This window comes from Barbatula barbatula (assembly GCF_947034865.1).
Source record: "Barbatula barbatula genome assembly, chromosome: 8".
NCBI lineage: Eukaryota > Metazoa > Chordata > Actinopteri > Cypriniformes > Nemacheilidae > Barbatula > Barbatula barbatula.
In genome coordinates this window covers 19,194,790-19,338,328 of record NC_136771.1, presented here as the reverse complement: position 1 = coordinate 19,338,328, position 143,539 = coordinate 19,194,790, and the positions used below count along the sequence as shown (strand labels likewise).

Below are 143,539 nucleotides of genomic sequence, written 5' to 3'. Positions count from 1 at the left end.
CATATTAGTCTGTCATACACGGCTTTATTTCATACATGTACTGTATGCGTGTGTATTTACATATAAACAATTAGTATACACAGTACCCACACACACACATATATATTTTGTAAACAAAAACGTTTATTTTGCATACCATTAGTTGCGAATAATTGTTTTCATACCGAAGTCCAGAGATCTACCAAGGAAACGTGGTGTTTAAATTGTGCCATTCATGTCTAAGTGTAATTTTCATTTCCCCTCAGCAATACATTCTAGTTGGTGCACTGTGATGACATCACCTCTGGCCCTTACATTCAGCCTTTGATTGGGTGTCAACAAGAACCATGGTCTCTGCCGACCCTTTGAAGCCGGGGTCAAAGGACCGAGAGCAGGTGCAAGTAAAAGACCAAGGTCAGGAGTCACTGCAAAATCAAAACCACTACTTATGCGGCTCTGTGGCAGCGTTCGCCAACATTGCCATTACATTTCCAATTCATAAAGCATTGTTCCGCCAGCAGCTGTTTGGGCTGCGAGTGAGGGATGCCGTGTTTCAGCTTCAGGCCGACGGTTTACGCACTCTGTACCGTGGTGTCCTTCCACCCTTGCTTCAGAAAAGCAGCACGATCGCGATTATGTTTGGACTCTATGAGGACTTCTTGAAGTTGCTACAGCTACATGCTCCTCATGCCCCTGAGCTGATGACTAAGAGTGTCGCTGCGGTTTTGGCAGGAACAGCTGAAGCCGTACTAACACCCTTTGAGAGGGTCCAGACTCTATTGCAGGACCCTCGGCATCATGGGAACCTTCAGAACACGGCACATACTTTCCGGCTCTTAGTGAAGCAACATGGTGTACAGGAGCTGTATCGAGGCATGGTGCCCATTTTACTCAGGAACGGCCCTAGTAATGCGTTATTCTTTGGTTTACGTGGACCGCTGAAGGAACTGCTTCCTGAGGCGGAGACAAAGGCGGGGCATTTGGTGAAGGATTTTATATGTGGGGCGATTTTGGGAGCGGGGCTCGGGGTGGTCTTTTACCCACTGAACGTTGTTAAGTCTCATGCACAAGCGCAGATCGGAGGGGAGTTTCAGTCTTGCAGAGTGATTTTGATGGCGGTTTTGAGAGATCGGGACGGGAGGGTGAGCCGCCTGTTTCGGGGGGTACATTTGAACTTCCAAAGATCAGTTTTTTCATGGGGGATCATAAATGCTACATATGAACTTCTACTGAAAATGTTCTAGGTTCTAGTAAAAGTAAGCAACTAAAACACAAAATGATGATATGGGTTCAACGAATTTGTAATACAGGACACATTTTTGTATAGACTGCTTTCTTTCAAATTTCTTCTCAAAAGACAGACTGTCATATTGGAAGAATATGGAAATTAAAATGATGACTGTAACCAGCAAGGCGGGACGAGAGCCGTAAGGAAACGGTCGAGTCCGGTGACGCAAGTGATAATGAGATCATTTGTTTGTTATATTAAATCTAACGTTACGTTCGCCGGTTCCCGCCTCTTTACTTCCTTTTTTGGATATTTACATTGGTTTCCGAAACCCGGGAGGAAGGAGAGACATGCTGTTGGAGAGCCCTCGCTGCCTCTCGGACGGCAGCCACCCCACCTCGACCCAGGAGCACAGCAGCGAGATCTCTGTCCCATCCCATGCTGCGCCCCAGCACCACTTCCCTCGTCCGCGCTGCCCGAACTCCTCAGCACGGCGATCCTCCTCAGCAGTGAGGGCTGTCCGACAACATGTCTCTCCTTCCTCCCGGGTTTCGGCACCAATGTAACAAAGATCCATAAAAGAAAGGAAGGATGCAGGAACCGGCGGACGTAAAGTAGGATTTAATATAATAAACAAACAATAAAACGCAAGTAAAATGCCGGCAGCTCCCTCGCGGTCGACTGCCGGCCACACAAACCTAATAAAACAACATAAACTAAAAAGAGATGCAAGACCGGTGCAACGCACAGCTGACACTCATTATCACTCGGGTCACCGGCCTCGACCGTTCCCTCGCGGCTCTCGTCCCGCCTTGCTCGTTACAATGACCACATTTTTTTTAAGTTACCAGTTGTCCTCATATTGCTTCTTTTATCTTGTGTTATAAATCTCTCTCTCTATGCTTGTCTTATAAAAAAATGGACTTTAAAACAGTGGTTTCATAAATTGCTGTATTAACGCAACCTCTGATATTGAATTGGATAAAGATGTGTGTGTGTTAAAGTGATAGTTCACCCAAATCATAATTGATTTACTCACGCTCTTGTCATTTCAAACCTTTATGACTTTCTTCTGAACACCTCAAAAGGAGATATTTTGAAGAATGTTGGTAACCAATCAACAGCGGTACCCATTCACTTCTATTGTACGGACACAAAACCAATGTAAGTCAATGGGCCATTGTTCAGTTACCAACTTAATTAAAAATATCGTCTTCAGTTTTTTCAGAAGAAAGTCATACAGGTTTGAAATGACCAAAGGGTGAGTAAATGATGACAGACTTTCTTTTTGCTTGAAAATTCAATGACCTCACCACACTGTGTTTTGTTCCCAGATGTACTGTCATCTCTTAAATAGTAAAGTATGTCATGTCAGGGTGGGAAACGCCACAGTTTACACAGTTTAATTTGAGAACTTTTTCAATTTATATAAAGAGTTAGCTTTAAGGTCGCCAAACGCTGTAGATTCAAGTCACAAAGTGACGGCTTGAATTCTTGTCCAAAGTCATGTGGAAACCAGTAAACACATGGGTCAGTTGGGTGTTTGTGGGCTCTGTAGCTTTCAAGTGGTATTTGAATGATCCCTTCTGAGCCAAAGTGTTTCATGCTTCGAACCCTATGAACTTCTGAAGCTATAACACTTTATTTCAGTGACATAAGCAATGATGCTTGGTTCATGTTTGTCATTGCTTTAAAAGCTTTCTGGAATCGCTCCCAAATATAATGTGATTTTAGGAAAGGAAGACCACAGACCTTAGACGGGACTGTGAAACCCAAATGTGGCAAAGTTTGGATTTTAGGCGATTTTCAGCCTGCTTTTTCAAAAGTAAGTAAACAAACAATATTTACTTTTCATGTTACCCGGACGAAAAAAAATCTTATTTTCTAAGAGAAGTACCACAACAAAGCAGTTGGCAAAGTCACACTGTTCTTTCTTAAATTATTTACAACAATGTATGCTCTTTATTTTCAACACAAGCTTATCTGCCCTAGTCAAAATGTCTCTTCTTGTGACCTCTGGCACAACCTTTTCGTTCATTGACCCTCAACAGTCAATTCTGGCCGAATGTGTGGAGAGGGCTTGTAAAGCCGAATTCTGTTCAGCCCGCACATCCTTTGTTTTAAGTCGCATGAGTGGCCATGCAGGGCTGGACCGTCAGCCGATGTGTACAGAGCTGAATAACTGGTCGCTGTCCACTTCTGCTGTTTGGACTAAACTTGAAGAGGTAATAGTTGTTGTCATTAAAAATGGACATGCCATTAAAATATTGTAAGCAAAATACACTTAAACGTGCATGTGCACTGAGAGATAAAAAGGAGGGGCGCTCGATTATGACACACATCATACCAATTTTGAGATCCCGATTATTTAGCACGATTACTCATTAACAACATAGAAAATAAAAAAATTAGAAAGACATATTGACCTATTATTGTTCTGCTTATATAGGACATTCAAGCAAGATATATTCCTCAATATACGTTCAATAAAGGCTTCTGTGCTTTTATTTTGTTACCATTCCTGTGAACGTTAGGATTTTAGTCTTCATTTCAAAGCAACCTGAAAGTAAAATTATACAGATATACTGATAGTCCTGGATTCTTCTCACTTTCAATGCACGGACAGATAATGGCACATCGTTTTTAGGAAGTTCTTTGGTTTTGTGACCTAGTTCGCACTGGTTCTGATTAATTAAAGTAGAGCAACCAATTGACCTAGATTTGCCACACAAACCGTGCCTTTATTCAATGAAGGTGTGTGTATAAAACTATTTTGTGTGCAACGTGATACATTTTGCAGACGTGAAACGGCAGACAATTGCGACATGTTTCAGCCACACATAAACAGATTGTGTGATCAGGAACAGAAACGTTCACCTATAAAACTTCTGAAATACTGTTCTGTACTTTTTGAGATGTCAGTGTGACCAGTGAATTCGTGTTAAGTTCTTACTTTAGTTCCATTGTTGTTTATGTGTCAGTGATGATGTTAGTATTGTTTTTTTATGTGTTTAAAATCACTATATTCGAATATTGTTCTAGTGTACAACTGTTGGGAAGTAGTTTGCTGGGTTGTTTCAACCCAAACTGCTCAGTTGTTTTAACACATTACTGGGTCAAAAATAAACAGTTTTGGGTTCATTTAAGCCACTGACTGGATTTGTCTCTTTTCGACCAAACACTGGTTTGAAATTACTGAAGTATTGGCAGGTTTAACTTTTTTGCTCTGTTTTAATGTAATTCTTTACATGGGATGTGACGTGTTTTTAAATGTCCCGTGTTGTTGGCACTACACATTAAGCCATGTGTTAACTAGTGTGTATTCTAGACACATAAGGATATTATAGTAATGATCTTATGTTTATTCTGAACTTTTTGACCCATAGTCATTGCAATACTAGTTCAAATTTGGATGTTTTGCAATGTAACTTTTATTAGGGTAAGCCTGTTTTACCAGCACCTTAGTTGTGTAAGGACTCTAGTTGTTTTAACAGATCATTGAGACATTGTGTGTAACAGACTCAAAAAACATCAAATAATGCATGTACATTTTGTTCCTTTGTCATTGAAATAATTACTTTGACATCTCAGTGGACTAAATGGATCATTTCCTTTAAACGTTTTCCTTGAATGTGCACTAAAGAACATCATCCAACAGGGGGCGACCATGTCACCATTAAACCACTGCAAAAGCTCCTTACACAATGGTCAGTAAGGTGTTTTATATCTTACCTTAATGTTTTTTTGCCACACGGCTTGCCTCAGCTATTGTAACCTTAATGACATGCATTCAAGCAAATTGTTGTTATAAGCACTTACAGAAAAAACAAACAGAAGAAAACGTATAATGGCAACATGCTCTCTTATGTCCAGCAATTAATTTGGCTTAGATATACTGTAGAGAGATATTGAGCATATCAGTTATCTGCACAAATCTATAGACGTTTGACTGTTGTTGTTGTTATTGTTATTTTATTTGTTTGTTTTTCTGTTTGAAGGTTATTTTGTTCAAACAAATTCACGTTAACAATATTATTGTGATATCTATTGAAATTAAACTGTAATTTTGTTTAAAATTGTTTCACATTTTGTTTATTTGTGTTTTCTCTTTTTAACCAAGAAATCACACAAATAAATAGAGATATGGAAAAGTTAACCATTGTGGCTCGTACGGCAATTTAATTTGGTTTGATGCAGAACATTTTCATGCGTTTTATTTTTATTCGTTTTGTTAATTTTATTAACAATGTTTATTCATATTATTGCTAACCGCAATTATTGAAAACTATTTGCATACTAGTATTGGCATACTTTCTACCTTGACAATGATCTATTCTTCACGCAAACTCTAATGTACATCAACCATTATATTTCTGAAGCTATATATTATAGAATATCTACTGCACCCTACAAAACGAAGTCACACTAACACACTTTCTTTTCACATTGCCGGTTACTATTTTCTCCTCATTTCATCCCAGTATCTCCATATACATATCAATGAGATTTTCATATCAAACAAAATCATGCACATGTTGACATTGTGAAGCTGAAAGTACCCACAAGCCTTTGTGTTTGATGATTTCACTAGGCATTGTTTGAAGTGCACAGTTTGTACTGTGGTGTGCCGAGCTGCTATGTCTGTAGGGATGAATGGACTGCTTCATCACCCCTTTGATAGCATTAGCCATTAGCTCAGCCTTTGATTAGAACGATGACAGTAGCCTCCTACATCTACATTGTCACAGATATGAGTGAGTGCATGCAAGACCTCCAGCAGAGGCGCACATAGGTATATGCACGTCTCATGATGCACTTCGGGGTGCTTATCAATGCATGGGTAAAGGCCAGACATTAAAAGTACAATAATTAAAGCCGACCATCATATCTGTTAATAGCACACGAGAACAATGAGAAGTGCTTGCGTTAATATACGCCTGTGCCGTTAATTGTGTATTTGAGACCCTTCTTCGGGATGAGGGTGTGGTGGACATCTAACAGCCTCCGCATCTCAGCGGTGCATGGGAATGAAGGGATCTCACTCGTTTTTGATCAATCAGAGTGTGTCTTCAGTCCCTTTTTGATATCTCCACCCCTTCCCTCTTTCTCTCTCTATTGATGGATTTGCGGTGTAGTTAAAACACATGCAAATGAGACAGCTGGCATCACACAAACCATGTGACCTGTCAAGGTGGGGGTGGGTTCAAAGAGGGGCTGCAGCAGGGAACCCTCCACACACCCTCCTTCAGTAGCTCCTATAGGAATAATCCCACCACCCCCTCTATGCCACCCTTTGATTTTATTTTTGGTTTAATTTCTCATTTATCCTTAAGTAAACCAAACAAAGCATTAATTGATAACGGATTTAACAAAATCCTCACCGCCTCTGCAACATATGTTTGCATGCATGAAGCTAACCAGCCGCATGCACATGTGCACTAGAGCAGACACATACATACATGCACATGCACATGCACAAACACGTTCCACTCTTCTGGCGTGTGCATATGTAAGAGTTTGACAGGTCCAACAGCAGGTATCCAGCAGTAGGTCTGCAACAGACCGGCTGCCAGCTTACACACGCACACACACGGATACATTCCAGCAGACAGCCCTGGCCTTGTGAAGACAACCTTTTGCCAAGGTTCTCTCTCTATGGTTCCATATGATGAGTGTTTCTCTAAATCATGGCAGCCAACCCATGTTTACTATATTTAGTGTGAATGTGTGAAAGCGATGTTGTGCGCATGTTTATGAGGTGGAATAGGTAATGCACAAGAAGCTCCTTCACATTGAAAATGCACAAGGGAACATGCAGTCCTCAGTCACATTATTAGGTACACCATGCTGGATGCCCTCAGAACGGCTGTAATTCTTCATTTGACAAGGTGCTGGCAACATTCCTTAAACCATTTTGGACTATATTGACACAATAGTATCACAGGGTTGCTATCCACAAAGGTTCATAATAGGCAATTCGAATGAAACACTGCAGTGGGTTATGGAACATGGAAAATGTGACTTTCAGCACGGTAATTGTAAAATGCATTTACATATTTTTTATAGAGATTTCTTTATGGATTTGAGGATAAGAGACCTGGTATTATTCTTCTGATAGAATGAGTTGACAATTCATTGGCTGGCAGAGCTTTGAACGAAAGGAGTGACACTTTTTATTATTTAACTTATAAAAAAGATGAAACATTATATCAAATACATATTGTTCTTGAACATGCAGTAATGATAAAGCCAACACTTACGCACCGTGAGGTTTGGGACACGGGGCGTCTGCTCCTAATTAAAAAGACACAATACCTAATTATTGTCCTTTTTGCTTTGTAGATAGACTTGCTTCCTCGTGAAAGGGCTTCTTTGTTTTATAGGCCCTGATCTTCAAAATTCAAGTAAAAGAACAAAAAATACAGCGCACAAAAATTCATCAATGAATTGATAAAGATTTTTTACTTTTTATTAATAAAAAAAACACATTATGTACCTAAGAACCACCTGCTTATACCTACAAAAAATGTTACTTACATTAATAATATTTTCACATTTTCCATTTTGAAGGACAGAAAAAGGGTACAACACTGAAGATGTAACTGTAATATAAAAACGAATCAACCTAGTAATTGGCATTACTCTGAAAGCATGACAGGAATACAATACAAGAACAATGAACTCATGAACAGCTCAGCTCCATGACAGAACACCAAAGCAAATGGCTTGGTAGAAAGGTCTGGCTAATTCAACCAGAAAATAAATTGAATAAAGAATGGAATTGTGTTTTGGAGGGGAGGGCATGGGTTACTATACTATATGTATTTACAGAAATGATATGAGGATGGTTATGTTGCTGTCTGTAGATCTAGCTGTGGTGTGGGTTTTAAAGATCATGGTCCGATTTCTCTTAAGAAGCAGCTGTGTTAAATGTCCGAGCAACAGGCTGTCGGCCACCTGCACAGAGAAAAATAGCCGTGTTTATATGAAACTTTACAAAAAACATATTCTTTCAACACTTCACACTTAAAATATAAGTCTGCCAACCTATTCATTTATTTCATTTTCTTAAAAATGTTTTTAAAATGGATTACTTGGGCCAAATAATAAATAAAATGAAGCCAATAAGAGTCCAGCATATAGTTCCAACAGAAAACCATCGGTCACCATTCACTTGTGTCCAACCATACAATTGAAGTCAAACGGTTTTTGGTCACCAATGTTTTAAAAAAAGATCTACTTTTGTGTTTTGCAGAAGAAAATCAATCACACAGGTTTAGGTGAGTAAAGAGGGTGAGTAAATGATGCCAGAATTATTCCTCTAATGTATTTTGGGTGGTTTCAGTCACACCATAATTCCTACAAGTGGCGTTGTGTTATTTCATGGTTTTCATGACATGAGTTTACTACCATTCTAAAATGTGGCAAAGTCTAAATGAACAGTGCAGTGATTCAGTGTTTTAAAACCTTTGTCTGGTACAGAATTGATATATGCAAGTATGATGTTAAATATTGTCATCGGCACTCACCTCTGGGTCCAAAATGTCTCATGTAGCAGTTAGTGCAGTATGGCTTCTCATCGTGCTACAAAAAGATATAAAAAGCAGTAGGAATCAGAATGAACACTACAATGTATGGTTCCATATGTATCACAACATTAAATAGGTCATAGGTTCGATCCCAAGGGGATTGTACATACTTGTAAGTTCCCAAATGCATAAAATATAAATGTAAAAATATATGTGTGTATACCTCTGCATGCTGGCCAGCCGTAAGCTGTCTTTTACACTTGTGACACTTCAAACACAAAGGGTGATAATCCCGTCCTAATGACCTCTTCTTTTCACCTGCATGGATCGAGGGTCAAAGGTTAAGCCATCAGACAAGTGTGTGGACTAAGAATTTAGATAGATCAGTAAAGTATGAGACAAACGTTAAGGGACATGTCTTAAATGTGTAGGCTGGTTAGTGTATCAGTGATTTAATAAGATACTAAGCCCCAAATATACAAATTCTGTCATCATTTACTCACCACGAGTTTCAAATCTGTTTAAATTCCTTTGTGGTAATGAACACAGAGAATGATATTTGAAAAAATGCTCATAACCGGACAGATTTGGCCTCCCATTGACTCCTATAGTAGGAAATATTACTTTTACAATTTACTTACTTACTAGAAAGACATTTTGAAGAATGTAGGGCATCGAACAGTTCTGGGGCACTTTTGACTATCATGTCATGTTTCCTACTATGGTAGTCAATGGGCGCAAAATCTGTTTAGTTATAAGCCTTCTTCCAAATATCTTTCTCTGTGTTCAGCAGAACAAAGATATTTATACAGATTTTGAACAACTCGTGAGTAAATGATGACAGAATTTTCATTTTTGGGTGAAGTATCCCTTTAAAAGTCCTATAGTAAAATTGCATTGAATTGGACATTGCCAGTGGCCTCCCTCCGTGCTTGCCTCTGGGTTTCGCAAATATTTAACAAATGAAAACTGTTTAAAAAAGCCTAGCAATTTTGATGTTTCCACCCAATAGAAACGATATCTAAAAGATGAATCACAAACTTATCACAAACTCTGGTCTCGATCATAGATTGGATTCCCATTCCCAAGTCATTCATGTCCATTCAAGCCCTCCTACAGAAACCCTGACCTTAACATTGGAGACGAAACCACAAGGATCAGAAATCGAACCATCTTGGGTCTGCTTTTCTCTTCCAGGCAGAATGAACACCTGGACTCCAGTCCAACTCAATAACCGAGAGAGCTTTTCTCCCTCCGGTGTTCATGCTGAAAGCTGACTGGCAGCTACAGAGCTTTTCTACCATGGTTTGGCTTCATTAAGTGCTCTTTCTTCAAGTGTCCACAGCTTTTTGCATATCTCTCTGCCAATTCAAACAGGCTCTCTCTCACTCCCTCTGTCTCTGCCTATTCCACTTCCTGCCACAAGCAGTCACTTCCTGTGCTCGTGTGACTCATGTTATGAAGCGTTGATGGCGGTTAGCAGTGTACAGACTAAGAAGCTTTATACAAGCTACAGACATGGAAGTAAAGAACAATCAACTACTACACAATACAGAACATTTTGTGTAAATATTTAGCAAAAAACAGACAACAGCAAGTCAAACAGACAGATTATGATGTGCTACCAAATAAGATACACACATAACGTAAAAGCTTCTTAGAGTTGAAGACTCTGAATAATATCTCATAAAGTTTTGAGTAGCCTATGTAACCCTCCAACCCCACTCACCAAAATAAACAGGCTTTCCACATATAGGACAGAAGCTGACCATGGCTAAGATGCACGAGATGTTGAGACGAGATGCAAGTTGAGGAAATGTGCAAACACGAATGTGACAGACTGAGAAGAGCAAAGGATGTGGCAAGAGATGCAGGGACAGGAAGTTAGACATGGTTTCAAACGTAAATACTGCCAGCGAGTCACATGAAAGAAAGAAAATGCCATGAGCACCGTGATATGACAAGTACATCATTGCGAGGTTAGACAGGTTTAGCTGAAGTCATTCTTGCTTTTTGAGGAGGCTTCACACTCCGTCGCTGCGGTTAGAAATCAAAGATGATATTGAGGGCCGGGTCAGGTTATGATACTTCTCTCTCAGTTAGGAAAGGAAATAGAGTGGGTTGTTGAATGCCGGTCGTGAGTCGAAGACACAGAGAGAGAGTTTTAGATGGACACAGAAACACAGATGTCAACCGCTCGGGTTTCACGGGGTTGTCATGGTCGCCGCTTCTCGGCCTGTCGATCCCTTTTTCATCCTCGCCAACAGATTAAAAAGCTCCAGTGTGGGAGCACTGGGAATTAAGGAGAAACCCAAAACTGCTGCCACACACACACATACGCAGGCAGGGCAATGACATCACAGAAAGCCGCTGGATTGTATGAGAGCGAGAAATAATAGTGTGTGTTGCCATATAAAGGATGAATAGTTGGTTTAGATGTCGTAATTCAAACCCGCCCTTGAGTTTGATATGAAGTATTCACAAACTGTCCTTCCACATTGTGTGTGCTTGAATAGAAAATGTATAGACCTCATTTGTATACAGAGGACGTTGTTATGATCTGACGGTTTAATAAAAGCATGTGAGTTTATCTATTTAAAAATGTTGAATATGATGTCATAATCCTTTTAGTCTTTACAGTAACAAATAATATGCTGTAAAAAAAAGTAATAGTCTGGCAGCTAGGGCACCAACATTTATTTTTTAAATAATTTACATATACTACATTTTACATGTTTTTTTTTAATGTTAATCCACACCCAACGTGCACATTTTCAAATTCTGTCAAATGCGAGCAGTTTTCCGCATTTAAAATAATTCAGGGCATTTTCTGGCAGCTCATAGAACTCAAATATGTCACTTGAATAGGAAATGATTTACAACCCAAATTCCTGAAAAGTTGGGACGTTTTTTAAATTTGAATAAAATGAAAACTAAAGGAATTTCAAATCACATGAGCCATTTTTTTATTTACAATAGAACATAGATAACGTAGCATATGTTTAATCTAAGACATTTTACACTTTTTTTCCACTAAATTAGCTACAGGTCTCAAAAAAGTTGGGACGGGGGCAACAAATAGCTAAAAAAGCAAGCAGTTTTGAAAGGATTCAGCTGGGAGAACATCTAGTGACATGATTAGCTATAAAAGGGATGTCTTAGAGAAGCAGAGTCTCTCACAAGTAAAGATGGGCAGAGGCTCTCCAATCTGTGATAGACTGCGTAAAAAAATAGACTGCATGTGCAATACTTTAAAAACAATGTTCCTCAACGTCAAATTGCAAAGGCTTTGCAAATCTCATCATCTACAGTGCATAACATCATCAAAAGATTCAGAGAAACTGGAGAAATCTCTGTGCGTAAGCCAAATGAATAAATGTAAATGTAATGTAAATGTAAGGGACAAGGCTGGAGACCTTTATTGGAGACCCGTGGTCATCGGGCCCTCAGAAGACACTGCATCACTCATCGGCATGATTGTGTCAAAGACATTACTAAATGGGCCCAGGAATACTTCCAGAAACCACTGTCGGTAAACACAATCCGCCGTGCCAACTAAAGCTCTATCATGCAAAAAGGAAGCTATATGTGAACATGGTCCAGAAGCGCCGTCGTGTCCTGTGGGCCTCATTTAAAATGGACTATTTCTAAGTGGAATAGTGTTCTATGGTCAGACGAGTCCAAATTTGACATTCTTGTTGGAAATCACGGACGCCGTGTCCTCCGGGCTAAAGAGGAGGGAGACCTTCCAGCGTGTTATCAGCGTTCAGTTCAAAAGCAAGCATCTCTGATGGTATGGGGGAGCATAAGTGCATACGGTTTGGGCAGCTTGCATGTTCTGGAAGGCTCTGTGAATGCTGAAAGGTATATAAAGGTTTTAGAGCAACATATGTTTAAACATTTGCTATGTTATCTATGTAAAATATTGCCTCATGTGATTTGAAATTCCTTTAGTTTTCATTTTATTCAAATTTAAAAGACGTCCCAACTTTTCCGGAATTCGGGTTGTATGTAAAAAAAAGGATTTTTGGAGAGTTAAAGGTATAATTTCTCTGCCATTAGCACATTATACACATTTCACTCCTCACTTCACAAGCTTTTATGAACATCTGACTTAAATTCTGTTTAATAGTCAAAACTATAATCTATACATGAATGATACAGAATAGTTATTTCTCATATTGGGAAGGTAAGGGTCAGGCGTGACTCTCTTCTCAGCATTCGGTCCAACTGTTGCTCACACCAACTTCATTCACTGGAGTATACATTTTTTTTCCCAATCATCTCTAACTGGAACGTCACCAAACAGCGGAGTCAGAGCCCTGTCCACATGAATGCTTGTTCACACAGACCAGACACACATATACACACACAGTGTAGTCTACTGCCAAACTACACTGAGAGGAGCAAAACAAGGTTAGAGGAAGGGAGGGCGTCTCTTTCTGTGCTTTTTTCAGGCTGGTTTGGTTTGGCTCTAAAATGCTGGACTAAATTCTCATTCTGGTTGTTCAATCTGTTGAGTGGATGTCTGAGCGCAAAAGCTCGAGATGACACAGATTCGGCTTCCGTGGGGTTTTAGGTTTAAATAGAAAACAGTGCATCACAAACCTTAGCAGTTTGGCTCATGGATCATTTTTGGGCGATATAACATCCGTCCAGTAGTTTTTATTGAGAGACAGGTAAGTGGGCGCTAGCCATTAAACACCGATGCATTTAACCCACAGAGACAAAACTTTCTCAGTAGTGGGTGTTAAAGGGACAGTTCATGCCAAAAAGAAAATTCTGTCATTATTTACTCACCTTCCTGTCATTTCAAACCCGTATGACTTTCTATCTTCTGCAGGACACAAAAGAAGATGTTTTAAAGAAAATTGGTAACCAAACGACGGCCGTTCCCATTGACTTGCATTGGTTCTGTGTCTATACAATAGAAGTCAATGGGTACCGCCTGTTCGGTTACCAACATTCTTCAAAATATCCTCTTTCGTGTTCTGGACAAGAAAGTCATACAGGTTTCAAAAGACAAGAGAGTGAGTTAATGATAGGAACATTTTAAATTACATGCCTTTAGTTGGCACTTTTGTTCAAAACGAGTTAAAGTTCATTCGTATGGATTTCACAAATATTTTACAATTCTTATAGACCCCATCAGTGAATCAATTGAATATGTTTTCAATGAAATCTACATCAAAACTTGACGTTACCACCCAACTAACAAAGTGAAACTACTGCTTAACGCTAAGTTTGAGACAAGAACAGGCAATATGTTATCTTTCTCTCCTACTATCGTTTGCAAATACATCTGTGTAAAACAACCTTAACTGTGTTCTAAATGGATGCTCATGGATTAATAACCGGGTCATGGGTGTGTTTTTTGTGAGAACTAGCATTAGCGCTGTAAACACTCACTGATTTTAACGTAAAAGATGACTTGACAAGAAGTTGAAATTTGTTAAACTAGATTTTAAGGCAGTTTAATATAGTTTAAATTCAAGTGACTTGTATTGCCAGTTTGATTTAACTTAAAAACTTATTGCAGCTTTTGAAGTAGATTTTTTTTTACAATTAACTGTTTAACATTTAAGCAAGATGCTAAATCCGCAGCGTAAGAAAGTAGTTCCACACACAGTGAAAGTGAAAGTTAAAGTGACCTATTTGTCAGTTATGGAGAACCATACCTGAAATTTGCCCTCTGCATTTAACCCATCCAGAGAGTAGTGAACACACGCACAGCAAGTGGTGAACACACATACACCCGGAGCAGTGGGCAGCTATCACTGCAGCGCCCGGGGAGCAAGTAGGGGTAAGGTGCCTTGCTCAAGGGCACCTCAGTCGTTACCTGCCGGCCCTGAGGATCGAACTGGCAACCTTCTGGTCACGAGTCCGACTCTCTAACCATTAGGCCACGACTGCCCAGTGTTAGAAACCTAATGTATTGTGATGGGTAGAGTGATGATACGGACATAGAAAATATGCAAAATGGCCCCGGAGGCTGATTTATACACAATAGCACAGTCCACAAAAAGAGAGATCAAGGAGAATAGCTGATTCTCTAGTGTCATGGGAGAGTCCAAAGGAGTGCTCCGGGGTGTGCTGGTGATGGGTAGAGTTTTGATAAGTCAGCTGCTAGGTTCTGTGGAAAACAGAGGAGTAAACACGCTAGTATATGTGGAGAACGAACACGTTTCTATTTTCTCTTGGAAGGTTGGTTTGATTGTGATAAGATGCTGACGATCGGCCGGCGTGTAGGGTTGATTATTGTGGATGCGCCGTTTCCATTGCAACGCTGATCCCGCATTGGGAGACTTGCCACATTATTGACATAAAACCTGAAAAATGTCTTGAAGAGTGGCAATAAATTGAGTAAATGGAAAATGTTACTGACATGTAAAGTGATCGATAAGAATTCATTTCTTTTTTTATGTAGGATGTATGGGCAGGGTATTTCTATACGGTATATTATGTAAGAAATAACTGACTCTGGACCAGGGCCATATAAGTGAGGTGAAGGTGTGAATAAATTTAGCAACCCATTGGTCCCCACAACATTTTATTTGTTAAAAAGAGGCCTAAAGCAATATACAGTCTGGTGCACAAGAATTCCTGTTAAATTATTAAAAATAAAAACTCCGCTTCGGTGCCCAGATTTCCACCTCGGGGTGAGCATTACATTATAATAATTTGAATGTACAGAGTCAACTATCCCTTAACTTACCGCAATGATTATTTCGTAAAAGTGTTTGCGTATGTGGGGGGGGGGGGGCCTTATCTGCAACCCCCCTTGCGAACAAAACTGACATGCATTGTTACATTTCAATGGCTCTGGTAGAAAGCATGTTTTCATTACTAATATGTGGCATGTTAAGTTACAGAGCTGCAGGCCTGAGACAGGCTGGCACATGTGTGATGTACGTATGACATGACATCCATGGTCCATCAACATAAAAGTACACATGCCTGATGTGTTACAAACTTGGCAAACATGCTCAATCTCAGACGTTAACAGGGAAGGCACCACACAGGACGACAGGATCTTACTTCTAGCCAGGGCTGGACTGGGATAAAAAAAGGGCCCTGGCATTTTTGCTCAGACTAGCCCACCACAAGCGGTCGGACACAACCAACCAGTACACCTTCCTTGCGGTCCCTGTAGATATGCATATCTACTTTTCCATTCCCCAAAACCCCTACAAAGCTGAGAACTTAGTGCCATGGACCAGTGTACTCACTCTCTCTTGACTGACTCCGTGGTGACCAAAGGTGGCAGTGGAGTAGGGCCGAGAGAGAGAGAGAGAGAGAGAGAGAGAGAGAGAGAGAGAGAGAGAGAGAGAGAGAGAGAGAGACGAGAATGATAACTGAATGAGAAAAATGATCCCCATACAAGTATCTTTAATATATAACAATGTAGAGAGATGGTTGCACATATTTTATACTTACTTAGTGGAAATGGCTCCATGGTGCTCTGAACTTTAAAGACAACGAACTACAAACGTGAGGGCATCCTGAGAGAGAGATAGAGAGAGAGAGAGAGAGAGAGAGAGAGAGAGAGAGAGAGAGGGGGGGAATAACGAGTCACATTTTCAGTCTACAATATTATGAATATTTTTATAATATCAATAATCTCAACTCACCTTACAATAACAGCAGTTTCCTCAGTAGCTTGCTCTTCTCTGCAACTCTGTCAATTACAATGTGCTCCATGTTATTAACATTAGAATAATCAGCTGAAGTTGCAATTGAATAAGTTAACTCTGCTAACCTAGCTACAAAAACATTGCAAAATAGCTTATGCTGTGTTATTTGACTTTAGCTGACTGAGTGGCTAGTGCAGTAGGTGACAATCTGACAGACATTATAATAGCGACAACGATTATGTTGTCTTACTATAATATTCATTAATTTAGGTAAATCATCATCTTCGTCGTGGCCCAACCAGGCCCACACACTGTGATATCACCGTCCGGAGCAGAAGGTGGCAGTAATGCACCAAAAAGCTGTTTACCGTAAAACACGAAGAAGTCACCGGCCGGTCCCTGTATGGTGGTGGCGTCACTTACTGGACCAGGATCGGTGATCCTTAGCAGTTGTGTTTCCGATATGACCTTGTTCTTCAGAAATGTTTGGTAATATGTAACAAGAGCTTGTGTGGACGCTACCGCACTACTTGGTCAACAAAAGAGCTTCGCTACTGAAAAGCTATTTGATTCAGAAAACAGCGACGTTACCACCACGCTACTGAAAAATGTAGTTAAGCTAGTAGCGTCACTGCTTGTAGCGACGCTACTGCCCAACACTGCTTACCGTTTCAAGTACACTCTCCTACTCACTCTGTCTCTCCTTGACATCACTATCAGACACCTACTCCTCTGCCTAGGTGCCGCCATGGCTTGTCACCTCTCCTCCATGTGCTATGTTCACCTGTTTTTGCAAAATTTCGTCACAGCACTTAACATGTCGTTTATTTTTGCACATGTTGAGGCATCAACCTCTAGAATTTTTATTTGTTTGGCCCGCAACTGCTCCGCACCCGCACGCTTTTGTTTCTCCATCCTAAATCCACAGATTTCTGGCTCTGACCCACTGACTGCATTTGACACAAGAAACCGAGGGGGAGGGGTGGAGCCCTAACCCTAAGAGATGATTGGGCCAGCCCAGTGTCAGTATGGATAATGAACCAATGGGCCGCTGTCCCTGCTTTATGGGCCGGTCGTTGGCAAATAAAACAATTTTTTTTTTATATCAACCGGCCCCCAAGTGCGTCGGCCCACCGGGCATTTGCCCGGTATGCCAGATTACCAGTCCAGCCCTGCTTCTAGCTGTTTAAAAGACACCACAGGGATCAAATCTGTAGACTCATCGCTCCAACCAACTGGTGCATGTCTTACTATATTTAAAGACAGATTAAAGACACCACAGCTGCCATACCAGCATGTATTGCTTATTTGTGAAGAAACAGTAAAAAAAAAGTCGGTTCTAGGTTTGGTAGACACATTTACAAGGCCGGCAGAGGTGATTAAATCCAGGTCTACCACAAATTACTGCTGATGAAACAAAGTCTTAATCAAAAACGAATTTCAGTGTGAAAGCACACTGATTTATAATCGCATTCAGAAGGGCGAGAACGAGAAAGACAGCCACCAGAACCGAAGACACCTAAATGTGTTGATTCTTGCCTTTGCATTCTTGGCATTTCTCTTCAATCTTCAGTCTCGTAGTTTTTTCCTGGTTCACAAGCTAAGCGGCCAATGCCAATTCCCTCCGATTTGGTTTGGCTTATGCACAAGGAGGCCGAAGCTCTCCTCCCTTCTCCCTCTCTCATTTCCTGTGTTTTTTCCTTCTTTTTTTCGCTCGGTCCTCTCCCTCTCTCTTTTCGGGACTAGTCACACTGGTTTTAGCAGATTCCAGTATTTCCTTTGTCCTTTAAATAAATAATGCAAAGCACAGCTTCCTCTGGCTAAGGTTGATATGCGTTTCACTGCATTACAAGGACCCCTTGATTGGTCAAATCTGCCTGGTCAAGGTTAAGGAAGAGTGGTGAGACTCGGTTTTGAGTAAAACACAATATATTCAATTGTCCTATATGTGAAACATTTATAAAACTATTTTTTTTAAAGTGTTGTATTGTTAAAAAAGCATTTTTGGGGGTATGAAATTGCGGCGGCTTGCTTTAATTTTTAATTCTCACCATATCAGCTTTTTAAATTATCGTCTCGAATTCTAATTATCCCTGAATATTAGTGTGGAGGAAATGTACGCTGTCGAAGCCCCCCTCCCATCACTCCCTTTGTTTCTCCTCTCTCTCCTCATACAGCTGGTGCTTGGTGCCCCTCCCCCACCGTTTGAACAAACCAATAAGAGGACATATCAGGAGTGCCCCCCCCCAAACACATACACACCTCCCCACCCCCGTCCCTTTTCTCACCCCATCCCCCCATCCCTATCACTCCCCCATATTTCCTTTCATAGCAGCCCCTCTTGCGGCCATCTCTCGCCCAGTTTCTCACTACAGAATATGCCTCCTATATAAGTATATGATTGCTGTTCAAGTCTTAATGTAACTGGAAAAGACCTTACGAGTGTTGTGTAGAAATAAAAAGGTAGACGTGACTAAATAGCACATTATAAATGTCCTTTGTGGTACATATGATATGTGTGTGTGTTTTCAAAAGGAAATGAGATAAAAGCAGTGTGTCAAGGTGGGATTATCAGATGGGACACACACACTTAGCATCACAGCTCCTATGTGACACATTATAGCAAATGCAATTGGCCCTCCTGATAAAAATTTCGGAATTGAACTATTGCCCAAATAAAGGTTAAATAAATAATCCAGGAAAGTGGGAAACTAATCCAGAACAGTGTCACCTGAACAAACAGAATACTTTGTTCAATTTCACTGAATCTTTTTTTGATGTCTTGGTCGATCTCCAGCACACCATTGGCACTGGCCAACTGGGGGGCGTGGTCATATTTAAATGTCCAACAAGCCCCGGAGAATGGCCAAATGTTACCTACCTATCCTCGGAATCGCCCAGACGAAACAAATCAAATATTCACATAAACAAAAATTAGATATTTAAGTTCGAGGTGGCAGTTCGCCTGTGTAGTCGGTCTTAATCGTAGAAGCAGCTAACATTTGTAAATTATTCACGCGTTTCCCCTTCAGCAGCGCATCTCTAGTTTGCATTCCCTTCAATGCTCCGGCTAGACCAAAGCAACGGAAACACGATCGATCGATCGATTCTAGAGCATCAACTTTATTGTATATGGCGACGGCGAAGTGGTTGCTCAAAGTAGTTTACAGAATAAATCTCATGTTAAAAATACAAGCCAATGTAGAAATTCTAATAGATTTAATGATTATAGTGGGAATATACCATATTGCAATGTGAATGGTATGGAATGGTCTTGTGGGTGACTACTGCCAATGTGTTGGGTTCTTTTCAAGCACATGGAACCAGCAGAACAACACTATTAAGTCATAAAGAAATCTTGTAAGTGTCTTAATGGCAAACATTTGATTTATTTATATTGAATTTGTATTGTTTTATTCATTCGCCACACCAGGGATGGCAACAAAACCGTCCGTTCCACACTCCTGCATGTTTACATCCTCTTTTACCACTTACGCTTTGTAAATGAACAACACTTTATTGTTCCATTACAACGTGGCACCTATCACTTGATAAAAATGTTAATCCCATTCTTTTCCTCTCTGGTGAAATGATATGCCAGCCTCCACCGGGGTGTCTATCACAACCTTGAAGAAAAACCTGTTCCATATTCACTTTCCACAATCTACCTTTGTTTATTCATTTAAATACTCTTCTATGTCTTTATATTTCCCAAACGTCAACTTTAGCCATACACGTTTAACTGCTTTGTTGACTATAATTATTGTTAGCTCATTAGACAAAATGTTGGATGCTGGCTCACTTGAAAGATGCTTTGGATAAAAGCCTCTGCTAATTGAAAAAATGGAATTGACAATGTATACATTAGACAACACAAACACAAACTATGTACACAAATACACCTTAAAGAATACAGTGTATAAGAAAATGGTAGGTAAAAGAGCAGGGGTCTCCAACCTTTTTGTAAGCGAGGGCTTAAAGTCCTCTAGAGGGCTACTTGTTGATAACATACTTTCAAACTTTAAACATGTGAAGCCTTATTTTTAGGCTCACAGAACCAAAATCAGTTTTCTTTCAGATATTTTTGCTCTTGAATATATTAAAGCTTATAACACTTGCTAATAATAAACGTTCATGATGATGTAGAACTTGGCTGATCGGTTTAGTCACAGATTTGTCAACTGTCTCGAGCATTATTGTTGAGCCCGGTGTTTAGCGGGCACCTTACAGAGTTCATGCGGGCTACCAGGTGCCCACGGGCACTGCGTTGGAGAGCACTGAGCTAGAGTTAGTCATAAAACATCTTTCTGATTTCGGATGAATACTGATTAAAAGATTTCCTACTGATGGAGAGTGTTTATCTTTGAATTGAAATCAAATAAAAAGCAATACAGTGTAGAAAAAGGTTGCAAATAAGGACAAACGAGAATTTCAATTTTTTTAAGGGTCCTGATAGTGTTACGCGCCTACACGGAGCCACGCTGAACTCTGTCGCTCTGTGCTCGGCTGCTTTGGTCTGTAGCGCTGAAGCTGTGAAATCGCGCTGATGGTCTGTCACATTATTTCTCACTGACACCGTCTGAGCGAAGGAACAGGACGCCAAAATATCAGCTCTCAAAAAAAACACTTCGTAACACACAACTTCGCTCAGGTCCGGGTGAGTTACGCATTTCATTTCAGAGTTTGTACGTATATGTGCTCGTTTGATCGGTTTGAGTGGAAAACGTAGCTATTTTCGCCGTTTTTCCACTGATGTAAATATAATTAGGGACTTTAGAAAGCTTCAGCGCTTCCCTGCCAGCGCGTCCCGATCGCCGCAAAACAGACTTTATGAACGCGAACATAGACCATAACCCAGTCGTATTTACCAGCGACGAGCGGCCTGGTCAGGGAACGTGGCCCTGAGGTTTTAAAGCACCACCGGGGTTTTATTGTTGGTAGTTTTGTGAGACTGTAACGTTAGGCAGATGGTGGACTAAAGCCAGCGCGACATTCACTGCTAACCCGAGCTAATACGTTTACGTGGTTTAACTCTAAATGTGATCTAAATCGGTCCGACACGGTGTATGTGAATACTGCGGATTGTGAAGAAGTGCGTGCGTTTGTTAGGTGTGTTAGGTGAGTAGAAAAGAGTCAATATAATGTGTGTTTGTGTGTAGCTGTGAGCTAACGCTAGCGCTTCGCGGAAGTGTCTAATCACTAGCTGCTCCGTCTTGTATTGTATTCATTGATTATATACTTTATTCAAAATAAACATAACACACGTGCGTTGTGTTCGGTGTAGTGCGCAGCAAGTTGATTTTGTGTTTTTTTTAATTCAAGTTATTACACTTGTCTTGAAGAAAAGTCGTCGTTTTATTACGGGGTTTTAAAACGGTTCAAACCTATCCGAAATGTGTGAATTGAAATATCTAATAATCCATGTGTGAAAGTTGATTATTTTAACTGTTTTTAAACAGTGTGTCTGTACGTGTTTTCTGGCGTGGGATCGGAGAGAGGGAATAACATAATACGCCGAAAGGAAATGCCAATCGCCGCTACTGGTCATTCAGCGTCTCGAGAGCCCTGCGTCTGTTCCCCGGACCCCGTCCCCAAGCGATCTGATTTATGCGAGGACGCCGGGGCCCGGCCAGCGGAATACGGGGGTCCGGAAGGGGGGCGCAACCTGGGCGGCGCTAGACTCTCCGGAGCGCTCGAGAGCTCGTCCGCGGCGTCTCTTTCCCCACCCACGTCTCCTTTCCACCACCACCACCATCATCACCATCACCCCCACCCGGTATCTATGGAGCCCCCCAGGACTCGATCGCGATCACGGTCTGGATATTACCACGGTGGGTTATCTAACACGAACGCTAACGTTGGGAGCGGCGGTGGCGCTTTGAGTCCCGCTGGAGGAATGAACCACCACCACCACCACCACCACCCTCTCTACCATCACCAACAGCAGCAGCAGCAGCAGCACGGAGCTGCTTACGGACACACGGAAAACCTGCGCCCGACCGGGAGCGTGCTCTCCCCGGGAAGCCACAGACACGCGGGGCCTGGAACGCACAGAAACTCCGGAGCAGGTAAGACATTACCGCGGTGTTCAGGGGTTATTTTGGCATTGAAGATGACAATAAACAAGGTTTTCTGCACAATTGGTACATTTAGATGTGAACGAGTGTAATTGCCTTTGACTACATCTCACAGGATAGTGAGTAAACACAGGCATTGACCATTTTCACTCATTTAAAGTGTTGTGTACATTTGACTATTATAATTTTCTATGACATAAAAACAATGTCTGAATACAACAAAGTAATTCCACATACATAGCTGCTGGTTTGTTTCACCGCATAGGAGACATTAGACACGTGGATTGCTCTCCTCTCCCTACTCTTCACTGATGTGAAGACCTACGTAATTGTTTTTTTTTAGTTTTCGATTTTTATGCATCCCCTCCCCAAGCACATATCGCAATAAAAACAATCCATACCTTACATGCATTGTAGAAGCATCTGTCCAATGTGTAAATGTAGATTAAATCTGGAATGGACCTACTTTGTTTAAAAACTGCAGCACAGTGAGACCGAGCAAATAATCGTCGCTTCTGTAACCTTCTGAGGGGATGTGAACCCAAACCAAGACTCAGTATGTCAGTTATTTTTTGGCTCGATTTGGAGATAATGAAAACTTGTATAGTCTGTGCGTGTTCTCTTCATCAATAGACATGCCAAGAGACTTTTCTGCTTTTATTGAACAAAACTGAACGTCGCTAAAGAAACGCCAAGTTACAGATCTTAGTTATTTCTTTAATGTTTGCACAAAGTATGACGACCACCATGCCGATCTAAGAATTGTGACTTCTGGTGACCTTTCATTTATCTTGAGCGATAGATTCAAAAGAACAATGGTATAATAGACTACATCTTTAGTGTGTACGTGCAAGACAAATTCACGGTTATTGAATTACACAATTTGTTTCTCCGTTCTGATTTGGATGGTTGATGTTGTTATTTGCTTGTCGAAAATAGCTCTCTGTCCCTCGCACCGTGAGACAATTGTTCCCTTCAACTTCAGGGTTTAAGTTAATATTCTTGAACAATATCGCAGTGTTTTACGATTTTTCGAGCCGGCTATGTTGCAGGGTGAATGGAAATTCCAAAATACCCCCCCAAAAATACGTTCAAGCCTCCGGCATCCTTATATCCTTGCATAATCAGCCACAGAACTTCCTTTTAGCCGCAGACAGCAGGCTGGTGGGTCCTGACTTACAAGCACGCATGTGTGAAAACACCTTAAGTTAATGTATCCCTTGCTTGTATACTGTTACAAAACAGAAGCCGAGCTTTGATGGTTAAACATGTTAAAATAAATGAGATTAGGGTGTGTATGACAGCACGTGTTCCGGGGAGGGGGTGGGCTTTGCGTGTTGTATCTCAGGTGTTGTGCTTTAAGCTCAGGTGTGTTTGCCTACTGGCAGTTGCGCTTTGTGACCAAGCTCTCTTGCGCACACACACACGCGCACACACTTTACTAAAAAGGCCCAGACTGGAAATACCTGTCTGATGGAGTGAGCATCTAGCAACCTGCTTTGCCTGCCTGCTGCGGCTGCGGCTGCGGCTGCTGTCACCACCGCATCAATTAGAACTGAGAGTGTGCGTGAGCTTTCTTGGGGACATTTGTCATTAGCAACGTTTTTTTGGTCTCCTGATTTGTTTTGAAATGTGAACGAGTCTCATTTAAGTCTGTGTCATATTTACTGGATGGATTATCAGAGGTACTTTACCTGAGAGTGTATATGCGATATTGACTGGTGGGATATACAGTAGTGCTGTGTGTGTGATATTGACTGAGATCAGATAGGCCGCTTTGATAATGAGAGAAGCTCGGCAGACTGAAGTCCCTTGAGTTCAACACCATCTGCTCTCAATATAGACCCTCTCTCTCTTTCTCTCTGGCTGTCTGTCTCTCGCTCCCATTCCTCATCCCTTTATCTCTTTTGTCCACCCGATCCGCCTTACGTTTTCTCTCACCGAGTTTCCCTGTCCATTCTTAATTCAACCTCCCGCATAATTCTCTCGTCGAGCTGATATTGTCCGTGTACGCACACGTATGCATAGAGGGATGAATGGCGTTAAGCCTACTGTGGCTTCTGCTGGAGGTGTTCAGTCTTGTTATCCTCAACACTGTGCAGAGACATAAAGAGAGGGAGAGAGAGAGAAAAAGGGGCTATCAAGTCCCATAAAATCAATAGATAAATGGATTTCTGGTGGGCTTGGGAAAATGCATCCCCCACCCGTGAGCATGTGGGCGCGAAAAAGCAACCATGTGTTTGTGTGGACAGTTCAAGATCATCTGAAGGGTGTAGAATCTTCCTTGGGGATGGTCCCGACCAAACACATGGATCTTGGTTCTGCTGACCTGCAGCAGAAACGCAGAGATGGTGTTAGAGGCGAGCAAACTGATGATGAATCTGCAGCAATGACTTTTGCAAATACGAGTCTACATCCTTTTTCTCCTCTCGTGAGCTGTGTCCCAATTTGGAGCTGCAACCTAAGGTCACGGACTTGAAATCAAGGACTGGTTCTTCAAAGCACGCAGCCTCAAAAGTCCAAGTGGTGACAGCAGCAGGACACAGCAGAGATGTTTTTGACATTTTTCTGGCTTCGTATTGGTTTAAAAAACGTATATTTTAGAGAATATGGCACGTGTTTGTAGATAAAAACAACCAACCATATACATTTAAAACACAATAATGCACCACTAATGTTAATTAACAACATTATGTAATATTAAAACACAGAAATGGGCCGTTTAATTAAATGACATGCTTTTTTTAACTAAGTTTTCAATGATTATTAAAAATTTCAAGCTGTTACAGGCGCGTTAAAAATGGTGTTAAAATGGTGATACGCGATTCATTTCTATATGCGTATAAATGTGTAATGCAATCATGTTTTAATGTTTATAAACTATTAACTTAAATTATATTAAAAACTCTATTGTATAACAAACCAAGCCATGTTTGATTGTTGCAGTACTTAAACTGTGATTTGCATATCGTGATTGCATTTCCATATGTTATGCAGACCTGCCAGAAATGTCTTTAGAAGACAGACGTTCAGACTAAAGGAAATGCAACCAACATGTATATTTAATCAAAACCAGCAGTATTTAACCAAACATTTGGCCACAAAATAGAGTAAAGATGCCAAACACTTGAGTGAAGACTTAAATGAATCGAATGGATTCAATGAATCGTTTGTACAAGATGAATTGTTGCAATAACTTTGATGGTTAGAATGTCTGCTGAAGTTTAGTTGATTAGAAAAATATTTAGTTTGTTAGAATCAAGTGTTGATGTGGGTATTCAGAATTCTGAAATCATCATTTACTCCATCTCATTTCAAACCTGTATGACGTCATTAGTTTTTTTGCAGAAGCAAGCAAGATCTTTGAAGGAGTCTTGGAAACCAACAATGTTATCCATTTTATCGACACAAAACCACAGAGACATTTATCAAAATATGATCTGTCATGTTTCAAAGAAGAATGAATCATACACAGATTTTGAACGACATAAGAACGAATACAGAATGTTTTTTCTTGGTGCACTGTCCATTTAGGACAAGCCTTGTTCATTCAGCTTCATGGAAAGAAGAGCTCTTAAGGACCAGGCAAGCTTGTATTATGAAGGTCCAGCTGCTCTGTAAAGCTAGTGTTGGTCGTCTTGCGCGTCCACTCGGACACTCAGCCTGCTGTTTTAGTCCACGCTAAAACAACGGCATCTATTTAAGCAGACCCGGCTCTACGAGGCGCTTGGGTTTAAATCGGAGCGTTGCACAACTCCTTAACATGAGGACAACTGTTGCAGAGCGCTCCAAATCAAACCCAAGTCCTTGAAGGACCCTTCAGTTTCACCTTGAGTAGGTCTCCGTCTCACACGCGTGCACGTGCCCGGCTGTTCAGCAGGCAAGGTGCGGCGCTGGAGATGAGCGCCGGGCTTTGTAGTGTCAGTAAGCTGGTTTAATTGGACTATGCTCCTGATCATTATTTAAACCTCTAGCACAGCGTGAGCGTCCGCTCGGGCCCTTTCTCAATAAACCATTGAGAACACACGGCCGCTTCCTTTCAGCTCAGGAACACAGGAACAGGAGCGAGTGTTAAAAGGAGGGCTGGAGGTTTTCTCCTCTCCTGGACTGACCTGGCACCATCTTCAGAGTGAACGCAGACAAAAAAGCAGAACAGATGCTTAGAAGTGCTTACAGGTGCCAGGTGCGTTGAAAGGGACGAAGGCAGAGGGAGAGAGAGAGAGAGAGCGGGTTGCTGGAGAAATAAATCACATGATTGAATATTATAAACCCCTTTTAGAATATAACTTATGATATTAGACAGATGCTGTGAAGGAGTCTACTCACACACATCTTCCACGGCAGAGAGATGCTGGTTTCATCACCGATGTGGAATACGGGTGCAAATTCATCTGGAATTTGGCTGTGTTTATGCCGCGCAGACAGCCCGCTGTCAGAAAGCCAAACGGTTCTTGTGTGTAAGAGTGTGGGCGTTCACATGTTTTTCTTAATGAAACTAAACTCCACCGTTTTTACAATGTATGTTTTAGTCCTGCATATCTCTGGTACTATGTTCTGGTTGGTCAGCGCTGTGCCGTGCATGCTAAAATAAACACAACAGTTAGGAAATCTGATGGTTCGCATCAGAATAAATCTTGCTGGTGTCACTCAAACGAACCGGTGACAAGTTGACGGAGCTTCCACTGCAGACCTCCGTTTAAAAGGTGCCTTTTTCAAATGCCGTCTACCACGATTAATGTATTGCTCCAACGCAGAGTAACGCCGTTGATACTGCAACAGAAAAACTTTACATTTTTAGGCAACTACAAAGCAAACAATTGTTGAAATAAACACTCAATAATGGCTAAAGTTGAACTTCGGAAGTGATAATGGCTAATTGACAAATAAACTGGACATGTGTCCTATGGTTTGACGGCAAATATTTTGAAAACAAACTTCATATAAAATTGAATTAGAGATTTATCGTCATTATTGTTTTCTTAATTTTGCCGTCATACCATAGAATGGTTTATTTGTCAGCTACCCAAATATGTTGAAAAACAGTAGCATGTTACAAGTCAGAACACAACAAAGGTTGTTTATTTGTGTGTTTTTATATATTATGGTGAATGATGTTTCGCAAAGACTAATTAAATTACAAAATATATGAGACTTAAACACATTACATCAGCACTCTCAATTTCATTCATTTTATTGTTTGCACAAAAGAGAGCAAAGAATGCTTCTTTGTGCTGTTGCGCAATAGTCACAACTAGCCAACTGGGCTGCGCATCTACATATTAACAATGTTAGTACGCTTTTTGTACTTTATTGCTTCAATAAGAGCTGTCACTATCAGATCGTGCAGCCAGCGGTGTCGTAGGCTTTGACAGATGTGACACTACAGACAGCTGTGAAAGTCGCATAGAAATTCGAGTGAAACCGTCACGTTTATGGTGTCGCTCACGGCCACAACGCCTCTCTACACACACTCGTTGTGTTTCTCTCAATCAAAAACTTACTCTCGCACTCCATTTTCATAACAAAAGAGCCTGTTTGTTTTGGCTGCTTTTGTCCGTCTCCAGGCAACCACTCCAACAGTTCCGCTTCGAGGGCTCTGCTCGCCACTTTCTATTTGGATGCGAGTACCGGCCGGCAGCCCTGTAGCGGGTTGTTTAGAAATCGTCAACATGGTATTGATATCACAAGTACATTAGCATATAATAGCATATGATGCATATTGCGGCTCATTTAGTTTTGGCTTGCCTTTATAAAGAAGCAGATTAGGGCTGCACGATTAATCGTGATTTTCACAAAATGCTTAGATTAATTTTAATGCGTATATCGTAGATTTGATGCGTATATCGACCCAACTAGTGTGATTACGAGATCACGATGGTTTCGACTGTGTTTATGAGCAGCCCGATATGAAATCACTGAGTTTGAGTCACTTATAATGTGCATTCGAAAAAGCGACAACTGTCAAACATCATGATTTTTATATATATATATATATATATATATATATATATATATATATATATATATATATATATATATATATATACTTTATCATGAAAATACCTGAGAAGGCTTGAAAAACAGTGATTGAAAGATCTCCATAAACATTTCCTGGAACTACAGCCGTGTTGGAAACCTCTCCTATACAGTGCACATCGGTTGTCCACCATTTTGAAGTGGTGTCCGAAACCTGAGTGAACTACTTTATTACCTACATTTGTTCACTCTTTTTTTTTACCCACAATGCACTCTGATTTTGAGTGAACATATCATGTACGCTTGCTCACTGATTAGAATCAGCTGGAGGACACTGACCGTTAATGCCACGAATGTAGGTTTATACACGCCTATGTTTGTTGTTGACAGTTATTTTCCACTTTTTATATGATAAACACTAGTGTTTTATTTGAAATATTGAATAATTGTATTAAGCGTGGTGAATAAGTATGCCTGCAAATAAATGTGACTTAGTTTAATTGAAGGAGAACAAAACCATAAATGTGACAAATAAAGTTTAAATGCATTTTAGTATTTTTTAAAACTATCCACAAAGCCGCACTGGTGTAATATAAGCTAATCGTTGTTTTTAAGACGAACGTCTGCGATAATTTTGACAGACGCAGGCTATATACGTCGGTGTCCGAAAGCTCTCATTTTCATTCACTACTTCCCCATATAGTGGACTCAAAAGTCATTTGCTATATTGGGAATAGTGAACGAGGGAGCGGTTTCAGAGACGGCGTATGTGTGTGTAGGTAGCGCCCTCTGGATTTCAGGTGCAGCAGCATTTAACCGTACCGATGAACTGTGCAAATAAATCTTCGTAAACGCGTTTTTATAACAATTTATCATGCAGCCTTAGAGCTATCCGAGAATTGCACTGTTATGTAAAGGTTAGCCAATTGGACATTTAGGTACATTCGCATAAAATATGGATTCAGGGTGACTAGGATCATGACTCTTATACAGTGGTGTTGTAATACTAGCTGACTTGACTGGTCATTTTAATTTTTGCCAATAACCTATCAATGTTTTCTCTTATGTTGCATATTTTTATAGTCCCTTAACAGATGCCCATTAACCAAGGTTTTTTCTTTGTTCGCACATCTGATTAATTGTCTTATGTCTCTATGGAGATTTCTGAATGCTGAAATCTCAAGCATAGCCAATTTCTTTCAAAATGGAAAATATTAGTTACTAACAAAATAAAAGCCTTGTTCAGTGCAATTTCGATGTCTGTTTTCCATACACAGTCAAACCCAACTTGCTGCATTGTTAGTACTGAATTGATCAAAGCTTTTGAATCATAACACTCAATTATTTCATCCAAGCAAAATCTCATTTGGATTTAACAGGTTTCTAAAACATGTCTTTATAGGACACCATCCTATTGCTTCGTTTGTGGAGACCAAGGCATATGTGTGGCTTTCCTCAAACCACATTGACCTCTTGTCTCTGTGTGGGTGTGACGTCAAATGATCCCAAATTTAGCGTTACTCTACAGAGTGTTACTGTAAATGGGATTTGAAGGGCTGACCATAGTTAAATTCGCTAGATGGTGTAATTTCCCACACGGACCGAGAAGTCCCGTGTAGGGGGGCAGATTAGGTTGTTCGCTGTTATAATACTGGTTTTGTTGCTGACAGACGGGCTTCAGGCGGCACTCGGTATGCATTTCTGAAGAGTAGAAAGCCTGCGAACAGACAGACCAAAGCATGTTTGAGTGGACTGTCAAAGTTTTGGTGAGCAAAAGGAGGTAGAGTGAGCAAGCATACGCATTGAGAGAGGGAGTGTATGAGCGCGTCACTTTCTTTGTGTGGGAGAGGGAAAGCTGAACCAAGCTGAGAAACATTAGCCAAATCTCTCTCTCTCTCTCTCTCTCTCTCTGTCGCTCATTCATGTTCTGTCACACTCTTGAACTCTCTCATTTAAACTCCTCTTACTTCCTGTCTCGCTCTCCCTCTCTTGCTCTGTTGGCTCAACTTGTCCAACTCTGTCCTTCCTTTATTTTTTTCATGTGGCTTTTAAAAGAGAGAAGTGCAGCTCTACATCTGTCTTTCTTTACTTCTGAAAAGCTCTTTTTGAACACCTTTTTTTTAAATGGACCCGTCACATTAAATGTAGTTGATGTAGGTATATTAAAATAAATTTTCTGTGTGTGTTATATTTTATTTCGGGAAAATTAGGTTTTCCTTTGTTTCTGGATAGGAGTTTGGTTCTCCCATGACTTTGTTGTTATTAATGACTACCAATACAGGGCTCCAGACTAGGGATGGGCGATATTTTATCGTTTGGGGTATACCGGTAGAAATTCTCCCCACGATAGGAATTAGTCTTCCCGCGATATAAACGATAAATCCTAGTTGATTACTTATTTCTTTGTGAGACCCATTCACAGCGCTTATGTGGTGCGACGCACTGGTGCCCGTTTAAAACCAGTACAATATGCGAGTTTGTGTTACGTTATTTAAATACGTTTATGAGCGTATGACACCGTAGATTATTTCATTAGTTTTTCTGTTCTCTTTCCGTAGCGAGAGACATGGACAAGTACAGTATATGTCTTTGTGAGAACAGCAAAACACTGAAATGTATACAGATTTGAAACAACTTGGGCGAGTAGGCTAAATTCTAATTTTTGTGGGAACTCTTCTTTTAATTCCTTCATGTATACTTGGGCAGACAGATTAAGGCGTTAACTTGACCATGTCAAAACCCGGTATAGCTTTAATAAAAATATGCGTATAAACACACAGAGTATGACGGTAGAAGCCGACGATGGATGGATGGATGAACTCAGGCACCAGGGAGGAGCAGGAATGGCCAGATAAAGCTGATGCACTCTGAAGCTCAGAGAAAAATCGATAGTATTCGAGAGGGAAACCTCGTTCCCCTCCTCCCACCCCCTGCATTTTCCCTGGCTCGCTTTCCTTCCCATAACATAACTCAGGACACCTGCCCAACCCCCAATTGGATGACACCAGGATCCCTTCACCTCTCCTCTTCCTCTCCTTATCTCCACGGTCATTACGGCGTATAACGTTTTAAAGTGTGTGTGTGTTTTTGCACTGTCCATTTACTGTTTTTGGAAAGTGTCCTTTAAAAAAAACATATATAAATAAATGACCTTCTCTGTCCCTGCCACCCTCCTGGGTGTGTGTGTCGCTTGCTACTCCGTTCAAGGTTTACTCTCTTTCCCCTTCCACTTGTGGGCCTCTTTCTCTTCCTCTCTCCCTTCATATCCTTTACTTGCCTTCCTCGTCATTATCATTGCATGTATGAGTGTGTGTTGGTCTGTTTGTATCTCTTACATCATATCATGGGGCTGTGTGTCATCGATGAGTTTACTCTGTAACTGTGAACTGAACATTTTGTGGTGGTGCTGAACAACAACGAACATTTTACACACACATGAAAGTTTTTTTACAATCACATATAACCAGAAAGTCACGTTCAGGTCATGTTCTTTTTTTCTTATTGAACACACCTTTTATGATTTAATCATCCAAGTACATAAAATATATATAAATCGTACATACATTGTTTTCCCTCAAAATATTCTGTTCCATTTGAAAATGTCATATTACTGTAGCCAAGAGGGGTTCGCGAATGCCATTTCACGTAGACTTTAATGCTTAATTTCCTTTAATATCTTTCATTTCATGTGGTTGACCAGATGCTGTGCGGTGTAAACATCTCTAAATACCGCACAATCGAATTGTTGTAAGGGATGGAATTGAAACAGAATGCACTTTCGTGCTCTTTCAGGTATTTTGTTGCCCGTGGCAAAAGCTGGCATGACTACAGAAGGTTTTAAATGTCTCATAACTTGTGGGACTGTTTGTGAGAACTTCGGAAATGTCTCTCTGGGTTTTGGAGTGGTTTGTGTCTTTGTTTAGTCTTTGAATTCTTTCAGGGTGAAAATATATTTATTTTTTAATTCGATTAATGCACAGAAAATAAAAAGTGCCTTGGATAGACTTTTCTAAAGTAAACTTAACCTGTCTGTTTGTCCAAGGAGCCAACCACACACATTCACCATCACCATGTACACACTGTGGCTAAAGAAGATTCTCACGCCTCTCTGAGTGCATAATCCTATTTTATGGCGCACACAGAATTGGGTCTTCAACCAAAAATTCAGGTGGTGATCGCTGTAAAGCCATCGAAAAATAAGTAACCACTCCCAAATTATTTTCAGTTCTTCTAAATTTACTATTTTTATGTACTTAAACAGTGAAATTATAGTTTTTATAGCGACACATTTTTCCAAATGAAAATGATTTGCAGAAAAGTGAAACCGGACAAAACGGTTACGAAGATAAAATACAATACTCGAGATCTGCAAACATTGCATAAGAAAACACGTTTAAACCTGAATATAATCAACACATTTTGATCAGTTTAAATATGAATGTGTGATTTAAATAAGATTTTCTGCATTCTCTGTCTTGAACATTGCTCTTGGGTGACTTTCATTCCTGAGATATGATTCTGTTGAAATTTAACAGACACTGCCAGGACTGAAAGTATATGCAGGAATGCTAATTAAAGGCCAAACTAGTGTACTTTTAATAATTTCATTGGCTGTATGGTCTGCTTGTAAATATGTAGCGTATGCTGAACTGCATTGAAACGTCAGTTGGTTCTGCATAGGAGGAATGTGCGTTGGTTTATTCATGCGTACATTTTGACACCTCTATCTCGCCCTGCTTGAGCTAAACACCTGTCTAGCCATAAAAAAAAAGCAGAACTACGACTTTATATCATTATAGCATCTGCATGGATGATCCCATAGATAAAGCGTGTACGAAGTTGCGTGCTAGCAGTGTTTTATTTATTTATTTATTTACACATTGATTAAAAATTTTTTTTCCAATTCTATGTATACAGTAAGAGAGTGGGTTGACAGTGTGACCCATGAACGTGCCATTTGAGGCCGAGACTACAGTTCAACATTTTTTACGCCACTAAAATTACGCATTTTTGTTCATGGGATAAAACATTCATACATCTGAGTCCTTACTATGACGATTTCTCGCTCACCGTCTGTCTCTCTCTCCCTCTCTCACTCTGTGTTATCTTTGAGTAGTCAGTTCCCTCTTCCTTTTCACGCTCTGTCATTGCGAGAATAAGAGACTAAAAGAACTTTTGGTGACAGATAAAATAGCCCAAGTTCAAATGAATGCTTTTTTTTGTGGGCACTACACATACACACACCCATTCTCGTCCTTGGAGAGTTTTTTGGGAGCGTTCAAGGGTAATCCTGTCTGATGAAACACTCACAAAGATGCTGGGAAAACAAACAAACATGCAGACGAAACAAATAAAATGGCACAAAGACAACAAAAGGCTTTAGATGTTTTAATATGAAAGCACATTAATCTAGGATTTTTTTCGCCTCTTATCTCCATCACAACAATAACCTAACGTCATCGATATCAATAGTACACCGCACTCATCATTTAATTAGAAGGACCCAAGTAATACGGTTTATCCTTTTCAAACAACAACTGTAAGACTGTATTAACAGAGCTTATATTAATATCACTGTATTCAAGTCATTTGCCAATATGTGATGTTGATTGTGTACAATAACATTTTAATGCGCAAGGCAAGATTAAAGTAGTGCCCAGATGTCTCAACATGCTGCTGATATCCTGCAAAGCTGCTGGATCAAGCGTCTGTTTTTGGACCTGTTGAAACCGTTTGGTGCCAAAATGCAGCAATCAAGTAAAAAAGAATCACGGCGGATCGCATGATTGTAGTATTGAAGCTGTCACTATACATAAGCTGTTGTTTAAGATGTGTGTTAACTGTGCTCGTGCTGTTTATAGGTGCAATGGGAGGACTATACCACTATCGTCCAGAACTCGCTTGTGCAGACGCCACTGACAAGGTAAGACACCGTTTTATAGTTGACCTGCCTTTGGTTTAGAAATGCTAACGGCTAAAACCGACACACATGAGGTTTTTAGTCCTTTGTGTTTACTTAAAATGTGGTCATTGGAGTTTTGTCTCTTAATACTTTCTCGTGTGATTGTTGTAAAAAAGGCGTTTTTGATCAAGCTGGGCCACACAATATATATTCTGAATGTGCATACGCCATATGCGTATCACAATAGTTTGCTATAATGATTTTAAAAGTGCACAACTTTATGTGTAAGTTGATGTTAGTAGTGAAACTGGCATGCGAATGTTGGTGTATGTGCATGCTGTAGTCTAGAAGAATATGAATCATTTCTCATGAGATTTTTGAACATTTTAAAACCAATGTTGTTATTTTGTTAGCTATATCAAAACAACCCAACTGCGGTTTACTGTTTACTGAAGTCTTCAATTGGTTATCTTTTAAAAAAGATTTATTTTGTTTCTTAAATATTTTTATATAATTCCTATAAGCCCTGAAGTTGTTCAAGAGACGAAAACCAACTATTTTATTGTTCCGTTTAATATTTTGATATTTTTAATATTAATTTGTATAACATGTTGGCCAAACAACAATAATATTGACCAGTATTTATTAGGGATACCACAATTCTTAATATAATATTGAACCGTTCGATACGACCTCCACGGTTCAATACGTGTAAGTGAATTGCGGTTTTGCATTTAAATTGTTTCTGTGAGTTTATTTACACTCTGAACTGGCTCTGTCCGTTTGTCTGTATGTTTGTGCGCTGAGATAGATAAACGCATCCCCACGAGTAATATCTAATGGCGAGTGGCGGTCGGGTGGTGAAGCGAGACTGCCTGCAACGAGATGTGCTGTTGAGTATAATGCTGACAAACAGACACCGCTGGCTAAAGTGTATGCCTGTTGTATTAAAGTTATAATGACCGAATTTTGTCACATCAAGAATTAATTTTTACACGACATACAGAAGCAGCCCGTTCGAGTTGCTCTCACCTGGCACATGCAGAAAGCGCATCTTTAGTACCATGCCAAACTCAGCGGCCTTTCGGACGGCTATTTACGTCATAGCAAGAGCGGCTCCATGCAGCTACAATATTTAGCATTGCAATTAATTGGAAGAAATGCAATGACAGTGGCGCACCTTGTTATTAGATTATCTTTGGCCTTTCCCATTGAGCGCTGGTGTTTGCAGTGACAGCGCACCGCATATTCACTTCCATTACAGCAATCGCACGTTTACTTACTTTTTTTAATACTCTGAAGTGCAAAACCTCTTTAAGAAGCTTATTTTACTGGCATGTTGATGAACAGTAAACATGTACAAATTCTTGACATGAAAAGATTGACAAGTAGATTTTTGCTGAAAGTTAATAAGTCAAATAAAATGAAGAGAATTTCAGTTACTTTTTACTGTTCCTGTCACAAGCATAGAACAATGAAAATACACTAATGTACCAAGCAATCAGAACCGAACCGAAAACCGTGGGTGAAAAACCGAGATTCATATTGAACTGTGGGTGAGCTGTACTGTTGCATCCCTAGTATTTATTGTAATTAAACCGTTCACAAAACAATAACGATTTAAAATGATGTTTTTCTTTTAAGCCATGTTTTACATTGATCACAGTTTATCGCATATTGATATTTATCCTCTAGTGTGCAGCTCTAAAGTCATATTGCATTGCATTGCATTGCATTTCCAGTCATGCTTGAAAAAAATAAGTTTGGTTTAGTTTGAATTTGCTTGAATTGGATCGATGCAGAGACATTTGTTTATTTAAGGTTTGTTTTTTAACATCTGTTTGTGGCATTATGGTCAGTTTCTACATCGTACCTCTACAAATGCTGGTGGTTTAGCAACCCCTTATTTTGTGCTCTTCATCCAGCGCAAGAAATCATCTTACACGTCCAGACAGAGAACTGTGCTGATGCACATGTCATGTTCGGGGGATTTCGGTGTTGTGTGCTATTTCTTGTCTTTTAAATGGAGTTAGGGGAAGAAAACACGAGGTAGTTCTTACTCGGATTACTCTGTGTTTACAGTCAAACGAAAGGGAAGGGCTGGCTGAGTGATGCTTTTCATTGGCTGAATCCGGCCTCTGGAGGCGGAACCGGGACTGAGGGAGGAGAAGGGGGTAGGGGAGGTATGTAAGCAGCCGGCAGGAGTGGAAGAGGTGATGATGGTGGGAGGGGGGTGTGGAAGTACGGAAAGAGGGAGTGGGGCACTAATGATTTTGCTTCCAGCTGTGGGACACTGCAAATGGGGAACAGTGGCAGGAAAATGGATGGCTGTTGAAATCAAGGTTGGGAAAGATGGGTGGATTGTGTTGGTGTGAGAGGGGGACTGAGTTATTGTGTAATGAAACGTGTTGGAATTTAAGCTGTATATATCCATTCCTCCCACCCTCCAGAAAAGTCAAATTTGTTAGTGCTGTAGCTCATAGTGTCGAACAGAAACCAGGTCGACAGCCCTCACCGCTTCCTTGCGGTTTGTCTGACAAATGTGCGTGAGTGAGATGTACCGAATGGGGGAATGTCTGGGACCGTGTGTCTCGTCCTGACTGTTCAGAATCAGAACTAAACAAAGCATATTCAGGGTGTGTGTAACCGCTTTGAAGGCTTTGTGCCTGGTGCTGGCCATCTATTTGCACGAAGCAGGACGGGACGCTTGGGCTCTTGGGAGGTCCTGAATATAGAGCTCTGAAACTGAGATGTGTGTGCTTGCGTTCGGCAGTTCCTACACCTCCACGCAGGCAGAAACAAGCTCTCTGCGGTGTAGAATGTAGAGGTGGCCTCAAATGGGTTTGGCTGTCAGAGAGGGAGATCAGGGAGGGAGGAGAAATGAAAGGGTGGAAAATAATGAGAGAGAGAGGGTGGAGGGGGATCTGCTTATTCTAAGCACCTCCATAAACTCTCGTTTGAAGAGCGGTCACCCGGCCCAAGGACTCTGTAGACTGGAGTTATTAAATATTAAGGTATCGCACTGAAACAGAAGAGCGTTGTGCGTTCTCGAATCAATGGAACGCTTCGGTTAGGCCTGTGAGGGCGAGTCTTGGCGGTGGTTGTTTTGAGAGTTTAGAATTCTTGGGGCATCTCGTTGTTATACACCTCGTTCAGTTTTTTCCATGTGAATGTGAATTTTTTCCATTACAAGGAACGCGCACACTGACAAAAACAATAATATATACCTTGAATGCATTGTACATTGCTTTTGAAAGGTGTTCGTTAAATATGTAGGCTAAATGTAATTGTGTGTGTTCTTTTATCTGAGAGCATACATAGAACGGAGTTGCGATAAGGTGAACAGTCACGTAATCGCTCTTAAGGAAGCTGTTCAGGTTTTTGTCCAACTTCTATTTGAATGTACATGTTTGTTGCATTCAAAACATGGAGATGTAAGCCAGCAGAACTCGAGGCTCGCCGCACAGACGTCATCTGTAATTTAAAGCTCTAGGGGTGGTTTGGTGGAATTAATTTAAAGAAATACCTTTTAAAGGGGGTGCACTGTGCAAGCTGTTTAACAGCTAAAGCCGCAGACTGTAGCACGCCAATTACAGGCGCACATATCAAAACTACCAAAACAAAGTAAATCAACTAGTCTGTAGTTCCCAGTAAATGGAAATATTAAATACACAGCTACTCTTAAAGTTCAGCCCCAAATGATTTACTTCATCATTTACTCACCCTCATGTCATTCCAAACTTGTGACTTTTTCATCTGCTGAACACAACGATAATGCTTTGAAGAGCATTGATAACCAAACAACACCGGTCTCCATTGACTTTGATTGTATGGACACCAAACCACTGTGGGTTCTCAAGATATCTTCTTTTGTGTTCCTCATAAGAAAGTGTCATATCGCTGTCCTTCCAAAATCTCGGATGTCCTTATTTGCTGTTTCTCAGGAATTGAAAAAACGCTCTTCTTATTAAACGATTAAATACTGTGCTGTCAAATATTGACGAGCTCTTTCAATGCTTTTTGTGGAATGAATATTTGCACAACCCAGTTACAAACCAACCTAATTTGGTGTAGCTTTGGTGTGGTTAAAGAACTGATAAAGGAGACGTTACAGGATAAATCCCACAAGGCCGATCTCTGAATAACCACCATTGTGAGTTTCTGAAAGGCTTTTAACCCCAGATTGCTAAACGCACAGTTAGTCACTTTAAACATGGTTATAGGGGCATGCAACAATACCCTTTTATTTTTCATTCCTTTCAAGCTTGTTTAGAATTCCTCAACAGAACCTCAAATACAAATTCAAGATCTACAAAAATAAAGCGTTGACCGGCAAGCACACAGGCACATTCTTCAGGTTTGCCCCATAGTCTTGGTTATAGCCTTCATCCAGAAATATTACTTGCGTGATATTCCTGGGCCACACATTCCAGTCCAATTTTTGTTTGGGTAATAACATTCCTCAAAATATCTTTTGTTTTTTAAGTCAGTCATACAGGTTTGGAATGAAATGAGGCTGAATCTTTTTTTTTTTGGGGGGGGAACTGTCCCTTTAAAATACATCAGATTCTAAAACCTGAATCTGTAAATCCCTTACGATTCCAAGCCCTAGGTAGGATTACTGTTGTTGTTCAATACCCCTGGTGGGCCTCAGCTCTCCACAGCAGTGCTGACTGCTCTCTGGATCACATGGCCATGGTGACTGGATGTTCAGCACTTTGCCAAGCTCTCTCACAATAGTGTCGGTTATTCCCTGTGGATGGTTTGGCCTCCAGGCAGAGAGCACTTGGTATTTGAGCATGTGATGGCGGGTCCTCGAGCTGTAATTTCGGGACCGGATGTTGAACTCTCCCATGCTTTTGTTAATAAAATGGTCAACATTATTTTTTTAAACTGCACACATTGTTCTGAATGTGTTCGATGTACCCCTCATCTGATACAACCCCCTTACCACATCCCCAAATGCAAATCTCCAATAGTTTTATACGAATGGACATGATTGTCCTGGTTTAGACGTGTGTGTCTCTCTGAGCGTGTTGTGCACCTAATTTTCTATTTGTCAGTGTTGTACGTCTATTTTAAATCACTGATTCAGGTGCACTACAGTTCAGAAAGGCACATTTTTAGTAAACCTTTATAATATTTATAATTGGCTTTATATGAAAACACCTGATGTGTATAATATAGCAAAAGGCATGTCCTCATTTAGATGCGTGTCGTCTCTGAGTCTGTGCATTATACCAGACTGGTTTCAAATAGTTTTGGCTTTGAATATAATCTCCCTGTGTGTCTAGCTGGTTCTGGATGGCTGTGTGTGTGTGTGGTTGGTTTTAAGTGGGTGTGTGCACTCTTGCAGGTTTCGAGTGGTTGTGTGTAGCCCGAGGCTGTGTTCCAGGCTCTGTTCATAGTTCATCATTTTCAATACTCAATTCTGCGCGCTTTTTCTCCTCTCTGAGCTCCACCCTGCTGCCCCCTGAGGCATCGCTGCTGTCCTCTCCCTCCCCCTTACTGCTCTGCCTCCCATCCAACCCTCAAGTTCTCAGTCTGCCACCCATTTCTTATCTTTACCATCACCTTCCTCTTCTTTGCCGTGGTCACTCTATGGCACGCCTCAATAGCCTCACACCTCCATATTAAGGTCACAATCCCAGTGTGCACAACGGTGTGGAAATTAACCACTATTTGTGCGTGTGTGCATAGGTGTTTGATGTGATCTGAATGTTTGGAATTGGTTATGTGAAAAAATATTCAGCCTGCATATTCAATCGAAATGAAACAAATGGATTTAAAAATATTATTTGGTACAAGGTGGCTATTTTAACGAAGAAAAATCAACCAAGAAGAGTCCAGAATCGATGAGAACTCCTTCAAATTGTATATAAAGCATCTCGGTGTGAACATTTTGCTTCCTTGCAAATTAGTAATGGGTGGTCACTTATCAAAAATAGTGTGTCTGAACTGCCACGACATGTCAAAACCGTTATATTTTAGTTTAGTTTTTAATCAACAGTTTCTAGTCTCATTTGTGTCTTTTTTTAAATACGTTTTATTTGTATCTACTGTATATTAATACAACATAATCCGATCTTTAATGGCTAAACTGTTAAATTTTACCATCTGTTATCAACAGTTTCTAGTTACATTTTTATTTTATTAAAGGACCAGTGAATAAAATTTACCTCTAGTGCTGAGGTTGCGAATTACAACCAACGGCTCAGTGCACTGCTTTGCCCCTCTTTCAAAGCACTATGGTGGCTGACACAGGACAATGAGGTCGCAAAGTTTTTGCTTTTTGGCAGAAGGAGATAATGTGTTTACGAAATATGCTTTGTAGAGCAGTTTGTCCGTTTAGGATGGCTCATTCTATAGGGATGTCACGATTCACCGTGAGCCGGTTGATAATGGATTATGTCACAATTCAAGTCGGTTGAGATGTTAAATGAATCAAGATTCATGTTTTGAACAGTGTTTATTGAAAACTTGAAAAACGTGGATATGCTGATATAAAAAATAGTTAAGCACAAAGTCTTTGTTTGTTAATATTAAAGAGAGTTTAAAAAAAAGAATACTAAAGTTTTAAAATTCCAATTTAGTTGGACATGTTATTTGACATAACATATATTTTTATTTTAAAAAGAAATGTGCAGCATTTGAGATGATAAAATGGGACTTGTTCATTTTTTTATTTGTCTCAACTCATTTTGTCAAAACAATTTCATAAGACCAGTATTGTGACTCGTTTTACATCCCTAAGTGAATCATTACATCCCTATCATTTTAAGGTAATATACATAACCATGTCTTTAGTGTATGTGTATAAAGAGCTTACATAATGAACCGTTATGTATATAATGCATTTCTGTCAATAGATCCACTAATGTCACACATTGCACCTTTAAGACAACAATGTCAGACTGCTTTACTACTGAAAGATCCAAAATGTTCATTATGAAGTTGTCATGCAAGCTGACAGTGTGACCATATGGCCATCAGAACAGGAGAGTCATTAGATCACACTTTCCGTTTTAATTTCCAATTTTAGGGTGGGGGTGTTCAAACCAAAGCAGTATTGCAAATGGCATCTCCAACTTTCCGAGGCCCTGCTTTAATGAAATCATGAACCCATGCGTTTTGTCAGCACGTGGACTTTAGTGCGCGAAGTTTATGCCTTCACATTTCAGATGAATTATAATTCGCATCATCAAAACGTCTACTGGCAATGCAAACCATGACGGGACTCTTCACGTGGCATGTTTTAGAAGCATATTACCGCGAATTCCAAATCTGAGGTAATTGTTGTAATGTTAAAATCTTCCTCCATTTGAAAATATTTGAATATCACCTTATATATATATATATATATATATACTACTGTTTCAGAAATTGTTTGGTGGTAAATGCACATGCAGGGTCCTCAAGTTTTATCAAAAACTAGGATTGAGATCACATTTATTTAGGGGAGGAGCCCTAATGGAGCCCCCCAATTTTACCCTTTGTTCATAAATAAACAGCACAAATTACATGTAGCATCATTAATGTAACTAGAAAGACTATTAATACAATATATAATTTTAAATAAAATGAAGAAATACATCTTCATTCCTTCCCATTTCCTTTAACATTTCCCTTAGTTTTCAGATAATGTTTTGACTGCATCAATATGTATACGATGGGCTATATATTAAATGTTCTAGCCTAAAATGTTAGACAAGCTTTTTTCCAACTTGCCTTCCCCATCACGATGTGTGTTCGCGCGATATTGTTGGTTACCTAGTAACGAATGTACGGTGGCCGTGAATGTTCCGTCAACTTCCGTTTTTTCGTGCATTTACGTAGCCTAGTAACAAACACAATCTGGACGAGATACGTCCAGGAAACTTCTCTTTGTGTGCCTGCGCCTCGTACACAACGTTATATATAAACTTGGTTGGCATTGCCTTTTGGCGTGAGAAATACACGGTATGAGCGTGTGAACTGGTTGAATTGCGTGCGTCTCACGGCCAATGCGTGAGACTTGAGAACCCTGCACATGCATTAGCCCGAAGCTCAAGTTGGAGTCTGCATCGTGTCCTTATCTGATCCTTGATACATGCATTTAGTTATATTCTGTGTGTGCTAGTGAGTGAGCGAGAGATGCGTATATGCTGCGTAGACTGATGTCATTGTTTTGTTCGGGATCATGCAGCTGACTCGGGAATTACTTAGCAAGGTCTCACATTGAGAAGAGAGACTTAAACACAGAGTGTCTGCTCGAAGACCAAGCTTACATTGTACTTCATGGTAAAATATGCTAGCCTGTATCTGTTACATTTAAATATACCTGATTCAAAACTGTATGCAGATACGTCTAGTCTGCCTCCCAGCTGTTTCCTGTTACTGACTCCTGTTACACACACACACACACACACACACACACACACGGTGGCTGCTGTCTGTATCTCCACACTTGGCTTAACCCTGTTCTGTGTGAGCTCCTTTTACCACCCACAACGAGTCTGTGTGCGAGCGAGCATCTATTAATCCGCTTGTTTGCATGTCCAATGTGTTTCTCACTGAATTGCATTCGCGTCTAGTTTGCATCTTAAAGCAACACAGATATATATGCGAGTTTGCATTAGAAAGTATCTGTGAGTAACTTGGTCACCCAAAGCTGATTTGCCAAGGATCTTTTTCAGTCCCTCCCCTTGTAAACAGAGTTTAAATTGTACGCCAAGAGTTTTGAATAGGCCAAAATGTGAGAAATGTGTGTCGTTTTGCTTGAGTGAGCATGTATGCGTTTCAGTGACTTCCAGTAAGAGGCGTGTGTGAGAAGCAGATATGAGGTGTTCAGATACTCCTGGATACACGCTGGCCTTTATGACAAATACTGACTCATGTACTCTTGCACGTTTCTTATACATTAGATGACTGTGGTGTTCGGTGTGCCTTAGTAACACGGAGCGTGTGTGTTGAGCAACAAGCTGTGGGTTTTCTGAAACTTTCGGGAAGTGACCTCACTCCGCCTCCGGCAGCACAGAGGCCTTGATATCAGAGAGGAAATGCCACTAATGCCACCAGGCACAAAAGCTGCTTGTGCTCGGAATGCTCAATGAGTTGATCCAAAACCTCAACCAGTCCTGTAGTGGGAAGTTGTAGTACAAAATGGCTTATTTTGGGTGAACTGTTTCTTTAAATGCAGCAGTCATGAAACTGAGTATGCGTGTTTGTCATTGTGGATGAGTAATGTGCTTTTCTCCTTCAGACGGACGACTCTCCCAGTCCAAAGAGACAGCGTCTTTCCCAGCAGTCTGTTTTGGAGTTTACCTCGGCCCCTCCTTCCACACCCTCTCCACCAATCAGACCATGGGAGCTTCCACCCAGTCGCAGGCCACACCCTTATCCCCACCCACACTACCACCCGGAGCGCTGCCACACACCTGCACGGCACAGGCGCAGGTATAAGTCTCATTTGAATTTTGACCGCTCGTTCTTGTCGTGTTCATTTATTTGGCTATTCAATTAAAAAAACATAAAATGGACGCGACTTCCTCTGCACAGTCCACCAGTGAGGCGTCAGCGCGGCAGACGAGAGCGTTTATCTCGGCACCACCCCCCTCACGGTTCCCCCGGTGGGGGGCAGGACGAAAACTACCGTCACCATCCTCACCTGCATTCTCTTCATCATTACGGCCAGCCGCCATCTCACCCTCCACCCGGCCTCGATGAGCCCCGGGCCTTCCACCCCCCTACACTCTCGCCTCGGTTATTGCACCCGCCACAGCAGGGCGCCATGGTGATGGACCTCCATGAACAGGTTAGAGGCTTCGATTAAATCCCCTGAGCTTGTGTGTTTCTCAATTTCTTTGCACTTTTTTAGACCACCGTTTGTTTAATGTGTAATAAAACGTCTGAATGAAGTCGACGAAGCACAACATTTTATTTGGTCAATTTATCCTGTAGAACATCCTTAAAGGTACAGGTTACACAAAGTTTTGTAGCAAAAAAGTTATAATAAAGAATTTAACCCTATTAAAGCCATGTTGTTCCCTTGTTGTGTATAATGGAAGTCTATAGGGACCAAACATTTTTTGCAAAAGTCATTCAAGTTTGTTTTCTGGCGTTCGTATAATGGGTTGGGAATTACCGTCTTGTATTATACATATATGCTAATGTGATGTTTATTTGGTAGACTCTGTTTATAGATTTGTTGTTTGTGTGCTAGCTCCCTCAGGGTACAGTACCGGTATCATATACAGTATCTCCAGTCCCGCCTCACGGTCTGCCTCCACCTCTCTGTACGGGACAACATCTCCCAGCATGCTCCTCTCAGCAGCAGGTGCCAGCCTGTTCTGTGGTGTTCAGCGGACAGCAACACTATCCAATTTGTAGCGTACCTCCGGTTAGTACAGCACAGCCAGAACAGGATGGCGGTTTGAAAAATCATGTTTGTATCTGCTGCCACCTAGTGGTGGAAGTCTGATTATAGAGTGCAGTGTATTGGTCTCTTAAATGAGAGCAGTAGAAGCCCTCGTGTAATGGATACAGCAAACCAAACCGCTGTTTGTTTCTAATTTTGCTAATTGTTCTCGATTACTTTGTTGTTGGTGTAATGGTCTGATACAAAGTGTCTGTCTTTCTGATTTCAGATGTTGCCGGCTTGTTCTGTGCAACATTTGCCCATGCCGTACGCGTTTCCTTCTCTTCTGTCCAGCGATCCACCCTTCCTCCTCCATCCTCCTCATCTCTCGCATCATCCGCCCCACCTCCCCCCACCCGGACAGTTCTTACCCTTCCAGACGCAACAGTCCCGATCTGTAAGTATACACATTGTAACCTCTGATGATGTAACAATATTCTGTTCCCAATTAAGTTTGGATCATGTTTTCTTGAATTTGATTGTTTAATTTTCAATTTTATTTGAATTGAATTGAATGCTAAAACCTGAAAAATGTCAATGATTTCTTGGCTACATACAATGTTATTTAACATTCAGTTTTGTTAAAAAACATAATTTCTTTAGAATTTCTTTGTTTAATTTAACCTTATGTGTGTAAAATAAAATCAAAACTATAATAACTGTTGTAGAGCTACTTAACTTTTACTTTTATTTTTAAAAAATTTCTTTTCTTTTTTTTATCAATATTTTAAATGAGCTATCATTTTTATATTTTGTTAATTTTAGTAAAACCTATTTTTGCTATACTTTTGTATTTTTATTTCTTTGTTTATTTTTATGTTGCCATGTATGATTTTTTAAATTGTTTTTTTAGTTTTGTGTATTATTATAAGTTTAGTGCTTTCTACTTCAGTGTTTTTTGAGGCAACATTTCAATTCTTTGTTAGGTTTTTTTTTCAATAACTTTAAAACTTTTAGGCCAATATTTAATTTCAATTTTAGTATTGAAATAACCTTGTTTCTACAATACATATCTTCCTTTTTGTCACGAAACATCATACCACAATAAATCCAGTAAATCCAAATGAAAGCGTTCACAAGCTAAAATTTGAATACTCACATAAAGTCTTAATGATATTCAGACTTTGGTCTTGGCTTGTGGCTGTCAAGTGTGTTAATTATTACTAATAGGAAGTATATGTGTGTTCTTGTGAATAGCCGCTGCAGAGGATCGAGAATGAAGTGGAGTTGTTAGGGGATCACCTGTCTCTAGGTGGAGGGTTTAACTACCCTCACTCAGGCCATCCCAGCCCTCTGCCTCCTTCCACCCCACTGCAATTCCTCTCTCACGACCCCCTGCCGCAGGAGCTCTTCGGAGTGGTGAGCCATCTTCACACTTTATTGGTTTGTTAAGGTGGTAACGCTTTCGTTCTTTTTCCTAAAACGTTCTTGTCCTCTCCAGCCCTACCCACACTTCATGCCGCGACGAATCACGGGCCGTCGCTACCGCTCTCAGCAGACCATGCCTCCACCACCTTACCACCCAAGTCTGCTGCCCTACTTCCTGTGAGTTACAACATGGACAATAAATATATAACATGTTGGCGCGGTTGTATTGTTATGAATGCGGCCAAATGCAACACTCTGTGCACTGCTCTAGTGATTGATAGCCCCGCCTTTTGGTGAAAAGAGCCAATCAGCATTTGTTAAAGACTGCTTTATACGGAATATGATTAACCTTTTCACGTACGCTGTAGCAACCTGAAAATATTTGTCTTTTATAGCTTGTATTTGTTTAATTGTAATAGTTTAACACGCAGTTTCTAAGATATCAGCCCCTTCTCCCATTCAAGTAGGTCAAAGGGTCTTTGGTGACATGTGTGTGCATTCACAGTGTTTTTTGAAGGCTAGTGAGCTGGTATGTAATGGTGTTGCGTTGTTTTTTTACAGATCTGTTCTTCCAGTCCAGCCAACAGCAGTGGGTCCAACCATAAGCTTAGAGTTGGATGTAGATGATGGAGAGGTCGAGAATTACGAGGTGAGAGCCCGTGTGTAATATACCTAATAGAATATATAGCTAATACAGATACAAACTGAGGTTTTTTCAAGCACAAATAAAGTGATTCTTATATTATTGTAATAAAATACAAATATTTACTATAATATAAGATAAATGATATGCTCCATTTTAATTTGATTTAATTATTCGTAATGTAAATGTCAAAATATAAATGATATATTAAATGAATGTGTAAATATATTAAAGTTAATCTCAGGGAAGCACAATATTGGTAAAACGTATGTTATCTGTTTGTGTTTGTTACAGGCTTTGTTAAACCTTGCCGAGCGTCTCGGAGAAGCGAAGCCTAGAGGTTTGACCAAAGCCGATATCGAACAGCTGCCTTCCTACAGATTCAACCCCAGCAACCATCAGTCCGAGCAGACTCTGTGAGTACAACACTCGAACGAGCGACAACCCGTCAACTCGTGGAAATGACGTTTTTTGTCACGTCCGTAATGCTTCTCCATCTTTCTCCACAGATGTGTGGTGTGCATGTGTGATTTTGAGTCTCGTCAGCTGTTAAGAGTTCTGCCCTGTAATCACGAATTCCATGCCAAGTGTGTCGATAAGTGGCTTAAGGTGAGCGGTCTACATGAATGCACACTTTCAGAACTCATTATCCATCATCCAAAATGATTCTATTCACTTTTGACACTCAACCCTCTGTCTTTTAGGCCAACAGAACTTGTCCTATATGCCGAGCAGATGCCTCTGAGGTCCAGCGGGATTCCGAGTGACACCGTTCACAGAACACACACACACACAGGCTCTCACACACACCACTAAACACTTTGCTCATTCGCCTACTGTTACATTCTATTAACCTCCACATGCATAATTTCTACCCGCACAAATACTGCTGCAAAAGATTCATGAACTTGTATCCATTTTTTTTCTCATTTATAGGAAAACTGAGATGTCTTTTTATTTGATCACTAATTTTTTGTGGAAGTCCAAAGATTTCGGTTTGTCATTCTGGTTATGTTCTGATATTGTTTTTTTAATATATATATATATATTATTAGTTTAGTTCTACCCTTTGTGGGGATGGGTGGGTTGCTTCTCGTTTGAGTGCGTGTGTATGAGTGTATGTGCACTAACATTCCCAGCTATGTGAGCACACTTTGGTGCGTTGGTCTTTACGATGGTTAACGTGGTGAGCATGGACTTTTATATTTTACCGACAAATATAGCTATATATAAATATGTATGTATGTATTGATATAGAGGGACAAATTACCACAATTAAAAAAAAGTTTCCCCCTCCACAAAAATGAAAAAAGGTGCAAAAGATTCATATATCTGTATGTGAAGATGGGCTTTTGGGTCAATTATGATTTAGCAGTCTTTAGAGAATTGGAATACTGTGAGGTGTGTGTGCTTTTTGTGTGAACGAGAGTGTGCGTGTGTGTATTAGAGAATTGTGTTATTTATCCCATGTGTGGTACAGAACACTGGCTTGTCGCTCTCACTTTTATTCTCGTCTGTGATTGGCTGAGGATGCGCACTGACATGACGTGCGATTGGTTAGGGGGCAGTGAAAGGTTTTGGATGATTTTCCTCTATCCTTATCCTGTTACAGCCGTTTTCTTTTCTGCATTGTTTTCCCGTTTTTTTTTTGTTGCTCTCGCTTCTCTGTGGAGTTCTTTCGCCCTTTTCTTTCGTACACCAGCGTCGTTTATCATCATTGGGTGATTCCTACACACGGATTAAAGCTCAGTCTTAGTCTAAGCCATATATCATTTTAAAATACGATTTCACATTCAGGCCAAGCTGAAGTTTTACCATTGCTCTGCAAATGAGTCCTATGTCTTCAACTTCGTCCACATAGCACAAGCAGAATTACTGTTTAGTTTTTATTTGGGTCATTATATGACTTTGTACCCACTTCGTAAAAAAGAATACCGAGTTTATATTGTAGCGTTTCAGTTTCTTCGTAAAAGAGGGACACAAAGGGTCAGCGGGAGAAATAAGGCCTGCTTGGTTCTGGTGTTTAAATATCTTCCCTTTTTAATATTCCTAGTTCTTGTTCTGACGGTCATTGGTTTACATCTCATTGTCCGTTGCACTCACTGCCCTCGCTATACATTGAGCTTTTCTTTCGCCTTCTAGAACATCCACTCATACAGCCTCAAAGCCGTTATAACTATTCTCAGCCACGTGCGTTACTTTATAATGAATGACCGAGATGCTCGCCATGACCCAGAGGGGTGTGTGTACTTCCGAGAATGTGTGTGCGTGATGGTTGATATCACGCATTGCTATCATTTATTATGAATGGATATAACTGCCATTGCGTCACGTTATGTAGGCTCGGCGACTGGTGTAGAAAGTGTCATAAGAGTCGTGTGCTGTTGTCTCGGAGCCTGCAGTGTCTTAATGAGAGATGCCTTTAAACCATTCTCCAGTGTTGTCTGCTTATAGTGTCATGAGTCGAATTCACGACGACCGCAAAATTACGATTTCTCGATTCTTCGCGAAACAAACGTGCATTACCTTACTTAACCATTGTCATGTTGTGTTATAGGAGTTTATTTTTTCCCTGCTTGGTACAATAGCAGTTACCTCAGTTTTACTATTTATGTTTTTTCCCCATTCTTTTTTGCAAAACCAGTAAGAGAGCTCGTGAGTTCTTATGCTTTAATTATTATGTTTTAATTATTACCATTAAAAAATACAATTGTATCATTTAACATGTTGTAGTTCATATGTATATCTGTAACCAAAATCATTTGAAGGCTTGATATAAAAGTTTTTAACAAACATTTGTAAATTTTTTATGAGAGATATTACTAGTAATGCTTTACTAAGTAGTGCAAATGATTTTTTTTTCTTGTCTCTTGACCCCTATTCCCAGTCTTTTGGATTTCAAAGGGTGACTCATTAATAAATGTATAATGGTCTCTTCTACAACTCGACACTTTTTTTTATTCTTATCTCTTGTCCTCATGTTCAAGTCCGGCAGTGTAAGGTGGGTGGATTGGACAGACATTTTCTGGTCCTGGGCTTTCCACGGGAGAAATATAAAAATGCCAATATATTTGACTACTTTACTTAAGAATTCCTATAGGGATTTGAAGAGGATTGACCAGCATAACAAGAATGTTCATTGATAAATGCGTGTACTGCAATTTATCCATGTAGGAGTAAATGTATAAAAAACTATGGTATCTAATAGTCTAACTACAATTTATAAAGTGTGTTTTTCATGTGGGACTGTACATTATTCACAAACCATAGAGGGTTTCATCTTGACAACATAAACAAACGTTACTGTGCGTGCACACTTTTGTGACACCCCCCGACTGAACTTCCGGTACATATTCACAAACGATAAGAGGGCCTGTAGATTATTTCTGATAACAAGCAAATGAAACCGAGAAGAACCTTTACTTGGCTAAACTTGCCTCTCTAATATTTTTATTTTAGACTGCAATACCAAACTACACCACTAGATGTCAATGTATCATACGGTTTGTTTAAATGTGACAAACTACAGGACCCATTCAACAAATTGTTTAATTAAATGAACATATACAACACAATTCTAAAAATTATTTAGTTAATACAATAATTAGACGGTTAAATAATAGTACAAATTCTTATTAGCATACATTTCATAAAATTATACTACATTATTAGACACTAGCCAAACACAAACCAAACCGGAAGTTAACAGGTTTAGGCCAATAGCCCAAAATGTATTTAGCCAATGTTTTTACCAAGGAATCTACGGGCCAATAAAACGCTCACCAAGTTGTGTTTGTGATTTAGTTTGGCCACAACCATAGCTAACAATGTTGTGTAGGTTTTCCCCTTAGGTTTACCTCAAGAATGAAACTCAACAAAAAGGTCACATTCCCCAAATGCATGAAATGGGGATACAAAGATGTTTGAAGGCTGACCTAAATTTTCTATCCTGTAGGGGGCGCTTAAAACTAATGGCAACTAGGTTGCGCATGTGCTGACACCCAGTGGGGCGAAAGTAGGTATAAAAAGTCACTTTTATAATCTCATTTTCTGTTAAATCTCTGCTTAGACGCACATCTTCAATTACCACTTAACTTAAACTACAAACGCAAAGCACTTTTTTGTTGACATTGCCTATGTAGACAAAGCATTTTAGGATGACTGGACACCTTAAACCCCAAAATGAAAATTCTGTCATTTACTGGCCCTCGAGTTGTTCTATATCTGTGTACATTTCTTTGTTCTGATGGACACGGAGAAATATATTCGGAAGAATGATTGTAACCAAACAGCTGACTATAAAAATTACATTGAAAGTAAGTGCTGCAGAACTGTTCCTACATTCTTCAAAATATATCCTTTAGTGTTTAACATATATGAAATGCATTAATAATTTCTCCTACTATGGTAGTCAATGGTGGCCAAGCATTGCTTAAGTATTTTTCTGTGTTCATCAGAACAAGATGTGTATACAGATTTGGAACAACTTGAGGGTGAGTAAACAAAGTTTTTTGGGTGGACTGACCAGATGCTAAAATGTAACCCCTAACATAATTCTAGTAGTGTTCCCAGCACATTCTAAAATGAGTTTGCATAAGTGACCTTAGATGTTTAAACAGCAGTTTAGACTATTTACTATTTAAGGTGCTTCAAAAGGTTCTTTGGTGCCGAAACGAATGGTTCTTCTATGGAGTTGCCGTAAATAACATTTTAAGCACCTTTATTTTTACTAGTGTATTATCACTATATGATGTGATTTGTCTTTGGGGTGAATTCTGCTTATTGACCAACACTTTAATGCACAAAACACCCATCTGATCCACGCCGTACAGAATACATAAAGTCTCCGAATGCAGAAAAAGCATTAGGCCTATTCAAAGACCCTTAGCAGTCCTATTCTTTCTCTCTTTCTCTTAGAATGGACAACTTTTCTTACTACTATTGACCCCAAACGCTCGTTTACTTGCAAACACTTGATCCGAACCTTAATATTTGACTTTATTTGACCTCATTTGTACCTCGTACGGCTACATTTAGACCCGGTCTAGATTCAGAGAGAGGGAGAGAAATTGTGGTCGTAACTGGAGCGGTAACGGAACTGCCCCATTGTTCTCGGTAAATTCCTTTCCCCCGCGCTCTAACGCGCGCCAGTCTCCAGTTCTCGGGCAGAGGACAGACAGCGAGGCTCTTGCGCCCGTCCTGCTGCTCTCTTCGCATTGGCTGAACGGAGACTTCTGGTGTTTTTTTACTTTATATATTTAGCAACGGAGTTCGAACTCGTATCTTTCCGCGCGTGGAAAGCGCCGTTCATCTGCAGTGCTGCTGCGCGCTGGATAACTGCAGTGTGTTGTGCTGCGTGCGGATTCGGCGCATTGAACTTGCCATCTATCGCGGCGAATGTTCTTCGTCAGCTAGCGGACTGAAAGACGGCGGAAATAATTGTTTTTCTGGACCTGGATATTTGATCTAGACTCGCCGGCCTTGCTGAGAAGCTTCGCTCGAAATGGCCAGTCCCGGAGACGAGTCGGCTTCGAATGCCCATTCGGATCAAGCCGAGTCTGTGGGAAATACCCCCGAGAGAGCGTTTCAAGAAGCCCAGAAATGGATCGAGGTAAGTCTGTCACACAGCCTGACGGAGAAGTAAACACTGCGCATCTGTTTGATGATGTGTCTCAAAGTTAATTCTATAGAGGTTCGGATGTACCGGCCGGAACATCTTATAAATATTGCACCGCCACCTTCTTGCGCGTGTGTGACGTGTTTGGTTTCAGATGCGGGTGATCGGACAGCGCAGGGATCATGTGCGCGGGATTCTGGGATTGTAATCGGACTAGTGCGGCTTTGATGGCTCACCGAATATTTCACTCACATGACAGCCATCACCTATTTCGTCAAAGCGGATATGCGGTTTACACCGCGACGATGCAGCAGAGCGGCGATACACATTACGGTCCACATTACACGTTCCAGTTGTTGTGGAAGCTCGAGAAACGCCCACTTGTTTTCCGACGGCAACGCCCCCTTTCCTGAGCTTGTCATAGCGTCGCGTCGGCCTCTTCACACAGTTTGTTAAGCCGGGATCTGTTGACGCGGACGGTGTTGCTTTCTCTCACCCCGTTCACTGTCAAGTGTATCATTTGTGTCAAACATCCCTAGAGACATTAAAGGTGTTATATGTAGCCAGGGCCCGGTAATGATGCTGCGACCTATTTCAGAGGATGCATTGAATTGGGGGCATCTTCAAGTCACTGATCTACATTGTTGGTTGAGCCGTGTGCGCATTACTGGTTTTTATCAGTATGGAAATCTCTAAGGGACCATCATTGTTTCACTATAATGCGTGACACAGTCTGTGAAAGTCTGTTAAAGTGATGGCAGTATAACTGCTATTCATTTCAGTATGATTTCAGTCTTTGACATGGTCTTACTCAGCCAGTAGGTTATCATTTTACAGAAAGTTCTTTACATCGTGCAGAATTATATTATAGGAAACACAAAAAATGACTTAAGCTGGATTTTCACAGACTTTGTTACATTTTATCATGAGGGAAATTAACTGATGTGTCCCATATACAGTCGTTCTGAAACCTTGTAACTCCATATTTCGTTTTTCTTGTCATAAATCATTATTATGAATCACCCTTGTCACTGGGGTTTGCAAATATCTAACTAACAAAAGCATTAAAAAGTGCTTGTCAACATTGACAACACCGTATTCGTTTAAAACGTCTTTCTTCCAGTTCCTGAAAAACTGTGGATTTGGAGAGCCGAGGATTGGAAGGACAGCAACGATATGTAGTTATTAGTTAAAATAAGAAGCCACACAGGATAATATGGATTTGTATACATTTTAGGTACATTTGTGAGGGCCAAATGTCCTCACTAACATACAATTTGGGAGGAAATTTCACTGCTCCACTCATAAGTACTCTATATAAAAACATAATATGCCATATTTTAGTGTTGGGGTCAGGTTAAGGAATACAATATCATTAGCCTTATATAAAATAAGTGAAAGCTTATAAAATAACATCATAGTCAAACAAACAGCATGTGTGGGTGAGAGAGAGAGAGATTTAAAATCACAAATCCCACCAAGAGTAGTTTGTGTGTTATCCCCATACCATAATCTCTCAAAAATACAGAATATAAATGTTTCCTGTGCCGTTCACTCTCTGTATAATCAATAATATGTCCATCTGTTTGTTTGTCCATCTTCTGTGTCTCTCTCTGAGGGTCAGTAACACAGTCACACTCATTTTAGGAAGATCAGTATAAATAGACAGGCTGAAATAGCCTTGCACCCTACCACTCACAAATAGTTTAAACCGAATTAGCACAGAGAGAGACATGCTTCTTGTGTGCCTTGTATATCAGTGAAGGAGAAAGAGCATTTTAGTTCAAAGCTGGAGGCTTGCTAAATTACTGTTCATGCTTCTATACAAAGATATACATGGAATTCTTATACGACACACACATAGAAACGTACACATATGTTTAATTTGTCGCCATTACATTGTAACACAGTATGCAGGCCACTTTTTAAATACATGTCAAGCATTCAAAATAGTGGCCTGCATACTGTGTTACAATGTAATGGCGACATATTAAACATACCGTCGCTGTCTTTCTGAAACCTTGTATGTCCAGATTTGTTGTTTTTCAGGAAATTGAAAAACAACTGGATTTAAAACCCAGTGACAAAGATAAAGGATGACCAAAAATAATTATCTATGAGAAAAAAGTAGGGCCGTCCAAACGATAAATCATCATAAAGTGTATCCAGATTAAAACGTGGTGTACGTAATAAACTGTATGTCTGTGTACTGTGCATATTTCTTTTTGTATTTATAATCACACACATGTGCACTGTATACATATTTAGGAAATATTAACATGTATTTATTCATATTTACCAATCATTTAAATTATATATAAATGTACATTATCTTTTGTATTTTTATAAAACATATGCATGTCTTTGTTTTTATAAATACAAAATTAATGTGCAGAGTACACAGACATATATTATGTTAGCACAAACTATTATTTTGAATGCGATTTTATCACGATTAATGGTTTGACCGCCCTACAAAAAATTAAAATCGTATGGAGACAAGGTTTCGGAAGGACAGTGATGATATGTAAAAATATCTTTGTGATCATCTTTTAAAACCACATTTACCCAAGAAGCACAAAATATGTATAACAGATACATGTTTGTTACTCGGTAACAAGGTTATTTGTACATTTTGAAAATGATATGAGCTAACACTTTCATTTTCCTGCCAAACTGGGTTTTTTGCTTGGCTGGTATATCGGTCTGTCACTTTTTGTCTGCTTGCTTGAAGTTGGTTTGGGATTTCTACTGTGCATGCTTCAGTTTTTGAAGCGGTTGCTGTCTCTCATAAACCTCATAGTTGTGTGCTGGATGTGCCATCGTACAGAAATACTCAGTGCAACACTCCCATCGCACCTGTCGGTGGCTGGAGATGGACAGCAACAACCCCATCACATTACATTAAGTTCTTCTCCGCCAAGACCTATCATGTTTCAGGAGCCCCACAGTTCCTCTCCCTCAGCCTATCCAGTTTCGGAGCAGTTCCCTCTTCCTCTGTCTGTTTCTTTCCATCCCACCATTTCACACCACTGTTATATTTCAAAGTCAGTCATAGAGTCACCATGGAAACCATACAGGCCCTACCCATGCACTTCAATTTGCGCTCCACATAAAGTGCTTTCTAGTATCCGACAGATGAATGTTGAGTACGAACGAGCGTGTGTGAGTGGAAGAGTACATTTAAGTACAGATGGCTCCCTCATATGACCTCATAAAGCCAGCTGTCACAGCTGTGCAGTCACAGAGACAAGGATTAAACAATACGGCTTATACAGTAGGAGACATTTGGGATGCATACAGTACCAGGCTGTCATTATTAGTCAGAGGGGGAATTCACAAAAAATGATAGCGGCGTGTATTTGCGTACACTGTCTGCATTGTTTTATCGATAAGTTCACTAAAGCAACTATGCAAAATGGGTAACGCGAACGCAGTTCAATGTCGTCTGTGATGCAGTTTTTATGATGCGATTCTTAATCACAGCGGGATTCCATAAGATTTCAAAAGCCAAGATTGAAATCACAGATCAAATATGAATCCACAGTGGCTTTAGTTAATGGTCTGGTGGATTTTAAGTATTCATGAGTGACATCACTAGACACGAAATGAACGAACAGACCTCCATTCCAACTGTCGCTGACATCCACTTCATCTGCAGAATGCCCTTTGTCTCTATTTGCAGCTGATCTTTTCTGTCTTGTGCCTTGAGATGCTGAATGATGGTTGTTTTATTTTTGTAATGGGAACCAGTTTCGAGATGTCTGTGGGATAAATAGCTAAAGCTAAACAGTGTCATTGGAATGTTGCTAGATTGTTATGACCAATAAGGTTCTTTTCTTATACAACAAATTCGTTCACTTAGAAGAACAATAGTTTTAAAATGCGTTCCAGTTTCACCACCCACCCCCGGGAGCACCCACAATCCTGATGTATTTTGCAGTCATTTAAACGCAGAGTTATGTAACACCTTGGAAAAGGTACTACTAGTCAAGAAATAATATCTGAGAGAGCCATAGAGCATTTATTATATCTCCCATAATTCAATGCTGCAGTACAGGACAGCGTGTGGATGTTTTTTTGTGTGTGATGTGGGAGGGACACTTTTTAAATTATACATCTTGTATCAGTTTCTTGGCAACCTGTGTGTGTTTTCATTTCACTTTTCCTCCTTTTACATTGCGTGCAAAATACAGAATTAAGTTCTGTTTCAATTGCGTTTAACACAAAGCAATTAATCAAAGTGGACTTTCTAAAGGTGTGTGTGTGTGTGTGTGTTTAATGTGCCTTTGTTTTCAAGTAGTCAGCAACCCTTCAGGTAGATTTATCACATGGTATCCAAGCAACCAGTTAACAGCTGAATGCACAGACAAACAATGATCGGATGATGTATGTACGCTTATTTAATATATAGAGAGAAAACATCTTGGTTTAATTATCTTTGCATTAATTGGACTTTTTGATCGACATTGTCAGTGGGTGCTCGATCTACCAGTTGGTTCTTGAGTTTCTGAGCACTCACAGGGTCCGCAGCTGTGCCCCTGTCCCACATACGCATGACATTTGCCTGCGTATTTTAAAATGCTCTAGTCACCCACATTTCTGTCCATCTATATATAGAGCGGCTACAGCTGTTCATTTCTTTATAATGCTTGTGTGTGTGTCGTACAGCCTTGTAAAAATGCATGTCCTGACATTGACAACCTTGACTAAATTTACACATTTCCGGTTCCCTGTATGGTTGTATGTCACAGGTTATTCACTTTACAACGGTTGAACACTAAGGGTGGTCTGATTGCCTTCAATTCAATAAGAGGGCATAAATGGAGGATGCATTCTTGCTAAATGCCAAACAGAGATCTCTGGAACCCAGACTATTTTTACTTGACACGCAGGTTCAGAGACAATGATAAAACATCTGCACAGGATGAATAGATGTTTATTTTTACATAAAATAGCTGGAACACAGGAGCATCTGTTTTGTTTTCTTTACACCCCTTTTACAGCGCATTTACATTTTCTTAACCTGTTTTACTTGTAAAATGTACTATATTAGGTACAATAAAATATGCAATAAAAACGCAGTGAAATGTTTGTTATGAATAGTTATGTTATAAATGTGCTGGATGGATGAGCTCTACTTGTCAGCCCTTGTCAGGTGGCCTATTTTCAGATGTATTTTAAGACAGCGAGTCCTGAGAGATTCTGTCCCCTGCCTCCTCCTCAGCAAGAGTGACTCTGCTTTCTGCTGCTGAGGCTGTTGCTTAGGTGATTATAAGCAGGAATAGTGCTGCTCTCTTCTACTATTCCTGTCTCTCTCAGGGCTTTAAAAAGATGCAGCGGGGCAGAATCTTATTTGTGTAATATTAATATTTTGTTCACACTGGAAAATGTCACAGTGAAACCTGATGTGCGGCATTTGCATTTATATGTGACTTGTCTCAACAGTCTTCAAATGTGACCCTGTCTGTGAAAACCCAACTAAAGACATTTTTTGATTTGCTGTTTTCTATATAAAATCGTCCTACATAATGCGAAGAACATTCTTTGAAAATATTGTTTGAGAAATGTCCTGTCAAAGTTTAAAATCAAAGTGATATTAAAGATTGAAATTAAACTTTGATGATCATTATCTCATAATTAGATTATGAGACTGTAGCCTGGTTTTCATAGACTGGGTCACACATTTTTTGTGACATTTACATAGTCGTTGCAGAATAAGAGAATCAGTAGGCCTATGCATGTTTGTGTTCTACCGTGAGGTTTTCCGTGACTCTCTGACACCATCCAAACTTAACATCATCCCTTCTTGACTCTCTTGGGCCTTGACAAAAAATGACAAAAAATTAAGAAATAATTCTGTATTTATTAGAGGGACAGTTTAAGCAAAAATTTTACCAATTTGATCATTTTCTCTCTCTCATATCATTTCAAACCTGTAGGACGTTTTTTCATCTACAGAACACAAAATAAGATATTTGGAAGAATGACAGACAACGGTTCTCCCTGTTGACTCCCATTGTATGGACACAAAACCACAAAAACATTTTATTTTGTGTACCACAGGTTTTGAATGCAACAAGGGTGAATACGTTAACGCAAAATTAGTATTTTTGAAAGAAATATCCCTTTAAATGTAAATCTTTTCTACACTAAAGCTGATGAATAATTTTTTAATTTGTTCATGAATTCCATCCTACTGTAGTTACACTTCTTAATATTTGTGCGCTACTTCTATTTTTAATTTGTCAGGATTCACATCATTTTGCCGCCCCAAATGTTGTTGTAATGTGTGTGTTGCTGCCTTCAAGCCCCCCTGGGAAACTCTGAGTTATCTGAATCATTATAACACGCATGTCATGCATTTATGTTCCAATATTCCATATTCATCAGCTGTGAAATGTCCTTTTATCCTCTTTCTAGTCCCAGAATCAACATCAGTTTTATACATGCTAAATAATTCACAGCATCTGGAAAAGATGTCATGCATTCAAGATGGAAACAAATTCTAAACTACCGAAACAAAACAAACATACAGTATTTAAATATTCATCAACTGTGTAATCTCCTTTTATTCTCTTCGTTTATGCATGCTTAATGATTTATGCGCAGTCTCTAGCAAAAACAATTTATTGCATAGTGGAAATTATGAGGGTTGATCTTTATATTTGTGGAACTCTATATAACAAATAATTATTATACATTATGAATAATATTTAATCACATCAATTGTGAAAATGTGGACACGCCCCTTCCAGCATCACAACCCTCTGGAATTAAAGGGATTGTTCACCCTAAAAGGAAAATTCTGTCATCCTCAGCCTCAAGTTGTTCAAAATCTGTGTATATTTTGTTGTTCTGTTAAACACAGAAGATATTTTGAAGAATGTGGGGAATTAAACAATTCTGGGGCACTATTGACTTGGATATTAGGGAAGAAAACTACTATGGTAGTCAATGATGCCCCAGAACTGTTTAATTCCCCACATTCTTCATAATATCTTCTGTGTTTAACAGAACAAAGGATTTCATACAGTGTTGGAACAACTTGAGGGTCAGTTATTCTTGACAGAGTTCTTCTATCCCTTTTAGAGATTGTCATTTGTAAATATGACACCTCTTGGTCATTTACAAGATAAGGCTTTAGTGGATGACCTCCATTTTGACACCTTCACCATGTTTCCATTGTTAAAGCTCACATCAAAACATTCAATAATCCAAATAAAGGAAGGCCCAGTCTGTTTCACGTAAGAACAAAGGGCTCTTTTTGGGTGACTAATGATTTTGTCCGTCTTGAATGAATGGAGTTTAGTCTCTTGCACAACGGCACTGTAGGGGAGCTTGTTTCTGTGGGTATGTTGACTAGACTGTCCCCAGCAGGTGTACGCATGTCTATGTTTTGCGAGAGAGCCTGGCGTCAAGGTAACGTAACAGCACGTCTGCTTCCAGAAGCTTTTTTCTGGCTCCTAAAAATGTCTCCTTCAATCACATCTCTCTCACTGTCTGCCTCTCTCTGTTACTGTAGGTCGCTGAATCTTTGAAATGAATTAGGCCAGTATGTGTGTCTGTCCATGACCGCATTTTGGCATTCCAGAGGAAAAATCCACAGGAGTGTTGGAAATGAACGGGATAGTCAACCCCAAAATAAAAATTCTTTCATTCACTTATTCACACTATGTTCAGCAGAACGCAAAAGAAGACATTTTGAAGAATGTTGTTAACCAGACAACACTAGTCCCCTTTGACTTCCATTGTTTGGACACAGAACCACAGAGACATTTATTAAAATATCTTCTTTTGAGTTCCACAGAAGAAAGAGCTGACGGCCTTTGAATGTGTGTTTTTTATGAGAGACATACTAAGGGTACATAGGGGGTTTTCAAACCATATTTACATTTAGGCATTTAGCTGTTTTATTTGTAGAGAAATGGTGACATTCTTTGCCTTCACTTTTGGTGCCCATGTCCAGTTCATTTCTTACCCTAGTATAGTGTATTGGAGATGACAGATGCATGTTGGGTTGCCCAATGGCCTTTTGTGACTTAATGACCTACAAAAGAGCTTATCTCTAATCCGGACACCATGGAAATACGTGTGTGTAAATGTGAGGCTTTGTTTAAAAAGAAAAGTGGTGGGGGAATGGACAAAATATTGAAGCTTATCTTTCCCTGTATGCAGCATGTGTCCATTTATATACGCTATATACGTATAAGGATGGTGAATGAGAGAGCAATTTGCCTGTGTGTCAGACAATACAGTGTCTAGTATTTCAATGATGACGGAGTTGCTGTGTTAGCAGAGTTAGCAACAGCTGCAAAAATACACACACAATCCCCCCACAGGAGAGGCCATTCAGGAAGTTTCTCCAAATCAGTATAAGGAAGACTTGGCCCTTGTATAAATGTAGCCTTTATTATAAACAAATAGCTTTATTGTTGTGATTTATATGTAAATTTAGTTTAAAATGATGAATTGATATTTCTCATGATGTGACCCCTTTTAAACATGAATGAAAGTCATAATCCTATGCTTATTTTATGTGTTATATAAGGTGATAATCTTATATATTTATAGTTAGGAGTCTATACAGTACATACATATAGAATCAATAAGTGAAGAAACTGAGGATATAAACTGAGGTGACAGACATACACACTTTGATAGACGAGGAACTGCGTGCGGGTGTGCACGCATTCACATTCTTCTAAACCGAAAACAGAGGATTATTACTGAAACGGCACACAAATGCAATGGTGCTAACATACCAAAATATATTACACCAGAAACTGAGAGGCTTATTGTTTAAGTATGTTATGTAATAAGAACGAGTGTTGATGCAATCTAGACTAACCTATATAGGTAATGTGTAATACTAATTTACACATTAAACACATACAGTCTACATTATCAACACATTGAGAAAACATGATAACACACACTCTCACTCACATGACCACCTTGGATGTCCTGAGGTCATTTAACAGAAGAGATTGTGTGTGTGTGTGTGTGTGTGTGTGTGAGAGAGAGAGAGAGGCAGAGCTGAGATTGGTATAGGAATGGATTAAAGACAAAACTGACACACGCACAACAATGTCAACACCTTTACACCGGTCACATTAGTAAAAGTGCTTTTATTTAAATCCTCCATTAAGTAATAAACTTTTTATTTTATTTTAACTGCTAATGGTTTTGCTGTTGTGTTTTTTTACAGTCGGTAACAGGAAGAGGATTTGGTGAAAAGGATTTCAGAAGTGGATTGGAAAATGGCATTTTGCTCTGCGAGTGAGTTACACTCATTCACAAATCTTTTTATTTATGTTCATATATATATTTATATATACTTATTTATAAATAAATATTATCAGTCTCCTGAACCAGCTTATCCTCTGTAGGGTCACAGAAGAGCCTATACATATTATATAAACATATAATTGTATAATATCTGGTTTACGTGTGCTTTTGGTTTATACTGTATGTTTCCAAACGCTTTGGTTTTGTGGCACACAAAATATTATGAGTCAGTTTGTTACTGACATGGATTTAATGCTTTCTAATGTCATCTCTCTCTCTCTCTGTTTCATGACTCATCAGGTTGCTAAGTTCAGTCAAACCAGGCCTTGTGAAAAAGATTAACAGACTTCCAACCCCCATTGCAGGACTAGTGAGTGTGATCGTGTTTGTTTATTTGTTTGTGTCTGTCTTTTGTTTGTGGTGCGTGCCTGTTTGTGTCAGGCTAGTCTCAGAACAAGAACAGCTTGTGTGTGCTTTGTATATAATATATAGAATAAACGCCGGTCACAATTAGAAGAATACCGTTCAGGTTTATATTTACACTGTTATTTGTAGTAGATACAGCAGTTTAGATACAGTACTGTTTCTGTTCATGGATTTATTTCAGGGACGATTGGTTCCTTTTGTCCCCTACATGAAAATAGTACAGCAGTAACTCGGTACCGTAATAGAATCAAACATTAATTTAATTGTCCATGTCGCTAAGTACTTAATGATTATCTTATTTATATACTAAAAGCTTTGACGATATGTAAACGTACTGTATATCATGGTATTTCGAAATAAAAGTCTAACGAACATTATATTAATGAATATTGTCTCATTAACCAAGGCTAATATGTAACACAACTTTAGACTTTACTTCAGAATCTGAAAATCTTTGTTTGAGATTTGTAGCTTTTTTATTTTCAGATCATTTTGTTCGGTGTCGGTTGATAACATAGTTTATTGTTTATTATCGTCTGTAATATCTGCATGCAGTACACAGCTGGTGTGTAATATGTGTTTTGTCTTTCATCAGGATAATCTGACCATGTTTCTGAGAGGATGTGAAGAGTTGGGACTGAAGGGATCACAGCTTTTTGATCCTGGAGACCTTCAAGATACATCGATACGAGCAAACCTTACGTATGAAACTATGTGTTTGTGACCTACAGTATACAAAAAGGCTGAGAAAACAGTCATGACGCAAAAAACATCTCGTCTGTGACTTTAAATGTTTGAAATTTTAATTAAAATTTATTTTTAATAAAGGCAACACCAAGTGTATATTATCTGGAATAATCTGAGCAATTTTTTAAATTCTGATTTGAAGTGACAAGCTAAAATGAAAACACCAAATTTTTAAAGATGTTATTGGTGTTTTAATAAATCGTTAAGTACAAACTTATTAATAATGTATTATTAAAACATAGGTTTAGCCAAAGCTTAATGGCCAAGAGATCGATAAAAAACAAACCTGATATTTCTTGTTTTCTTTCTCTCTGTCTTCCTCCTGTAGGGGCTCTGACTGCAGTAGGAAACTGAAGAATGTACGTACGCTGATCTACTTGCTCTAAGTGTATTCTTTACTCAATATTTTACTGTATATTTTTTGAATAACTAGGTGCTCATAACTATATACTGGCTGGGTAAAGCTGCTAACAGCTGTGCTACGTATAACGGCCCCACACTTAACCTGAAAGAGTTTGAGGGACTCCTTTCCATGATGCGAAAGGTAAATCTAGCCTGAAACAAATCATCGACAGCCTGTTAAATAAAATTTTGTGTAAGCCATTATTTGTTTTATGTTTGTCTAGGAGTGTATAAGTGAAGAGTTGGACTCCCCTAAGCGCAGCATAAGGGACAGCGGTTACATCGACAGCTGGGAATCGGAGCGCTCGGATTCGCTGTCTCCTCCGAGGCACGGCCGTGATGATTCGTTTGACAGCCTCGACTCATTTGGCTCACGATCGCAGAAAACACCGTCCCCAGACACTGTTATTTGCTGCAATAGTGGTACGACTTTCTCAGCTTGTTCATTTATGACATCACTACCCACGGGTTTGTCCTGTCAGCAGCCCTTCAGCTGGCAGCTGCTGGTTGTTAACACACTTAAACACACTCATGAAATCTGGACTCAATGAGAAAAATCTAGCATTCCCACATACTGTACATGAAGTGGGGGTGTGAGATTGCAGCTGTTGTGCAGGACAGACGTTCACATACACTTGTCTGTCATTGTGTAAGAGGATCATGGTGCAAGACACTAAAAAAAGAACCACAAAAATGCATTTATTAATGTAACACTACTACTAAACCTACTTCTACTAATAAATGTAAAATAGATAAAAAATTAAAATTTAATTGAATTAAAAATTAAAAGGTGATTAATTAATACATTACAATTGAATTATTAATAGTATTTACAACATTATATTATTATTACAATGTATAATTATGTAATGTATTAATATTGTATTAATAATCTTTAATATAAAACAATATATTAAATATATTGTATAAAATATTATTATATAATTCTTATGTAAAATGTATATATGTATATACATTTTATTCTGATTTGAAGTGACATGCTGGAATTAAAACACCATATTTTAAAGGATATTATTGGTGTTTTCATTTATTATTAAAGCATAAAAAAGAGGATCATGGTGTCAGACACTAAAAATAGAACCACCAGTGCATTTATTAATATATCTAAATAATACTACTAAATAAATAATACTACTAATAGTAGTAATACCACTACTATCTAAATAATATAAATGAAATAATAATAAATAGAAAATAAATTAATAATTGTTTATTACACTACAATTGCAATAATAACAACAACAACAGTGATGTTTATGTATTTATTGTTATTAAATCATAACTACTACTACTACTACTAATAATAATAATATTATTATAATAATAATTGCTGTTGTTATCATTATTATAATTTTTATTGCAATGTGTTAATGTAATCTTTTAATTAATTTTCAATTCATATAATTTACATTATAAAACTGACCGCCCTAATAATTCTTTATATACAATTAAACATTAAATGTATTATAGAATATATTATTATATAATGGCTATACGTTACAATGTATCTCAATATACAGAATACTAAATAGTAATAAATACTAATACTTGCTCAATTATTGCGAGACCAAATATCAGTAAGCACTTTAAGTAATTAATAAATAAATAAATAAATATTTTTTCTTAATGTCTTGTGTTACAGACTCTGAAGGTGACGGCAGTCAAAGAAAACTGCCGGACATCCGCAAAGACGACATGTCCACCCGCCGCGTGACTTACAAAGAGCCCCGCGCCGCACTTCCCTTCAACCAGTACCTGCCGAACAAGAGCAACCAGACCAACTACCTTCCTGCCCCTCTGAGGAAGAGGAGGAGCGATAGAGAGGAAGACAGAAGGAGTATGTCAACATCACCTGTAGGAGGCGATAGACCTCTCAGGTAATTGCGGCTGTGTGTTGATTTCTCTGGTAGTGGCTGGAAAACTCTTCTTTTCTCTGAAATCTGTTTGTGTTTGAGTTTGTTTGAATCATCGCGTGTTGTTCACTGACGGTTGCACTTTGAAAACATGATCCCACCCTCTTCCACAGAGAAGAGAGTGTAGATGTATCAAAAGAGGGGGCTGTCGTGTCCCTAAGCCCTGCGTTTCAGAAAACTGTCACCTGGGCAGGTGAGAAAGAGGTGGAGCTTGAGGAGGCGGAGCTGAAGAAAATGAGAAAGTTGAAAAAGGCAGGGATTAAAGTATTGCCCGCTTCTGTGCGATACTGCAGGTCAGCGATCATTTTGGCATGCGTGCGCAGCGACTAAAACTGCTTGTGTGTGAGGCCTAGTGGGTAAAAATCAGGTCTGGTGACCACAAAGCTTGTTGGGTTGAATCTTGAACCATTGTGTCTTGTGCAAATGATCTAACCTAAGATCGCTCTATTGGGTACGTTTGTGTACTTGAGGATATTTTTGGTTTTGTGATGGAGAGAAATGTCTCATTTACGTTGCAGCATGGATTTGGACTGAATATTTGTTGATTTATTGATATTGATTAATGCAATTTACATTAAAAACATGCGATTATTCAGTTAGTGAATTCATTGGATTTGCATGGACTCTTGGACTCATTTGATTCTGTTTGTGCTTGGTTGTTTGTGTGCTTTATTGGACTAAGTAGATTGTTTTTATTTAGTCATGCTAGTCTGGCTTGGAATAAAGGCGTTATTGAACTCCCGCTATGGAACCAAACCGTATTTAAATGTCCCCTCAGTCCGAACGTGGTTGCTGTGGAGGCCAATAAAGCCAAATCACCTTCTCCAGACATCATTCTTCGACGTGACAATGACTTCCTGCGGGCTGCCGTCCCACATGAGTGGGACTCGAATGAGGAAGATGATGGCGAAGAGGGAGACAGAAAAGTTCCAGATGTCCAAAAGGACGACCTTGCTTCTCGCAGGGCGCGCATGAATCAGTTCAAACCCGGTGTAATGCATCACTTCCTGCCGAGCTCTTGTAGCTTGAAGGACAGAGAGAAATGGGAGGGGATCAGACTGGCATCACAGCACACAGTTTTGGAGAGGATGGAGAAGATGGAACAGGAGAAAAAGAGGTTTGAGAGAAAGGGATGGGGGTCTCATGATGGTCTGAGAAGTTTTGCTGGTTCTACGAAGAGGGTAGTTCATGCAAAAATAAAACTTTTGTCATCGGTTAAATCTAAATTTGACTCTTTCTGTAGTAAAATACAAAAGATGACATTTTGAGAAATGTCTCTTTGGTTTTATACCTATACAATGGAAGTCAAAGGGAGGGTGAAGTTGTTTGGTTACCAACTTTATTCATAATATCTTCTTTTGTGTTCTGCAGAAAACAGTAAGTCTTATAGGTTTAGAATGACATGGGGGTGAAGCATTTCATTTGAGGAAACTGTCCCCTTAACTACATTACATACTTGCATTAGGGTTTTGCAATAAACCCTAAATAGAATCCATAACCAAATTGGAAAGTTATTTTATTTTACTTGTTTAATGTTTGTAAAATCTGTAAAACTTAAAATCCATATTATAGTCTTCTCACCTACAGTATATTCCTTTATATACTGTAGGTATATATCCATATTATGATAATAATATGAACTTCTCTTTCTTTTTCCTGATCTGTTCTGTCTGTGTTTATTCTGGATGTGAACGTTGTTGCTGTTCTGTGTGTTTCATGTGGAATTTTCGGGTGAATATTCCATTTATAATATTTCTTTTGACGTAACATTTCTACCACAGTCAGGCTGACTCCACCTCCCCTGAGGTGTCAATCATAAATCGTAAGGACAATCCTTTTCTGAATCCTGAACAAAAGAAAGCAAAAGAAAGAGATGAGGAAGATGAAAGAGAGGTAGAACAGAGGACAGTCATCCCAAACCCTGAGAAAGATGATCTAGCAAGGAGGCGGTCTGGAGGAGGGCCGCGCCCTGCCAAAGATCCTCATCAGTCACTGGTCCAGTCTACCTTCACTCAGTCAGACCTGGAGACATGGCAGAGGCTCAAGATAAATACAGAGAACAACAGGTCTTTCAAAACACAAACACACTCAAACTCCAAAAAGTGATTCTGTGTGTGAATGAAGTACAGGAGTTACTCCCTAAATTCGGGAGAGTTAATACAGTGGTTACCATAGCAACCCTTTGGGTTCATGTACAATATAGCAACTTATCTAGTTAAGCATGCTGCTGTGTCACTTCTATTTGGTTGTGGTTTACTTTTGATGACTTGATGGATCAGCGTTTTATCCTCCATACTGATCTGCAGTGAAGCTGACACCAACCTTGCCGAGGTGTCAATCATAACTCACAAGGACAACCCCTTCCTGACCACTGAGAAAGAGAGTGAATGTGAGGAGAAGAATAAAGAGGGGGCAGACAGAGAGGCAGGGAGGAGGGTTGTGGTGCCTAATGTCACGAAAGATGACTTGGCCAGAAGGCGGAGCCAGAGTGGGCCCGCCCCACAGAGAGATCCTCGCCAGTCATTGGCTCAAACGACCATCACTCAGTCAGACCTGGAGAAGTGGCAGAGACTCAAGATGAATACAGAGAGCAGGTGACAATTACCTCTTACCCCTGACCTAACATGAACTGACTTCATGTTAGGATTTCTTTTTTTAAGGATGATAATTCGTATCAATTAGTATAGTCTGACTCTTACAAAAACATATGACTTAGAAAGACGCCATACTAAGGCCCCTGCTCAACCCCACCCCTAAACCTAACATCACTGGTTCAAAAGCAAAACGTAAGATTGTACGAATTAAAACGAATTAGCCACCTCGTAATATAGAAATGAATTACAGTGAGATGGCGTTGGTACTTTCTTACTGACTTTCTATTCTTATAATTATTTAACTTTATTTTATTTACCAATAACAAATTTTTTTCCTTTTTAACTTGTATTAAGTCCCAGAGTGACATCAAATCCTGTTACTCATCGCAGGTTCCAAAATACTTCTGTCTAGAGTGACTACATACTTATTTTCTTTTTTAATGGCTTCTTTCAGTGTGAAAAGACAAATGAATTGATTCTGAAATCGTATTATGTCACGCCTGGTTAGCACACAGTGTGGCCTAAAATAAATTTAAATCACTCAAGGCTCATGGTCCAGAAAATTGCCGTGTCAAAGCCGTGAGCGCTGCGTAAGAGGGCTCTGTGTCTTTTTAAGCTGTAGATGTTTCTTAAAGTGCGCCTTTGTGAGCCACAAATCTGTTTGTAGAGGGAAGCCATCTTTAGCGAACAGCCGTCACCACGGCAACCTTTGAAGCCAAGTGATGCTCACAGAGAAAAAGTGCAAGAGAGATTATGTGTGCGTGTGAGACAGAAAGAGCACATAAAGCCGTTGAATGAGAGACATTGAGCCAGATCCAGGCCTGTCTCATTCATAGTACTTTCTCTGACATCTCAGGGATTTCCATATGTCTCAAAGGCCATGCCTGCATTAGTCTCAGCTTCAAATGATACGGCCACAGTCTGTTCTCAAACCGTCTGATGCAGATTGCACACAAAATTATGGATTTTGATCTAGTAAGATTGAATGATTTGTGATAAATGATTGGCCGACATATATTATTTAACAATAAATTAAATAATTAAATAATTCATATAGAAGTAAATCACATTGTCCTGATTACCCCGCCCCTCAAATCAAAACGAGCTGCGATTGGTTCTTTCAGATATCACTCGTCTCATCTGTGGGCGTGGCTTGGCCCGTTTTTGGCATGTTTGCTTATCACACGTTCATCTCTCTCATAACAATTCTCACATCATTAACATCAAGTTTCCCATACTGACTTCACGTTTCCTCACTGCTATACTTAAGTTTTCATTTTTCCTCTCCTTCTGTTCTTCTAACTGTGTCATGTATGTGTGTGCGTGTGAACAGCGACGAGCCCATTGTCCCTCTATGTCAGTCGTGTCTTGAGAAAGGCTGCCTCTCTGTCGCCTCCAAGGCGAAGGTTGCCAAGAGTGACCTGGCCGGTTGCCGGGAACGTCCCTCCGGCGAACGACGCCGTTTTGTGACATTTGGGGGAGTGACAGAGATGGAGAGTACCTCCTGGATAGATGAGGATAAGGGAGGGGGAGAGGAAGAGAGAGACGAGGCAGAGAAGCTTCGATATCTCCTTTCGATGGCTACTGTGGCTGTGCCCACCATAGGGCTGGGCTCCATACTGACAAAGAGAGCAGTCTGCAGGTGCATTGCATTTTTGCACAGCAGTCCAGAGTGCATGCACATGTAAAGGGGTCACATCTAATTTTTTTTGCACTTTTTGATATTAGGAATTATAGTTGTCATGCATGTCCTGCTTATTATGTCACCACAACAGAGCAACACAGGTTACTGAACTTGAAACATTACAGATATGGTTGACATATAAAGGTTGGGCTTTGTGTGGCAATATAATCTGTTTGATATCACTGAGAACGTTTTGCAACTCAGTTTTGATAAATGCTGTTATGGAATGAAGAAAGAGTTTTTCATCAGTAAGCTGGAGTGTAGTTTAACTACATTCTGTAGACACTTGTTCACCTGGGGATGGTTTTTTTCATCTATTAATGGGATGGGTGCTGAGCTCTTATTAGCTTCAAAGCCATCCATTTCAAACCCTTTTTTAATTAGTTTTGTAATGAAATTAATGTTGGCAAAATAATAAATGTTGCCTACAAAACAAATTTTGGCACGCTTTAAGATCCAAAGGTTTATCAGGTCCAAAGATAATGGAAAACATTTGAAAGGTATTGTATGCTAGATACAAATGTTAATAATTCCGTTTATTTGTATAAACAAAATATGTTAGTTCAAAGAGTGAAGGAAAATTTTATGTTTTATGATATGACCCCTTCAGAGTCTATAGTAATATTTTAGTTCACCAAAGAATACACACACACACTGCCTGTCGAGAACTGCCTGCTCTGAGGAATCACTGCACTTTCTCAGTTAGTATTTTTGTCTTTTCCAGTACAATTATCTTAAATTGTGATACATTTACTTAAGAAGCAAAACGTCTTATTTTCTAAATAAATATAATATATATATAGTCACGGAAAGCATTATGGGACTGTTTCTGAATTTACTATTTATAATTATGTGTTTAATTAAAATGACCTAAGGTGTTTTACCGAAGATTTTTGTTTATTCTGTAAACTACTAATAATATTTTTCCCAAATTTGAAATAAACTATTGTTTCTGTTTGCATGTCTTTGCAGAAAATGAAAGCCTGAGAAAACAGGTCAAAATAACAGAAAAGATGCTCTGTAGTTTTTCAGACCTCGAATACTGCAAAGAAAGCAAGTTCATGTTCACTTTTAAGCAATAAAACAGTAATATTTGTGTATTTAGAATTTTCTTTTTATAAAATCATTAAAAACAAATAACTTAAATGTACATTTAGTTTGACTTCTTCATCAAGTACTTAATTGAACATTATTATTTTTCCCTAGCATTGTTTAAAGTAAAAACTCAATGATCTGTTTTTTAAAACACAATATTAATACATTTTGCTTCTCAAGTAAATGTATCTTAATCATTTTTTTTACTGAAATACAAGACAAAAATTCTATTTTGCGATGTACTTACCAAAATAACTTGGACACACGTGCACATACTCTTGGACATGCTGGCATGTGGGAATGTGAAAAGCGATGCTGCAATAATAGTAGCATGTTGGCTTCATCTGACTGGGGTTTATGAAGCTGGATGACTCATGCCTTGTCAGGCTGTTAGCATGATGCTAACAACTGTACTTAATAGTGCAGCTTTTCAGAAGAAAGATCGGCCATGAATGCCTTACAGCACCAGTTTGAATTAAAATATCAGATCCTGGACATCACAGAATAGGAAATAGAATGAAATGTGTTTTTCTGCTTGTCTAAGAGAGTAAAAGCTTGTGTTTCAGTCTATGTCTGTAACTTTAAGTAGCTGCATTGCAGTTGCTTTGTTTCCTACTGGACTGCATCTTTTCCTGCTTGTACCTCTCCCTCCTATTTGCTCTTTATTTCCTTTTCTCTGACTTTCTATTTCTCTGTTTTCCACATCATGAATTTTCTCACTCAGTGGAGACGCAATCCCAGAGCCTCTCGTGGTCATACCCCCCGAACCCCCCAGCCCTGTCACCTTTGACCTCGAACGACCCTCAAGCTCTGCCCAGCTCAGGGCGCTTGAAGAGCAGTTCGCTGTGAAAGCAAAGGATGAGAGCGATGATGATGATGAAGAGGAGGAGAGGCAACCGGATGTAGCAAAGGATGACATGCTGGCTCGCAGGACAGGGGCGTTTCAGAAGACATCCAATGGAATGTCGTATAATAGATTTCTGCCGAAACCCGCCAATAAGAGAGAAGTCACTGCATCAGCTTTATCCGCTCAGAAAGGAAGTACCCAGATGAGTATGAGTGGAGAGAGAGACCTACAGTATCTGGAAGGAAACATAAAGACGAAGAGAACCAGGATTGGACAGAGGTGGGAAGAGTAAAATTACTAAAGTTTGAGGCTTTATCATGCGTGTGACTAACATGCATGGTGCAGTGGTGGAAAACGTGTTTGCTTGCTAAGAATATTCTTATGCATTGGCACATCCTACACAGTTTTGTGCAAGAGGGATAAATGAGACCTCAAAACGTGCAGCTGCTAATCTGAAAAATGATTTAAAAGCATGTGATATTTTGACAGAAATGAACCATCTGACCAAGAACCAAACACCCAAAAGAGCCCCGACATTGTGCGTTTACCCACATCAAGTGTTGATAACAATGAAGACGATGAGTGTTGGGATGAAGACCCCCTAGCAAACGTTGAGAAGGATGACATGCTTGCACGAAGAACAGGAGCTTACCAAAAATCAAGAGGGGGGCAGTTTCAGAATGCATTTCTTCCCACACCTGGTGCAGTGAAACAGAAAACCTCTCCCATCACTGGAATGAATCAGTCGTGCTTCAAGAAGACCGATTCATCTCTGGACAGGTTCGGATCATAAGGGAATGAAGTGTGTCTTTTTGAGTGTTTTATATGTTTAGTGTAGTACAGTAGATTGCTTGGATGAGTTTATATTAACATTGGTTTTGTGATATGCTGTTGGTCTTGGTGTGGAACTTTCTGGAGGAATGAAAGTTGTGTGGATCGCTGACTTTTGTGGATGTTGTCTGTTTACTAATGTTTGTGACTGGCTTGCTGTTTCTTAAGTTTAGTAAACAAGAACGGATTATCCTGTTTTGTGCATTTGTTAGCTCAATTGTATTGTGGTGTTACAGTGGCCTCCAATATTTGGACACGAGATTTACGCTTACAAATGTAGAATTTAGTGACTAAATAGTTGTCTGAATGTCCTAAGATGCGGTATTTGCAGAATTGCAAAGTGTGTTTGTTTGATCTTTCTGTGAAATGAACACTGCTTACTTAAATGCTTTCTCATTGGATGCCAAAACAAGTTTAGTTCACACAAAAATGACAATTCTGTCACCATTTACTTCCCCTCAAGCTGTTCCAAACCTGAATACATTTCTTAGTTCTGTTGAACACTAAACATATATTTGAAAGAATGTTTACAGCCACACAGTTCTGGGGCACTATTGACTACCATAGTAAAAAACGCATATGATAGTCAATAGTGACCCAGAACTCTTTGGTGTCCCACAATCTTCAAAATACCTTATTTTGTGTAAGACACACTGAAGAATTGTATACAGGTTTGAAACAACATAAGGGTGAGTAAACAAAGTCACAAGTTTCTTTTTTTGAGTGCTCCATCACTTTAAGTGTCCACATAGTTTTAGGGCCACTGACTGTTGTTAGTATTCATTTTCAATCTCTTTAAAACATCACTGTGTTCTTTCCTCTTAAATCTCTGTTATCTCTGGCTGGTCTGAGAACAGAGAGGGTTTAGCTAAACCACACAAAACTTGAATGCATTCCTCAGCCTCCCTTTTACAGCCCTGCTTTACTATAGTAACCATGGCAACTTTCTCAGCTTCGCCCTTAGCTCTGTGGCCCCACCCCCAAGGGATGCTGAGGACACACCTAGGAAGTACCCTCAGATGATGGACAGGCAGGAGTCGGGCTCTGTGGGTTTGATGGGACAGGGTAGTCTTATTAAAGATGAGACTAATGCCAAAAGCCCCTCCCCTATGCCTGAACAAGCCTCACATCGGCCCCTTTGGCTGGAAGATGATGATCTCCCCCCAATGTGAGAAAACACTTTGAGGACCAATTTATTGTTATTATTAACAAGTGTTCTGGTGAAAGAAATGTGTTCTGCATGAAAGGAGATAGCACTTTATGCGTGTGTGTCTACATTTTACTGTTGTCAGTTTATATTGCTTATTGGTGTAATCGCCAAACTTTTCTGTCAAATGGAAAAACAGGAAAAGTCATAACATTTCTCATCCCTCTATAAACCTAAAATATAGTTTCCCCACATGACGCTGAACAGCTGTCAGATATATTTCTGAGTGAAACGGGATATTCGCAAACATTGTATTTCCCAGAAATGGATTGGAATGTGAAAATAAGTAGTTTTCAGTCAGAACAGAGTTGGTTGGGAGGTGGGTGAAAATGTAATAAGATCATAACATGAGCTTAAAGAATGTTCAGAGGGCAGAGCGATAGTGATTCAAAGGGTATTAAAGACCATTTAAAAAGTGTTTTATTGTGTAAATATTAGTATTAATTCCTTTAATAAATTAAATACATTTTTGTTTTATGTTTAACCTTTTTATAATTTTTTTAAGCTTTTTAACATAAATTAAAAAACAAATGACAATAGTCCTTGCACAGGAGCTAGAAACTATATAAAAGAAAAACATATAGACCACTTCACAAGATGTAAACACTGGTCCAGAAGCACTTCTGGTTTGAGGTTTTAATTCTCATATATACATTATTAAAATGTAAAAGATATTTGTTTGACATTTTTATTCGGTTATGATTGTTCTGATGGTTGCATTTTGTTCAAACGTTTGTGTTGAAAAGTTTTTCTGGACCGCCGTGGTCTATATACTTAAAAAAGTATATTAAAAACATTATATTATACAAAAACATTATAGTGTTTAGTGCATAGTGTTGGATTTGAAGGGTCTTCACAGATTGTTTTATTATGTCCTAATGTTTTATTCTTATAGCTCAAATTCTTTTCTCATTTATTAATATCCTAGATACAGTGCTACTAGTGTTTCTAATGAAACAGAGTAAGTTTCTTTTTTGTTAGTTTTTCTGTCTGTCATTCTTTGTATTGCTGCTGCAGAACTGAGCATCTGCATGTACTAGAAACACATTCATGCTGTGACTATTTCCATTGAGATACAAACCTTTCCTAAATGTACACGTTTATCCTTTTTATGCATGTAAACTTCGTAGTAAAGCCTGCCTTTAGATGTGCATGTGAAACACATATTTGGATCTTCTCATGGTTTGCTGTGTCGAATACATTTTTCCCTTGAATAAAATGTGTGCGAATACTTTTAACCTCATTCCACTATAGCAGCGACTCTAACACAACAGTAGAGAGAACATGTACTGTCAAATACAGTATGTGTAGTTTTCTTGTAGTTGTTCTGTTTGTATTGTACATGGTCTTGATAACATTTCTCTTACTTAACCACGTCATTCCTAGTTAGCATCATGCTAACATTTCATCTCTGAACTTCTTGCCAACAACTCAAAGGAAGGCATGTAGATTTTTGCTCTCACCTTTCCTTTGTCTGAACGCAATTTTCAAACTTGCCTTTTGACTTGTTTGCTATTCAAAGGAGTATGAGTTTGATTGACATATGCGATGAAGAGGACGAGATGTCATACCCTCAGCCGCATAGCCAATCACGACACGAGCGCCTACACAACCAGTACAACAAACTCAAAGAGGAGGAGGACCAGTGGCAAGACGTGAATCATGCAAACCCACACAAAAACATATGCACGTGTTATTTGGATGTGTGTACATTTTCTTGCGTCTGTGCGCAGGACTTGGCACGCTGGAAGAATCGGAGACGAAGTGCCTCTCAGGATCTGATCAAAAAGGAGGAGGAGAGGAAGATGATGGAGAAGCTGATGTCCACGGATGGAGGATCTGGCCATCGCAGGAAGAGCATCAAAACTTACAAAGAGATTGTAGAGGAGAAGTGAGAGACGTAAACGTGTACACCCTCCAGAAGGCCTTTGCGTATATCTTATTGCAAAATGTTACCTGGTGCAGATAGCTTTGTTTATTTGCATAGGTTGTCTGTGTTGTATTAGCATCTGATTCGTTGAACATGCAAATCTGGTTTCAAAATACGGCCAGAAATTTTGCGCAGGATGTGATTTGCATGGCACGGTTCATGTACTTAAAGGACGTATTTTAGGTTAACTCTTAGTCTGGCTCTCTTAACTTTTACCATACACTGTGTGGATGTATATACTGTATATATATATATACTGTATGTATACCGGAGGCAACCACGTTGTGCATTAAAACCCTTTAACGCACGGCTAGCTGTGTATTATCCCTTACATATACTGTAAGTGTACTAATGTACACTCAAAGATAGTCTTGTAAGACATAGGAATTATTATGGTTATTATAGTTTTGTTTTAATGGTTATTATAGTTTTGTTTTTTTAAGTTTCGTTTTAGTTTTATTAGTATTTTGTATTAAGTCCGTTTAAATTTGAACAATATTTATTATTTTATGAATTAATTATTATTACATATTTGTATTTTACGTTTATTATATGTATTATATGTTAAATACAATTTTTGTTTAGTTTTTACTTGTTTTCAGTTAATAATTTGTGTGCATTAACATAATTTTTTTCATAGCTTTAGTAAACTATAATAACCCTGATTCACTAATTTTCATTTTCAATTATGAATTATAATAGTGAAATGACCAATTGTGAAAAAAGCCCATGTGTTTCCATGGAATCAAACCCATGAACTTGCAGTCAAGCTTTATTTCTTTTTCTCAGAGAGCGTCGGGAACAGGAGCTACATCAACAGTACTGTAAGGCCTCCACCCCAGGGGAGAAAGCAGCCGTACTTCAACACTACGCGCTCCGCTTCACCATCAGTGATGCCATACTGGAGAAACTTCAGCTCCCCAAACTGCCTTCCGGCACTACGCCGGTGCACACCTCGCCTCTGCATGAGTCTGTGAAACAGTCCCCGCATACAATAGAAGCAGAGGTTGCAGAGCTTAAACAAACTTCCCCGACACAGCACAGTTTACCTACAGACCAGCAAATGACACCGAACCAGCCGCAGAGAATGCCCAAAACACCTGAACAATCACCTACCAAAACCATCAAAACTCCAGAAGTCCCACCAGCGCCTGCACGTCCACTTCCTACATCCTCAAAGCCTGTTCTTCTTATCACCCCAAAACCCTACAGTCAGCCCAAACTCAACCAGGGGCCTCGCAAGCCACTGAAGGTTCGTTTACATTCATTTATTTATTTGGTTAAACCACATTAGTTTTTCTTTTTTAAGATTCTCTTTGCACAATAACCAGGAACCGAGAAATTGTTTTGACAAACATGATCATATTTACAATTTGTAAAGCAACAGCGACAGGGCCAAATTTTACTCTTTTACGTTATTGTGTGTTTTTTGTTTTTAATACAGACCGATGGGCCTGTGCGTTTGAATGGCGAGAGCACACAGGACGACAACAGACCGAGTGGTGTTATAGGCTCTCTGGTGCATTCTGTCCAATTCTCCTCCACCCGTTCAAAGCCGGCCACTCAAAGTCAACCAAATGAGGAGCTACATATGTTAGAAACTCCAGACCACCAGCAGAACTCACCCGTGTCTGTTCCTGACCAGGAGAAAGCGACTGTAAAGGAAGAAAACAAATCTTCTCTTAGCATTCAGGAAGAAAACAGCAAAGAAGACATCTCATCTACACAGTCCCAGTCAGAACCAGAAGGTAAAACATTATATGAATTATATGTTTTTCTTATTTTAAAGAGGTCACATCATGAGAAATCACTTTGTTATTTTCAGACAACTCGCAATCTCCTCCGAAGTCCCAAACAGTGCATCTATTTAAACTAATGGGTTAAACGGTGTTAATCTAATCGTCATAGAATTTGATATCTTTTGTATATTGTTACTGAAGAGAAAAGCTGTTATAGTGGACAAAATCAAAACGGTTTATTTTAAGGGTCATTGGAAAATGGTCGGTTATAACTGCATTATAATAATGATTTTTGTATTAATAATAATGATAAACATAAATAACCTAGAGTAAAATAATGGATGAAACACAAAAATATTTCAAACAAATGTGACGTGATATGATATGACCCCTTTGAAACCGAAGCACTGTAGATTGGAACAGATGCTTATATCTTATATTCGCCTATTTTAACAGGAAAGCAGACAATTCCTGAACCGGTTGTGAAGCGTAACTGCATTGTCACGACAACCATTGTGACTGAACTTACTCAGACACACCCCCTCCTACCAAATGACACGTCCAGCACAGAGCAGGTGGGCCTTTATTTTCACTTTCGGGTTAATATTTTTTGATTTAATATGAATATTTGTCATATTAATATTTGCAATAACATATGAATATTATAAAAATGATAAATTAACTTTATTGTATAATTTCTGATGACATTAATTAAAAATGTATAATAAATAGAACATCTGTTTAACTATTTGTAGTCAACGTTCTCTTTATTTTATTTATAGTTTACTATTTGATTTGTTAAAACCCCTGTTTTTTTCATGTTAAATGTAATAAGTATCTCCAATAACTTCCTTTTGAAGCTTTGTTCCTCGCTTCAGAGTTCATGTGATGTTAACTCAACTACTGAGTCCAGCAAAGCTGACCAGACTTCATACTCACAGTCATTGACAGGTAATACAATCCCGCCGCATCACATGCTCAGTTTCTCATAATGTGATTGGTCAATGACTGAATGAATGCCAATAGTTTCTTAAAGGTGAATTCCTACTCAACTCCCCCACTTTAAGTCCTTCGTTCCCCTCCTCTAAATCTTCCTTTGGCTTTCCTTTTTCTGGTTTGTCTTTTTCCACCTTTCCCTGTCTCTTTCTTTCGCTGTCGTTGACTTTTTTCTGGCCGGTATCATTTGGTGTTGTGTGGGTCTGTTAGGCTCCTCAAGTAGCTCTAAATTACGCTGGGAGTTCTTCGCTCCAACAGGTAAAACCGATAGATAAGCTAACGCATAGAGCTTTATTTTCCATAAGCGGCGGATGAGATCATATTCATCCATTATAGTTTCCTCTATAAAGGTCGATTTTATATGCTTGTTTGCTGAGGGCACAATGTGCACTAAAGAGGTTAAAAAACATTTCCAAATAAGCACATATAGGCAACAGAACTGTCTGTTATTCATACATTTTTCTACATATACATATTGGCCACCATCATGGTTTGAAAAGACACGGCATTTCACTTTTTGCTGCACTTAACACATTTCACCCTGTTTAAATGTATTTTTGCAGATTGTCCCATAAAAGCAATGCTGAAAAAGTGAACAGATTCCATCTGGGCTTACGTGTTATTTTGTCCTCACCAAACATTTGTAGCATTTATAGCAAAGTTATATGTCAGCACTTCATGACTGTAGAGGATATTTAGCCTGAGCATTTTGCAGTCGCGTACACCTCTATATATCTAAAGTGTTAGTCTATGTTATATTGCTTTATCTCCTACTGTTTTGATGTTTATATTCACAGCTTCGGAAGAATACATCCTTCTAGTCCTTGGTTCTGTTTACATCTAGTATTAAGATCCATCTCGTGTGATCCATTCACAGGCATACAGGTGTAAATGAGGTCCAACCAAACCACATTCAGGGGTGGTCAGAAACTGACAGGACCTGACAACTTACACTTATGCATTAAAAAAGCTAAATGAGGAACTTGCGCTCTACAATTAATCTTCCTCTGTTGCGGTAGAATAAATGTTGTGGTCAAGAAACCACGCGTGTCATTTTTGGCCAAGACTCTTTAAATTCTTCTCAGAGCTGAGCTTCAGTTTACATTACAATCAACCTGCATACAAACCTTTTGGTAAAGCAGTTTACCAGAGATTGATGCTAAAACCAGATGGAAACAAAGGGACAGTTTACCCAAAAATCTATAACTCACCCTCGAGTTGTTCCAAATCTGTGTAAATTCCTTTGTTTCGATGTACACAGAGAAATATAGTTGGAAGAGCTTTTTCCACCATTGACTACCATAGTAGGAAAAATGACAATGGTAGTCAAAAGTGTCCTGGAACTGGTACAAAATATCTTATTTTTTGTACCATGGTATTCAATGGTGTCCAAGTACTGTTCGGTTCCACACATTCTTCCAAATATGTTTCTCTGTGTTCATCAGAACAAAACACGTATACAGATTTGAAACAACTTGAGGTTGAGTAAATGATGACAGAATTTTTATTTTGGGGTAAACTGTTCTTTCATAGACGCTTAATGTCATAACGTTATTGTCTCTCTTTCTCTCTTGTTACTCTCGCGCTCTCTCTCCCTGTATGTGCACATGTATTCCATGCGTATCTGTGTACCACTTTAATCTTCTGTACTGTTGCTTTCATGGGCGTAAGTAGATGTTAAGGTGAATTTAGTTTCTTTAGTTTCTAAAGTCACTGTTTGTTTTTCTTCCACAGAGGTGATCGATTACTCAAGTGAATGTGTAAGTATTGCACGTGTGTTTAAACTCATTCTTCACGTCCAGAATCTCCTCCTCAATTCCTTTTCTCCATTCTGTTTCCTTGTTAGTAAACACATTAGACCTGAATACTCAAAAGTTGCTGTATCGTTTTTGGTACTCTACCAATCAGACCACCAAATTCTAAAAATGAACCGCCTGCACTCTTAAAAAATAATGTTAATAAAGTAGCTGAGGCCATAGAAGAACCTTTTTTTAACCATTCGGTCAAAGGTTCTCTTTCTTACTTTTGTATAATCTAAAGAACCTTTTTTAAAAGCTGTTAAAGGTTCTTCAGGTGTTAAAGGTTCTTAATGGAAGCAAAAGGTTCTTCTCTAGCATCAAAGAACCGTTTGAAGCACCTTTTTTGTGAAGAGTGTGTTTGGCATGTTCACGGATGGTGGATACTCAACTTTGATGTGAAGAAAACAATTCAAGTGTAGATGAACTCTGTCTTCTTCCTCTCTGTTTCCTTTCTTATTCCGTGCGTGTGCGTGTTCGTGCATCAGATCGAAACCCCAATGTTGAACCTTACAAAAAGGGTTAACCACTGGACGTGGGATCCTAACGAAGAGCGCAAACGGCAGGAGAGATGGCAACAAGAGCAGGAACGCCTGCTGCAGGTACAACAGCCAGTCTGGGGTTTATCTGATAGAACTGCACACCTGCTATCCTGTACCTGCAATTCTTCAGGCTGTTCTTACCTTTCCATTACCTGTTCTCAATTCTGTCACAACTGACCCTTCCCTAAGAATAAAAGTCTGTCATCATTTACTCACCCTCTTGTCATTTCAAACCTGCATGACTTTATTTCTTCTACAGAACAAAAAATATATTTTCAAGTACACTGGTAACCGAACAACCGCAGTACCAATTCACTTCCATGTATGAACACAAAACCAATGCAAGTCAATGGGTCGGGTACCAACATTCTTCAAAATATTCTCTCTTGTGCTCTACGGAAGAAAGAAAGAAAGTCATTCAGGTTTGAAATGACAAGAGGGTTAATAAAGGATGACAGAGTTTTCATCTATCGCTTTAACTATCTAGTCTCTCTCAACAGGAGAAATATCAGAGAGAGCAGGAGAAGCTGAAGGAAGAGTGGGAGAGAGCGCAGAGAGAAGTGGAGGAGGAGGAGAGGAGACATCACGAGGAGGTGTGTCCACTCGTTCTTTTACATGGCCACGCCCACTCTTAGCCCGGTACTAATTAGGTCTTTTTCTATAGGAGAGGCGGATTCTGGAGGAAACCCTGACCCCTCGCACGTCAGATTTGTCCCCCAAAAGTGTGATGCAGGATCCCGGTCTCAGCAAGCTCCCACATGACACCATTGTCCTCTCAGTGGCTGACTGGGAAAGGAAACAGGAAATGATGGAGAAACAGGCACAGATGAACCAGAGTAATGGACTGACAGACAGGTGGAGATATATTAAACCTGTAGCAGCTTTGGGTACTGTTTAGATGAGAAAGGGGTAACGGACAACTGACATCACAACTTATGCAGATTGGAAATGTCTAATGGTGTTTATTTGTGTTTTTGTGTCTCAGCCCTGACCAAATGAGCACACCAGTTCAGCAGAACGGACAGAAAACTGAACCACAGGAGAGCCAAACAGCTACACCACAACTGCAGTTCATACAGGGTAACACACAAACACACGCGTCTCAAACCGAGATTCTAGAGCAGTTCAATTGACACATTTTCTCTGTTTTTTGTGCTGTTCCAGATAGCTCATGGAGTTGTAAATCTAAAAGCAGACAAGAGGATTTGAAGAAAACTGCCTCGCTGGACCGTAACCAGAGTCCACCCCAGAGTCAGAGCTCAGGGATGAGGAGGTGTGTGTGTGTATGGGAATGCATGCTGGCTTGAATGGTCACGTGCGTGCCAAATGTTGCTCGGCTTTGCTGGATGTGGAGAATGTAGATCAGATCAGTTTGAGCTTTTTTGGGGGCACATGGAACATTTCTGCACATGACTTTCACAGTTCTCTATGCTTGTGTGTACGTGTGTGTGTGCGGCTGTCGGCAGGACTGGGTCGTGCGAAAACGTTTTAGGAACACACCCATCAAAATCACCCTCACCATCACAAGACACATCGCCTCCATCCCCCAGCAGGTAGGAGCTTTTTCTCCAGTGGTTCTCAACTGCATCAGGACCCAGATTTTAGTAGAAAAACAAACGCTAACATTAAAACTGTATTCAGGGCCTGTTGTATTCTCTCTCTCAACTCAACAAACGACTATTGTTTGTGTGTTTCTACATGTATTCAGTGTTGATGGTTTCATGCTGTTTCATTGTCGTAACCCAATAAAACCACTGCACTAAAGATCACATTAGGCTCAAATAAGCTTAAAGGTAATGTTTTATGCTGTTGAACTGGATATATAATGGAGATAAGATGCACCTGCTTGACATGTACAGTAAGTACAGCTTTAAGTTTGGTGTATTACACAGTCGCAAATTTGTGCAACAGGATTATAAGCCATGACCAGTGAGAAAAATGCTGAATGCTTATGTGCACAAAATCCCGTTCTTTTCATGTTTTAAACTGCATTTCTGCCTTTGTTGTCATCATTATATATTTACACTGGGGACAAAAGTCTGAGAGCAAAAGCTGTTTTGTTGTTATTTAAGCATGTAAATAGTTCAAATGGTTTAGAATAATGTGAAACAAAGATAAAAATATATATATATATTTATTTAACTATTTATCGTAAAAAAGATTTAAAGATTTTTTTTAACTTTTATGATTTTTTTTCTTTTTTTATTCATCACCTTAACCCCTGATTAATAAACTCAGACTTTTGGAGCCCACTGTATATAAACATCGCCTACTCTTTATGCACGTATGCTGAATGTTCTTCTCATTAGCACTTCATTTCCAATCCTGTCCTTGTTTTACAGTTCCGTGTATGTTTTGTACTGTAAATTATGGCTTTGCACCCTCTGCAGGTCAATAAGTGGAAAGAAGCTTTGCTCCAGCTGCCAACATCCTTTGGGAAAAGGAGCGGCGATGATCATAGAAAGCTTGGGGCTGTACTTTCATATTCAGTGTTTCAAGGTAACGCTCATTTATCTTTGCATTCAAATGTGTTATGTGAGTAATGCGCGCATCGTTTTACGTGAATATTTGTTGTGTTCTAGTGCGGCATATGTAAAGGGTTGCTTGGAGACACGAGTGCCGGAACAGATGTCAGAATTCGAAACGGCCTTCTTAATTGTCATGAATGTTACATAAAGTCACGGGGTGAGTTATTATACTATCGATGCATTAATTGTATATCAACCATGATTTTACGTCCATGTTTTTTTAAACACTCAACAATGTGTCGTGGTCACGTGTCGAGCAGACTCGCTTAGTTAAGCAAAGGGGGCTGTGTCAGGCCAATATATGGTTTATAAAATATGATTTAGCATTTATGAATGATACAAAATTATAGCGCCATGGAGTAATACAGTTTTGAATCATCCTACAAATGGCTTGCTTATAGTGGCTTACTAATTTATTAAGACAGGATAAAGAATTTCAACATTGAGTTCACTTTTCAGCATTCTTGGAGTGTGACAGATAATTTTTATGTTTATTTTTAAATAAGGTTTTCGGATATTTGAAAACGAACAGATTTACAAAAATATGTTTGCTTCCAGCTGCTGGCCAGCCAACAACATTGTGACGAACCCCTGAACTTCTTATGCAGAAATGGAATAATGATCGAGCCAGGATCTAACCCAAGAATGAACGTTATATTTCTACAATGTTTCCAACAATTTTCTTTAAAGCACAATCAAGCATAGACATTAATGTCAAAACTGGAATCATGTGTACAACTGGTTTTCCTCTGGACTGGAAAAATATTTTCAGATTACTGGATTTACACTTGCTTGATGCTGGTCGCACTTTTCCTCACAGTGTCCATGTTACACAGGTTGGATTAGCTTAATTCGATAATCGTTTTGGCAAACCGATATCTTAAGGTTTTATAGACGTTCTTGTACTTGCATAAAGAGCGTTTCAACCCAAACAACAACAACCTAATTGATGTTTCTACAAAGAAAATACTTATTGACTTCAGGTGGTGTATGATTAAATACAACCACATTGACACCGCAATGTAAAATGTGACTTAAATGTCCTTTATTATTTTGAGGAGAATGAGGTAGCACACAAATCCAATTTTCAAGAAATATATCTGTTTATTATTTTATTAACGATAAATATCCTTGTTTTATGATGGTCTTGCAGATGTCTCACATTACACAGTAAATGTATTTCTACAGGAGAATTTATTCATTTAACTTAAGTTAATGCAGTAAGTAGAATAAAATAATAACGAAAAACAGTTTTACAGCATTTATTGATTTCGGTTCATTTTCATTTTAACGTATTCTAATACATTGTTTTACATTTCATACGGTATAAATAATCATTAGTTAATACACAAACAATGAACAATTGCATGTTCATCTTATAAGATCTAATGCATTAACTAAAGTTAATGGTTTGAAACTTGTAAAGCATTATTGACGGACGCATGATTTGCGACAATAAGTCCTAGTTCATGTCCGGGAGGCCTTAACTGACTGTGATGTGAGTACACATGAGATTGAGCATCACTTTTATTTGTGGTTTCTAGAAATGTGGAGTGGTTTTGTTTTAAATGTTCCCCTCCCCTTTTTTGCATTGTCTATTTTGTTGTTTGATCAGTGAGGAGTTATAATTTATTTGTGCAGTTATGTTTAACAGACTACGTAGAGAGCATGTTCTGTCATGGCACATTTAGCTTGCGGGTAGATCTTTACATTTCCATTCGAATATTTTTGTAACTTTCTGCTAAAACAAATTCTGTTTTGCCCGGCAATTGAATGTTAACATTGCATGAGACATGAAACGTTCATTGGTGACGCTTTATATTACGGTACCCTTGTTAAACATTTCATGCTAACATAATTGAGTTCTTGTGGAACTAACGTTAAGACAACTCCACATACGTACTTGTAACACTTCTGTACAGTGTGGCCACGTCTTTATAGATTTAAAAAATACTCAGATAACAAGGTTTTATGTGTTTTGTTGCCTTTGCTCTCTTAAAGGGCTAGTTCACCCAAAAATGGAAATTATGTCATTTACTCACCCTCAAGTACCTGTATACATTTATTTGCTCTGTTGAACACAAAAGAAGAAGAATGAACAGTTCTGGGGCACCATCGACTTGCATTGTTTTTCTTCTACTATCAATAGAGCCCCCTAAAATGAAAAAAATGTAGACATGTTTGGAACCTGAGGATGGGTAAATGATGACAGAATTGTATTTTCTTGAATGAACAGCCCCATTGCATTGTTGTGCCTTAGAAATGCGCACCTAGATAAGGTCTCGTGTTGTTCACTCCTGCATCCAAAGCTTCAATTGACCAATATGTATTGGTGAAAGTATTATGCATATGCACTGAGCACTCTGCTTCCCTTTATTCAGAAATTCTTTGAGCAAACAAAAGAGATTTAATAGAAAGCCCATCCTCTGTATGTACTGTATGCTGTTCGTGTGCATTTATAGATGAACTGGAATCTCATGCCACTTTGATATCAAATACACACAGATTCAATTCAGCACCATCGACGTGAGCAAACTCTTATTGTTTTTCTAACATCTCTATTAGCTTTGTTAATATTTGAGATTTTAATTGTCATTCAGATGGGAAGATTTTAACAGTTGCCTGTATATCGTTTGTTTTATTTTGTGACGTAAGAATATGAACTGAATTTAGATCTGTAGTAAGGCAATAATTACTGGAAAGAGTAGCCAAGAGTGAGTGAGTGTGTGACAAATATCTTCATATTCTGTATTTATTATATCCTTTGAAACCGAGCGATTTAAGAGAACCTACAAAATGCTGAAACGCAATGGCTTTTATAGCAGGTGTATGTTTTTAAATAAACTATAATAAACTATTTTAAATGCACTTGACTCATATTCTTGTGTTTGTAAAATTGTTTCCTCATTATAGTCATTGTCCTTGTGGGTATTAGCCCGGTCAAACCTGAAAGGCAAATTAAGCACCCAAATTGTCTCATCAGATCTTTACTCTTTAAATATCACCGTAAAATACCTTCATGTGCTTTATTCTAAAAATAAAAGACAAAAGCTCACTCAAACGCCATTTGGACTTCAAATTTCAATTTTATTTGTATTTCTGCTGAATACTGTAGTCACAACGACAGCTATTCAAATATCACCTGGTTTAACTCCTTTAGGCTTCTCTTGAAACTGTAAATGCTGGACATCATGATCGAGAATTCTGTGCAACTCAAAGTTTGCCTTTTTAAAAGGATCTGAATGGAAAACGACTCATTTGCTTCTCAGTGATTCTGCCACAAAATTACCTTCTTTTTACTGTCGTTCACTTGAATGCTAAACGCAATTGAACCGCATAGTTCACTCAGCTTTATTGAAGGACACTTCAGGGTGACTCGGTGACATCAACAAAGTCGCCGGTTCAGCTGGGAACTTGTGAAAGCCTGGTTTTGATGCCACAAGACTTCGGATATGAAAAAGACTTGTGACGTGTACTGTGGTGGTGATATATTTGTTAACGCCTTCAAGCCAAAATGCAGTTCTTCCGAAACTGCAACAGTATTTTAATATTTTATTTCTTGATCTGATGTGCCTTCACTAAAACTAAGGTCGTGACGGGCGTGACAGCCACAATGAACACAGAGATCAGTCGTGAACCTCTAAACGTCGCTCTACTTTTTAAACCCCGATCAAAATCTTTGGTGTTTATGTGGCTTACATTGACCGATAACATTAACTAACCCTCCCACAAAATGTACTAATGTGCAAATAAATGCCTGTTAATCCATGAGAATGAATGTTCCAAGCCTTCAACTGCAGCCCGGACAAACTAGAATAATAATAAGCCCAGGGGGGATGGTGTAAACACTGTTTTCCTTTTACTCTTCAGAGCATGATTATAATCATTAATATTGTCACATTGAAACACAAAATAATTATCTTAAGGCATCTGGACAGACAACGCTGTGCAATAAAATAATAAACCAGTAGAAAATGAAAATTCACTATATACATTGAGACAGATTAAGTAAGTGCTACTCCACTAGTGGTCCACGGGCCAAGAAAGAGGAGAAAGAGAGCGTGCGTGTGTGTGTGTGTCAGGCTGTGTTGCTCTCGCTCTCCCGAGTGAAGTAATAGCGCACTGGGGGACTGGGCAGATCTTCATCCCCGTCCACCTCAGGGGCAAATGATACAGTGAGGTCAACATACTTCCTGCCTGCCGAGGGCTTGATCAGTTTATGCATTCTGCGATGTAAAAGAAAAGAAAATTATGGAAATGCAGAAGAGAAGAACAATTATGACCAAAAAAAGGGTCTTACTTCAGTTTGAGTCTTTTGGTATGGCCGGGCATGACCGGAACATACAGCATCTTTACTCCATGTACGACCATAGTGGGTTCAATTCCATACTTCTCCTGAAAGTCAAGCTTATTCTCACTTACGATGCAACTCATTCGCTGAAACAAATAGATCATAAAGATGCTCTTCGGATTATTAATTGCGTGTAACTTACCCTGACGGCACTTATGAAATCAGATAAGGTAAAGTCCTCATGACCGAAGACTGTCCACCGGTCCCAGATAGAAAAGGAAATACCGTCTCTGCTCAAAACAAAAAGAGCAAAGCGTACGAAATTGAGAAACGGGCTTTCATGACCATGTTTTTATCAAAGCATGCTTTGTGTGTTTCTGTCACCTGATGTGGGTTCTCTTGACCTGAGCTGTTTCTGTCAGCACCACCACTGGAATGGCCAGGTTGAAGAAGCAGTTTTTAAATGATTCAAATCCATAACCGCCGGCAACTTTGATCAACTCCACAGCCACCTACACGAAACCGCAATGATGTTTATTTATTTGTATATATATAAAACATTTAAAGCAATAGGGAAGATTGGATGTTTCTTTCTCACCAGTCCTGCGACAGCAGCAGTGGATGTGGCGATAGCCGGGATGATTTTGCCTGCAATCCGTTTGGTTTGCAGTCGGTCAGCGGCTTCGATGGCGTACATACGAGCCCGAAGGGAAGACGCTGATGCTACGAAATCCATATGCCCGTTTGCGTCGTCATCCTTTTCAAAGAACAACGGAGTCATGCGTAGTCTCTCTAAAGACAGACAAAAATAAGAGACAATAGTCTAGTCGGGTTTAGCTGCGGGCTAACGTATGACCATCTACTTGATGGATTTTGCAAATATCCACCCACTTCCTGTCCTCTCTACACAACAGCTGTCCAAATAAAGGCAAAAAACGCCCCTAAATAAATCTTTAAAAAAAAAGCGGGTACTTCCGGCAAGTCTTTTCCGGAACTCGAAAAGTAATTTGTGCGGACCGAAAGCCCCTTGTATTCAAAGGTCCTAAAATTGAACAAAATTCTTTGTTCTGGTTTTTCTATGTTCTTTTTTGAATGCGTTTAATAGACAAGTTATTTGAAAACATGTCAATGTTCTTTATGCTCCATGTGTAAGGTGGTTAACGTTGTGTGAAAATCTAAACATGCTTGTGTATGTTATGGGAACCTGCGTTTTTCCTGTGTTTTGTTGTTCATGTGTGTAATAGACAAAAACAAGTTCTTTGAAAAACATCTATGACATTTTAAACATGTCCAGTCTTCATGTTTGTTCTATCACTAATAATAAACAACATACATTTGCATAAAGCATCAATATTTGTCCACGCCCATGATGATTAGAGTATTAAAAACTTGAAAAGTATTCATTTAAGGTACATTTACAACAGATAAAAATGTGCTTTTGCGATTAATCATGAGTTACAATCATGCGATTAATCGTGATTTAATATTTTAATCGATTGAAAGCTCTAGTTGTAATACATTAAATGTTGTTGTAAAGAATTATAAAAAGTGTTATAATGTTTAAGCTGTAGTTACAATTATTCCCGAGACATTATAAGATGCGTTACCATGTGTTATATATTAAAATTACTTTTATAATGCAATAGACCATTTTTCCTACTATGAAAGACGATAGTGCCCCAGAACTGTTAGGTTACAAGCATGCTTCCAAATATCTTTGTGTTAAGCTGAACAACGAAATGTACAGATGTTTTGAAGAACTTGAGGGTTGAAAATGTTTCATTTCTGGCTGAACTGTTCCTTTAAGAAAAATCTCGACATTTTCATTGTTTTAGATTGTTTTAATGCTCATTTTGACGAGGTTATCTTGAGGATACCTGAAATGATGCCATCGCCCCCTTGGGGCCCCCTGGTTGAGAAACACTGCTTTGAATGTGTATTTTAAACTATTATTTTCATTTGTTTTCATTTGATTCATTACTCGTTTTAATGTGGAAATTGAGTCATATTTCTTCATGAAATTTTGAGTATGCCCACCTCGTTGATCACCACTAAACCCCTTGACAACTAATCTGGTGTGGCAAACAAACCTGCTGTGATAAAGTTTAAGCTGATAGCTTCCTGTAGCTGCAAGATGGCCACCCTCTCCTCTTCACTGCTCACCGTCACTTTCACCTGATCAGGCTTCTTAATGCTCTCATCTGTCTCTATATGCTAACACAAAACATACAAAACCAGTGATTTACTAAAGATAAAGAAAGCAGTTTGGCTTTATTGGAGTGACCTTAACACCAGACACCTTTTCAGCTGGTTTGTATTCGGGAACATCCACTCCAGCTAAAACCCTCGACACAGCCTCATAGGAAAGATTCTATAAATGATTCAACATAGAAACAACTTCAAGAATGATTCAACAGCCCAACAACACCAACAAAAATTATCAAATGATCAAACCTATAAGCAAGGTGTATACATATTCCTGTTACCTTTTCAGAATATGGAATATTATAAACTCCAGCGAAGAGGCGAGATGAACTAACAACAAAACTAAAATGCCTGATGGAGGACAAAAGATTGAATTGCATCAAACAAACATCTTCATACATCAGAGAGAGAGGAGAGAGAGAGAGAGAGAGAGAGAGAGAATAAACAGCAGATACTGACAGTGGGTCATTGAGGTCAAACTCCATAGGAGATGGCGGCCGTTTGGGTGACTGCCAGAACAGACCTGAATACAGAGGGAGAAAAACACATGAGCGGATGACTTTGCAAGCAGCTTCGGTCCACGAGCGGCTAAATATTGTGACTTACTGCCGTCCTTTAGCCTTGTGTCCAGTGGAAATGAGTGCAGTAGTTGTAAGGCCTGAATTGTCAAAGTGATAATGGAATTTTGTAAACGCATTATGTTACATCATGTTGAATATTACAGTGTCCTGCAAAATGTGTATACTTTAGTAACCGTTTAACTGGTTCCAGTACCTTTCTTTTGAAGTACTTGTCGAATTTGAGCCGAGCGAGTGCTAGACATTGATCCCAGTGGGTGGGTCTCCGACTCAACTGCTTGATGACCTGAAACGATCCTTCCATACTCTCCCCAGTCATCAACCTCTACACACACAGAAGCAATGGAATCAGACGACGGCGCTGGCTGAATCAGAGGGTTTAGATAAACGTGTTGTGTATATTCTCACTTGCAGCACATCCTGTGGTGATGGATGACTCTGCCAAAACATGTTGTACATGGAGGGCTTGTGGGAGAAAGAGCTCTCGAACTACACACGCCGAACACAAGAACATACATCAAAACACTCCTTTAAATACTATTAAATGGTTCAAATAGTTACGGTAATGAGAACTAGGGCATTTTTGTAAAACTGTCAATAAAAATTTACAAATGAATGCTTTTAAACATGACATTCCTTGTTTTAATGAATTCAAAGGAAATGTGTTGAGGCAAGTGTTTTTAAGAAAATCATGTTTGACATCTTGAAACCAAGATTTCCTGAGAATAACCAAATAGTAAAAGTGAACGGGTCCCTCTGGATAAACTCAGTATATTGTAGGGACATAAACTGAAGAATGACACTAATGTTCGTGGTTAAAATGGAAATATGTGTGTGTTACTGACCTTATCTCTGGACCACTGTATGGTGTGTTCAATAACAGCAGGAAAAGACTTAAGAGTGCAAAATGGAATTTCCTCCTCAGGTGGGTCTCTCTAAGAAACAAACGCACGTGTGAACAGACCAAGCAAAGCCAAGCAAAACATCCTGGCATATAGCATATACTCACATGACTGTTGTAGGACTCAGTGAGGTTTGGGACGATGATCTCCGTGTGTCCTTTCGTACCCATTGTACCCGAGTCCAACAAAGCTTTCTGATTGGATACGCTTCGACTGCGAGTTCAAAAACATAGATAAATCACACATGCAAAACATGATAAAATCTTCCAAATGAAAATAATTCATAGGGTTACCTATCCACGTATCTCCTTGCCTCCACGTTATCCAGTGCTGTGACCACCACGTTAAGAGGGGAGAAGAAAACATCACTATAGATGTCCTCTGTAGCAGGACACACTTTGTTCAGATGGGCATCTATATGCAATTCTGGGTTTATTTCTAATGTAGCTAACGCTGCTGTAGTGCTTTTTGGCTTCTACGGAGAGAAAGAAAGAGAGACGTTTAAGCATCTGAAACACTGATGGGCAAACGTCTTAACTTTGCTGACCACAAAAGAAAAGAAACCTGTATGTGCTGAGGCCTAAAGAGAAACTGTCGGTTGAGGTTGGATTTCTCAATCAGATCTGGATCGGTGATGCAAATCTAAAGAGAGAAACTTGAGTCAGTTTTTGATAAAAAGGTGTCAGGTCCACTCTGGTGCGTATCCTCACCTGTCCCGAGCATCTGTTTAGCCCCACACCCATCAGTGCCAAATTCTTCAACATCTCACAGCCAATAGCCCCACAGCCCACCTGAATATTAAGTACATAAGCAGCGTGTTTATCTTGTCTACATTACTAGGATATCAATACACGCTAACAATAGAGGTGTTCTTAAAAGGTTAGGTTTTGATGTGTGACACTGAACTTTGAAAAAGCATTTCCCATTTATTGAATATCTTTTACTTACCATAAAAACATGAAACGTGTGCAGTTTCAAACACATTGACTCCCCGATGCACGCCCTCAATGCATCATATCTATCACCCCTGCAAACACATCAACTTGACAAAATCACTATCTAAAAGGATAGTACACCCAAAAAGAAAAATGTGATGTCAAGCTCACCTTGAGGCAAATTCCTCAGTGGGGAGAGACTGGAGAGGCTGAACTACCTCCATTGCATCAAGATAAAACTATATAGACACACATAAAAAAAGTAAGTTTCCCATCTCTCTGTATCTTGATGTCATAAAGCACAAAGTACTTGTGACCTTCTACCTACCCACTGCTGAAGAGGGGTGAACTTTCCAGTGAGAGCCTTCAGCACCTCCTGACTCGCGATGCCGCCCACCGCTGCGGCGAGAGGAGAGAGACATCCCCTCGCACAACGAGAAACGCACCTCACCAGTTCCTCATTTATACACATCTGACAACACACATTTGAGTTTAAAAGACAAAAATGCGATCTGTGCTCAACAGGAAATGACACGTAGGTGAATGAGTGTTGGTTAAAACCTCACCTTGCTTTTAAGTGTTTTATTGATCTCCTCTGTGATGTTCAAGAGAAGTTCAGCGTCCTGCAAACACCTACATAGACCAGAGAAATATTCTATTAGCATTATTTGTTGTGACAAAAATATAAGAATGTATGTCATTTCCTCAGAGACAGAGAAGGAAGTTATTTACCCAATGTTGGGATGTCTGCCGTGCTGTTCCAAAAAGGCACCCAAAGCTAACATGATGGCATGGAGTTGTAAAGGGACCTGATTGAACGAAAACATGAATTAAGCATGAAATGTGTCTGAATATGTTCTTTAGCAATGAGAGAGGTTGTGATTCTGACCTCTGGTTTACTGAAGTCTGGAGTGAGAAGCTGAGGGTCGGATAACTGCTGTTCCATCGTCTCCTGCTCAAACAGAGACAGGAAACAGTTCGTTCATTGAACATCACCACCATTATACAGATCGACTGACTGAATGATTGAGAGTGTTGACATACAAAGCTGATGGTTTTAGGGGTCTTAACCAGTCGAAAGATTCCTCCATGTATATAGGGCTGGAATGAAGAAGTATCTCCAATTGCAAAACTGTAGGGAGACAGAACTGTACACGCAAGCCACAGTTAGATTGTTAATGGAATAACTGAACAACAAACTGAAGATTGTTTACATTTTTGGCCTTTAAATGAATAGTTTGCATTTAAAATGAAAATTCTGTCATCATTTACTTACTCTGATGTCATTTTAAACCTGCGTGATTTTCTTTCTTCTGCAAAACACAAAAGAAGATATTTTTGGTAACCAACCATTGTTCCCCATTCCCTTCTATTGTATGGACAGAAAACCAATGCAAGTCAATGAGGAACGATGGTTTTCTGTTACCTACATATCTTCTTTTGTGTTCTGCAAGTTTGAAATTGCAGGAGGGTTCGTAAATAATGACAGAATTTTTGAATGAGAAAACAGTGGGTGTCGCTTTCGTATTTCCCTGTGATTTTATTGGATTTATACAACAGGCAATGCATTTTGAAATGGAACTGGCAGCAGACAGTCTTAATGGATGCTCCGCCCAAGCCGTCTAACATACATCATCTAAGATTTTTAGTCATTACAGAACGGAAGTGCATTTTCAGATTATGAGGGCCCACGATTTTTAAAAAGAGAATGACCCACATTGATAAACTATTTACAATAAATGCTGCAACATTCCATGAAAAAAATTGCCATTGTAAATTTTTATTTCACTGGGACTTTAAGCCTTTTCACATGCACTGCATTGCATCACATGCTTCTAATGCCCTGAGGTCAAAGGTATGTTTACTGTATTTGGGGGTTGTGTATGTACCTGTAACTTGGTGTGTGGTACCATTTAGTTCAGCCATGCCGTTGATCTCCTTGAAACACACACTCTGTCCTGTTTGAAGACCATGTGTTCGGCTGTCCATACACATTACCACCCCAGAGGTGCCCTGTGATTGGATGAAAACTAAATATCAGAGTATTGTAGCTGAGATTCTGTTTATTAGACTATAAGAGCAACCAGAAGTGAATGTAATAGAAAAAGTTGAAGGATCAGGCTATATACCTGGCTGATGGTTTGAATGAAAATTTCTTTTGATTCCTCTCCTGTCGGATCGGACACCTCAAATCTGTCCCCGAAATCGCAGAATACTCGCGAGGAGATCCCAAACACGTCACAGCTGATGAACTACACCAAAACATTATGAAATCATATCGTCGCATACATGCAACTAGATCTCTGTTTAATTGCAGTTCTGTTTATATATTAGGTGTGGGAATGTTTTACCTTGATAGGAGGCTGTTGTGCGTGGCAGAAGTTATTGATCCGCTTCTGTAAGTTCAGCTGCGTTTCGGTTAATACTACACACTACAAGAATAAACAAATAGACACGTCGCATACGAAATTAACATCTTCTTTCACAAGACAGGATACTATAAAAGAACATATTATAAACTTTTCCTTGTGTCCTCAGTGGAGACAAACCTGATATCTCTTTAGGAAGCTGAGGTCAGCGGTGTCATCCAGAACATCACTGGACACGCTGACCTGAACATATGGGTTTAACTCGGCCACTCGAGAATGGACGGCCTCCACCCTGAGAGAAAGAGTGGATTACATGGCACAACGAAAGCAAAATTGACTTTGATTCTTTATGACGGTAAAAAGTTCAAGCATAATACAATGCATAATGTTGCAAGTAGCTCAATGGCCACTGCTATTTCTGATTAATATACAAAGAAACTAGGTGAAAAAGCAGCAATACTAAAGGATAAATTGAGCAGAGCGGATTTAGTTTCTTCTGAAGATTCACGCGTCTGTGTGAATTAACATTACCGCACCTTTTCCTCTGAATATGTACATCCTCCTCTCTGATAAAGAAGTTGGTGCCCAGATCCCAACCATCGCATCGCTTACAGTCATGGAGAGTGACTGCCTACAAACACACATGCAAACGAAGTCTCAGAACATAGAATAAAACCATTAACCGTTATGTGTAATATAGAAAAAAGATTTTTGAGGATAAGAAAGCCATTAATCTCACCTTCACTCCTGCCAAAACAATGTTTTTTGCTGCAAGACATCAGGAATTTTAGTAAAACATTAAGTATTATTTGCACAGAAAGATAATATAACCAACACTGACTAATTATAAAATGATGTACAGTATATATAGATTCTTTTTTACTTTTGGAGTTCAGGTGTTCTTTAATGACCCGTGTAACTTCTAGAAATCATAATCCATATAAAGCCACGGAAAAATGAAGAGACCATTTCAAAATTAATTTCAGTTTTTGTGAATTTACTATTTATAGGTATGATTTTAGGAAAATTAATTGTGTGAACTACTAACAATATTTTTATAATAAAAATATAGTTTCTATCTGAAATTAATTTGCAGAAAATGAAAACCGGAGAAACATTTTTCAGACCTAAAATACTGCTAAGAAATACATAAAAAAACATATTTAGTCAAATTATTTTTCACGTGATTTTATTACAGTCTTTAAGTGTCTTGTCATGCTGTCAGTCTTTCACATTGCTGTTGGATGACTTTATGTCACTCCTGAGGTTTTGTTGAAGTTCAACAGAAACCGGACTGGATGGCAACAATACATTTTAAATTGCGGATTCAAAAAATCTGTAATGATCTCTTGTTTTTTCTGTGACAGTATGTAAAAGCAACTCAAGCGGTATATGGTAAGATATATTAGAAACACCCACCTATTTCGACTCCAACAGCTCCCATTCCACTGAGAAACACAGCAGACTGGGCCATCTGTTGCATAGCACTGTCTCCCAGTACATACCGCTGCCGACTACACAACACACACATTAAGGAGCTTTCATTTATGACATTCTGGGTATGATACTAAACTGTCTCGCTTTAATTGACAACCAACTTGATCTTGTTTCAGTCTTACCTGTACAGAGAATCATCTATTTCCATGGAGTCAGCCATAGTGGGAGGGGGAGAGGGAGTGTACAGGCGTTCCTCTATAAGGTTCTGAAGGAGAAAAAAAGAGCTTCTCTTTAATGTAAAATAAAAGATAGGTGACATCACCCTAACTATATTCTGTTATTCAGGTGCATTAAGATCTGCAGAAATCTGGGCGTGTCGTGTACGTATACCACGCTCTTTGGACACAAAGCACCTCACATCGACCCACAATCTAATCTGGACATTAACATCTTAAACATGGGATCGCAGCCATTTTCCAGTTCGGTATGCAGTGCACAAACAAATAACTGACAACCAATTCAGCCTGCAGTGACATGACGGTCTCAAGCACCTTCATGTCTTAAGTGAGTCCGTATAATAAACCAATTATTTTCAAATAATCCGTCACTCCCCGAAACCCAGCAAATCCTGACCCACACAACACACACCTAACTTGTGCTATCCGCTAAAAACTATCCGCTTTTAATAACATACAAGAAAAGACCTAAAGCATATCATGGGTCGCATACGCCTCGCACTAAACCAAAGAGCTTTAAATATGTCGCACAGTCATCATATTGTCATTTTGCTTACTCATATCTGTGTATCATTAGCACGCCGGCTAGCTGAGCTTCTCACAGATTTCTCCCGTCTATTTGATTATGAAAAGCTAAACAAAATCTGACGCCACGGCTGTGCTTTATGAGCATTTACGACTATATTGGCTTTTGTTTACAGTGAGTGGATGTGTGAATCGTTTGTACGGATTGAGATTTGTGAAGTAGCTACCTGTCAATGTGCGCGATGAACGGAGAGCAGCACACTTCTTCTGCTGCGCGCGTCTGCGGAGGAAATTGTCTACCGCCACCTACTGGATATCCCTGTTATAAACTGCTTGTAAAAATCACTTATTTATTTCAAGAGTAGTTTTTTTTTTCTTGGTTATTTTTTTCCACATTTGTTGAAATAAGTCGAACTTAAAGCAACCGCCCTATGTGTATGGTATGGCGTGTATAACGTGTTTTAAACGTGCTTGTTTGTTTTCTATTTTAATTGAATCATTTGAGTTATTGCCTTATACAACTGTTTAGTTCATACTGTTTTTCAGTAATGCATTGTTTTATATACTTTCATAACAGTTATGACTAACCTGAATAATGATTGACTTAAAGTAAATCAATATCGTTGATACCAGAAACTGAGACGCACACTGTTTAGTGGCCAGTTCAAGTACTTTGGAATGTAAAGGAAAACAACCAAAAAGCATTTTATCTTTCATATTTGCTTTGCGCATGGTGTTGTCTGGAGAGCGTCAGACCACGCACGGGTTTCCTCCCCAAACTCCAGTGACTCTCTCTGTCCCCACACAGCACCCGCAGATCGCGAGTATTGCCATCCTCTCCTCTCAACCCAACACCCTTGGCTGGATTGATCTTGACAGTGATGTGGTGTAGTAGAACAGCGCTCAGGAGACTGCAGAGGATCGGCGTTGAAGTATCTGCGTGTAGCGCAGCTGGATTTCCACGCGCGATGTCCACGATACCGAGAGTGTATGTGACGCGGCAGGTGCCGCCGGACGGACTGGACATTCTCCGAAAGTCCGGACGGTAGGTTTGATGACGTCTTTAAATCAGAGCAGATTTCGGATGCGTAAAATGCGTGGGGTCACCCGTTTTGCAGTGTTGGTTTTGTTGAAATACATCATGAAGAAGTACAAATAATAAATTTATATTAATTCACACTGAGACTTTATTCTTTTTTTGGATCAACACGTAGCTAATATGACTTCTGTTGTGTCATTATGCTTAGACGTATTATATGCACCAAAATAATGTATTACCCCAAGAACATAAGGTTTATAAATAGTTGTTGCTAAAAACGATTTAAAACCCCTCATGTAAATTCTAATGGATTTAATGTTTATGATGGTAATTGTATGTTTATAATGGAAACTGCAACGGTTTCTGCAAATCTCTCATGGAAATGCGTTGGTGCTGATGGCTGGTATGTGTTTGTAAGCGTTTTAGTAGTAAACTGCAGTTTACAGGGGGCCTCCTCTTCTATTGAAGATTATTACCGTTTAATTTCAACAAAACAATTAGTTGTCTCTACTCTTTTTAATATTACACGTACTATTTGTCTAACTGTTAAACGCTTCTTTGTACAAAGAAAATTAAAATGTATTTTAGACCGGGGTCCCTTGTAAAAGGTTCATCATAGTTGGGGATCCTTGGCATGAAAATGATGCCAAGGATGCCAATGATGGAAAACCCTTGAATCTGAAAGTTGTCAGCACTGTCAGTGGGTTTCGATCATCTCTTTAGTAGAGATAGTATGTGCATATTAATACGTATGCACATAATTAGAAACAAATGTTTAGTATAATGCTATAACTCTCTGAACTATTTGGATGACAGCGTCTGCCAAATGCAAGTTTAAGTCTGAGTATTACCCCGCCAGGACCCTATTTTGTAAACTAAATATTGGTTCAGCATGTGATAACTGGAACTTCTGCTCTCAAGATAAGTAACTACAGAGAAGAGAAAGTTAATAACAAACTTTTGACCATCTGGATGAGTGTTCACAGTCCTAGCATTAGGTTGAAGGCTAATCACCTGCTACAGTATTTCACACTTTTAATCACAAAATATTTTTTTTTATAAATAATTAGACCAAGTGCTCAATTATGCATAAAAAGTCAGTTGAAATGATTATGATTTTGGTCAGTTTATTTGTTGGTTTATGTAAGATATAACTCAAAACTCAAAATCACTTTGTTTTGTTCTTCATAACATTCAATTCTGCTCAATGGCAGAGTGCAGCTTGAGATGTGGGACTCTGATGACCCTGTGCCCAGAAATGAACTGCTGAAAAAGGTCAAAGGTTGCGATGGAATACTGTGTGTACTCACAGAGAAGATCGATGCAGAATTATTGGACGCTGCAGGTTGGTTCACAATGCACGTCATAAGACAAAAGAAGGACAATTTAGTGACGTGGTTAACCCTGGTGTTTGCGCTTTATTGTTTTGACAACCTCAGACATTTATTTTAATTCAAGACTTTATACAATTATAATAGAATTTTTCTATTAGTACATGATAGTACATGTGATTTAAAAGAGGTAAATTGCAGATATTATTCATTCGCTGTCTATGTTGCTCATAATTGTTTTAATTAAACATTTACTGTTGTTTTACATACATGTTATGTAAACATTGGCTGAGTAAGAAAATCCTGAACAATGTCTGGGTGTCAATATTGCAGGTCCAAATTTGAAAGTGGTCAGCACTATGTCAGTGGGTTTCGATCATCTCTCTTTGGATGAGCTCAAGAAAAGGTCAGTTGTGTGAGTACATTCTAAAAATGAATTTCCTGAAGTGTAACCTGCTGACGTGGGTCTGTGTTTTCCAGGAACATCTGTGTGGGATATACTCCAGATGTCCTTACTGATGCTGTGGCTGAACTGACAGTTGCCCTGCTGCTTACTACATCTCGGAGACTCGTCGAAGCCACGCATGAAGCTAAAACGTATTCAAACTCACATTCACACTCACAGCAAATAAATCATCCATTATAGGACGGATTTATACATGTGTGTGTTTAGGGGTGGCTGGGGAACATGGAGAACTCAATGGCTGTGTGGTTATGAACTAGCAAACAGCACAGTTGGCATATTGGGACTCGGGAGGATTGGTAAGGAATAGCCACATAGCTGTTTTATTTATAGTCATTTATTACAGGGTTAGTGCTCCCATACATTTCCTGAAATCAATAAATTTGATTTAAATCTTGGACAAACTATTTCTTAAATTTAGCTGGTTTCCAATCAATTAAATACAATATTGTTCATTTGGAGGAGTATGGTATTATTAATAGGGTAATATTATACTGTGTATGTGTGTTGGGTAGGTGTGGCCATCGCAGAGCGCCTGAAGCCATTTAAGGTAAAGAAGTTCATTTACACAGATGTGGCACCAAGACCTGAGCTCGCAGATATGATACAAGCAGAATATGGTGAGATCTACTACACTCCAACTTTATTTGCACAAAAGTTTATTCCAAATTCAGATTAATTCATAAAAATCAAACTTCGTTATGGCTTAAAAGTATAAAACGTGCTGTTTGTGTTCAGTCTCTTTCGATGAGGTGGCAAAGCAGTCGGATTTCCTGGCCGTGTGTTGTGCTTTGACTCCTGAGACTCAGGGGATCTGCAATAAGAATCTGTTTACTAAAATGAAGAAAAACTCTATCTTCATCAACACAAGCAGGTAAATGTTTGTCCATGGCAGTGGTTTTCAAAACGTTGGCTGCTATAAAATCATACCAAAAGGCACCAACAATAAATGTATAAACGTGTAACAATGAATTAACCCTGTGTTATTGTTGTTAAGAGGGGGCGTGGTTAATCAGGAAGATCTGTATGAAGCGCTGTCCACTGGTCAGATCGCTGGAGCTGGGCTGGATGTCACCACCCCTGAACCGCTGCCCACAAACCATCCACTTTTCACACTGAAAAACTGTGGTATGCATACATGTGTGCTATTCTGTAAAGGTTTGGTTAAATATGCGTACGTTTGTACGAGCTTTGACAGGCCTTTTTTGTCTGTGCAGTGATTCTTCCCCACATTGCCAGCGCATCCTACACCACACGGAATGCCATGTCTGCACTTGCTGCCAACAATCTGCTGGCTGGACTCAGGGGAGAACCTATGCCTAAAGAACTTAAGGTCTAGATGGATATGCCATTGAGCCGGTTAAAGGGACGGTTCTTACCCGTGTTTTTCCAAACCAGAGTTATAGTTTTTATCAAATAAAAATATTCTTACGGGTAATTGTCTATTTCACACATCTAAACTGGCACACTGTGTTCAAGTGATAATTCATATTTTGTGTTAACTTTTACGTTAAAGATCAACAATGCTAATGTTTGTTTGTGAGTACACAGACAAGGTCCACCGTCTGAGATCAATGATCTACAAAGTCCAGCCGTGTCAATGCTAGTCTCACAAATAGTTCTGTTTTTGTGCGTTTAGCCTCTAGTTTTGGTTTAAGGACAGGTTAAAATTCTGTAGCTCAGTGGTAAGAGCATTGCTTTAACAACGCAAGGTTGTGGGTTTGATCCCAGGGATTGCACATACCTATGTATAAATGTAAAGGAAAATGCAATGTGGATAAAAAGCATCTGCCAAATGTAAATTCGGACGTCTTCCCTTCCTGAAATCCATTAATACAATAAAATACTTACACTTAAATAAATACTCTTAATACAATTATGTGTAACTTTACTCATAATTTTATTCACTATATTAGTTTTAAAATGGTAGAAAAAATGACCACACTAACAATATGTGATGATACACAAACTCTTTAGTTTTGTTTTATTTCCATAGTGATTGAAGTTTCTTTCATCTCACGTTACATAAAACTGTTTGTACAGTTAACACATATGTACATACCTTAAAGGTCATTTTATGTGACAATCGATGTCTAAACTGTTTAAATACATGTTGAACTTTTGAAATTCACACGTTTAGATAATAGATTAATGTCCTTAAAATTCAGTAACAGAAAAGTTTGATAAATAATCAGTTAGGAAACACTTAAAAAAATTAAACATTCATGTTATGGAACAGTTCTACTGTTTAATCCTCAACCACAGGTTTTTGGTTAAGTTTTAAGGGGGTATGATTTACCATAATCAGAACCTTTGAGTTCATTCAATGTAACAAGATTTCAATCAGTGACCATATTTACGACAATGTCAACAGCTGTAATAGTGTTTTTACATTATAACCGCTAAAAAAAAAAGATTACACAAATCAGATGCTAAAAGTAAGGTAGCTTATTACAGGTTGGAACCTATTTATTTATAGGTTGGAAAGCAGCTAAATCTAGTGAAAAAATACAGCCATGAAAAACTTAAGAGACCACTTCAGTTTGCCTTTTTTTAGCATTTCTGTATGTATTGTGGCAATTCCAAGCCAGTGTCTGATGAATTTTAACAGAAACTCAGGAACGACACAATTGCCCAACAGCTATGTGAAAATATGAGAGAATGTAAAGACACATGAAACATGTGAAAATAATCTGGCTCATCTCATCATATAATCCTTTTTAAACTGATCCTAAAATACATGTACACGTACTGTGTTTTTTAAACATGAACACAAACTTGTTTGGGCAAAACTGGTCAAAATAACAAAAAGCCTTTGCAGTACTCATTAGGAATTTGGGGTAAATGTTGTATGAAACAAACGGAACGAAACAAAATTATTTTTACTTAAACACATACTTAGAAACAATAAACAGATTTTTTTTAAGTGGTCTTAATATTTTCTGTGGCATTACATACTTAGTATTTATCAACTCCCATCAATACAGCATCAAACACATCATACAAGACAACAACTCGTAAAAAAACACTGAAACATGACCATTATATTACAACAACGTCAACAGTTTTCATAAACAATAACGTATACAATAACAAACATCATCCATTTGTGCATATACAGTATAGCTTCTTTTTTAAAACTTGTTTAAGTTCCATGAATCCACAAAACATTAAAGTTTAAAGGAACACTTTTTCCATTACCGCTTATCAATATAAACATCGATCATTATTTGTATCCATCAGAAGGCACATAAACATATTGTCAGCCTTTACTAAAATGACCTCACCAAAGCAAATTTGTCATGCAATGTCTTCAATATGAATGTAATAATAAGCAAGTGTTAGTTCATATGGAAAATGTTCATCCAAGCTAATAGGTGTATCTATTTAATAGTCAATTCTCTTTTACTTCCATATCGTCACATTTAGTTTATCTATCCATTTTTAGTTTGTCCTGTTATTATGGAGCACGTGTTTTTACCTTAAAAAGCGTAACAGCATTTTGGTCAAATTTAGATTTTGGTAAACTACTATTTGTACAGACCAAACCATTTGCTACATATTAGCCTTGTTCCAAGAAAAGCCGTCCACCAAGAGACGTGCTTACGATGCCTCACAATACTGGAAAACAGGAAAGCAACATATTTGGCAGAGTAAGCCTTTTGGTTTCGGAACAGAAAAGAAAAATGCACCTAAAGGATCTAAAGTAACGGAGTTAAAACTGTACAAGGTTTAATCTGACGCACAAGTTTGGCCCAAAGTTAACTTCTGTTCTGTGTTTGGTTATAATAACAATTTATTTTATATTTAGTAATATTAATATATATTCATATTTTATTGTATATTAATTGTATTGAATTAAAATTTCTCAACAGTTATTGTACCTTTGCAGAGGTCAACTGGAAGATAAGTTTGGGCCACATAATGTTGGTTTATGTATTTGCCACTGGAACAGTCTATTGACAGCATTTACATAGGCTCGAATACTTTAATAGTATACAACAGACACATAATTCAGCAGTTCCAGCATCTTGAAACAATTACAGCTTTCATCATTATTCTTTTTAAAGATACTTTAAAACTGTAGAACAATTCTGTCACTTACAGAGCTCACCATCAACAGCTCAAAATCTCTTGAAAGCTCTTAAGCATGTGAACAAAAGTTTTTAAGACCCACCATGACAGTACACAGACAAGCACAGATTAAACTCAATGGTTGGTTGGGCATTCTTGGATGATGCCTTTGGAGTGCCTGTTTACTTACAGCAGGGCATTGGACATGTCAGTGTTCTGCCATCGTAAGCAGGTTGTTTTGGAGTGCTTGTACAAGTGACTGGACTGACTAAAGCGCTTGCCACATTTCAGACAGGCATACGGTCGCTCTCCTGTATGAACTCTGATGTGCTTCTTACAGTCTGTCAGAGTGAGGAAAGTCTTGCAGCAGATCTTGCAGGCGTACTTTCTGGCTCCTTCCACCACCAGTACGTTGTGCTCTGAAAGTGCCTTCTTGCACTTTGACAAAACATCAGCAGAAGCCCTGGTCAACTGGGGTAGCGGGTTCACATTGGAGATGCCACAGTTTTGACCTACCGACAGAGAAGAATCAAAGTTTACTCCATTCAGAAGCATTGAGGAGGAAGAGGAGGCGGCATCTTGTTGCTGCATTGTTGCAACGTCTCTCGCCTGAACCTTGGGAGCAATACGTCTGAATGTGTTGCACCCTCCGCCCCTGGTTGAACGAGGGATGGTCTGCAAACCCAAAATGTTGCGTTGGAATTCTAGCGCAAGCTGGTCCACGGTTCCAACCCGAGATGATGCTAACATCGAGGACGATGCTATTCCATCATTCGCAGGCCGTAGAAGGAGGGATTCCTGTTGCAGGTCGGAGTAAACCTGCGTCTCCCCAGGCAGGAGGTGCATTGAGGAAGATGCAGCATTGGCGGAATCGGGTGCAAGGAAAAAGCGAGCAGAATCGTGATCCGGTTGAAACTCCCCGGTTGTAGTATTTGGAACATGGTCCACACTACTGGTGAGGTTAGATGATACCGCTCTCCCAGCGAAGCTCTTGGAGCCCAAAAAACTGGAGATGTGTAATCCAGAGGAATCCAGTGTGTTGCTGCAGGAGAGTTCTTCTACTCTTCCATCTCTCTCTGCTCCTAATCCTTTGTTTGTTTTGATCAGCAGCTCAGCGCTGGGCTGGGGGTCGGAAAAGCTTCGCTCGCTGCCCTCGGGACTCAGTTCCAGCTTTTCTCCAACTGCCTCCACCTGAGGAAAATTCACACCAAATATTTGTCAAAGGGTTCTGGCTAGAGTAACCACACATATAATAAGTGTTCTATGTAATAATTAAAATCAAATAGATAAAATATTCAATACAGTTACACTAGTTTGATATGTATACCAATTACCTGGTAACTTCCTTCTGCTTGAGAAGTCACATCGCTGGTCTCATCCACAGCCTCAGGTGAACTCAGCGGTTCACTCTTCACCACGACTTGCATGTGCTGCTGTTGCTCCTCCTCGTCTCCATTCTTTATATTAATCCCATCACCATGGAGATGCCCAGCATCCGGATACTCTTCTTTGCGTGGCAACATCAACGTTTTTTCTACTCCGGTTCCCCTGCCCCCATCCGACTGGCTTGGAAGCTGCATGTCTTCATGGCTCAGTCCTCTTCGGTAGTCATTGTGCTCCAGTAAACCATCCCCTGTAATGACCCCAGCATCAACCTCGTCCATCATTTTACTGTGGGAGTCTGGTGAAAGAAGCTCCTCTCCACCCTCCCTGACCTCACCGTTCCCCACGATCCCCTCGGCCTGTGAGGACAGACGCGCCCTCGTATGGTCATTACAGATCAGACCCAAGGGCTGCTTACGCTTCATGAAACGACGCGCCGGTTGAGCACCACGCTGATCGACAGACCCGCACAGCAAACCTGTTCTCCTCCCGGTCCCGCCCCCCCCTTCTTCAGTACCACTCAGGGCAGAGCTGACAAGGTTAAGACCAAGCTGTTGCAGCAGAAACGAACGCTGGAGGTGAGAGTTAGCAGAAGCTGCTACGTGTTGCTGCTCGGAGTGATGCTGGCCACCGCGATCTGCCGGAGAAGACATTGGAAGAGTGCGGGTCGTAAGGTAGTGCTTACACGCTTTCACCACAGCGTTGAGATGGAGATGAGAAGCGGCAAGCAAGACATCCATCACGTTACTCTCCCCAAGCATAAGCGTGGAGGTGTACATCATGTCCATGAGCGCAGCAAACGCTTCTGCTGTAACCACCTCAGAGTCCAGGTGGATCATCCTCGTGCTGGCGTCTCCCTCAGCAGCGGTAAACAATGCTCGGAAATGTGTGCTGCTGGCAGAGAGCACGGCCCGGTGGGCTTTAAAATGACGACTGCCCACCATGATGACACAGTCACACAGCTGTCCATGCAGCCTTTGGAAATTCAGCTGTTGAAAAATCTGCTCAAAGTGCCCTGGGAAATCCATGACCTGAGAAGAAATTGAGAACAGATTGAGATTCCCGATTCTAATCGTGCTTCGGCTCTGGGGCCAGTTGTTGAAAACGTTTGATCTGGATAAGAATGTGCAGGATTTAGGAATTCCATATTTTGCTATAGAGGATCGGGTAATCCATCTTTTGAGATGTTTTCCAAAGCAAAACTGGATTAGATCACACTGATCCAAATACACAACTTTTAGATGACCAAATCTGGAAAACTAGTGGTCTACGGAGGCCCTAAAGGGATATGGTGAAGGAAAAAATATAAAATGGGAAAATAAATATATGTGTGTCAAATCAATCAAATTTTGAATATTTGAGATAAGACCCCTTTATAGGGACTGAAAAAAGAAAGGTCTAGTACAAGAATCTAAAAGGACATTAAGGCTATCTCTGGAGTTACAGGATAACAGGAAGGCATGCAAATTGTGTAAAAAGAACACAAAAATAACCCTTTCTTTATTTTCGAGCTGTCACCATAGGCATTAAGGATTGCTAAAATTAACAGATTTTAGACATATACCAATCTCTGTTTAAAAATAAAATGATGATGCATTTCTGAATTGTCATGTTTTCGCCCCCTCTAATATGGATACTAATCGACTAGTCGTTTAAACGGTAAGCTCCAACTAGTCAACATTGAACGCAACAGTCGATAACATAAAAAAAACGCTTGAAGCATTCGACCAAACACTGCACACATCGCTTTTCAGAGCGATGAGCTTTGTGAAAAATCTGCAGGCCTCAGAGAGGCAGAGCAAAGAGGAGATACAAACATGCACGGTATGTGGAAATACAGCATTTTTTAACCTTAGCCATGTCATATGACCCCTTTAAGACATTCCGGCGTCTTCGGAATACATATTAAGAAATTTGAGGTGATATCCAAGGCCTCCTCATAGACATCATGGATACAGTTGTTGTCAAGATCCAGAAAAGAGCACTTTGACGCATGGGGGCAGACGCTGTCTAACAACCCGGAAGCCTAACTCTGTGTTTACAAGCAGACAAACGCTGTTCATACGCTGATCTTCTCAAAATGTCTGATGATTCCCATATTGAGGAAGACTTGCCCAACCGAATGCGCATGCGTTGAAGTGCTCTCGTGAACGCGCACCATAGACTGAAAAGACAGAGGAGAATATATCGATTAAAGTCGTTGTTTTGTTTGGTTTTTCGCACAAAGTATTCTCCTCGCTTCAAAAATATGGTCCAATTTAAGCACGTCTTTAGTTTTTTTTATGGACCTTGACAACAACTATAACCATGATGTCTACGAGGAGGCCTGGAAATCTCTCGGATGTCCTTTCCTTTAATACATTTGATATAAACCTATATTTTAGGAATACCTGTTTGTAAATGTTTAATAATTCTTTAAGCAGCAGTAATGCAATAATAAATGTTCACCTCATTTCATCACATCTACTTACTTGAGGTGTGCCAGAAAGTATATAACCTTATTAAAATACGCAAATCTAACATGCTAAGTTACAATTATTGTACAATTCATTTGTTTTTTGGTGAATTTTGTAAGATCTGAGTTAGAGATGCCGGTCTCTCACTGTCTCTTTCCCAAATCAATCATAATTTAAATATGTTATGCGCAATAAACAAGTATGTTCTTGTTCAAAGGTGTCAATCCTGAACTGAAACCACAGCAAAAAATGTAAAACATGGACTGTAGTCTGATATGTCCAGATGTGTAATTGGCAAAATAAGTTAGTGACACAGTAAAAAATATATATTGTAACTGAAAAGAGCATAAAATATAAATCAAAGTAAAGTGACATAACACTTCATTTAACGCCTTATTTGTCACCTGTCTTGTTTCCTAGTAATACACATCAGTTGAATAGAGCCTGGTAAAAATTAATACATCATAAACCACCACAGACCTTTTCTATACAATGCCTGTTAAACGAGTGGATAAAATCAGCTTATAGTTCTAAATGTAAATGGAAGATAGACGGAAAAACTAGATATTTAAATACCATTAAAAATGCTACTCAGCTAGCAGCTAACGTTAGCTCAGTCAGATAAACACACACACACACACATTCACTGTAACACACTTACGTCTGATATCACGCGTCTTCACAAAGGCCGGGTTTGTCCTCGGACACTTTCCATGAATGTATATAATGTATGTCCACGAAAAGTTAGACGATTCATTGCGCTATATAGGTAGATATGATATATTATGGAGACGCGTAAAACACCACCAACGTCTCCAAACCTGTTGGACAGCGATGTGCATGACAATGACATCCCGCCACCTACTGTACCGGAGACTGCCACACAAAATTGAAGCACATTACATTAGAAAAACATTAGTATATAGAGTAGCACATTATTGAAATAATATTAAAGAGCCATGAGGAAAAAATATTGACAATTTAAAGGTTTTGTTTTCAGTTTTATATGGTAGTTTATTAATATTCTATTAATTTTAGTTAGTTTACTTTTGAGCGAATTTATGATCTGCTTTGATCCTTTTATTAGTTTTACGTTGTAGGCTGTATGACACATTTATTTGTATTTTAGCTTAGTTTTTATTATCTGCAAATCATTTTAGTTAAAGTTCACATTTTTCAATTTTTGTGCCAATATTTCATTCAATTTTAGTTAACGGAACTGCTTAAATAGTTCAATCAGAATAACGCCCAAAGCACTACAAAAATAAATATGTAGCCTATTGGTTAAGGTTAACAACAAATTCTTCATAGTGGTATTTTTGGATAAACCTATAATAAATCTGCCACAGAGAGTACTATAATTAAAAGCTTTAAGACGGTATGGCTTTTATAAGGGTTGATCCTTAGAACTGCAACCAGTTCATGTTCCTTATCTGCGCACTATCCTACTTAACAGTAACAATCATCAAAAAACAATCATATCAAAAAAAGACATACAACACAAAATGCAGTTATAATATTTTTGGTAATTTATTCTTTCATCAGTAGTTCAGCAACCTTCCATTGTTACAGTTAAACACCCGACTGCATTCAATCTGAAGCGTCAACACCATGCGCAGAGCAGACCAAAATATTGTATATTGTATACATCCCCATAAGAGACAACTAAAACAAAAGTGTTAAAACTTTAGTGTTCAAACTTGTCACTTCCATCCTCTTCTTTAAAAGACAATTTAACATTTACAATCAGTTCAGAATTTACTAGTGACATTTACGCAAAACGACGTTTACTTCAACGCAAATAAAGCTGACATCAGAGTACGTTTAAGTGTACACTCATGATAAGATCAGCCACTGAACATTCAGAATATTATTTTGAGGTAGATCATTCTGCAAAAATATAAAAATCATCATCTTTCTCTCAGTCATTTAAACAGTAGAATACTGACAGTGTCACACACCAGGGGTCCTGCTGCTGAGGGGTGTAGACCTTTAAGGCCCCTGAAAGAAATATAAAGCATTTGCAAGAGCAAAGCTTAAAGTGTGTACTTAAGACACAATGAACAATAAAGTAGCACCAGATTAATATTGCAATCCCCTATCTGTGGACTGTCCATTGACCCCTAAATAACAGTTTAAAATCACACCCAGTCCTCCGCTATGTAAACATTCCCTCATCTTTCTGAGACTAAAGCACATAAAACTCTGGTTATCAACCTGGGAGAGGCACTCTTGGTGATATGATATGGTGGATTAATATACCTTAAGATTCATTTAAATGCTCAGGCTGAGATGAGAATAATAGAAAAAAACATTTGTTATCAAATTTCTTCATAAAAACTTGTGTAAACGTATTATTCCTTCTGAAGGAGGCTATGCATTTGTATAAGCCCTCAACTTACATAAAATATACTGTTGTGTATTTAACACTGAGAGATCCCTCTTCGGAAACATCAAATGTATGGGTGCTACAAAAGTTGCTTCTTTCAGAAACTTAGTCTCAATCTTTCATATAAGACTTTGAAAGACAAGCATTATCTAGTATCCCAATATGATATACCATTACTTAGACATCCACATACACGCATAATACTGTCAGCTATTCTGATTGGTATAGTAAAGGCTGGGCCTTAGCTCTTATTGGTTGTCGAGCACAGTGCATCATGATTGGTGCGTTAATCTGATAATGATCAGGGCTGCGTTTCCCAAAATCATCGTAACCTTAAATTGATCTTAGAACCATTGTCACCAATTGCTTTTGGGAAACGCAGCCCAGATCCCCGCTGGTCCATGCCGAACATAAACACATTCTGATTGGTCCTTTAAATAAAATAAATCTCCCTTGGTCCATTCAGAGAAGAATCTGTGCCACATACGGTGAGTGAGTGCTGGCCACTGCTGCAAGCAACGGAATGTCACTGGACTCGATCCTGAGAATAACACAAACACAGGAGGTTCTATTCTCATATCACATGGTGTCACACATACATTATCCAACATAACTGAGCATTTTTGTTTAAGGAAATGTTTAAACAGAACTTTGAAGTCTTTCCTCTGTGGAACATGAAAGAAGATATTTCGAGAAATCCCAGTGGTTCCATACAATGAAAGTCAATGGGGCCAATGTTGTTTTTTCAGATTTGGAACAACTCAAGGGTGAATAAATTATAAAATCACTTTTTTGGAAAAACTTTCCCTCTAAGTTAGGGATGTGATGCAAATTGTTGGCTGTGATGCAACCATCACAAATGTGAATAGCAGATGTACATTTACCAGAAAGGTAATTTTACTGCATCTGGCAATTTTACTGAAATGTTATATCGTAGTGTGATCTTACCCCAGTGCCAGTCCCAACTCTTTAACATGGACCCTGGTATGCCCTCTCAAATATTCTGCTAAGGATCGACTCTTAAAATACACCTCTTGCAACCGGTCCTCCAGATGCATCACACACTGAAACAACACCCCGACACAAAAACATCAGAATAAAATAACACAATACAGCATATAGTATTCATTTTCATTAGTAAATGACTAACAAAATCCGCTGCGATGTTTAGCGCGTACAGCTGCAGGACTGATGTAATGAGTGTGTGTATGAGGTTAGACACCATCACATCTCTGCCTAACCGCCCACCCTCACATACGCGTCTTTGACTTGTCGCAACCTGCACGCTCAGCCGGTCTGTATCTGCCACAATGCACAGAGCCTCGGCTACAGGTTCATCCAGGGCTGGATGCTAGATAAACAAGCACAAGAACAAACATCAGTTTCCAACGTAGACGAACGGGACAGCAAGTCTATGAATTTGTCTGCTGTAGCTCATGTACAATAAACATCTTGCAAATATGGGAACAAATTTAAGTATTGAAGTGACAATTCACCCAAAAAAGATTTTTCCATGCTGTCACACACTTTCATTGAGAGTCAAAATCGATAATTTGAAGAATGTCTGCAATATACACCAGACATGTACTGTGTTCATTCATAATGTCATTTTTTTATTTTGTACTTACGAGAACGGTGTGTTCCAGGTCCGCCATGAGGCACTGCTTGAGTCTGACATCAGAGCTGATGCCGTGCAAAACAAAGTCAGGCATGTATTGAGGACAGTAGCCCCCCAGCAAAGACCGCCCGAAATGATTAGCACTGGCTTGACTCTCTACCTGACAACTAAATAGGGAACAAAAACACAGGATGCAAGGGAGGATAGCGCTACAACTTCTGTTCTGAAATTACAATATTTTTATTGTAAAGTCTCAAACAATCATGAACCCTTTCATTTTATTTGACTGTCTATGTTAAATTAGTCCGTTGTTCTTACCTTGGCAGTGGTAGCTCAAATTCCTGTTGTTCTGTAACCATGTGCAGTTGCCGTGGCAATGCTTCCTCCTCATCACTGTCGCCCAAAGCGCTGTCCGAACTTTCGTTCCTACGTATATCAGTCAAAAGCCTTTGATGCAACTTCCTGTCTAATCCACGCCCAAACCCCACCCCAGTCAATGCTCCAGGATGTCCATCATTCTCTGCTTCTCTGGGACTGCCAATATGAAACCGCACCCTGTGCAGAAGAGGACTCTGATTGGCTAAAATATGCTCTAATCCAACGGAGTCACTGTCTTCTCCAAAACATTCCTGCCCGATCTCTGTACATTCAGTCCTGACACTCGTCGATTCCAAATAGGGCGATGGATTTGTGGATTTTGTATCTGGGAAAAGGGCTTTCTCATCGTGTTGATCTAAAAGGATGCCTGGAAGTAAATTAGCCAAATCAGAGCTCAGGGCTTCATCATTGGTAGATATACAGGGGGTGGGCTTACACAGTGCGTCTGAGTGTTGCGTGTTTTCATCGGTCCTTTCAGTTGCAGGGGTGGGATTGATGCTTTGAGAGAAATCGGGATTGGCTGGATTGTCCGGTTGTCCTTGGGGTTGCGTATGCTCCTGCAGGTCTGAGCAGCGAATGAAGTAGGAGAGAACATACAAGACTCGCTGTACTAGCTCCCTCCTGCGTCCCACGACCACCGTCCGGCACACTCTAACCGGAGAGCCCAATGCACCATATAGGTCACCTAAACAACAATAACATGTTTTTTATTTTTATTATTTGGTGTTTTTCATCATTTAAAAAATGATGATACATTTTATAAGATTTTGGTCAAACAATCGTGCGCTGCCTATCACACAAACAAGGGTAGGGTGACACCCACACTTTAGCCCAACCAGTGTTATCCAAGTAATGTTACAGTATATCAATGATATACTTTCCTGCTTCAAAGTTTCTGGGAATTTGTATTCATCCATAGGCATTGTCTGTGTGTGTGTGTGTGTGTTCTTACATAATTGAGCCCATAGCGAGTTGTATGGGTGAGACTTTGCCAACAGATCCACTGTCTGGGAGGCAGATTTCTGGCAGTCGGGTTTGATTGGAGGGAGGTTACTGGGCATTACCGTGGGAACCCAGGCTAAGTGATGCGTAAGAACCGCAGTAAGGAGAGCAGAGAGAAACCTACAGAATATAAACAAATTCACTATTATACTACATTTTTACAAGTACAATACCAATCAAAAGCTTCAACAGACAGTCAACATTTTACAATACTAGTAAAATGAACAAGCCTATAAGTAAGGGATAATCCACAGCTAGCCGTGCGTTAAAGGGTTTTAATGCACAACGTGGAGGCCAAGAACACTGTTGCCTCCACGAGGTGAATTAATACGGTGTAGGTCCGACGCACTAGTAAAATTTGGCCTTAAGGCTGTTATAGCCACATTGGCTCCGTTAATGCAAGCTCAGTGCCCCATGTCCCAAACGTTTGAAGGTTAAAGAACCGTTAACTAGTGTAAAGTAAGCTTGATGCATGATTATCGTGCATCCCTACTTTATTTGTACAGAAAACTACAAGTGCATATGTCATTTTGATTTTATACAACAGTTAATTTTAAAATAAATTAATTCTAAGAGATATTTTATAGACAACATTCTGTTTTCCAAAATTTTCAACGAAAATATATAAAAAATATAAAGCCTCAGGAGTATAAATGTCACGCGTCTCTGAAGAACACGCAGCTTAGTTTAGTTTCTAAATGAATAGTTTCTTGGGCGAATTAATTGGGTGAATCAATTAACCAAATGGCTCATTCATAGAGAGTCATTTACTGCATTCCTGAACGAATTCAGTGAATCTAATGAATTAATGGCATTTACCACCACCTACCTGCAGTTTTTAATTCTTTAAAGAATTTTAACAGTATCAAACTAAAAAAGCTAAATAACAACAATACTAATAAATTGGTGAGAGTTTGCCCCCCCAAACATCTGCTTATTTACATTTACATACTCTTATGTTGTTTAAAACTACAATTACCATTTCTTTGGGGAAAAGGAAGATATTTCCTGAGAACTTTAGTAACCAAACTGTTTTAGTCTTTAATTATAATAATTCAGCTTCTGAAAAAATCTAAACTATGGCCGTCTTAGCTTCTGAACATCTGAAGCTACTTTCTGTATTGTCTTAATATGGCTTTAAATGCTATTTTGGCCCCAAATGTGATGCGTGATTAAGTTGCGATTAATTAGATAAATGAATTGCAACATCATGTAATTCATTAGATTTAAAAAAACTCTATCACTTCACAAAAATCGATAATGGTGTCAACTGTACAACATTTATTTTGCCCATTGCCAAAAGAATCCTGTGCTACTTATGACTGGTTTTGTGGTCCAGGGTCACAATTATCCATGTATTAATTGAATTGAATTGATTGAATATGAATGCATTTAGATCAAACGTGTAAGATCACTGACTGGTTTTTGGCTCCGTGTTCCATCAGCAAACTCATCTCCTTCAAGAAGCACTGACACAAAAGGTTTCGCTCGGCACTCTGGGAAATCATGGAAAGCCAGACTGGCTCGCTGATTCGCGGAGCCATGTAAAGGTTCCACACTGTCATCCTACAAATCAACAGAGAACCAGATCAGACTTTAAACATCACAATCTTGTACAGAAATGCAGATAAAAAGAAAGCAGAAGATATAAACAACAAATTGAAGTGTGATGAAGTCAGCACCACATCTCTCTCACTTTCACCTGAATTCACCCAGTGCCTCCATCACTCGACATAAATAAACCTGCACGCGATGGCTGGACTCAGCGATTTTTCTGCACAGGATCATTGCCTGAGAAACAATCGCACACTTTAAAAACACAGTACAGATACACACTGCAAGTTTATCTTCTGTTTTAGAAATATTCTATGTATTTGGGATGCACTGAATTTATAAAACAACTGATATTAATTATATATACATTATATAAAAACATTTCAACTATCTTTATTAAACTTATTGACAAATAAATACATTTAGTTAGAAGTTTTCTGGGAAGTCCTGGGTTTAAAAAATGTACATTTATGCCCAGCACTAAAGATTTTAAGACTTCACCTGCACTTTAACTCTTACCCTTTCGATGGCAGTCTTGAGCTTGTTCATATGAGACTCAAACAGAGGAAAGTGAGAGAAGAAAAACTCCTGAAAATTGTGGTTTTCCTCTTCTCTCTCCGGGAGGCTGATGATGATGCTGATGGCAATCTTCTTCCTCCGGATCATCGCAGGGTTGGAACTGCAGCTCTCATCAGACAGGTTGAACATTTCCTCAGTGCTCCTGATGCGCACACAGACACAAATGCGACTGACATTTTTGCTCCTGTATATTCTGATCTCTTACTTGTGGAACACATGCTTACCAGCGAGGCATGTGACCATGCTGGAGGCTGGTGGCATGGCTGCGGAGCCATCTGCGTTGGTAACTGCTGGCACAGCCGCTGCTGAAGGAGGAGCCAGGTGAGGGTAGGGGCGTGGCCAATAGACTACTAAGAGATGCTGTAGAATCGAAAAATGAAAGTTCACAGACAACATTTATGGCCAAAATCTAATTTAAACCAAACACCCTTCATTTACAAGGTATACCTGAGCGGGCAATCCCACTGTCTCCATCTTCACTATGTCCTCTGCTTGGCATGTCCACTGGATTGCTGTGGGCTGGAAAAGAAAGGCAATACACACACATTCAGCTACATTCTGTAATGTGTAAATGTGTGAAGCAGTGTGTCCACAGTGCTTCGTATGGTAGGTGGTTTGTGGGATGTGTTGAGCTCCAGAGCGTGTGGTAAACATGCTGGTTACTGTCCCACACAAACATTCAAAACCTGCAAAATTATTTGAAAGCGTTAAGTCTAACCCCGTAACAATGCTGGTGAGACAGAGAGAGAGAACAGCACACACTAGAAAAGGAGAAAGATAAAGGTGTGTGCAAGTGAGATCAACACATGCTCACTCTGCTTTGGCATTCCAAACAAACCTGCAAAGAAAGAAGCACTTCGAACCAGGCAGAGGAGAGGAGCACTAGCTGCACGACTAACTCCTGAAAGAGGTGTGTTGAGAAACATTGTGTGGGTGGGCGGGTGAAAAATCAGAGAAAAGGAAACAGATAAAGCAAACCAAGGTCACACAGAAAATGAACATTAGTTAGCTTTGGTAAAAGTAAATAGAATACATTTACCCCTGTAACTGTATTAGAAATGGGAAAAAGTGGCTTAAAAATAAAAGTTGTAGGTGATGTGGGAGATCAAATAAAAGTATTATGTCTTTCCAGTAAAGCAAAAACGCTCTTTTTTTACAATAATAATACTAGTAAAAACATAAATAAAAATGTAAATTCTATCATTTACTCACCCTCTTCTCATTTCAAACCTTTATGACTTTTTCTTCCGCAGAACGCAAAAGATATTTTCAATAAAATATGATGCAGTTTTATGGCCTGTATGAGATATTTAGAGCCAGATATAAAAAACCTAACTGTGAACTCTGGTGCAAAAATAAACTATACAAGAAATAAATAAAAATAAACTATCAGCACAAAACTGAAGTTGTGGTGGTGTATTCTTCCGAATTGTGATGTATATCATAGTAGAAAAGTCAGTTTTGATTTCAGGGTGAAGAAAAATCTTACCTATGCTGCTGGTGTGACTTGGAAATGTTTGGCTCATGGACTCAAAACTGTCTTGCAGCCTTAAACAGACAAAGAATCTTTACTTCAAAAGAACCGAACAAATAAAATCAAACAGATCAAACATGTAAAGCGAGCGAGAAACGTACGTATTTGTACTTCCAGAGACGCTGCTTCCAAACCGGGTGGAGAAAACCTTACTGACCATCAGCTGAGGGGGAGACCTGACAAATACACAACCACACAGCATTATCGCATTAAACACCTATGCAACATGCAAGAAAATCTTAGTTAAATAAATATGTGGGGTGTTGTATCTTACACACCGAATACTCACCGAATGTGGTGAATTTTAAGTGTCGAACCCTTATAGCTCATGGAAACTGAGCCAAACATCATCTCCCCGAGCATGTTCACATCTGAAGCCGGTCTGGTATACTGAACATACACACGAGTCAAATGTGACATTAAAACTTTAGAAATATACTTTATTGTAGTTCTGGAAAAGTATTTTCTCCCATTGGAGTATTCTTTGTACCACTGCATACCTTTTTAAAAGCTCAAGTGAAAATGCATAATAGGACCCCTTTAAATATTTCAATTCACAACACGTGCCATATATTTATGACATCTGTGATATTAACCAGAAAAAGGGAGTCATTGATGAGCTCATGAAGGAATAGGTATTGAATGTCTCCCAAAAAGTGGAAGGGGTGAACAAAAAACATCCTATTATAAAAATGAATATGTTTGCTCGCTACACCATGTGAGCATGAAAATGTTACTTTGCAAACCTGATATGTGGGAGGCTTGTCCTTCTCGCTTGCTTGGCTGTTGATTTGGCAAGCACCGCTCCGAGTGGGTGGAGATTTAGTCTCATCAGTAGTCTGCAACATGACATCACAACCTATTAGTTTTAGAGAAATGATTCTACAGCATCTGGGTTTCTGTTATTTGAAGATATTGTGCCACCTCCCGTGTACAAAGCATGAAGGATAACCTGCACAGAAATACTGGCAGTCATTCCAAACCTGTATGACTTTTGCTTCTGCAAACACAAAATATATTTGAAAGAATGTTGGTAATCAAACAGCTCCCATTGTAGGGAAACAAAACCACTGATTTCTCAAAATATAATCCGTTCTGTTCCACAAGACAAATTGTCACACAGGTTTGGATTAACATGGGGAGTGAAAAAATGCTGCAAAATCGATCCCTTTAAGCACTAGATCTGCGTTACATTTGTCTTGTTTCTCTGATTTAAAAGAACAGCGTTGATGCTAGAAAGTCATGATTCTCAAAAGGATGATGTTGGAAAATCATAGGGTTACAGAAAAATCACTGTTATAATTATTTTTATTATTATTAGATTTATATGATTGTTATGAACTGTGGGTCCAAGTCCTATTTAAAAATATTTCTCGATAAATGATTCTTAAACTGCATTGATTTAAAAATGTTTCCCAGCACAATATTCAACTCAATAGCAACACACTTACGCACACACACGCACTTATTCTCCCCTCTCTTTGTGACAGAAGCTGAATAAACAGACCAATCATGTGACAACTTACTGACGATAAATCACATTCTGTACGGAGGGAGACAGCGACATTCAATTGCAATTATATAGATGGATGGGTGCAAATGGGTCTACGTGAATTTGATTTACAAAGAAATTATTTTATTAAAGGAATTCAGTTAATCGTTTTATTTTGCAATATTTTTAGCAGTTCACAGAAAGAAACAAAAATGATAATTTTACCTAAACACATACCTATAAATAGTGAATTCAGAAAAACTGAATTTAAAATGGTCTCCTAAAATGACAATACCAACCAAGATATAACACACAATCACATTCTCATGCGTTTTAAACACTTTGACCCAGTTACTATTGCCGAGCAGTCACACCTGTCATGAGATCTAAGCAAGCTGGATTACAGAGCATGTGATTCCTCCTAAAACAGTGTTCACAGACACCACCTCCCAAACACACACGCCATATCAGCAACTCACCGGCTCAGATGCGTCCAGTTTATGTATTGCTTTGGAGTCGAAGAGAACCTGCCGCCCTCTTTTCTCACAGTCCTGATACACGATCAACCTGATCTGAGCTAGATCAAACTCAGCAGATGCCCAACTAAACTCACAAAAAGAGAACAAAAAGGAGATGGATGTCAGTGCATCCCAAAACTTAAATCACGAATAACTTTTAAAGCACAAAAATGCGAACAATAATCCAATGAAACTGGAAAACTGATAAAAATCATCACTATCAAGCGTTAGTCAAAAGTAAATCTAGTAATATTACTTTATTAATAATATGATATTAGTAATAACTAAAAAATGCATTCTGTTCAAAAGTGATTTTTACCTTGATTTTGCAAATATACAGTAAATAGCAGTGGAAAAACATAACGTAGTGTTTTTTTGTAATTTTGCGATTTTAATGTCACCTGCATAGCAAACACAAAAAGACAAAGGCAAAAAATACATTTTTACACACCCTACCTTTCCATCCTTGACTTTGATCAGACACTCATTTCCAGCCTTTAAACTCTACATATAGATCCCAAAAAGGCACATAAAACGACCAAATGAAGCCCCAAGTCCCAAAAAGAAGCTAAAAGCACCATTCACACAGTTGCACATTTCTACGAATAAATACTGGAAAAAAACATCTGATAAACACTACGGTCTAACAACGGAAAACACCCACACACCGTCTCCATCTCCTGCTTGTCCGAGCTCTGAGTGCGAGAGTCACACACCACACACACACATCATGTTGGCAGCGCCCCATATCTTTGGTTGTGTAGACGATGCCGTGTGTTATATGAATGTCTGTGTCATCTCGCAAAAATGACTTAAGTGTATAGATCTTGTATATGGACTGCTTAGTGTTAATGAGAAAGAGTGTGTATGCGTGTAAGATATGTGGCTCGGGCCTTTCTAACCCAGCTGCTGAACAATACACTGCTATGCACAGGCCCCCTTTATCCTTCACACTCTCACACCCTAACACACACGGAAGGCACAGGCTCTCTTTATCCTCCCATACTGAGACTTTGAGTGTGTGTGCGAGCTGGTATAAGCCAGCATATAAGAGAGAGGCCGAGGGATGGAGAGAAAGAGAGAAAAACATTTGCTTGGGGTGGTACTGCCACCACACAAACGCACGCACGCACACTCACACAGGCACGCTAAAGCAAGACATTGCCTTGTATAAACACAGTGGATATCAATTGACTCTTTTTGACAGATCCTCTTTGGGATATTCATGATACCTTAGGTCACATGATTAACAGCTGTCATATGACTACTGTAGTACACAGAGACCAAGAACCGCTTCAGATCGGAGAGCCATCCAACTGGCAGACCCACATAAAATCTGCACCCAAAGAATTTCCCTTAATTCTACACATCACATCCTGTGCATTTATGCGTATAATATATATCTGCAATAATACAAATTTGCCTCACAGTTTTATTTTAAAAACATAAGTGATCCTGATGATCGTCCTCTTTTACAAGCATGCAGTTGTTGAAACTAAAAATATGTTTTTTTATTTCCTTAAGAAATAAGGACTCTAACCCACATGCTAACCCAAGGGAAAAAAAACTCAAATTGTACATATTTTTAGCAGATTCGTGGGATGAGCCTATAAAACCACACACACAGTTTACCTGTAGCGTGCAGCATCGTCTGGAATGAAAACACACCTTCCAAGGGACTTCCTGCGGATACTAAACTTCATCTTCAGCTCCTTTCTGTGCAGTATGGTGTATGCGTGTCTACATGTATGGACGCAATGAGCCTAAAAATGTGATCTCACTCAACCCAGAAAATTTTCCAAATCATATGACAATTGACACATCACAGAAGACATCACAGAATTACTCGAAGTGTGTGAGAGAGTGAGAGAGAGAGAGATTTTGGGGCAGGAGCATTTGCTCAGAGGGTGAGTCGGTTCTCTTATCTGGCTGATGACCGACTGAATTCAGCTCAAGTGTCACATGACTGTCATACACATTCTCACAAAGCATGTGATCCCAACACAGTCACAGGACACTCTCATAGGCCAGTTGCACACCTCAGCAAATAAATCTGCATGTCCACTATTGCAAGCATGCATGTTGCAACAAATACTCAGTCATATGCTACACTTGCTGTTCAGGTGTTATTATTATGCACTTTATTTAACCAGGGAAAAGCCTCTACGAGATTAAAAGTGTCCTTTCAGTCTTATCAAGACGTAAAAAAACTACCACACAATACCCATTTACAATTCACAGTTGAAACAAGATGTACCAATTTATGTTCAGAGGACAAAACATTTACTTCGAATATCAATGAATTTTTTATTATAATTAAAGTAAATTTAATGTGAAAGCATAAACTCATGGCTTTATACAAGCCATTACGCTGCGTACCAGACACCTCAATTTAGGATATTTCCCATCTGGAAAGTATTCAGTGACATTAAAACACAGTTTCTAATGCCTTCTTAAAATCAAATCGATATATTTATTAACAATAAAACAGCACCGTTCCAGAAATGATTTCCGGGTTGGAAAATATCCTAAATCCGAGGTGTCTCAATAGTTCTAGCCCATGATATTCACGGAAATGTACATCCAGTGTTAAACTGTCACACTTTCAAATATGAAAAGACTTAAAATCACATAAAAGGCGTGAATAGATGAAAATGTTGTGAGGGAATACATTGGGAATGGGATTACATAACGCACGGATGATATGCGCTCGGCAGAAAACACGCGCGCTGGCCAGAACTGCTGGTGCGACTCTCCAACGCCGTTTACACGGATCACAACACGGCCTGTGGGCTACTGAATATTGTAACGATTGTTTTTTAACCCGTTCACTTCGCACGAGGTCTTTGCCGTTGAACAAACTGTAAAAAGGCGACAAATCAGGGTCATAGAAATTCTCAGAAGTGCGCGTGCAGGTGCGGAGAGCGCGTGACAGTGTACACACGGTGCGCGTGCTAACAGGCTTACCGCTGCTCCGCTCCGGTCGAGCAGTCCCGTGAGCTCCCGTTACCGGCTCGTTTGCTGAAAAGTTTCTGCAGCAGGGTCGGCATGCTCGCGCTCTATTGCTCACGCACACAAACACACCGGGACCGCAGTTAATTCTTCCATTTGGGCGAACGCTCATGTAGTAGAGATCCGTGAACGTGATGCGTGAGTCATGTGACATTTCAGCCAGCTGAGCTTCCGAGATACTAACGGTCGATAACCCACGGGCGCTCTCTGCTGAGTGGACGGGGATTCACAGACGACACGTGCAGAACGTGCACCGTTTGTCGGGGGTTTCCCCTCGTTTTTATACGTTTTGCATGATGAATCGGCGTCGTGTGTTTTTCTCCTTATAACAGTCTTAAGACTTTTAGTTTTTATATTTGGTGGGTTACGCAAGTTGTTGTTAGTATAAATGACTATTATTTAAACGAGGACTAGAAAATACGAATTGAATTTTGGGAATCGATATTCTTTTAATTGAATTAATTAAAATAAAAAGTGATTTAGTTTTATTCAGTTCTGCATCAATCGCAAATCTATAAGAAACTAAAACAAAAATTGGCTTGTCTTGAATTGGGAATCTCCTAAAAACGATGTTAGAGATTAAAATCATTAAGGTCGATTCTATAAATCCTTCACGCAGACAGTAAGATTAATATCGAACAGCTTCAAACCACTTAAGAGACGCTTTATTGTTGAATCAACTTTATCAATATTGTCCAAATCTTTGCGGAAAAGTCTGCAGGGAAGTTGTCTTGTAATAACTTTGCACGGATACGTTTAGCGGAACTTTTAATTGCAAAATTGTATAATGCACGGACCCAAAATACAGTCGAACCCGGTTTAGTGGTCCGTCCCCTAAACATTTCCCCCATATGTCACACGCGAGAAAGACAGACGTTAACTAATAAGCAAATATGGTACGTTTATAATCTCTGTTGTGTGTGTGTGTAACATATAAATACGAAAAGATTAAAACAACATTTTAATGTGATTCAAAATGTACATTTCCTTACAGCCAAAACCAGCCAAAGCCAAGGGGAAAGGACAAGCGGAGAAAGCTGTTCATCCATACAGCAGGAAAGCTGGCTATATGGCAAGAGCTGTTAGCAAACAAGTGAGGAAGGAAAAGTATGAGTTATTTTCGTTTATATCAAATAAAGCCGATTTTGTGTTGTTTCGTTTAATTAGTCCTTTTAACGTTTACGTTCTACCTTTATTTACACTTACAAACCTATTATTGTTACAAACCCTTTTGTAGGTCAAAGGGTGAAAAAGCACAGCGTCTAAACCTGATTGGTAAGTAGTTGTTTAGAAATAGTACTGCACAATTGTGGAAGCAATACATTTGAAGGGTTTATTTGAATCATTTATAATGGCGTGTCATATGTTACAGAGTAAGGGGCAGTATTCAGTTCATGTGTGAGTTTTGCTTGCTTACTTGCCTTCACTCATGTTCTGCAGGTGAAAAACTTGCGTGGTTCCAATGCCAACTTGACCCTGAAAAGGCTGAATACACCAAACATGATGCTTGCAACATCATTGAGAGGTACGACTTGGAAGTCCCAAGCAAAGCACTAGACTAGTGTATCACTTTCAGAAATGTTTATTTCAAAGATGATTGAATTTTTTTTCTGGATTTGTATATGATGTCTTGTTTCTAAGGTACCTGCACCGGTTTGATGGAGAGCTGGAGCAGATAGAGTTAGCGAATAGTATTAAAGGACGGCAGGGTCGTCAGCACGGCTCCAGAGAGGCGATCATCAGACAGACAATGGAACGAGAGCGTGCACAGTACGAAGGCAATGGATTTGGTAGGTGTCCCACTTCGATATTTATGTGTAACTCAAACAAAAACAATTTATATCCTTTTTCTGGAGTCTTTCAATGCTCCAACATATTGGTGGGGTTAATTTTGTCACTTTCAGAAATTCCTGATATCATCAACTCTAAGCATTTAAAGACATTCAGGTAATTACCATCAAATACATTTTCAAGTTTGTGCTGTTTAAGTAGAAAATGAAAAGACGTATTTGAAGTCTAACTTAAACACATATTTACCCTCAAGTCACATTTATGAATGTTGTTTAACAGAGAGTGGAATGGTGACCTAAAGAAACTCCCCAACATTAAGATGAGAAAAGTTTCAGCAAAAGGCTTTGACAGCACAGTTTCTGTTGCTTCACACAATACACAGATGGAGGAAGAGAATGAAGAAGATGAGTCATGTCAGACTTCTGATTCTAACTCGTAGTACTGTGAAATACTGTATTTCTACTACATTATAGCTCAGTGTAGAGGAAACGAAAGCATGGTGTGTGCGTGAGAACAATGGACACAATAATTGAACTCAATAATTGATTTTACTCATCTGGACTTGCACAATTTTTTGTGAAGAAAATGGTCACTTGGTAACACAATGTCTTCATAATATAAATTAACAGACTATGAAACTGTTTCATACATTCAGATTTATTGCACTGGTTTTGCTTGTTTTTAAGATGTGCATTTAAGTGTTAACATTGATGAAATCAATAAACTCACTTGATCCTAACATGTCCATTGAGACCATTTTGTCTATTGTTTTTAATATATTACAATAACCAGTGCATAAAACAATATTCCAATATCACACATTACGAAAATTCACAGAATTCTTCTGAATAATACTCCAAGCCAAACATGAGGACCTTATTTAAACGGATCACCATCACATAAATAAACCTCAGTACCCTTCTTAAAAGCTGCATAAGTAAAGTTTTGAAAAAAATAAATAATACAGCCGGTAATAAATAATCTGATGGGTTTGGTTTAGTGTGGCCAAAAAGTCATTCTGATTAATAAATTTCCCATTTATCCCAACCTTTATACATTTGGCAAACACCTTAATCTAAAGTCATTTACCAGAAGTATAATTTTGTTTTCAGTTTCCGCATCGCTTGCAATCATACCCATGATCTCAGCATTGAAGAGCCATGCTCTGTAAATGAACTGAGACCTTTTACCAGCATTAGTTTGTGTAGTTCTTCAAGCATCTCTTGTCAACTTGTCTCTGAAGTAACTGTATCCACTGCAGTAACAATATAAGTGGATTCGAGAAAATGCAGATTGGCCATCCTTTAAAGTGAAAGAACATAAAAGATAACACTTAACACTTGTTTTCCAACAATAGCCAAATCTATAAGATACTTGTCTTCCTCCCTGCAGAAATGAATAGTTAACTATGTTAAACAGGAATTCATTTCTTTATGGTTGGTTTATTGTCTATCTTTAAACAAATTGTACACAAAAACAAACATCTGTGCTGTCATTCTGTCAAAACTAATATAACTAAAAAAGAAATTCATATTTAACAAAATAAACAAATACAAGCTATTCGCCATGACTGTAACTCTTTTATTCTTTAAATGTTTGTTTTTAATTTAATATTTTTAAATTGTAACTATTTCAGTGAGTTAAACTGTGTAAAATGAGTGTGACTAAGGTTCTCTAGGTGTGCTATATTACTTGTGTAAGACTATCAAGGGTGTTAGCCATAAGATGACCCATAGAGGATTGCAATACAACTGCTGCTCAGTTTGGGAAAAAATAGGATTCTTCCTAACGGCACAGAAAATGTGCTTTTTTATATCTAAATTACAACACTTTGGTCAAATACACCAGTAGTCCTTGGCTAGATTTCCCCCGCTCTTTAAACCTTAAAGTGCACAAAAATACGTGTCTTGCACATAAAACGCAAACCAACGAGCCATTTCAGATCCGTCCAACTTTCTTTCCTCAAGCCCATTTTTGACAAGAGGCAGGAAAAAACCAAACCCACTGTCAAACTGGTGCCACCTCCATACTTCCCGAGGGGGCGGGGAAGGACATGTTTGTTTGTGTCTGTTGTACAGTAACATCCACCGCAGCCTCATGTCTGCCGTTGCTTTGGGTTACCAGGGCCGGCCTGTTTTCTCCGTTGCGGGCGGTGTCGGGGCAGTTCTGTACAAAGATGATCCTGTTGAAAGCCTTCAGCCTCCTCCACAGCTGCAGGTAGACTTTGCATTGAATGTACATGAAGATGAGTCCTCCAGCGAAGCCAACAGCCACCACAATAAGCTTTGTCCAGAATGGCCACTCCAGCACGCCTACGGCAGGGAGAGGGGACAAACGCAGCAACGCTGTGTGTGCAATGAGAGCATGACATGGCATTACAGCACCTTATCATTACAATACACAACAGCTAGTCTGAAAAACTATAGGGTCGCATTATAGCAATTTAAATGTAATTTTTGTTTGTTTTTAAAGTAGTTCACCTTCTGTGAACCTTTTTCTCACCTCTGTCATTTCAAACCTGTATGACAATCTTTCTTCCACAGACCACAAATTAAGATATTTTGTAGAATGTTGTTAACAGCCCCCCCCTATTCACTTGCATTGGTTAGAATAGAAGTGAATGGGGGGCTGTGCTGTTCTGTTACCAACATTTTTCCAAACATCTTCTTTTGTGTTCTGCAGAAGAAGGAAAGTCATACAGGTTTGAAATGATGACAGAATTACTACTTTAAATGCTCTGTTGAATTTACTCTCTTAAATTTGTTTACAAGTTCCAATAAGTTTTGTTGATGTGTGTTTACCATTGTTCTTTCCTTGTCGGATTTCTTCGGCTGTGCGGTCAATCAGAACATAAAGAGACCAGATGACGCACACCACGGCTGCCAGGTGAAAGGTCACAGAGCAGAAGATCTTACGCCATTCACTTGTGGACATTTGCAGCTTCTCCCACTAAAGCAGAGAGTGACAGTGGGAGAACATGGGGATGGACTATATTAGACTGATCACTTCTGATCAATACAATATAAATTAAAACAGCCATAGTATGGCAGCACTAGTCTGTGTGGGCCATTAGACTATAAAAAGATGGACGGCATGAAAACTGATTGTGAAACATCTGACGATGGGTGGTGGTGACATGTTACGTGAAAACGTCAGTTTGAACCCTGGGCAGGCGCAGAAACAATCGTCAGTGGTGCCAGAGTCTGCGCAGAAGTGAGCACGAAGTGGAGCGCGGTATCAAGGTCCTGCCCATATTCCATTATGACTCAATCAAAACAAAGAAATCATGTCACCACACCTCTTTTGTATCTTATAACTTACTCAAACCAAACTTGTTTTACAAAATGAACACTTGGATATATATAAAAAAAATATCTGAAGTGTAATTGGATTTTATAGTCTGGATATTTGCATGAAGAGGGCGGGGTTTATGACCTGTACTGTAGCCAGCCACCAGGGGACGATCAAAGTGGATGCCCCTGGTGTGGGCATAAATAAATGATGAAAGAATTGTCATTTTGGGGTGAAATATCCCTTTTTGTATTGTCATGCACACAGCACAAGGCGCTTTGGCCCACGTCGCTATGGAAACAGGACAGTGCGGTGTGATGACAAAGCTTGGGAAAGAGCAGAAAAGAGAAATTTGTAATAATGCTGTTTCACCCAGCGTAAAAGTTTCTCTAGGAGTTGAGACCAGGACTAGTTGTCACACAGTGAAATCCAATATCAACATTATGCAGCATTATATAGCTCTTAAATTAACAATTTCATTAATTATAACATTTAGGCCCTGTTAAGACAAGGCTTAAGACTAGTCCCAGACTAAAATGAATGTTTGACCTGTCTTTACTATATATAACTTGCCTAGAAATATCTTAAAATGTATCAGTGTCATTGTTTTGTGAGGCATTTTTATAAAAGCGACATAAATATCTTTATTTTAAAAAGCCATGCGTTAATAATGTGTTTTATAAGTAACTGTACAATTTATGAATTATGAATTGATCATTTGTGTTGGTCAAAACAAAGGATTTATGTATATATTATACATAATCAAATGACCAAACTACATACAATTGATTTATCAGATACATGAACTTAAAGCAATAGGTATGTTTTTGTAAGATAATCAACTAGTTGGTTTCATTCTTGCCGTGTCATTCGATTTACGTTTTTAATAATAATAATTAACTTAATATGTGATGCACATTGATTGTGTTTATCTTTTAAAAGTTCCTTTAAAGCCATCTTGAGTAAAACTCAAAAGCTCTTTATGTAACAAAGCACAATCAAAAGACCTGAACCAGATGTAATAAAACCTGTAGTTCTTTTTCTGTAGTCAAGACTATAATGTATGTGCCTATCATGAAATTATTATTCATATTTTTTTCTCTAAACCCACTTGACCTCTGCAGGGAGACCTGGAGCTGTTGGCAGGATACACCCAAGACAGATGGCCTATCAACCGCATGGCAATGAAATAAACATAATTTTTTAACCAATAAACCTACACTGTAAAAATGATTTGTTATTTCAACTTTTAAAAAAAGCTACCTGGCTGCCTTATAATTTAGAGTTGATTCACCTTTAAATTATTAGTAAACAACCATTTTGCATCAAATTCATCTTATAAATCATATTTTTTAACTCAAAATTTTAAGGCAGCCAGGTTATTTAAGTTGAAACAACAAATAATGTTTACTGCAGTAAAAAGTGTGACAACTAGCCCCGATAGTATCTATTGCAAATCAAGTGAACGTTAGAAATGTGTGTTTTACCTTGCGCAGTGGTTTGAGGTGTGTTTCCATGATGAAGACGTATTTGCACAGCTCACAGCAGCGTGTATCGGAGCTCTTGATCCATTGGTGGAGACAAGTCTGATGCACAAAACGCAAACTTCCTATACAGTGGCAGGGAGTGATGAGGGGACATTCTTCATCACCTTCACAGTGACAGATTCTGCAAAAACACACCCAAACAATATCAGACAATCCCTCTTTGCATCCGACCTCTCATTCATCTCTCCTTCTCTCTCACCTGCACACCTCTAGTTCATCATCAGTGCATGTTTGTTGAGCAACGCCGTTTTGATTGGGGGAAAATGTGCATTTGTAGGCAGATGGGACAGCCATATCTTGGTGTCCTGAGCCTTGCTCCTCATACGACTTTGTAATAGGCACCTCCTCCTCACTTCCACACCTACTACTGTCACGCCCACCCTCTCTGCTGTGATTAACTCCCTGGCTCCCGTGCTCCTCCCTTTTTGATTGAACTTTTTTGTGACCCTTGGTGCTGGGCCCCTTGCAATGCGGTGGCTTGTTCTCTTTCTGTCCCCCGTCTGAGTTGACAGACACAAGCTCAACGCCGCCCCGTGCTTCACGGGAACGAGTTTGTGCGTGACGGCTGCCGCTGCACCTCCGTCTCGCCTTCTGACGGCTCCAGGAACGGGCCTCTTTCCAACGTTGCTCGTCTTCAGAGGATGAGTCAGAGTGGGTACACACTTGTTTATGTGACCGTGAAGGTCTTGGTTGGTTCACACACTCTGTGACACACCCGGCCCTGGTTCCGCTGCTCTCCCGTCGCCGCCGAACGCGACGTTTGACTTGTCGCTTAGCGTTGGGGGCAGAGTCAGGGGCGTTGCTTATGTGCATGATGGCCGTGGTCTCATATGGGCCATCAAGTTTAGTGTAACAGCTAGTTGAACAACACGCACAGACATACATACACAAAAGGAAGAGATGAAGAAGACACAAAGCATGAAATGATTTTGACTGAAAAACATAATATAAAACAAATATCTTTTTAACTGGGACTACTGTACAAAATTGTTTTTCTTTCATCGGCCAAATATTTCCATTCCTTTTACAATACATTTTTAATACAGAGCCCCAGTTGTAAAGATATATTAACCTATGCATGTACTGTATATATTTACAGGACACTCAGATCTTTGGATGCCGTTAAATACATTTAAAGACACAAAGCTACATTCCAAAACATAGAACACATAGATGCAGATGAGCGAAGCGTTATTATGTGTGGCTGACCTCACCTGCATATGTCCTGAGAGGAGGGTGTGACTGATGTTTGAGAAACGCTGTTTAGCAAGGCACCATGGGACTCCTTGGAACTACTCGCCTGAAACAGCCAATCCCAAATTAGCAAAATAATCTTCGTGAGGATCTTGACTGCATTTACTAAGATGTGCTGTGAATGATGTTTGTGTGTTACCTTAGAAATACTGCTGGATCGACTTCCTGATCGCCCATGTACCTTCTCTCCCTGGAGAATACAAAGAGGATTAAGCATGCTCTCTCTCTCTCTCTCTCTCTCTCTCTCTCTCTCTCACTCACTCTCTCTCTCTCTCTCTCTCTCTCTCTCTCTCTCTCTCTCTCTCTCTCTCTCTCTCTCTCTCTCTCTCCCACATGGAGGCCATACAACCTTTACAGTTATACAACAGTTTGCATGTGTAGGCGGACTTCCCCCGAAAGTGTAAACACTGTGGTACTATGGTGAAAAGAACATTGTTTGGTTGATCATCTAAACCTGGACAACACAGCAACATTGGCATAACCGGCAGCATTGGGGCGGGACCAACTGTTTGACTAACCAAAGGCGAGGAAGGTGTTCAGAAAACATATTTTCTTATTTTCTGAACATATCACACAACACGAACAAACGATATGTTTTTTAAAATTAGCAAAAGTCACGTTTGAACTGATCGGTAATGCACCTGCAGTAAGACAAACCAATCCTATTACTAAAAATAACCACATCTTAAGACCTGTCAGCTCGGTTGGTTCATGTTAACTGATGAATTTATAGACTATTTTAAAAACAGTTCAATTCTATGATGTCAAAAAACATGTTGAGTGACTATTGTGTATAGTTATTAGTTTTGCTTTTAGTTTCATTGATATAGTAATTTTCATTATGCTAATGTGTAGTTATTTTACTAAATTTTAGTTATTTCATGACACCTCTCGAAGGGTTTAGCACGGTAGTGTACATTACATATAAATGTATTTGATCTTGGCGGAATAGATCGTCTACACTGGTTGCTGCCGCGGCCGGGCAAGTACAAAGACTTGCAACTGCCAATACATCCACAACATGCTGCTGTGTGCATGTAAGAAATGCTGCTGCTCTCACTAAATCCTTGGTGTTTCGAGTCTAATGTCATCACGCAACCCTGTTTTTGGCAAGTTTAACAATCATTGGAAGTTTATATGGTTAGAGTTTTTAGGTTTATTTTTTGTTGCTCATAAGATTCTTTTATTTTATTCTTCTTTTAGTTTTTGTAGAAACATGGCGGTGCAACATGGTGAATTCTATGCAAGGGGACACGCGGTGTATGTAAATAGAAATAGCATTCTAAGGTAATGAAAACATAACTCTTCTTTATGTAAGACATATGAAGACATAGTTATGTATGTTATATTGCATTTCCCTCAGTAGATCCTTCTTGATCTTACATACTGAAGTACTCAAGAAGAATCAGTGAATAACACAATTCATCAAAACATACTTAAATAAATATGTATAAAAAATGTATACAAAATACACTAAGCATCTCTTCACGCTTTTTATAAAAAGTAGGAATACAAAATTACTATAAAACACATGTAGAACAAAGTGGATTGTTGACCTTTTGACCTTTGTTTTACAAATTGCTGAATTTAGTTTTGCTAGTAACAGTAACTAAGGTGTATTAGCATTTGTTTGCACTTCATGCCTCAGGGAGATGTGATTTCATCTGGGCTTTTGATGGATCCACCTTTCCATCTGGTCCACACCTGGCCCATTATTAACCTTCCAAACGCCAGAAAATAACAAACATACAAAATGATCCTCTGGTGGTTCATTTTTGAAGCCTTATGCATTTATTTTGTCCTTCAAGCATAGACACATAGATTTATTTTCAAATTATATTTGACTGACTCGAAAAGCACCAAGACCATCACGATAGTAAATTCAACATAAAATTCTCTCAAATACTAACTTGCTGTATATAAAACAATTCTTAATATAAGGCAGTTAGTTCGTTTCCATCTCTCTACCCTAAAACAACACTGTATCGCACTGAATAATTCATGTGAATGCCAACAGGCAGCAACATCTGATCAGCTTATCAATATTTCATACACTCGCACTGTGTCTGTATGTGTGAAAGTACAACCTTTGTGAGAATATGTACTTTAATCAAATGTTTGACAGTACCATTCAATTTTTGACATTCAGTACCACTCAGTTGCTTCAAGGATCATGCTCCCATCTAAAATACAACAACAGTAAGCTCCTGTCCAAAGTTATCTTTTGCATATCTCATGTCTTCTTTCGTTATGAGAGTAAATGGAGAGCATATTGAGACTTTTGCTGAAGACTCCTCTAGTACATGTACTTTAAGAGTTGCAGAATGCTCTTTGTTTAGATTTGCCAAGATACCAAAAGATTATAATTCTAACTCAAACTTTTCTCATCAGTTCTTCAAGAACAATTCTGTGATCTATGCCATTGGATGTACAGACCGAATGAAATATAACTGGGTATTTCATCTCCTGAGGCAGTGACCTCTATGCAATAACATTTGTCTCTAGTTACTCTCAGATGGCTCTGTGCCTTGAATGATGATACTATTTTATTCCTCTGTGAAAAATAACTGGCTGTCTAGAATTTCTATGCTCCTTCTCGTTGATGCTTCTCGCTATTTTTGCAATCCATTCAAGAAATTGTTATATTATATTTCTTTTATTATTTGTCTGTGTGTTAAATAGTAATAACAAAAACATCCAAGCTGATATTCACTTACCTATTTATTCTGCATGTTCTGTGAGCTACTGTTGACAGTGCTGAGTGTATCGGTTTTCCCCCTAAAGGCCAACGTATGCAAGCAAGCACACATGCGTGTTTGTGTGCCCAGCAGGGCTGGATTAGCTCTAGTTGAGGTATAATCTGTGAGTTGTTGGTGCTCATTAAGATGTGCAGGGATTGATTTGGATTCCATTTTAGTTTATTTATTTGTCTCAGGAAGTGTTTTCTGGTATTGACAATCTAAAGATCTGCATAACCAAGCACAATTTCATGGGTCTGACATATAAAATGTAATCTTATGGATAAACTGTGTTCGATTTTTAAACAATTTAGTATGGAGCCAATCGCAGACCAAGATTAAAGCTTTGGCTGGTTTTCAGAACCTAACTTTAGACACAGTTGCATTATGGGATAACTACAGGCTCTAAGTAACAACCAAAAATTGTAGGCTTGTAAACGTTGTAAGCTTTCCGTAAACTAATGTATAATGACATTCAACCTTGATCAATCTTTCTTTCTCAAACCATTTTTTCATTATTAAATACGTTCTTTAATTAAATTATGTATTTTGTATAATTGATGTTTAAAACTGTGTTTTAATTAACTATTAGCAGCAATAAAATTAATTTCAGATATAATACTGTACTATAGATTATTATTATTATTTATATGATTATAGATAAAATATTTTCTAAAATTAATAATGACAACAAATGACAATAATACAACTCTCAAAAAGCCCTTTTTAAAAAACCAAACATGACAGGGCGATGCAGGAAATACAGGAAAATCACGAAAATTTTTTCTGTCTTAAAATGTAAACCAATTTAATGAATGTCAATTGGAATGTAGTACCTATTTACACTACAAATATATGTCTCAAAGGGGTCTCTTAAACATTATGTACTATGAATGATGATAGTTAATAACTTTCATCATTTGTTTGCCCAGCAAATTCAGAACTTTTTGTGAACCCAACTTATATATTTATACATAATGTGGTTTAAATAATAGAAATATGTCAAAAAATAAACTTTGTGCCAGAAATGACTGAGTGACTTCCACCAGCATTTAAATCTTACACCTATAAACACTCTCCTTTACTCACACTACAGATTAGGAATAATAGAAAATTGTAAAGATCACATTTTTGATTGCCCTTTTTATATGATCATTTAGTTTTCATTCTGAGCTATATATGAAGTTAAAGGACTGTTTAAAGAAATCATCTCAGTGTGAGGGGTAAGACCTTAAGAAACCGGGTTGTTAAAAATGTCAAGAGATGTGGGCATATGAAGATGGAAATTAAATCTGCATCTCAAACCATATGGTTCCTGTTATAAAGAGTAAAGGTCAGGAAAGCCAGCCAGCCAGCCAGGGGAGCCCAGTTAGTACCCAACATGGTGCCAAGCAATTGTTAATATGGCATACAGTATGTGTTTGTGTATGTGTGTTTGTAGATCACTAATGCCGGCTCCAGCAGAGAGGACAGTGGATGAGAGAGAGACTGCTTTTAATTCCCGGAAACAGAACACGTGAAGTGCATATTACACTCTTTTGGACCTATGACCTCCAGACAACACATACAAACACATGGAAGCACTAAGAAGCTCAGTATTAAGTCAATTTGTTCAGAAAAAAACTGAAAAGAAATGAATGCTCAGTGATTGGTAGGTGACAATGATATGAATCTATAAAATATTTAAACGTTATTATTAAAAACATTTAAATCTTATATTTTACTATATTCAGTTTAAAGGCACATGCTCACAGTCATTTCAAACAGCATATAAACCAACAGATCAATGGCACAAAACATTTATGTAAAAAGTCACATCTCTGCAATGGTGAACAAACTTTGGAACATGGTATGTAACAAACATTTTCTATGATACAGGGAGAATTTTCAATAAAGTCTGATCAGTATATATTTTGATGTTAGCAACAAATCTGTTTTGGACATCAAAGGTTTAAGAAAGACTTTTGTTCATTTGCAGCTCATTCTGGCCAAAAAACCTTCGAAAACCACCCACTCTTGTAAAGCTATAAAGCTTCGACAATAACAGACCTAACAGACCAGCAGAGAAAATTGTTTCCCAATTAATTTTTTTGTGTTTTCCATTACGTGTTTGACTTTAAATAAATAACTGCCTGTTCACAAGTAATAAACTGATTTTACAGACATAAAACATAAACATACTACATAACATAAAACATACTGTAAACCCATTTATGGTAATATAAATGTTAATGTAAAACAAATTCTGTAAAATAAACTATTTTATTTGTAGCTAAAACATAATTAGAAACTCTCTCTCTCTCTCTCTCTCTCTCTCACACACAGACTCAAACACACACACGAAGGGTCATGTGGAAAGGTGTCTAACGTGTCTGTAAGTAATGCAGATATCCACGTACATAGATCATGAGTGTGTGTGTTTGTGTACTTACCTCATTCTCTTTACTCTTGTCTCTAGTCCTGCTGGAGCTCCGAATGTTGCTTGCAGTCTCCTTGGCGATAGGCACGACCGATATTTGATGCACAGGCATTCTAGCAGTGCTCGGCACTGTGGGATACCTCAGTCCACCAAAGACAACATACACACCATCCTAAGGGTCGGCATGGAAACAAAGAATCCAACTCACTCCGGAGCTCATGCAGACAGTCCTAAAGACGAAATCAGGCTATCCTGGACAAGAGCTGGTCACCACGTCCCAGAGAAGCTTAAGGCAATGGTTCTTGTTCCTTCCTGTGTGATCTGTGACAGGGAGAGGAGGAGAGCAGGGAGAGAGAGAGAGAGAGAGAGAGAGAGAGAGAGAGAGAGAGAGAGAGAGAGTAAGAGAGTAAGAGCGAGCGAGAGACTCCTAATTCAAATGGGAGCTGTAGCAATGTGTGTATCTGTTAAACCTGACCTGTAAACATGCTTCTGATAGGACTTAGGATTTATTTTAGCTCCAAATCTCCTCCCTCCAGGAGCAGCATGCAATGGAGCAGCCAGATAATCAGCTTACAACCCCAGGGGCTGCACAGAACCTCAGATAAGACACACACAAATATAGCCACATACTCTGGACAAACTAGCTGATAACATCTAAATTGTAAAATTGGTCAAACTTACATATTAACCATTAATTTTTCTGGGATCTTGTACACACTGTACATCTTTTTAGGAGCTTTTTTGAGCTGCACCTTTTCGCTTTTTAACTTAAGTATGACAACAGTTCTCACTTTAACACATTTTTCAAAGGGATTTAACATCTACAGCAAGGGTCTCCAATCTTTTTGTAAGCGAGGGCTTAAAGTCCTCTAGAGGGCTACTTGTTGATAACATACTTTCAAACTTTAAACATGTGATGCTTTATTTTTACACTCACAGAACCAAATTCAGTTTTCTTTCAGATATTTTTGCACTTGAGTATATTAAAGCTTATAACACTTGCTAATAATAAACGTTCATGATGATGTAGAACTTGGCTGATCGGTTTAGTCACAGATTTGACAACTGTCTTGAGCATTATTGGTGAGCCCTGTGTTTAGCGGGCACCTTACAGAGTTCATGCGGCATACCAGGTGCCCACGGGCACCACGTTGGAGACCCCTGATCTACAGCAACAGTGATTGTGCCTTGTCCAAGATATGAAGTATAAAACAATGCGATGCTAGAATGAAAAGGTGTTTATAAGACACTACAAGATAAATAGCCTACTGTCTGCCTCACTTACTATCTATGCAAATGCATTAATATACCAAAATACTAAGCTAGAAATTACAATTGAAATCTGATCCCAGTTCAGGAGTCCAGTGTGTAACATTTTCACACAAACAAGATAACACAGGATTAAGAAATGGCCTCGGGTCAGATGAAGAGATCATGTGAGACCATGTGACCAATTATGTCACACATTTTAAAATGTCACATAAAAGGGAAGAGTCACAGAGAAAAGTGGTGTTTAGTTCAAATGGAGGTTTACTTTTTGTGAGGCTACATGGAGAATTCAACACCCTGGCAAATGAACCATCCACATGTGATTAAAACGTATGCAGTGAATATGATTATAATAAAATCCAATCGTGTTTTATGTGTGCAGCTGCGCATTTTTATACTTCTAGTCAATACAGATACATAAAAAAGAAGCCTACAGTAGATGTGCTTTCGCAAATAAACTCTTCTTTTTGTCTCCCATAAAGTACTGCATCTATTTTACATTTAAATATTGTTATCAACCTGGTAAACATTGGTAAATCAAGTAATAGGTTTATGACTTTGCACAAGCAGGCTATTGCGTAAAACCCAAAGAAGTTTCATGAAGCCAGCCAATCAGATTACAGCATTTCTGATTTTTAATAACAATGTATTTATTAACCAACAACCTGATATACACGTAACATGCAGTCTTAAAAATATTTGAAACCAGAAATTAAATGTTGACTTGTTTTAATCTTTATTTTTACACAGAATCTTGAAACTTTCTGTTGCCTCAAGAGAGGTGCGGTACTAGTATATTAGCATTCTATATTTAATTTCTAGTTGTTTAACCTGACCAATCTGTTTGCCGTATACGTAAGCAAATACATCGCAAATTTGTGGAGATTTACAACTTGGGACACATGCAATCATTAAAGTTAACCAGCCGGTTTGGTTTATTGTTTGTCTTCTCCTTCATCGACACCGATTAAATCAATCAGTTTCTCTTTCGCTATTTAGATGTTAAAATGTCCTTACATTCTGCATCTACGATACACTAAATCAGTCATATATGAGTAAGCGTTCATTCATTATACATTCATACTTTCAACACATTTAGCCTACCGTCGACTACATGTCCAATTCATTAAATCTGCAATGTTTTTACTGACACCCACCAACTCGGAAACTCGTAGCTCAAAATCAAGAGATTCTCGATGTCACAAAGGTAGAAATGTTGTCCCTAGTGCATAGAATGAAACGAAAAAGCTTAACTTTACAAGACCTATATAGTCTATAGAGCTAGAAATAGTCTATAGAAATAATTCATTGTTTCTGCAGATGTAGTAAAAGTTTAAGGCATACAAACACTAAAGACAGCGAAAGAAAAATGCTGAACGTGCTTAATAAAAATGTAAAAAAATTGAGTGAACTCTACTGAGCATGTGCAGAAATAAAGTTTTGTCAGTCTGACTTGCTTGTAAACATTTGCACGTATTGTGAACCTTTGGTCACTCTACTTTAGTTTACAAAAATCTCAAAAGTTTTTAATCAGAAGTCGTCATACAGGATTTACAACATCACAATAAATATCAGTATTTTATTGTTATTAGACAGCCACAGGAGAATGTACAGGGTGGAAATCTGTTCGTTTCTTATTTGCATTTATTTGCAGAAATTTGAAAGAGGACAAACTGGTCAAAGTTCTTGAATATATTTAATCTCTAGGTTGTGGATAAAAGATCAACAATAAAAACAAGACACCACCATGGTGGTGACACCACACCACCATGACAGCCATGCTGAAACAATAGATACATATCCAAAACAAGACAAAGTGTATGTAAACATTTTGTAGCAAGGGAGACTCAACCTGGGATTTGCATGTTCGTGACTGGGTAAAACCTCCCGTGTGTGTCTGTATGTGTGTACCTGGTATCCAGGGTAGAACCATCATTAGTTAATCTCACCAAGCAATACGAGCCATCCATTATGGTTACCCCCTCATTGTATTACAGTTCCGTCTATATACAAACAGGTGCACACGCAATAATGCAGCGTCTCCTTTAAAGTGGATGTGAAGTACACGTGAGTATTGGCTTTTTCAATAAGAGGGTGCTTATGTCATAAGGATAACAGAGGAGGAAGTTGTCATGTGCTGTGGTTATCCACAAGTGTACTTTGTACGAATGTAGAAATATAGATTTGTTGCAATATCGTTCATATAGTGTAATGCATTTTGATGTACTCATAAAGGATGATGTTAGTGTTGTTATTTTGTCACTTCTTAACTGGTAAAGCAAAACTCCGGCAAAGCCAAGGTCATGGGTTCAGTTCCCTTGACTGTTTAAAAATGTATAGCTTAAGTTACACCGCAAGTTGCTTTGGATAGAAGTGTCTGCTTAATGCATAAATAATAATTGTACTATATTGTTTATGCTGCAGGGTGTGTGACGTGTCAGCTATGCTTTGATTTTGTGTATTTGTTGTTCTCTATTCATATCAAGCAGATGGCCTCTCCCTTCACTGAGATGGAATGGGGCACCATTGTCTTCTGTCTGTTAGTATTCAGTATTGTTACCCTGTTTGGCTTCATACAGGAGAGATGTATGCAAACTACAGGTATACGTTATACATACAGTCACTCTACTTTAGTTTACAAAAATCTTAATTCTGTCATTTTTATTTGCCCTCATGTCAGTCTGTATTTCCCTCTTCCCTCTGTAGAACACAAAAGAAGATATTTTGAGAAATGTCTTCTGTGGTTTAGTGTCCACGCAATGGAAGTCAATAGGGACCAATGTTGTTTGGTTACCGATGTTCTATATCTTCTTTTGTGTTCTGCAGAGGATAGAAAGTCATACAGGCTTTAAATGATACGCGAGGGAATGAATGATGTGAGAATTTCCATTTTGGGTGAACTATCCCTTTAAGCATCACTCATTTGTGTCAGAGAAATCTGTGGAGACAGAATGTTTAGTTACATTTAGTGTAAAAGGATTGTGGTGTAGGGATATTAAAAACCATGATTATTGATATTGTATTAATACTACACATATGATAGTATCATGATTTTTTCTGAAGTCCTTTCAAATTTAGCGTCATATGGTGGCAAAACAAATACTCTAGGTCTAGTAAAAAGAGGCCAACCCCAAAACTCTGTAAAAAGAGACAGCTATAAGGGATTTTCAGAAGTTTCCCAAGAACTAGAGAACAAATATTAAAGCACACGAGCATATACAGTACATTTATACAAAAGCATTAAAAAATTGAAAGTAGATCTTTGAAACTTCTTGCCACCACTGAATATATATCTTCAGATACTGTACTTACGTACACATTGCACATATTTGTATTAGCCTAACCTGCTAGTTTTCAAACCAGTTTAACTAGTTCCAAGTGTGACATTGCATTCTCAGTTTACTCCCTTTTTTCTTTAGAAGACTATGAAGATAGCAAAGAGATACTTCAAGAGCCACAACTCATCTGAATCAACCTGCATCCTAAACCCAAGACTGACTAACTGACTGCAGCACCCATTAAACCAAAGCAGATTTGTAAAGAAGACCGTTCTGGGATCAGCTAGGTTGTATGTGGCATGAATCTGTTGATTTTGATCTTCTGAAGACGGATATGCAACAATCAACGTTGTGTGTCGTCGTAATTTGAGGACACAAAAATATATATAATAGTGTTCCAGGAACAGTCAACATGTGACCCTTTGGCAAACTGATCACCTGGACTGGATCCAGCTGCATATTCATGTAAACAATAAAGGCAGCAAGTATGTATTTGTAGGTTATTTAAGTATGAAAAGTATGTTTGCGCTGTATAAACATTGACGTGGTTTATAGCAGCCGTAAGGAAGTGGGAAGAACAGGACCTGGAAGATCGTGAATCAAAAGACATTAAGACTCAAGCATGTTTTATACACGGTGTGTGGTATTGGCATAGTTCAATCCCGTGGGAGGAAAGCGAAACAAGGTATTTATTCATTAATCTTACCTCTCTATCTTTCCCTCTCTCTCTCACACTCACTTAAAGGCTCTAGAAATGTGCTTAGTAATGGTAAGAGTAGAATGTGCTTTGTCACGTTATGCTGAAATACCTTCAAAACACTGTGTACTAACTATTTACAATTCCATGGAATTAAAGTCACTTGAAACCACTATATTGTAGATTTGTGAATGTTTAATATACAAATCTTGTGATTATTGTGTCATTTTGTCCTGCCCTATAACACCTGCGTGGGGCTGTTTTTAGGAACCTATCATGGTCCTGCAGCAATAACAATCATTGTTATAATTGGCAGTGGAAAGATAATTTAGCCTAAAATCTGCCATTCTGCTATACAATACAATGAAAGTGAATGGTGACCGAGTCTTTCAGTCAGTCATATTCCAACTCAGAAGATAAAAAGTCATATGGATTTGAAAAACGTGATGACAAAATTAACTATCCATTTAATAGTTTTTTCGTTTCATCTTTAGTCTCTTCACTCACACATCCACACTCGTTTCTCCGGCTCAATTGAGTTTATTGACCAAACAGCTTGATAATAAGTATGTATTTTGCAGTCAATCTTGCAGTCAATGTGCGTCTTTTGCAGTATGTGAGGTGCTCCCAAGTACATTCTATATAAAAATACCACCAGGGGGTAAAGTATAAAGCTACTTCCTGTTATATACTTCATCAATACAATGCCCATGATAAACAGTGTGAAGTGTTACCCACACAAAGACAAAACGATGCCACGGCTGTTATTTCATAAATAAAACAACATAACATGTAACATAAAATGCAGTTATTTGTAGTTAAATTATTTTAAAACAAAGAATATTAAATGTGATAAATCAAGCATTGACTTCAGAAAATAAACAGTGTAAATTAATAAAGTGACTATATTACTTTTTACTTTTTAAGCATTATTTTACTGTTAAGTATAATATATATATTATATATATATATATATATATATATATATATATATATACTTGAAATATAAAAAACAAAATGTTGCTGCTGAAACCTCTCATCTCTTGTCTCCATAATTCAATATTCAAATTGTTTTGCTATCACGTTCTATTTATATCCTATTTCATACTTTCATTTACATTTACATCTATGCATTTGCCAGGTGCTTTTATCCGAAGCGATTCACATTACATTGTATTATTCATTTTCTGACAATATGCAGTCCCCTGGGATCCAACCCATGACATTGGCATTGCTAGTGCCATGCTCTAACCACTGAGCTGTACAGGACAGCTCCTTTCATCTCTCTCTGTGTGTGTAGGGCTGTAGGAGTGTGTGTCTGTTATGGATCTGCCGTTCTCAAATTTTGAATTGGTCTTCATCTTCATTGCCTTTACTGTCATGTGTTTATTTGGCCTGGCTGCTGTTTACAGACATAATACAAGCGATCAAGGTAAACACACACACGCACCTGTGCACTGCTGCAGTTTACTAACTTAAAATGACACTTTGTTCAATCAATGGCTGTGTGTATGTGTGTTTTGTAGATGATGGCATACAGACAGTGCAGAAGACAACACAACAAATGAAAAACACAACGCAACAATATGTCACCGAAACCAGTACAGAACTACCATGAACATATACATAGCTACTCATTTGTGCAATATGTGTCGACAATGGTATGATCTCAGCGTAGCTGACCGCGGGATTGTAGACAGAGTGTCAGTTTAATGGAGTAAGCAACTTTATGCGTATATGCAAATGGATTGTGGCAAACGCAATGAGTGTCATATCTTTGCAACAGCCATTTTAGATGGTACAAATCAGATTAAAATGATTGCATTGTATTTTCTATTTTAATGTGATTTTCATGTCTTTATTTCTACGATTTATTTATGTATTTAATTCACACAGTATGTATTAAATATCACATTTATGAAAATGTACAAACGTAAACATGTTTATTCTTTACTTGGATTATTGTACATGTGGTGCCTTCCATTTACTATGATGGCCAAAAGCAAAAGATCTACAAAAGACCAACACTGTCACAAATGCAAATGCATCAAATATCAATTAGAAACTATGGTAGCAACAAAAAAAACTGAACCCTGATATAAACAATGACCCAGAAAGCTAGCTGACTTTTCATTTCAGCTTCAATGTATGATTGTTATCCTTAATTAAACTGGGGAGACAGATGAAGATGATTTATAAATAGTAACTCCTCCTATTTATCATCTTAATCATCTTAAAATGTCTGATATATCATTTAAAACGTAGATAAATAGGTTTCAAGTAGTTTAAGCTTTGGGCGGCAAATATCCTTCAGTCCTTAAATGATTGAAGGCAGCCAGTAAAGGATGCGCACATTCCAAAAAGAAAAAAATCTGGTTCTATTACCCATGTAGCCTAAAGCAAACAATTAAAAACAAAGTGCTTCAGACCATCCATCCCTGTAATTATCCTGCTGTTTAGTCACCTTGGATTAAAGGTATCTACTCAGGGGATTATCCAACCACAGAGGAATCTTGACAATGGGAAAAATGATTTCCAGAATTGATTATTAGGTTATAGCTTAAAACCTTTGTGATCCGCGTATATTTGGTTCATGTCTGCCGTGTATCATCAGAGTGAGGCATTTGAGAAACTTCATGAAGATGAAGGCCGATTTGAAACGCAGTATGTGTCAACATCATCCAGAAACGAATTCACAAATTCAAGGCTATATTATGACCAAATTGAAAGCGAAATTGTATACATTTGAAACATTAAACATTCATTTGCGCATTCAATTTAAAGATACCTTTAAACTGCTTTTCTATGAAACCATGTTCTGGTATTGACACAGATAATTGTAAGTGACTGTAATGTTTGTGTAAAAACTGTGTAATGTTGCATCTTACATTTTGCATCTCCTTTTTGTTGTAAGCAAATCTGTCAAATATAGCAAATTCAGCATTTTAAACATATTGAAAGGAACTGGAAAAATGATAACACAATTCCACGACAACGTTTAACTGCTGGTGTTGACAGATACGTTTGAAGTCTTGTAATATTATTTAATGTTCTATCTTTGATTTTTTCTTATTCTTCTAATTCTGATTCTAATTTTGTGCTCAAATAGGTTCACTGTTTATTGGTAAAACATACAGAATTATTTTTAAAGGCCTAGTCGCATTTTGTTTTTCGATTGTGCAAGTAGGCAGAGAGGGCGCCCTCTAACGGTCGAAACGTGATTCTTTTTGTTTCGAAAAATACAGAGGTGATCCTCACTGCAGAACACAAGCCACTGGAAATAAAAGCCAATCGGTTGCATACTGTATCTAAAGTTGCTTTATTCAAGTAATGTTATAGAAAACAACAAGGAAAACAAGCCATAAGTGAAGTCATTTTTTGAAACATAATTGAAACCTTTGCAAATGAGGTGCAACATTATGTCCCAAAACATTAAATAACTCCTACAGAAATGTAAAGGGACAAGAAACTGTGTGTGATGTGGTATTTATATAATGGACTTTTATGGGTTTATGTGGGGAGGAACATATGTTTAAGCTGGAGGAAGAGGGTATGTTGGGGGAGTAGTTTGGGTATGTGCTTCCTGGCAGTAACTATACTTAAAGTTGTAAACTGTAGAAGGAGGTATTGTCTCTCTCTCTCTCCAGTGTATGTGTGTGAGTGTGTGTGTGTTATAAATGGGGGTAGTAATCTAGTTTTGGAGGAAGAAAGGTTAAGGGGAATGCCACTCTTATCTGCTATTGCAACAAGTAACAAAGCTACACGCTGATAACATTTTCTGTTACGCTGAACAATCGTATACATTGATTCCAATGCACTTGGCAGCAACAATGACACTGTCACTTTGAACTCAACAAATCTTTACTACTGTGTCCGCAAGATAAAATAATATATAAATGTAACACATATACGAATAAAATGTATTCTTAGAATAAATATCAGAACTATTGGGCATAATGAAATAAATAAATTGGCCAACTTTAGTTGAAGTGAAAATATTATAATAATTATAATCTT

General features: G+C 38.9%; 10 protein-coding genes across 20 annotated transcripts; 5 read left to right on the top strand and 5 right to left on the bottom strand.

Annotated features, from left to right (window-relative positions):
* Window positions 1–326: 326 nt before the first annotated feature.
* slc25a51a (solute carrier family 25 member 51a) lies at window positions 327–1,223 on the top strand (the record flags this gene model as incomplete). The annotated part of the gene is made up of 1 exon (XM_079462729.1): window positions 327–1,223. The coding sequence occupies one exon, from the start codon at window positions 327–329 to the stop codon at window positions 1,221–1,223; it is 897 nt and encodes a 298-aa protein (XP_079318855.1).
* A 6,129-nt stretch (window positions 1,224–7,352) lies between these two features.
* On the bottom strand, window positions 7,353–10,585 carry LOC306898055 (cysteine-rich protein 1). The gene is made up of 4 exons (XM_079463283.1): window positions 10,466–10,585; window positions 8,960–9,054; window positions 8,737–8,791; window positions 7,353–8,164 (listed from the first exon to the last, which is right to left on the bottom strand). Exons 1-4 carry the CDS (start codon window positions 10,506–10,508, stop codon window positions 8,118–8,120), a joined length of 240 nt encoding a protein of 79 aa, XP_079319409.1. The 5' UTR covers window positions 10,509–10,585; the 3' UTR covers window positions 7,353–8,117.
* Window positions 10,586–20,929: 10,344 nt separating this feature from the next.
* Window positions 20,930–49,665, top strand: rnf38 (ring finger protein 38). 2 transcript variants are annotated; one of them, XM_079463138.1, is made up of 13 exons: window positions 20,930–21,027; window positions 21,830–22,438; window positions 34,285–34,346; window positions 43,567–43,760; window positions 43,863–44,118; window positions 44,527–44,703; window positions 44,951–45,118; window positions 45,919–46,080; window positions 46,163–46,266; window positions 46,651–46,738; window positions 47,027–47,148; window positions 47,242–47,341; window positions 47,437–49,665. In XM_079463138.1, the coding sequence occupies exons 2-13, from the start codon at window positions 21,895–21,897 to the stop codon at window positions 47,497–47,499; spliced, it is 2,040 nt and encodes a 679-aa protein (XP_079319264.1). In that variant the 5' UTR covers window positions 20,930–21,027; window positions 21,830–21,894; the 3' UTR covers window positions 47,500–49,665. The 2 variants fall into 2 exon arrangements, with proteins under 2 accessions (XP_079319264.1, XP_079319265.1); XM_079463139.1 differs by having other exon boundaries at window positions 20,940–21,021.
* A 2,223-nt stretch (window positions 49,666–51,888) lies between these two features.
* On the top strand, window positions 51,889–85,805 carry limch1a (LIM and calponin homology domains 1a). The gene is made up of 30 exons (XM_079462727.1): window positions 51,889–52,343; window positions 61,561–61,631; window positions 61,941–62,010; window positions 62,662–62,768; window positions 63,142–63,172; window positions 63,247–63,357; window positions 63,440–63,638; window positions 64,879–65,113; window positions 65,263–65,442; window positions 65,928–66,266; window positions 66,931–67,215; window positions 67,456–67,743; window positions 69,077–69,385; window positions 71,247–71,648; window positions 71,859–72,149; window positions 73,153–73,368; window positions 74,930–75,062; window positions 75,141–75,298; window positions 76,127–76,589; window positions 76,782–77,085; window positions 77,533–77,651; window positions 80,357–80,470; window positions 80,911–81,003; window positions 81,075–81,265; window positions 81,396–81,490; window positions 81,575–81,683; window positions 81,877–81,963; window positions 82,801–82,909; window positions 82,993–83,095; window positions 83,497–85,805. Exons 1-30 carry the CDS (start codon window positions 52,236–52,238, stop codon window positions 83,520–83,522), a joined length of 5,346 nt encoding a protein of 1,781 aa, XP_079318853.1. The 5' UTR covers window positions 51,889–52,235; the 3' UTR covers window positions 83,523–85,805.
* Window positions 85,806–86,000: 195 nt separating this feature from the next.
* Window positions 86,001–96,714, bottom strand: uba6 (ubiquitin like modifier activating enzyme 6). Of its 5 annotated transcripts, none has more exons than XM_079463057.1 (33): window positions 96,644–96,714; window positions 95,838–95,920; window positions 95,638–95,732; window positions 94,958–94,986; window positions 94,755–94,849; window positions 94,399–94,510; window positions 94,201–94,281; window positions 93,979–94,101; window positions 93,739–93,862; window positions 92,894–92,997; window positions 92,739–92,801; window positions 92,582–92,658; window positions 92,416–92,482; window positions 92,178–92,321; window positions 92,021–92,088; window positions 91,863–91,941; window positions 91,625–91,705; window positions 91,479–91,556; window positions 91,208–91,389; window positions 91,022–91,127; window positions 90,858–90,947; window positions 90,421–90,501; window positions 90,209–90,337; window positions 90,041–90,092; window positions 89,894–89,957; window positions 89,716–89,785; window positions 89,529–89,600; window positions 89,320–89,443; window positions 87,828–88,021; window positions 87,614–87,741; window positions 87,432–87,519; window positions 87,239–87,333; window positions 86,001–87,164 (listed from the first exon to the last, which is right to left on the bottom strand). In XM_079463057.1, the coding sequence occupies exons 2-33, from the start codon at window positions 95,873–95,875 to the stop codon at window positions 87,017–87,019; spliced, it is 3,081 nt and encodes a 1,026-aa protein (XP_079319183.1). In that variant the 5' UTR covers window positions 95,876–95,920; window positions 96,644–96,714; the 3' UTR covers window positions 86,001–87,016. The 5 variants fall into 5 exon arrangements, with proteins under 5 accessions (XP_079319183.1, XP_079319184.1, XP_079319185.1 ...); XM_079463058.1 differs by having other exon boundaries at window positions 96,449–96,653; XM_079463059.1 differs by lacking the exon at window positions 91,625–91,705.
* A 318-nt stretch (window positions 96,715–97,032) lies between these two features.
* Window positions 97,033–102,183, top strand: grhprb (glyoxylate reductase/hydroxypyruvate reductase b). Its single transcript, XM_079462414.1, has 9 exons — window positions 97,033–97,461; window positions 98,670–98,800; window positions 99,120–99,192; window positions 99,267–99,383; window positions 99,460–99,548; window positions 99,765–99,869; window positions 99,988–100,123; window positions 100,247–100,377; window positions 100,467–102,183. The coding sequence occupies exons 1-9, from the start codon at window positions 97,298–97,300 to the stop codon at window positions 100,586–100,588; spliced, it is 1,068 nt and encodes a 355-aa protein (XP_079318540.1). The 5' UTR covers window positions 97,033–97,297; the 3' UTR covers window positions 100,589–102,183.
* Window positions 102,184–103,220: 1,037 nt separating this feature from the next.
* zbtb5 (zinc finger and BTB domain containing 5) lies at window positions 103,221–108,030 on the bottom strand. Of its 2 annotated transcripts, none has more exons than XM_079462413.1 (3): window positions 107,824–108,030; window positions 104,658–105,737; window positions 103,221–104,514 (listed from the first exon to the last, which is right to left on the bottom strand). In XM_079462413.1, exons 2-3 carry the CDS (start codon window positions 105,732–105,734, stop codon window positions 103,510–103,512), a joined length of 2,082 nt encoding a protein of 693 aa, XP_079318539.1. In that variant the 5' UTR covers window positions 105,735–105,737; window positions 107,824–108,030; the 3' UTR covers window positions 103,221–103,509. The 2 variants fall into 2 exon arrangements, with proteins under 2 accessions (XP_079318539.1, XP_079318538.1); XM_079462412.1 differs by lacking the exon at window positions 107,824–108,030 and adding an exon at window positions 106,558–106,870.
* Window positions 108,031–108,659: 629 nt separating this feature from the next.
* fnip2 (folliculin interacting protein 2) lies at window positions 108,660–121,493 on the bottom strand. Of its 4 annotated transcripts, none has more exons than XM_079463255.1 (18): window positions 121,194–121,493; window positions 118,188–118,311; window positions 116,963–117,055; window positions 116,506–116,606; window positions 116,318–116,392; window positions 116,172–116,230; window positions 115,130–115,201; window positions 114,907–115,042; window positions 114,623–114,824; window positions 114,252–114,340; window positions 113,969–114,115; window positions 112,500–112,669; window positions 111,984–112,232; window positions 111,488–111,914; window positions 111,180–111,336; window positions 110,702–110,902; window positions 110,500–110,615; window positions 108,660–110,092 (listed from the first exon to the last, which is right to left on the bottom strand). In XM_079463255.1, the coding sequence occupies exons 1-18, from the start codon at window positions 121,274–121,276 to the stop codon at window positions 110,014–110,016; spliced, it is 2,580 nt and encodes an 859-aa protein (XP_079319381.1). In that variant the 5' UTR covers window positions 121,277–121,493; the 3' UTR covers window positions 108,660–110,013. The 4 variants fall into 4 exon arrangements, with proteins under 4 accessions (XP_079319381.1, XP_079319382.1, XP_079319379.1 ...); XM_079463256.1 differs by having other exon boundaries at window positions 111,488–111,902; XM_079463253.1 differs by having other exon boundaries at window positions 111,488–112,232.
* tma16 (translation machinery associated 16 homolog) lies at window positions 121,198–123,784 on the top strand. Its single transcript, XM_079463260.1, has 7 exons — window positions 121,198–122,134; window positions 122,233–122,345; window positions 122,476–122,513; window positions 122,679–122,763; window positions 122,880–123,028; window positions 123,143–123,185; window positions 123,309–123,784. The coding sequence occupies exons 1-7, from the start codon at window positions 122,132–122,134 to the stop codon at window positions 123,466–123,468; spliced, it is 591 nt and encodes a 196-aa protein (XP_079319386.1). The 5' UTR covers window positions 121,198–122,131; the 3' UTR covers window positions 123,469–123,784.
* Window positions 123,561–134,761, bottom strand: marchf1 (membrane-associated ring finger (C3HC4) 1). Of its 2 annotated transcripts, none has more exons than XM_079463257.1 (7): window positions 134,292–134,761; window positions 129,261–129,311; window positions 129,082–129,167; window positions 128,067–128,723; window positions 127,808–127,988; window positions 125,831–125,978; window positions 123,561–125,374 (listed from the first exon to the last, which is right to left on the bottom strand). In XM_079463257.1, exons 1-7 carry the CDS (start codon window positions 134,388–134,390, stop codon window positions 125,037–125,039), a joined length of 1,560 nt encoding a protein of 519 aa, XP_079319383.1. In that variant the 5' UTR covers window positions 134,391–134,761; the 3' UTR covers window positions 123,561–125,036. The 2 variants fall into 2 exon arrangements, with proteins under 2 accessions (XP_079319383.1, XP_079319384.1); XM_079463258.1 differs by having other exon boundaries at window positions 123,561–125,341; window positions 134,292–134,757.
* Between the last annotated feature and the right edge of the window lie 8,778 nt (window positions 134,762–143,539).

Coding starts and splice junctions, on each gene's coding strand:
- LOC306898055 (XM_079463283.1), bottom strand. CDS start 10,508: ATGGTCAGCTTCTGTCCTATATGTGGAAAGCCTGTTTATTTTG. Junction 9,055..10,465: donor TGGAAAGCCTGTTTATTTTG/GTGAGTGGGGTT, acceptor CGATCCATGCAG/GTGAAAAGAAGAGGTCATTA. Junction 8,792..8,959: donor CGGCTGGCCAGCATGCAGAG/GTATACACACAT, acceptor ATCTTTTTGTAG/CACGATGAGAAGCCATACTG.
- rnf38 (XM_079463138.1), top strand. CDS start 21,895: ATGCCAATCGCCGCTACTGGTCATTCAGCGTCTCGAGAGCCCTGCGTC. Junction 44,119..44,526: donor TGATGGACCTCCATGAACAG/GTTAGAGGCTTC, acceptor TTTGTGTGCTAG/CTCCCTCAGGGTACAGTACC. Junction 44,704..44,950: donor CAATTTGTAGCGTACCTCCG/GTTAGTACAGCA, acceptor TTCTGATTTCAG/ATGTTGCCGGCTTGTTCTGT.
- limch1a (XM_079462727.1), top strand. CDS start 52,236: ATGGCCAGTCCCGGAGACGAGTCGGCTTCGAATGCCCATTCGGATCAA. Junction 63,173..63,246: donor GCAGTAGGAAACTGAAGAAT/GTACGTACGCTG, acceptor TTGAATAACTAG/GTGCTCATAACTATATACTG. Junction 81,491..81,574: donor ACAACTGCAGTTCATACAGG/GTAACACACAAA, acceptor GTGCTGTTCCAG/ATAGCTCATGGAGTTGTAAA.
- uba6 (XM_079463056.1), bottom strand. CDS start 95,875: ATGGCTGACTCCATGGAAATAGATGATTCTCTGTACAG. Junction 91,706..91,862: donor ACACGTTTCATGTTTTTATG/GTAAGTAAAAGA, acceptor CTTAATATTCAG/GTGGGCTGTGGGGCTATTGG. Junction 89,958..90,040: donor CACAAGGCTAAAGGACGGCA/GTAAGTCACAAT, acceptor CTCTGTATTCAG/GTCTGTTCTGGCAGTCACCC.
- grhprb (XM_079462414.1), top strand. CDS start 97,298: ATGTGGTGTAGTAGAACAGCGCTCAGGAGACTGCAGAGGATCGGCGTT. Junction 99,193..99,266: donor TTGGATGAGCTCAAGAAAAG/GTCAGTTGTGTG, acceptor TGTGTTTTCCAG/GAACATCTGTGTGGGATATA. Junction 99,870..99,987: donor TATGATACAAGCAGAATATG/GTGAGATCTACT, acceptor GTTTGTGTTCAG/TCTCTTTCGATGAGGTGGCA.
- zbtb5 (XM_079462412.1), bottom strand. Junction 104,515..104,657: donor AAGCAGAAGGAAGTTACCAG/GTAATTGGTATA, acceptor AATTTTCCTCAG/GTGGAGGCAGTTGGAGAAAA.
- fnip2 (XM_079463253.1), bottom strand. CDS start 121,276: ATGCCGACCCTGCTGCAGAAACTTTTCAGCAAACGAGCCGGTAACGGG. Junction 114,825..114,906: donor CATGGTCACATGCCTCGCTG/GTAAGCATGTGT, acceptor TGTGCGCATCAG/GAGCACTGAGGAAATGTTCA. Junction 110,903..111,179: donor ACCTGGAACACACCGTTCTC/GTAAGTACAAAA, acceptor TTGTTTATCTAG/CATCCAGCCCTGGATGAACC.
- tma16 (XM_079463260.1), top strand. Junction 123,029..123,142: donor GTACGAAGGCAATGGATTTG/GTAGGTGTCCCA, acceptor TGTCACTTTCAG/AAATTCCTGATATCATCAAC. Junction 123,186..123,308: donor AAGCATTTAAAGACATTCAG/GTAATTACCATC, acceptor GTTGTTTAACAG/AGAGTGGAATGGTGACCTAA.
- marchf1 (XM_079463257.1), bottom strand. CDS start 134,390: ATGCCTGTGCATCAAATATCGGTCGTGCCTATCGCCAAGGAGACTGCA. Junction 129,168..129,260: donor GATCCAGCAGTATTTCTAAG/GTAACACACAAA, acceptor TGGCTGTTTCAG/GCGAGTAGTTCCAAGGAGTC. Junction 125,979..127,807: donor ACCTCAAACCACTGCGCAAG/GTAAAACACACA, acceptor TCTCTGCTTTAG/TGGGAGAAGCTGCAAATGTC.